Here is a 139,690-nt window from a genome sequence, read left to right on the forward strand (position 1 = left end):
AAACAATTTTCACATTATCTCTTTCATTTGGGAGGGAAGAAAGACTGATCCATTCTATTAGGAAAGCAACCAGATGCATGTAAATAAATTAACACCAAAAGATTACCAAGCATAGCATGTGCATATGTCCTATACTATGCAGCTTGCTTGTGTACCAGTCCAAGGAGAACATTGTAAATTTATAATAAAAAGCTTTGTTTCTGCAAACTAATTTGTTGTTATATATCGACTGAGAGAGAGTAAAATATACACAGACAAAATGGTGGACAGATAAATAATTACTGCCAGAAGTGATCTGCAGCTTTCAGGCAATCCTTTTAACATTTTTCTGTCTCATTATTTCTGTATATAAATGAGAAGTGTCTTTGTAAGAAGCAGCATGAAAGCCCTGGTATATGTCTTTCCAATGCAAACAGAAACATGACTGTAATTCTTAGTAACTCAGAATTAGCAATTTATGAAGCACTCATGGGACACTGTCACAAAGCAAGTAGGAGCATGCAAAACTGCAATAGCAGTAATTTCCACCCCTGTTCTGAGGTTCATGCTGGTAATTCTCAATGCATTTTTCACAAATGGGTGCATTATTCCCATTTTGCAGATGTGGAAAGGGATGGCCCTGGGGCAAGTGCCTTGCCTGAACAAAGCAGCTGGTGAAGGAGGTGCAAGGAAGCCATGCATACGTGCAGAGAAGAAAAGGGCAGGAGTGGGGGTCACATTTCCAGCAGCAGGCATCCCACAGAGCCTCTCCCATACCCACTTTCTCACATGGAAAAAGAAACTTGGCCTACCAGCCCCCATCATCTATCCACTGATATTAGATTAAAGGTAGAGGACAGAAGGATACCACATAAAATAGCATCAAGGAGCTCTTCCTTATGAATGACCAACTCAGGTATTGGGATCGCCTGGATTTTTTTCAGGTGCTACTCTTCTCAGCAGTGTGTTAACACTGACGTTTTGCATTGCATCTTCTACTAACAACCTGCAGTCTCCTCTTGTTATCCCCTCTACTAGTGCTGCAATGAAGAGGAGGCTGATTGAATAGCTCTCATGTTCTAATCTTTCCAGGGGTTCAGCTGTGGTCTCTTGAATTAGGTCTGCAGGACACATCTTTCCAGCACAGACCAGCTCAGGTTTCTGTTCAGTCTGCAAGGAGTGGTGAAAACAGACAGTAATGGTTAAAGCTTCCTTCTGTCTTAGCCATGTGACTGTGTCCAGTGAGATGGTATTTCCAGAGAAAAACATTGTTAACCAGTTCTGTATTAACCAATAATATTTTTACATGGAACTCTTGAGCTGGCAGTGTAGTTAGAGTGGCTTTGGGCACCAGCTGCCAAGTGTTTACACAGGATTTCAAGCTGGCTTGTTCCATTCATGCCATGAGAGCCACACTGCTACTGGTTCCTCATTCATCATGATACACAGCCTGGGTTTATTACCATGACATAAGAAGATGCTAGACTTACCTTTGTTGCCAAAACAATTGCAAGGAAAGCCCAAAAATTCTACAACAACCATTGGAAATCACACACTGAGAAAACATTTTATTTCCAAAATTAGGTTTTTGTATATTCACATGCTAAAAGGAAAAGAAGCAACCATATTTCCTATAAAGTTTTAATTTAGAAAAGAAAATAATCAAGTAACTTTTTTGGTAGCCTCTATAAATTAGCAATAGCACTGATTTGACCAACTTGTCCTTAAAATGAGCTCATTAAATCTAATTGTACACACTGTATAGCAAAGAATCATATGAAAAAAGTCTCTGAGTTTTATGTCCAATTAAAAGAATACTCTGTGGTGTTCAGCACTGATTCCAGTGGTGGATGTCTGCCAAGATACATTTAACTAAAATTAATACACTTCGAGATAGAATCAGCCCTGACAACAGGGAAGTAATCTATTAGAGGCAATAACTCAAAGATCACAGAAAAATTGCATGTTAAAAGAAATCATAAACTTGGGAAAAGTCGATTTTTATTAAAATTTATTCTCTCTGATTTCAACAGATGGCTTAGTAGAAGAGATTAAGATATTTTTAAGATTTTGTAACTTGACTGTAGTGAATCAAAATGAACGAACACATGCCTTGCAAGTGGAAAATAGGGCTAATATCCTCCCCTACAGTCAAAAGCAAAGGGAAAATGCACAACTAAATAATGTGAGGATGAGATCCAGAGTGCCTATTTATGCATCACAAAGTCTGGGCTCAGCAGGGGAACCCAAATAACTAAATGATGCATGTCAGCTCCATATTCCTGGAAAAAATAATTAAACACCATGTAGGGTAGCCCAGAATGTGTAGCCCAGCTACACAAGGGCTTAGTGGCTGGCCAGTATGAGATTCTCAGGATTACAGATGTCTGAGCATTCCCCTGTTCCTGCACCTCAGAGCTTCTTTCTGCTCAGGATACACTGCACAGAGCCTTCCCCCCACTGCAGTGGCCTAGCTAAGCATGGCTCATTCTTTGCAGATGAATGGAATGGCTGAAGGACAAACCTAACCTGGAGTCTCTACTCATTCGTTCACTTTGAAAGTTCATCTCATGACTGCCTAATGTAAAATGCAATGATCATTCAGAGCACAGCAGAGAATTCAATCTTTGCCTGATTTCCAGGGCCCCTCACCTTTCTCTCTGGCACTGCCCTGTCTGCTTTCTTTCCAGTCTCATTCCTGGATGTGCAGCAGCCTCTTTGGCAGAGGATGTGCCCCTAAGAGACTTTTCTAGCCTGAGACAGGGCATTTTCAGGCTAAGGATTAACCCCAAATCTCCACTGCCCTGGGTAACTTCTTTGAACACTAAGCAACAGGACTGAAGAAGTAAAAGCAGAATCACTTCTGTAAAGGGTAACTTGGCTGTCATGCTTTACACTGAAAAAAATACAGTCCTTATGTGATATATATTTAAGTTTATATTTATAGCTCACATAGTAATTTCTGGTTGCATCATGGTGGACTTCTGTTTTCACCAAGCAGGCACCTACTTTCACAGAAAAGAGCAATACACAGAAGTCTCATTTCAAGTGTTGAGAGAGCTTCCAAGTCAAGTAGGGGCATGCCATCTCCAAGAGTAGGTTTTGTGTGGAACATGGGATTTTGAAGATGAATTTCTTGTATTCTCCCCAACTTCTTGTCTCTAGGCACTGAAGGGATGTCACTGGAATTGCTCCCGGCTGCAAAGTATGGGGCAGTTGCAACCAAAGGACAAACTTGAGATTTGTACTTAGCTCCACAACTCTCGTCACATTTTGTTAGCTCAGTTCCCAATCTAAATGGTCTGAAATGGACAGTATGCTTCAATATACTTGTAAAAAGCCTTCCCTCTGTGGATCAGGATTTCTCAGAACAAAACCTCATATTGGATCTTTTGTATTTTAGAGATTAAAATACCACATGCAGTGGTAGCTAGCAAGCAAACAAGAAACTTATGTTTTCAGTATATCTGCATATTTGTGTGTCTCCCATCACTGCAGCACGCGAAGGATTCATTGCCTTTGTATAGCATTAGTATTAACCTAATTTTATACTGGTCACTGAAGCTCAGCTTTTTTGAGTCCCAGTCCAATGTCTTCCAGTACCTCAGGCAATCTGGTTGTACCTTGATTATTGTTTTTTCTGCTAGTGTTGCTTTTCTAGAAATAAAATCAAGAACATAAATATTGTCTAATTCTATCTCCTTCATTCTTAAACCAGTGTTCATTTCCACGGAATGAAATTTAACTTTTGGCAGAGGACTGAGCAGCAGACCTAACCACATTGACAAGTGCTGATTGGCCATGCGTGCAAAGAATTCAACCTTGGTCAGTCTTTTTTCATCCAAACAATCTGTGTCTTTCACTGATTTGTGCCTGGCTGTTCCCTGCCACCTGCACTGGAATGAGATGCCTGACCAAGCAACCCAGCCTATCTGAGAGGAAGTTAATAAAGCTTTATTGTTTCCCCCGTATGTGTTTACTCTGCATCACAGAGAATCCATTTGTCATATATTAATTGAATTCTCCAACATTTGGCATATTTGCATAAGTATTATGAAATAGAACATTATCTCCCTTGGTATTATACCCATTTCCCTTAGATGGTCTCTCTTTGATCCATTAATCATGTTTCCTGTATCCTCCCACAGAAGTTTAATTGCTCACATCCTGTAGAACCCACTCACAAAAAAAGAAATTAGCTCTATGTAAATCTAAGGTTATTACCTTACCTCTATATAAATGTAAAAAATTAAATTATTCTCTAAAAAGGACAGTGATAAAATTCCAGATGAGCATAGATCACCTAAAGAAGCAGATTGAGGCGATTTTATTAGACCAGTGGGGGAAAAAGTGGTTTTGCTCTACCAAGAACATTACTGGACCAAATGATACTGCTGCCCATGTCTCTGCTACTGCTGCTGTCCCCTTTACTGACTTCAGGATTACTTCAATGTCTGAAACAAAGGGTTAGATTCAATAGATGCCTCCAATTTTAGGGCTGATGTAGCCTCATACTGGTGGGTACATCACCTGGGCTTTGCTGGAACCTTGAGGTATGATCTAAAGATGTGAGCACACCATTAAGGAACCATGTAAAGTCAAAGGAGCAGCTGTCCAGCTGCCTTATATGAAATACTGAGAAAAGGAATATATCTTGAATTCTACCTCTCAGATCTGTAGGGACATGATTTTCAGAATATGTATCTTTAGCCTCAGACTTCTACTAAATATTGGAATCCACATGAAAAACCAAAAAAGCCTTCTTGAGTACACTAGATGATGATGTATATATATATCTATAGATATAAAAAAAGACATAATTCCTGAATCTTGTTCAAGTTTAGATTCTGAGCCTTTCTGTCCTGTCAACATCAGAAGAGCTCGGGCATATGAAGATCAGCAAGAAGCTCATGGATCTTTAGCACTGAAAAATGTTAACAGCTTCTAGACTTTAGTAACTTAGCAAGGCTTTTCAGGATCAAGATTCTGGGACTTAGTTCCATTTACAAGATCTATCCCAAAATGCCTAAGCCAGCATTACAGGCACAAAAATCTCTTGCCTTGTAGAAAACAGAAGCAAAGACTCCGGTTTACCAAACTAGTATCTAAATCATCGATAGCTTCCTTACGCATTTGTTTTCCTCAGACTTTGGCTCTAGGTTTAATTCTTTGCAATCACTAAAGACCCTTTGTTCTTTCACAGTTCCTTGGTTTCTATAATATTTAGTAAAATTATGACAGAAAATGTCTCCATGTCTTTAGAGAGATTAGTTTCTGTTAAAGAGTAAAATGGGAGCAGTAAGAACCAGTACATCACTGCTCCCTGTTCACTGCTTTCTTCTCAACTCATTTGTTCCCTTTTCAGCTTTTCCAAATGTCTTCTCTTGGTGCAAATTCATTCTCACTTCTTGTAAATTTTTCTTCACCACCCATTCCTTTTGTAAGGTTCTCTTTGAAACATATTTAAACTCTAAAGCCTTTTAGAGCCTTTTAATGACTTCATCTATATAATCAGTTTCTACTAAAGAAAACATCAAAGTTAATCTGCAGTAGAAGCATAATCTGCTATATCACAAGTCTGTCTGATCTTATAGTCTCTTTGATTTACAGCATGAAGGTCTTGATCAAACCAGGATCCACTCTTTTACACTGTGAACACTTTTGCTGGTATTTCATAAACAATATTAAGATGTTATAACAGCTCTCCAAGAATAATGACATGTACTTTCCCAAGAGGAGACCTGCATCCTGTATCATATCCTGTAAGTCACCCACTGTACAGGTGAGTTGTGAGAGAGATAGCAGAAGCCAGCATTAAGGAAAGGGAGTATCTAACACACATTTTTAATTGCTTTATGTATAAATGACTACTAAGACACCGAAAAGGATTCTGGGCTTCTGTGCTTGAATTGGTCAATATATTGGCAGGTCCTGACAATTTCATTTTTTATTCTTTTATCCAGAACCTTAATTAAACCTCTTCTTTGGAGACTTGGAGACTTAAAGCCTTAAGCTATTCTTCAGGATGTCTTTGCATTATTTTTTTTTTGTTTATGGCACAGCATTTGCACACCCATCTGAGAGAAACTGAAGCTTGTGAAAACTCCCATGTCTCCTGTATAAAATGTAATAAACATAATCCATCAAATGGAGGGGGCAAACAATACAGAATATGTCAAATTAGGTTGGAGAAAAAGTAACCATTTTGAAATTAGAAAAAAACCCTAGTTTTCTCCTTTCACCTTTACTACATGCTGAAAATACAATGCTTACTAATAATGTAGGACTAAACTAAAAAAGCATTTTTCATCACATAAGGAGGGCTTTCCCTACAACACAAAATTTTAAGCCATTTAAGAGATCTTGCTGGAGTAGAATCTGTTATTTAAAGAAAATGTCAGAAAATTCAGGTTTCTGCTTGAAACTACCTGCAATAAAGAAAGGAATATTCAATATAGTTTCTGAAATTGAATAGAAGTAGATATTAGAAGAAGCAGCTCAGGAAGGTTCGCCAAACAAGATATGGCACAGTAGTTGAGAAAAGCTGGCAAAGACCAGCTGTAAACTCACTGGACTGAGCATAATTGGCCTATTAGTGCACATAGTTACTATGCGTATTTTAAGAACTGGAGAAAATTCTGTGTATGGTTCCCATATATTTTATAAGGCTGAATGCAGGTTACAAGAATTAAATTAGCAAATGAATGTGCACACACTAAGTTTTCATTGTAGAAGTCTACACATGCTGGCATCACTGAGTAATTAGGGAGACTGGTTCTGAGGATATACAACAGGTACACAAGGCTCATTTTTGTCTGTAAAAGTCTGAATCCAGCTCAGTTCTGTTGACTTCAAGGTTTGGGAGACTTCATTTGTTTGAGAGCCCATTTTAAAATGACCTCAGGCAGCACAGTGGTTCATGCATGAATGATAAGATCTTAGTCACTTGTTGCTACTCTCACCACCCCAAGGCTGGTTGTTTTCCAGTGACCCAAATCATTAAGCTGGGCCAAGGATGCTGAGTGAAATTCCAGGAGCATTTGTGACAGAGAATGAGCCTGGTTTCCTAATAAGAACTTCTAGATCACTGTCATAGGACAGCCTGCCTTTTTTTTTTGTCTGTAAGACACCACCATATATGTCCAAAACCACATCTGAATTTACAGACATTTTCTTCCAGAACCATAATTTTAGGATGTACACTGTATTTAATTATACATAATTATCCTTTTGCCAGCTACACAGCCTTTTATTCTTCATATTTTACTTCTTTTTTTCTTTTCTTTTTTTAAACTGTAGCATCTTTTTTTTTTTTTTTTTTTTTTTTTTTTGGAAAGAATCTGCACCTTGAGAATTTATACAGGCACAGCTCTGGATACAGTTGCTTTGGTACTGAAAAGTGTAGCTTTGTAGCTACATGACATGGAGTATAATAACAAAAGCTATTCTTCCACATCTGTCAAGAAAATTTATCTCCAAATCAGTCTCAGGCAGAAACCATTATAGGCTGTGCTTGCACAAGCTGACCATGGTAGATTAGTCAGCCTCAAAAAATAAAGATTAGCCCTTCTTCCTTCTTAGGAAACTCCGTGTCTTTTTGCACAGCTTACACATGAACATACTTATTGCAAACTATTTAACAAAAGCTCTTTGCAGTTTTGAAAATTTATGAACTGGAGGATTACAAACATTTGTAAAACCACATCCTGTCAGCTCCTGGCAGTCACGGTAATTAGACATCAGGTGCCAGGTGCTAAAAAGAACAGCATGGGAGAAGTAATCACACATCAAACCAAAATGAACCATAGGGGAACTTTTAAGATTATATGACAGTGTGGAATGTGACATTGAGGAATACTGAATGCAGAGAAAGGCCAATTCAGACTGGGATAAATTCTCATTTCATTCTGATACTTCTGTTATCAGCAAGAAGTAGACTAGAAGCAGAAAACTGCAGTAATGTATTATGATATGTTAGAGGACTCAGGGCAGGGGAATTTCATGTCTGAATGTGACACGGTTTTAAAAGCTCTTCCTTCAGGGTTTTTCAAGGAGAATACTTATTTTGTGCAGGGTGCCAAGTCCTGTGCAAGGGTGAGCTGTCAAGTGTTTGTACTGTTCCATTACTAGCTTGTAGAAACCTATAAAACCTTTAAAATTCCTGCTAAAGATGCAGAAAAGCCTGCAAAGTCATCTTTCCCTTGTGCAACTGAGAGACCTGAGTGGACGGGAAAGAATTTCTGATGAAGAAAGGAGCAAGTGTTCCTGTGGTAGTAAAAGATATAAGTTGCTTATGCTGGTCTGCTCAACCTGCCCATGAGACAGGGAATATTTTCTCTCAGGCCACACAAGGTCACCTCCAGCCTCATGGACCTCACATTCAGACCAAATGGCCCCACAGAGCACACCCAGGCAAGGTGCCTGTGCCAAAATCTCTTGCAATGGTTCATCTACTGATGGAATAAACCTCCTCTGTGATAGGGAAGTACAAACAGTCTGCTCTCAAAAGACATTTTCTGAAACAGCACAAGGCCTGTACTGTGATTTGAGCTCCTGACTGTGCACTACAGGCCAACTCATCAGTGGCTTTCACAGTCATACCAGCCCTCTTCAACCTCAAATGCATTAAATTAATCTGATTTCTTTCAAATCTGTGTTTTCACATAAATTCACTCTGAGACACTTTATACATATGAAAAGCATTCTGTTTCTGAAAAGAAATTCAAATTTTCCAGCAGCGATCTTGGGACTTTGTAGATAATTCCTGCAAGTGTAATTTCTTTTCCTTAAGAGGAATGTGACCAATAATTGAAGCTCAGTACCTCCAGTTTTATGTATCCCTGACTAAATGCACCAGTACTGCTGCATCACTATTCACCTTTTATAAAAGGAACACCATCTACTTCACAGGGGGAAGGAATTAATGCAGGTCTGTAATACTGTAATTCAAGTGTGTGTAGTAAAAAGTAGAAAACATTACAGTATTAAAATTCCTGGTTTTCAGTATATGTATATAAATTAAGCAGTAGCAGAAATAATTCTGCAAGACAATGACAGAAAGCACCCTTGAAACAAAATTCTTACCTAGCACATGTCGGTTTCATAATATCCCTTTTATTTAACAGTATAATTGAGGAGCATATATTTGACCTCTTTCACATTTTATAAATAGAGGATTAAAATCCATAATCTCAATTACTCTCTTAATAGACTATCTTGACTTTTTTGTTTCACCTGCTGACCTGCAGGATAAAGCTATTTAGAAGTGATGTTATTGAGGAGAGCACTGTCATAATGAAAATGCTGAAGGACAAAAAAAATCCAATAAGAAGACTAGAAAACACATTTGGAAGTGCACTTCTCAAGTCTAATTTATTCAATATGCATACTGTGAAGCAACTGCATGTCTAATGTACAATCAGGTATTAACTTGGTACCAGCTATTCCAGTCAGTAGTTTGCAGCACTTGTCAGAAGCACTTGCAGCACAAGTTGCAGGCACTTGTCAGAAAGCAAAAGTCTGTGAACAAGAAGGTAGCTTAGCAGTGAAATGCAGAAGGCAGGGAAGAAAGCACATTAAACTGTTATGTTACCTCTTCTCCTTATGCTGATGTCTTTTCTCTTGCAATTCTGTATTTTTTTTAGTCTATTTTCTGTGCAGCCATGCATCTGCATGCACCAAACCATAAGCTTTACAGAGTAATCTCAGCCCTCCTGGTTTCAGTCCTGCAGGGCACAGTGTGGTGGGTTACTATGACAGCTAGTTCCTAGCATATTTTTTTTTCTTTTTCTATTAGAAACTGCCAAAAAAGTAGCTATATTTTGCACTCAAGTTTCATCTCAAGGCAATTTATTATCTGCTTTGTTCCTGGTCTGTTTTAAGTCACAAACATTTCTTTAGTTTCTGTAGCAGCAGCTCAGACCCTTGCAATGTGCTCCATGCAAAGAAACAGACTAACACAGCCTCTCTTGCCTCATTTGTATGTGTGGCAGAATTGCTTCCTTCAATACAAATAACATTTACATTCCTCATAAATCAAGGATAGCTGATGTCTCCACTTTCAAATCCCAGCTACTGCAAATCTTACACATATGATACATGGTTCCTTTTAGAAAGAAACGTGAAGCATGAGGAAGAATCATAGAATAGTTTGAATCGGATGGGACCTTAAAGATCATCTGGTTCCAACCCCTCTGCAATGGGCAGGGACACCTTCCATTAGACCAGGCTCCTCAAAACCCCACCCAACCTGGTCTTGGGGGATCCAACTTCCAGGGATGGGGCAGCCACAGCTTCTCTGGGCAACCTGTGCCAGTGCCTCACCATCCTCACAGTAAAGAACTTCCTCCTAATGTTTAATCTGAACCTATTCTCTTTAAATAGGACTTTCTTTTAATGGGTTTAAACCCATTACCCCCCTTGTCCTGTCACTACATGCTGCCAGCAAAGAAGCAAGTATACCATCAAATTTACAAGGGGTTGACGTTAGTTAAAAACTAGGTTTATAAAGGAAAGGTTTAGCTGCAAGGTTGAAGCAGCAACACAGATGTGTCTACTGCGGAAGCCATGTGCAAGCCTAGAAGATGAGGCAGAGCAGCACTACATGTACAGGGGCACTGCCATAGCCTGAATGGGCTTGGAACTAAATGATCCTCGAAGTCCCCCTCCAAGCCAAACCATTTTATAATTCTATGATACTCCCTCTACCGACACAGTGCAACCAAAAACAGGGAAGCTGCGTAAGAGCAACACTAGTGACGCAGAACGAGCAGGATTCACTTTTATTCCGCTCTCTCAGCATTTCAAGCCTGGCTAGTGAGTGCCCCTCCCACGCGAGCACTTGGAAACTCCGCCTGCGGGCTCCTGGGGCGGTGCTGTGAGGAAGCCGTGGTGACGAACCCCTCCCCTGCATATATTTCTCCACGTGCGCGCTGAGTTCGCCACGTTAAAGTGAGCAAGGTACTGCCCACACTTAGATCGGCCACGGGGAAGAGGCTGACCGGCACAGAGGAACCGCCAGGCACGCCCTGAGGGACAAGCGCCTTCTTCCCCCACAGCGCCGCTTTTATATTGGGCGCGCGCGCCCCCCGCCGCCGTCTCGAGTTCCAATTGGCTACAAGGGAACGGGAGCGGGGCTCGGGCAGCCGGGCGGACGGCGGCGCATGCGCCATTGGCGGCTCGTTGGGGGCGCGGGGTCACGTGGCGGGGGCGGCGGCCGTTGGCGCCTCGGCGGCGGCGGGTGCGGGAGGAGCTGCTCGGCTCTGCTCTGCTCTCTTCTCTTCTTCCCTTCCCTTCCCTTCCCTTCCCTTCCCTTCCCTTCCCTCCTCGCTGTTTTACTTTCTCTTCCCTCCGCACCACCCTTCCTCAGCTCGGGCGGGTCCAGGTGCGGCCCCGGCGGGGGCTCCCGGTGACTGGCGGGAGCGGCCCGAGCGGACCCGGGGCCCTCTCCGCCCCGCACCGCTGGCCTTGTGCTGCGGCTGAGTCCGGGCAAGCGCGGCGCTCGCATTCTCTGCCTCTGCTGTTATCCTTTGGATCCAGGCTTTGCATTGGTCATCCTGTACATTTTTCCTCTCTTTAGGAATGTGTGTGCGTGTGAGAGAGAATGTAGTAATTTGGTACTTACTTTTGTGCCGTGATAAACTTCTGTAGCTCATCGGGTGACTAAGGGAGGGCTGGCAGGATCCAGGATGTTACTGACCCTTTTTATGCTGTAAAGAGCTTGGGATTCGTTGCTTTAATAACCGAAAGTGATCTTCGGCTTTACATCTCGCCTGATTTCTTTACAGTGTTGCTATTTTATCTGTGATACTGTGTCTCTAAATGTACCAAGATCAGTATATATGATGCTGGAAGTAATCGTTTCCAGGTGTGATATGTTGGTTAAACTCTCACTAGATTTTTTTAGAATCAAACAGTGGCTTTTGAAAGTCTTTGTTTGCTTGTTTTGTGCAAATATTTTCAGGGTTATAAATATTTAAATATTCAGTAAGAATCCTACTTGGTTTGGGAGGAGGGGAATTTTAGACTTTCACAGTAAAATTTTGAAGGAAACATAATTTGAAATTTGTCTTCTTAGGAAATCTTGAATAAAAAATCGTTAGTGAGCACTTTCAGCTTTCCAATGAAATGTTTGGTACGCAGGCTGTTGCTAGAGTTTCAGAGCCTGTACAGCAGAAAACCTTGGAGTGTAGCCAAAAACATCAACAAAATTGCTGTTGTATCTTACCTCTTCTCTACAACAGTTACGAGAGTATTTCAGTACAAATCATCTGACCAACCTGCTTTACTGTGGGGTGTGCTTTTCAGTAGTTTGTGTTTTTAAATCTTCCCAGGAGCGGAATAATGTTCACTCTTCACTTTGCAAATGTTGGTGGCTGGTCGGCAGAGTAGACTGTGAATGTCATACTGTTGCAGTGTTTGGTACATAGCTCAAAGAAGTTCAAAAGCATTATCTTTTGTGACTGTGAGGAAGACAGAGCCAATGCTGTTGATTACAGTTAAGAGTCATTAAGGTTGGAAAAGGCTTCTGAGATGTCAGCTCCAGCCTCCAGTTGGGACAGATGTGAACAGTTGTAGCTCTCACATGCAGATACCATGATAGAATTGACAACCTTATGGCAGTGTCCTGTTTTTATAGCTGTTCTGCCAGTGTCATTTATGCACAATTTCTCTTTTTCTTTACGTTGTTCTCATAGAAGTTGATTATTCAGCATATCCAAAGATGAAGAGGAAACTTGCAACAGCTGGGACATTGAGGCTTAGTCCTAATGAAGAAGCCATGTTTCTGAAAGAAGAATACGAAAGAAGAAGAAAACTAAGGTTACAGCAGGTATGCCTGTTGTATTTTTCCATGTGTTGTATTTCATTTGATGATGTAACAAATAATTTAAGAAAAGTAATTGAAAAGATTATTTCCTGTAGGCTAAATTTCAAGGTAATAGTATTGTAGAATGGTGGAATTTTTTATGTTGGAAAAGACTCTTGAGATCATCACGTCCAGCTATTAATCTGGCACTGCCAAGTCCACGACTGAATCATGTTCCTAAGTGCCACATCTACACGTCTTTTGAACTTTTAAAGAGGTGGTGTCTCAACTGCTTCCCTGGGCAGCTTGTTCCAGTGCTTGACAACCCTTTCTGTCAAAAAAAAATAAAAGCCTAAAATACAGAGTGGAAAATAATAAACTATGTTTACTAAGTTTTCGGTATAGTTGTTGATTTTTTTTAAATCTTGAATTGTAATAAGAGCCTTTCATAGATTATTGTGTTATATTTTTGGAGGGAAGGATATTCCAAGCAGTGTTTGTAGTTTGTCACTTGTATGTAATTTTTTGGACTTTAACCAAAGTGTTTAATTGAGATTAAATTTATTATTTTATATATTAATTTTGGAAAAAGGTAGGAGCAACTTGAAAGTATTTTCTGGCTAGACTGTGAACGGAATAGTAGATGAGATGGAAAGATGGAAGTAGGGTAAACAGTGTTGTGGAATGTCTTGCTACAAAAAGTATGCTTATCTCGAATTGCTTATAAACATAAATGCTATTTCTACAGGTCAGGGAGCAGCAGAAGTATATCTCCTACCAGATAAGGCAGAAGGTAAAGCAGAGGAGAGAACAACAACTGCATCAGTTAGAGGAGGCACTGAGAGCTGAATGGCAGAAGGCACAGGATGAGAAGATGAAAGTCCTGGAAGAACTGTATCTATCAAGCTTAAGAGCGATTGGGGAGGGTCACCGACAGGCCAAGGAAAATGTAAGTGAGCTTAATATTATTGTGTCATGGTTTCACCCCAGCCAGCAGCCAAGCACCAGGCAGCTGCTTGCTCACTCCCTTACCAGTGGGATTAGGGAGAGAATCAGAAGGCTAAAAGCCAGAAAACTCAGGTTGAGATATAGACAGTTCAGTAGGGAAAGCACAAGCTACACACAGAGCAGGGCAAAATGAAGAATTCGTTCTCATCTTCCCATGGGCAGGCAGGTGTTCAGCCATCTCCAGGACAGCAGGGACCCATCATGTGTAATGGTTACTTGGGGAAGACAAACACCATCACTCCAAACATCTTCCCCTTCCTCCTTTGTCCTCCCACTTTATGTACTGAGCATGGTGTCAGATGGTCTGGAGTATCTCTTTGGTCAGCTGGGATCACCTGTTCTGGCTGTGCCTCTTCCCAGTCTCCCATGTACCCCCCACTCTCTCACCAGTGTGGCAGCACAAAGAGCAGAAAAGGACTTGGCCCTGTGTGAGCCCTGCTCAGCAATAACAAAAATGTTTCTATATATGAACACAACCCTGTGTTCAGCACAAATCCAAAACGCAGCTCATGCCAGCCACTGTGAAGAAAATAATTTCTATCCCAGCCAATACCAGCATATATTGTCAGAGACAATGCTGATGTTTTAGAAATACCAAAATTGCTGTTTGTTTGGTTTTTCCTTTGACATTGCAGATTTTGAAGTCCTGATGCCTAAATGGACAACTTTTTAAGAATGGAAACTTTTTAGAAGTGGTTGTGTATTTTTTTGCAGGTATCTTCCCACAAGATAGTCTTTGGGCCTATCTGTGAAGGCTTTTGCTGGGCAGACTTTAAAGTTACTTTATATTAGCTTGTATGATCATGTACGTTTGTACTTGACTAAATTGTACATAAAGACTCAGTATCTCAACTATGCCAGTAATACAGTAAATTTCTCCACCATGGGTCTTTCCTATGGTCAAGAAAATACACTTAACATTTTTTTTCACTTCAGTGCTCCAGTGACATGGAAAACCTTGATAAGGGCTTCAGAGACCGTTGTCTTGACTGCAAATGGGTGTCACTTTTTAATTCTGCACCTATAAACTGATTTAACTTTAAAATTCTGTAACATATGTAGGCTCTGCTTGAGAGATCATTAAGATTTCTGGGTAGAATTTTTCTATAGGTTTGACTCTGAATCAGGTTTACAGAAATCAGCCATAGATTTCTTACATGGATTTTGCAAAGTAGCTTACTTCCTGAATTAGTCAGAATACTTAAACCCAAGTAAATTAGCATTATGCTTTTCCATGTATCAGTGTCTTTAAATCAACTTCTTTATAAAGTCCCTTCCAATGCTAGGATGGCTGAGTTAGCACAAAACTGTGGAATCAATGTTACAGGAACAGAAAACTAACAATAAATGTTTCTGTTGATGACTGAAGGGTAGTAACATGCTTCTTCTACACAGTTTAGTTTGCATTTGCTACAGGGTGCTTAAATAACTATGTTTAATTATCCTTTTCATCAAACTGATATAGAAGAAGCTAGGATTTTTACATCAATATTTGGTTACATTGGCCGAGGGATGTCGCAAGTTTGCTGCTGTTGTTGACGGAGAAGAAGAAAATAAAGATCGCAGAGAAGGAAAAGTTATTAAAGTATTTTTACCTTAATAGAGTAGAAGGTAGTTTTGAGCTTGTGCTTCTTATCAGCAGTATGTAATTTGAAATATCATACTGATAGTATGAGATGTGAGTAGAATTCTGTATTAAGTGATTACAATATTTTAATTTTAAGGAACCTGACTTAGAAGCTCTGGCAAAGCAAGCAGAGGAAAGGAAGCAAAGAGCAGAGACAAGACATAGAAAAGCTCTGATAGAGCAGAAGCACCAAAAGGAAAAATTACTTCGTGAGCAAGCCAGGTATGCAATAGTTATTTCATTTTATTAAGAATGAACTTTACAGTGTCACAAGGTGAAAGGCAAAAATATTGATGCTTCTTGCTTGGAATTTTTCAATCTTGAAATTTTATGGATTATAGAATTAATGCTCATGGACAAAGCTTGTGCCTTTTGATAAAAACTGTAGCTTTAAAACCAAGACAAGAATGTCAGCTATTCAAGCTGGCTTTACAGACTCTGCAGGAGTTCAGTGATGTATGAAATGAAATGTTGTCAGGGCAGTTCCTCATGGAGAGTTAACCACCTGGAAAAAGGACCTAATGTATTTGTCATGGTCTTTCTTCTTAGGTTGTTTTTTATTAAGCAGATTGGAACAAACTTGAGCTGGCATGGAAAATGCCATGTGTCCTCTTGGGCGTAGTTGTGCTTGGGTTGAGCTAAGACCTGTAAATTAAATAGTTAACTATATCTACACTCAAGCAGTTAAAGTAGGTTGAAGTGTGCAATGCTTTCTGGAAACTTAGGTCAAAAGCAGAACTTTTGCCTTGGCTTTGGGATGCTTGTATATATTCATGTTTTTGCATAACTTGAAGAAGGTAATTTTTAATGCTGCCTTCCAGCCCAAGTTGTGTTATCTTTTTAATATGCTTCCCCATCCCTATGGCCTGACCATTCAGTCCAGGTACTTAGGAATCTGATTTTAGGTTTACCTTTTATTTCGCACTGTTCTGTCACTGTTGCTTGAATAATTTTCCATCTCTCTTCTCTTTTGTGGCTTGTTTTGTCTTTGTCCCCCAAGACGAGCAGATGCACGTAAACGTGCTCTGGAAGTGGAAAGACAAAGAGCAGCCAAAGTTGCAAGCCTGCCACCTCCTCCACCACGTCCTTTTGAGGTATGTATCCATTATACAACAGTGATCACAATTTCAGGGATACCACATATATTTATTGGTCTGACTCCTTGCAACAGGACATCCAGAGTTGGTATTTGCATGTATAAGGAGAGTGGTTCAGCAAAAGCCAAGAGAATGAATTCATTAGATGTTAGTGGATTTCTTGCTACTAAGCTTGGGTACATTACTGATCTCTTGTTGTATGTGAATTTTATTTCTTGTAATCAGACTCTTTATTTTTGTAGTTAATGTGTCTTTTTAAACTTTCATCATATCTCATTTTCATTTAGTAGCCTCAGTGATATGAGCCTTTACAATGATCTCTCTCAGCAAGTACATCACATGCCTCCTCAGCCTGCTGTCATACTGATGTAGTTTGCAGCATTTTGTTTAGTTCTGAAATAAAGGCAATTCTGTGGTTTTAGCTGTGGGGCGGTTTTGTTGGGTTTTTTTCCTCCCTTCAATTTTGTTTATTTGTAGGGAGTCCTAAATAAAGGGGGAGCTCTTTAATTTTGATTGGAAAACATCACCCAAGTCTGTTGGGGAGGCTGCAGCCTTTTGAGGTGTGGCTTTGTACCCCATTCATGCTGCTTTGATTTCATAGAGCTGGTGCATACATGTAGGATTTGCTGTAGGATTGCAGATCTGTACTGCAGAAAGAATATTACATGCATTTTTACTTTGGAGTTAACTAATAGAACTTCATGAATGCAGAGTTTTGTTGCCTCATGTGGTGGTGTGCCATTTTACACCTTTGGGTTCAGGGATATTCAAACTACTGACAATAAAAGAAAGGGTTGAGGTATACTAGCCCCTCTCAGAGCCAGTGAAGCTTTCAAAACTTTTTCCAGCTACATCCCAGCACATTATGTACAGGTTAGAGTGCAGGATGATAGGAGTTTGGTGTTGTATCTGGAAAAACTGAGTAAGGTTTGACCCTCCCAGTTTTAAGAATTATTAGAAGGAGTACCTTTCATTAGTACAAGTTTCTCTCTAGATCTTTTTGTTGGCTGCCCAAGGGTTTTCATGTTGTGTAAGCTGGATATGAGTGAAGATGAAAACAAGTGTTGTAAGGGAGTGGTAGAGTTTGGGGTTATTTCTGGTGAAATATAAGCTGTATTGAAATTTAGTACATCTGGAATAAGGTCCTGTCTGGTACAGTTCAGGTAAATTCACACACCCTTTCACGCTGCTGCTGCCCTCTTATGTTGTGCCACAGGGTGTGTTCCCAGTGTGTCTGGTGTAGAGCGGTGAAGTCAGTATCAGTCCAAACTTCGACTATTTCCTGGGTTTCAGGTGCTTCTGTTGCTCAGTTTGGCATTGTTGAGAAAAGCATGAGATGCTGTGGCTTTGCTTTGTAGTAACTTTCGCAGTTTAGAATGGGTCTTATGTCACATTTGATTTAACCCTTCCCCATAGATAGTCACTGCAGTTGATCTCCATAACAACTAAAATGACACAATACTTAATATGTCATACTTTTATTTAATAGTTTTATCTAGCAACATCAGTAATGCATCTTCCTTTCCATTTTATAAAATCAGAATTTTCTCCTCATTCTTTAGTATTTTGTCATCAGGGGAAACAAGACGGCTTTATTTCCAGGTTTCTTCAGGTTCTGGTGAAACCAGAATTGCATATACAGTTTTGTTGGATGATATGTCTGGGTCAGTGCTCTGTTTAAGTATTGTTCCAAACATCAGTTCCAAACAGTTTGCAAACATCTGGATTTTCTACAGTATGTGGGGTTTGTTTCTGTTACAATGTTCATGTTGTGATAATGGCAGATTGAATCAATAGTTTTGCAGACATGTTGAGTTTTTGTTGAGGAAAAGAGATTGCTCTGTTTCCGTATAGCACAGCATGTCAATTTCTTCCATTTAAAGACTAGCTGACTTTAAGCCTTTTTTCTAGTTTTCATGTCTGTATAGATTTTAATCCTTTTGTTGTAGACCTATGGCTGGGAGGGCACAGGGCTAAGAATAAAGTTATTTTCTTCAAAGAGTTACTGGGTGCCATGTACTTCATGACCATGTACTTAATGGGGGAAAATGTTAAGTAATTGAAAGATTGAGAGATTTTTATTCCTGTTTCTGCTTCAAAAGAGAGAAAACAAAAGATATTGACTGTCAGTTGGGGGAAGGTAAATCTAGGGCTTTGTCTTGCAAATGTGTTACTCAAAAGGCACTGAATCTAAATTGTTTAACTTTAAATCTTGTGAATTACAGCAAATTACATGGTCATCTGAGTAAGTCTGCTTGGGTTTTTTTGAATGTTTGCATAAGGAGCTTATTAAATGCAACTATAATCATAATCTGATGCTCTGTTGCAATAACAATTGACTGTAATTTCATAAAAAGGAGCTAGGGCATTGTTGTTCATGGCTTGATTACTTAGAATATAAGAAACAGTCTCTAAAGATACTCCTATTATTGTGATTTTATCCAGTTAGAAAAGAAGTATTTTTACTCTAATGTCATAACCCATTTTGGTTCTCAGAATTATGGATTTTAGAAGTTGAGGCTGTATTTAGTTAGACGAAATGAAAAGTTGCTTAATTGAAGTTAAACTGTAAACACCATCTTATTGGAAAATGTTGCAGAGTTCTTGGAAACCTACTTTTTCTTACATGATCTATTAGATTTCTATGGAATGGAAACAAAACCTGAAAAGTATTACTATACTCTGCTTGAGTATTCATAGCATTTGTAGAGTTGGGGTCATGAGGGTTTTGTTGGGTTTTTTGTCCCATTTCATGATACTTTGCTGCTCCAGTTTTGCCAGATTTTAGTATAGAATTATTTGCTTTTTGAAGGAAGGAAAAAAAAAAAGAGGGAGGAGTTATAAAACCATGATGGAAGAATGGTATTTTTTTCAGCCTAAATTGCTTTTGACACTGATTGAAAAATTGCAGCCTCCAACATAATTCTCACATCTTCGCAGCTTTTGAATAAAATTCTGGAGGTTTGATTGATTACATGTAATTAATAATTCTTTGTTATTGGTTTCTTAATTTTAAATATTTTAAATAATTCAGAAGAGGTGTTTAATTGTACATTCTGAAAGTAACCCAGTATAGGTAATCTGGCTAATGAGGTTTAGGCCTGGGACTTGTCTGTTCTCATAGCTATAATTAATATATGCAAGTGTTGATCTGTTACTATGATTTTTATTGATTAAGAAATTTAGCAGTTTATTTTTTTACCTACTACGATAACATGCAAAAATATTGTTTAAGGACCATAAAATCAGTTACTGATGTTCTGTTGGTAAGACTAAAAGTAATTTTACTGGTTTTGGGTCCCTTAGGACAAGAAAGACATTGAGGGGCTGAAGCGTGTCCAGAGAAGGGCAACAGAACTGGGAAGGGTCTGGAGCACAAAGCTGAAGAGGAGTGGCTGAGGCAGCTGGGGGTGTTTAGCCTGGAGAAAAGGAGGCTCAGGGGGAACCTTGTCACGCTCTACAACTGCCTGAAAGGAGATTGTAACTAGGCAAGGGTGGGTCTCTTCACCCAGGTAACAAGTGATAGGACAAGAGGAAATAGCCTCAAATTGCACCAGGGGAAGTTTAGACTGGATATTAGGAAAAAATTCTTCACTGTCTTGTCAAGTGATGGAACAGGTGGCTTGGGGAAGTGGTGGAGTCGCCATTCCTGGAGATACCTAAAAGAGGTGAGTTGTGGCACTCAGGAACATGATTTGGTGGTGGACTTGGCAGTGCTGAGTTCATGGCTGGACTTGATGAAGATTTTTTCCAATATAAATTATTGTATGATTCTTTGATTTTCATTTAAAGACTTTACTTTCTACAGTCTTCATAAAATAGTGATAGTCAATACTGAAATTTTGTATGCCTCTTCTTATGCAGAGATAATTTTAAGATATTCCTGAGATTTGATGCTGCTCTTTGTGTGTGTGCGTTTCTTTATGGTCATGTTAGTTTTAGAGCACTCAAGCTATGAATCTTTCCAGTTTAGTTAATGTGGATAAGAACACATTTTTAGGAGGAGGTTGAGGGAAGAGGAAACTGAGAGAAAATTAATGGAGGAGATGTTAAGTACAAAGACATGTCCTCCAGGATATTGAGTAACCTAACCTGGCTACTTTGCTTCTGAGAACATGCGGCTATGCCAAAGAAGAGGGAGGGGCTGATGGCTTATTGTTCAAATTTCCAGAAAAGAGTTGAAATGTGTTAGTGTACCCAAAACTTCTGAAAAACCACAGCAACTTAGCATTCTATGAATAGACACTTTTCAGTGAAGTTACAGAAAACGCTCTTTTCTCTGGTCAACTAATGAATTGGACATAATGGCTCTGAGTTTCCTAAAGCAACTCTGTACTTAACAAGTGTTGCTTTGCTGTTGGGTGTAATTATTTTGTCGGTCTGTGGCTGCCCTGCTCTGAGATGAATGTGACAGCTGTTGTAAGTGGGATTTGTATTAATGCATTAAACTCAAGTGCTTTTAAATTAGTGCTTTTGAAACATGACACTGATGAGCGTCAGTTTCTGTGCAGGGGTTTGCCTAAGACTGTTAGATGCTCTCTGTTATAAAAACCCTCTAGATCTGCCGTGTGCTGATGTGGTTTATTAACTATTACATGTATATAAGGTTTTAAACACTATTTTCAGGACAGAATTTGGTGTCTTTTAATAATAATTTAGCTATACAGATCACTTCTGTTTAGTTGCTTTGGTGGAGCTACTGTTCTGTGATACAGCTGTGGTTGTACTTTTCTTCCTAGAGTTTTGAAGTGAAAAAGATCCTTGCCATGAAGCCCTGTGGTGCTGACAACTTTTCTGTTACTCGTTACCATATTGCTGAAGCTTTGGTGGACAGAGAAGTGGACGGAGGGCAGGTGATTAAGTCCAAGTGTTTGTGCTACGGTGTTACATACATGTTTCTTTACATTGCATACATTGTCTGGATATCAGCTGGTGGATTTTCTACAACCTGTTTAAAGATGACTTGTATAAAGAAGCTTACACTACTTACTGAAGAGAATCTCAGATGGGCAGGCTTCTAAAGCCTGTTACGTGCTCAATCACTTAGGGGATCACACCTAGCAGTCCCTTGTGAACAGGCTGTTATTGGAAGGTGACATCACAAGACTGGTATAATGTTCAAACACCAAAACTGGAAGACTTGTGGCTTATGCTGAATCGATAGGTGCAGTTGCCCTGGTTTTCTCTCTTCCCCTCTTTTTAGCAATGTACTCCCAGACATGTCTTGTATTTGCCTTGCTTATTTGGAATGATTTTTTTTTATTCCTAAGTATATTTTTATGTTAGTAAGATTTTTCTTCTTTGAAAGTTGCAGATTGTTTCTGGTTTCCCAAATGAGATTGAAGATATTTCAGGGACATTTTCCCCCTTGATTAAAACAAAAGCATGAGGACAGAAGTATTCAATCTGTAATGTTGACCATATCATTCATTTTACTATGTATTGTAGGAAAAGTAACCACTCTGTGATAACAAATAAATTATATAAACGAGTGTCCCTCGTACACTTGTACAGCTTGAAACTGGAACACTTTGTCACCTAAATTCACAAAATATGTAGTAATGAATTTTTTCCAAAGGTAAAAAGTGATTTTGGTCCTGCTTGCAACATAAACATTCAAGGATGTTCATATGGCATTGTACGTCATTTAAGTGCTATTGCTGCAGAATTATTAATTTATCTATTGTTACATATGCTTTAAACTATCAAAGAACTTTGTGGACTAAACTATTGATTGTCTGCCAGCCAGATGCTCATTTAGCTGCTGAAGAAGAAGGGAGACGTTTGGAGGAACTACACAGGGAGACAGAGAGGGAAAGAAGAAAGCAGCTTGAAAAGGCACATATTAGAGGAAGTCACGCCTTGAAGAAGATCCAATTGGCCAAGGTAGGCAAAGCAGTTATGCCTGTTTTTAATGTCAGAACGGCCACTGTTCAGTAAGTTGTAGGTAGGTGATTAATAAAGGAATTACATTTACAGGAGGGAAATTGTTGGACTAAATAAAGTTTGCAGAATGTCTTTGAAAAAAAAAAAAAAGTCAAAATCTGTTTGCTTGTTTTAGCATCTAGAAGGAGTGAGAATGAAAGAACATCCTCTTAATTTTTGTTATCTGAATGTTTGACCAACTATTAACCAATAGATAATAGTCAAGCAAAACTTCAATAGGTAATGAGTTCTGCTTTTCCACATTAGCTGTAGTTGCAGTTGGTACTTCAGTGGAAAAAACATTGCTAAGAAGGTAAGAAGTTTTTTTATTTTTTGAAAACTTTTCTAAGTTTTTACTCAAAGACTGCTATTCTGTTAGTGTGCAAGTCTGGAAATGTTGAAATAGTTTCCTTTAAGAAATAAAAATTGAACTACTAAGAAAAGTCTTTGTACTGAGATCTACACTCAAAAAATTTTTGTGGTCTGATAGCTTCACATGTATTTTTGTTGTCTAGAAAAAGAAAAGCTTGCGTTTTACCAGCTGGAATATGATTGGCCCTGAATGAGTAACCAAACTAAAATGGGGATTTCTGGAAATATTACTGATGCTCCTGAAATTAACAGAAAATATCCCAACAAACTTCTTTTTTTTTTTAAATAGCTCTCACATATACTCGATGTGCCAAAAAGTATTTAGTTTGCATCTTGAAAAGTAGCAACTGCTGAATTAAATACTAGCAGAAGTCACTTGGCAAAAGAAATACTTGTTTACCTTATAAAACAGGAAGTCTAATTATCTTGAGGAAAGTTGGCCTGCAGGTGTAAAGTCTGATCCTTTATTTAACATCAGATCTTCTAGGTAGTATTGATGACTCCTGTGTCTAAAGGGCTGATATGGCTTTCTCCCGAGGAAGCACTTTCTCCCTAGAATAAGATTAACTTTGAACATTAGCCAAACATCACGGTAACCAAATGGAAGCATTTTGTATGAGTCTTGATACGTGGCTGTCTGAATGTGAGCACTGAAGGTTTGTTATCCCTTCTTTATTCTTGAAGGACAGGGAAAGACTTCTGGAAGAACTGGAGCAAATGCATGCTCAGGATCGGATGCGCAGGAGACGGGTTGTCGCACAGATGCCACCTCAGCTTTCAGTGCCACCATACAAACGCATGGAAATAAAAGAAGAATGGCAGAGAGAACTGGAGTCTGCATTTGAAGAAATGTGCAGTGAAGACAGGAGTAAGTTCTTTGTTGGAGGTTGCTGAATCTGGCACCCAGTAAAGGAGAGGCTGCTGCAGCTTCCTCCTCCCTATGCAGCCGGTAGGGAGGCTGTGTGTGTATTCATAGTTGGCATGCACACAGCCTTCCAGGGCACATCCATACAGCTGGCCATGCAGGCCAGCAGGAAAAACAGCACTCGCATAAGTACAAGCAGCACAAATGGCCTCCTTCTGTTTACTGCTCTGGCTGATTATCATAAAGGCCTTTTGTGGGATATATGTCTGTAATATGGTATGGATCCCTTCAGCAGCTGATCTTAGACACTCAGTCTATCCAGGAGTTGTCCCCTGTATCCTAGGTCTCTCTGCCACACTGCAGATCCTCCTCAGGTTTTAGACACCCAGTCTAGTGTTCAGTGATTCATGCTGGGTCCTGGAGCCTTAGAATTACCTCTCATACTCATGTATTCACTCAAATGCACACATGCTCAAATATATGCTATGGATCACTTGGTGGATAGCTTTAGACACTTGCTCTTACCTGGCAGCTGGCCCTTGATCTTTAGTCTTCCCAGTTGCTGGCTGCTGGGCCTGTGAACCCCCAAGATCTGCTCTACTCCAGTTGTTACTGCACAGACACAGCTGGGCATGTGAGCATATGCACAGACATGCACATACTATGGATTCCTGTGGGAACTGAACTTATATACTCAGTCTACCCAGTAGCTGACCCTGAATCCTCTTGTAGTCTTGGAGATGCACACACATGTGCAAGCAGGTTTCTTAGGATCCCTTCCTCTCCTCTGTAGCTGGCTTGAATGCTTGGATCTCTTGATCCCTTTCCTAGATAGCTTGTGGGTTCCCCTGGCCTCTACAATACCCAGCCCAGTCTTAGAGCTGCCTGATGTGTAACTCCTAAGCCTCTTACCATTCTTGTTAGCTAGTCTAGCTTGTGATTTGCTAGCCACTGCATGCTGTTACTCATACCCACCTAAATGCACTCATTATGGCCTCTGCAGTTAGCAATGCTCTAGACACAGGTGAACCTGTGACTTCTGGTCCCTGTTCCAGTTACTGGCCCTTATATATCTATGTACACACATGCATAGAAAACACAGTGTTCCTCATGTAGAAAAACAGCTACAAGTGGAATTTAGTGAGCAAACAGAACAGACTGTCAGGTACAGTGCATGGCCAGACCAGTGGACTGACTGTCTCGTTTTATCTCATTATTTTTACACTTTTATCTCATAGTTGTTCTGCCCCTGACTAATTTGATCCTTTCTTTTCCCTGCCTTGGGTTCTTCCCCTAAGTATATGTAACAAGGATAGAATTTCAAGGTGATCTTCCCCTGTGTCCCACATCCCTTGTAGGCAGCAACCCCCTCAGTCAGCAAGGTGACCATAGGGGCATTCCTGCTGTGCAGTCTGCTGGGATTTCACACCTGGGCTGTGCGATCACTCTCCTGTGGCAGCCTTGTGAACAGCCAGGTTGGGGTGTGTCTTTTCCCTGATTAAGTTATTGGGATCATGTGTAATTTTTCTTGTGAGCTGCTTTTGGTGTAAAGCTAAGCCTTTCATCACATCAACTGCTATTTTGAAAAACATAGCATATTCTAGTGGAAACTGCTGTGGATGTTCTGTATGAATAGATGGCTATTGATCTAAACAGCTTTGAATCTTGTATTTTGGTGGGAAAAAAAACTGGATTAACTCTGGGGATTTGTGTGTGAGTGTTGTCTTGCAATGTTGTTGGATTTGTATTCCAAATGGTCATTTTATTTCATTGTGTTCTTTTAATTAGACATGAAAGGAGACCTGATTCTGCAGTTTGAGCCACAACCTTTGCCAGCCCCTTCTGACAGAGCTCAAGATAATGATCTTGATATCTCTTTGGAGCATGAATCTGCTTGTGACACTCAACCAGAGCTTCCTTGTGATACTCAACAAGAATCAGGACATGTGATAGAAGAGGAGGTCCCTAATGAACCAGAAAGTAAAGTTTCTAAACTGCATATTTAAATTAAACCTTTTCATTTTATATTAGAAAAGATTAGTATATCAAATAAATTTTAGTAATAAGTAAAATGCCTTAAGTAGTAAAACTTCTTAATGTTCATAAAGTAATTCATTATAATTTGGTTTATGTTTAGCATAGAGGCTAATACCCTAATGATTATGAATTTAAAAATGAAAATATGACTTCTTTTTCTGATGTGCTTCAGTTTATTAATATGCTGAGAATAATTTTTAATTGTAAGAACTACACTGTTAGTAGCCATAATTATTACAGTATACTTAGTACAAATTATGGACTGATGCTGATGTGTGAACTTAAGATTTTGAGGTATTTCAAATCTGAAGCTTTATAGTCTGCTTATTGTATGTCTTTTATGTTCAGGTTTGTGGTTGAGCTGCTGCATATTGTGAGTAGGCTGGAATGGATGCATGAGTGTGTCCTGTTTGCTTGTGTCATGTCCAGGGTCATATGATGTGAGCCAGAAAAGTGTCTGTGAGCTTTGCTGCTTGGCCAAGCACTTCTGCATCCCTTGGGTGGCACAGTCTGGTGTTTGGTCTGTGGTGCATTGTGCTGCCAGTGCTGATAGAAAGCAGAGGGCAGGTGTGGGGATAGTACTGCATATTTCTGCTACAGTTTGACTATAAAACACTGCATCCAGCTTAGTCCTTCTTTTGTAGCTTGCAGAGACAAGTTACTGCTTTTCTTTTGCAGGTAAGAGAAAATTTTGCTAAGATTTTAAAAATACAGCTAAGCTATTTGTCCAACTCTGTAAGCAATAAAAATAAAAGAGAGGGGTTTTTTTAAATGATATGAAGATATTCATTACCCAAAACTGTTAACAGTATCTATTCTTTCTAGGGCATGAAGAAGGAAAAACTTGCCAACCTCGGTCAAAACTTGCCTTAAAGAAATTGTTGAACAAAATTAGAAGCCAAAAAGAGGAGTGGACATCAAAAAGTGAGAAAGAGAGTCAAAGTGAATTTGAAACTATTGAATCAGGCACAATTATTAGTGAAAAGAGACCATTATGTGATTTAGAACTTAACAAGGAGCAGCAGAAAAATACAGTGTCTGAGGCCAAAGGTACACAGTACGTGCTTGCATCAAAGTTTGTTGTATAGGAGCAAAAGACTTGTACTGCAGGAACTGTGACAGTGACTGTGACAAAACTGTTTAAAGAACTTCCAGTCTTAAATGTTTTGTCACGTTGAATGAAAGTACAGTTTCCTGTCTGTGCCCACAACGCATTGTGGATTTGTTGAAACCACAAATAAGAGAGGTTTTTGCTATTATTTCCCACTTGTCCATTAAGATCTTGAAGAGAACAGATGTCCAAAATATCTTTCTGTCTTTCAAATCTCACTCAAATTGTTGTCACGCTTGGTATTGCTGTACTTAATAGGTGTTTGCCTCCAGGGATAGAATTCTCAGTGCAGGAGTCAGCGTTGAATTTCTGTACCTGTGAAAAGCCACTTTCTTTGGAGATTCACAGCTATAAATGCCCAAGACAAGCATAAGCTAATAAGTGGAGTTTTTTTTCTGCTTTTAGGCACCATTCCAAAAAACCTTTTCATAAAATTGGAATTTATAGCAATTAGACACTGCAATTTGTTTGATAGCCAAATCATCTTGGGCTACTTCCCATGTCTGTCCTTGGTGCCCTTCTGGTTAGGCTAATGCTGAATTGGTGATCTGGTATGTTGAGTGGGTTTTCTGAATTTTTCAAGTGATCAAGTTGTGGCATGTGGTTTTGGGTTTTTTGCTTTTGGGTAATTTGTTCATAGGGTGCTTGCTTTTTTAAACAGGATAAAGTGATTTAGTTCCATCATGTACATGGCTATGCCAGCATAATGCCTGGCGATTGGAGAGTGCAGCATGAGTGAAACCATGCCTTGGGGAAAATGTGCTGCTATTTGAAGCTAACAGTACAGGATTGAGACTTGCTTTTTGTGCAGTAGCCAAATGTGAGATAATTTTCTCAATACTGCCAGTTTTAGACCCTCTTTGTTCCAAGAGGTTAATGTGTGGCTTTTGATTCTTCAGGATGATCTTGCTCTCGGCCTCCCAAGTAATATTAGAAGTAATTTTCAGTCCTGCTGAAGCTGGGACATTACTGTGTATTCAAGAAAGACACTCAATAAAGGGCTATTAAAGACATAAATTATATAAAAACCTGATTTTCCAGCTTATGGAGACAGGTGGAATAGTAGGATATAGATCTTTCCAAGAGCAGCTTATGCATTTTGTTGAGAGATACTGGGAAACTGTAAAGCAAGGTGTAAAGAAGATCCAAGACTCGCTCTGACTGCAATTACAGCTAAATAACATGTATGTTTTAGACTCTGTGAAAATGTTGGAAAATACAGTTGCAGATGAAAAGTCAGTTCCAATCCATCCTCAAGAACAAGCAGCTAAAATGAGAATGGAAGAGGCAGCTAAAATGAGAATGGAAGAGGAGAGACAGAAGTGGGTAAGTGTGTTTGTATTTATCCTTACCTCAGTTGTGCTGAAAAAAAAAACAGATTTACAAAAGATTTTAAAGTATTTCAGGTTATACAGCAGCTATAAGCACTCTCAACATTTGAACTTTTACTGTAACATTTTCTATACTTCTCAAAAATCAAAGCTGTAGCTGGAATATAGAATAGAGTGGAAACCCTCAGTTTCTTCAAATGTAACAAGTGCTGTAGGCAAGGATACGTCAGGGTTAAATGAGAATCCCAGTTGTACATTAATATCTTTGTTTTATAAAGGGAGGGTATAGTCAGCAATACACAAGTCTAAAAACTTTATTTACCCTGTGTAATAATGTAGGAAGGTCTGTGAGATTGTGTTTAGAGTGACAGTAAAAGCATACAAACCTTGAATAATTTTTTTTTCCATTATCTAGGAAGGTTATCTAGGAAGCAAATGCAGAAAGTTTTTTGTGTCTCTGGGAATGCTATATTTACTACATTTATAAAATAATACCTTTATGCATTATTTCATTATATCTATTGTGTATTGTGTTTTGTTGTATTTTAATTTTTGTTGTATCCCTAGAGACCTACCAGCTGTTATGTGGTGGCTTACCAATTAAAAAAAAAATAAAAAAAACTTGAATTTTGGGTCTACGTGCAGCCTTCAGTTGTACAGTTTAAGTTCAGAAATCAAGGAAACAAAAATTTGATGAAATAGTAATATTAAAAAAAAAAAAAACCAGCAGATCCTTTATGAAAGTGTGGCTACTTTCTTTAACCTTCATTTCCTCTCACTTTGCATCTGGCCAGGTGTATGTAGTTCTGTGTCCACATTAGCTGTTCTCAGGTCCGGCATTTTCTCAGGTTGCTTTTCCTGACTTACCCATTCAGACTGTTATTAAAGGCTGTTGTGCACTTCATCTTTGCCAGTACTTTGAAATTTTTCTTTGTTTCCGTTCTAAAAGTACATATGCTGTCACTAAGTGTGGATCTAAGTGAACTGTAGCTGATAGGTATATGGAAAGAGAATAAAAACAAACAGACTACTTCAGACGCTTATGGACTGCTCTCAAAGTGGTTATACATTAGCTATTTAGAAGCTTTTGTAAAGCTTAAATTAATGTTTAGATGTGCTGAACTCTGATGAAAAACTGAGTAAAATGCAAAATAGATTTTTCAAGTAAGTTTAGGAAAATTATTTCTTTTGCAGTCTTTGGAAAATGATAACATGTCTTGAATGGATTCTGATTTTATTAATTTTAGAACAGATAATAATGCAATAGTAAATGGACTCAGAGATTGTTAGAAATATTTAGCCAGTAAAACAAAGTTATTCCTGTAGACTTTGGAACTACTTTTAAAGGCCTGTTGCAATTTGGAAATACCTGTCACAAGCAATAGAATTTCTTCTGTAATTTGGAACAAAAGTTTGTATGTGGTGGTGTGTGTGAGCAGTCTGGTTTCTTTGTCATTCAGTTCTAGAGATTCTCCCTCATTTTTCTTCTGATAGAATGAGGAAATAGAGAAACAGAAACAGGAGCAGCTGGCCTTGATTAAAAAAATTGAGGAAGAGAAAGCTCTTTTGGAGGCTGATTATCTGAAGATCCAAATGCAAACCTGTTTGGAGCAGGCTAAGAAAAAAAAGGAAGAGGAAGACCAAAGTCAGCTGGTGCAAAGCCACAGTCTCCATTCCACAGATCACCAGAACCAAAAGGAACATGAGGTGAATAATTACAGAAAATTGTGTGTAGGTTTTTATTTACTATTATAATAAAAATAAAGAACACCATTTACCAATTTTGAACTATATCAATTAAGACAATTTTTATTTCTTAGGCTGTGAATTAGAAATTTGTACATTTGAAAGCTTCTTTTTCTAGTGTGCAAGCTTCTACTTCACATGGTATCACTGGACCTGAAGGAGCGGCGTGAGTGTGTCAGAGGAGGTTTAGGTTAGATACTGTGGAAAAAAGTTTTTAACCAAGAGGATGGTTGGGCACTGGAACAGCTCCCACAGAAGTGGTCACAGCACCAAGCCTCTCTTGAGTTCAAGAGAGTTTGGACAATGGTCTCAGGTACATGCTGTGACTCTTGGGGATGGTGCTGTGCAGGGCCAGGAACTGGGCTTTGATAGCCTTGTGGGTCCCTTTCAACTCAGATATTCTGTGACTTTGTGACTGTGACTTCTGCTGTTGTATTGTCTCTCTATAGTTCAAGGGGTAGCCTTGATCATAATACCTGTTAGTAAAATCTGGTTAAAGTCAGATAATGATTGTGCAGGTAGACATAACCTTTTTCAAGAAGGTAAACAGAAATCATAGTGGGAGAAAAAAGACAAAAATCTGCCTCTGTCTTTGTTTAAATCTCAAGCAAATGCTTAAAGAAGAGGAATTTATGGAGAATGTTGATGGAAAGTAATCCTTTTTTATATATAAAATCTTGCTTCATTTGCACAACTGCTACTCTTTTGAGAATGTGATTGCCTTGGAAATGCAGCTACATTGGCTCATTGCTCCCTGAGTTTGCAGGGTATATTTACCTCTTTAGGCTGAGCTGCTGTAAGCACCATTGACTTTGATGGTGTGTGTAGAGAGAGGCTGTAGCTGTGGGCCATCTGTTCCAAAATCTCTTTTAGCTTCATTGCCTCAGGCTGAAATCTCACAGACTTCAAATATGGTGGTATCCAGCAGCTCCTGTAAACTTAGGTGCAAGAACACACAGCTTAAGGTTGCTGCCATAATAATTTTCTGGGAATTAGTTGTATATGTGCAATTAAAATTGTTTTATTTTGATTAGTCTGGAAATGTATCAGAAACCAGGAGTCCAGGAGAAGACAGTCACAGACAGACGATACGTAATTTTCAACAGCGCCTTCTGCAGCAAAAAAGGTAGGTATCTATGGAATACAAACTGTCTTTATGGAATGCCTGTTCAAAGTCATTGAATTGCCTTGATTATTGAAATTGATGTTTCTTTTTGCACTGCTTTGAAAAGATCCATGTTTTCACTCTGTTCAGGTTGCACAAACAAACTATTGAAGAAGCTAGAAAGAATCTACAGCAGTATCAGAATACACTGAGGCAAAGGTACTTGTCTAGTTCTGAAATACCTCTGAGCACAAGGGAAACAAAACCCATTAATTTAGAGCCTGTCTCAGAGCTGCCCCTACAGATACAAGGAGCACAGCCAACACAGTACCAGGCGTCAGAACAAGTTCATGCCCAAGAATTTTCACAGTCATTACCTGTGTTTTCAGGAAAATTGGGTATGTTGGAAAAACTATCTTCACAGAAGCAGCAAGAGCAAGTGCATAATCTTTGTCCTGGAAAATCAGTGCAGTTTTCAGAAGCATCGGAATTGAAGCATGGAGGGTTTCACTTGCCCTGTGACTGTCCTTCACAGGAACAAGTGGGAATATTCAAAACTGCCAATAATCACATCAGTGAACCATTCCAGTTCCATTTACCATCAGGGTCAGTCAGGAAGGAAGTGACTGCAGTAAGAATACAACCAGAAGCACACCAACAACACTTTAGATTTGTGTTGCCTGCAGAAAGTTCCTCTGAGTCTTCAGAAACAGTACACTCTAAAGAGTTACCTCAGAAGATATCTAACTATCAAAACAAGACAGAAGCTGGAGAAGAGCATGCATTTAAGACATCCATCATGCCAGCAGCAAAAAGATCAGCCTTGGCTGGCCCTTTAGCCTATCAGCAGGGATCTGTAGAGAGCAGCAAAACAAGCCCTGATCAACCTCTCAATCTTTCTGAACCCGCGATTCTAGCTCATGAAGAATCTAAAGCCCAGAGCATTGAGGAATTCTCGGTATCAAAAGCAGGAGATGTGTCTTTGTTAAATTATTCTGGTATACTGAGCTTAAGGGACAGAGTGTTGGCCTCATCAGAAAGCATCCAAGCTCAGCAAAAGTATTTGAAAGAATTGCAAGAGCAGCTAGATGCACAAAGAGAAGTTCTTCTTTCTAAACAGAGAATACAAGAAAAATTACTTTTACAGAAACAAGATAAATTGAAAGAACAGATGCAGAGACAGCAAGAGGCTTTGAAAGAACTTCTAAACAAGCAGGTAAGCTTTAGAAACACCTTGCATGGGTAAATCATCAGTAGGTGATCAAACCTACAAATCAATGCTACAGCTTACCCCATGGAGTGTTGGTAGTTTTAGGTGATTTACCATAACGAAAATTTTAATTAGGACTTGTGATTTGTAATCAGTATTTTCCTCTGTAAAGCTCCAAGAGCACAGTTTTATTAAATCTAACAAAAATACTGTGAAGGTCTGTGCTTGGTCTCTGAACATAATGCCTATTGAAATTGTTGTCTGAAACACCTGTAGGTAGAGTTGTTTTCATATCTGTAAATGCACCTCCAGGTGTAAAACAGCCCGTGTATTAACAATACGCAAGTAATACCTGAAAGGATATCATAAGCATCTTGAACAGATCATTTTTAAAGCTTGTCTTTTTGTGTGTACCCACTATGAAATTGGTTTGGCAGCTGCAGTCTTGAGTTGTAATTTCCTTGTTTCTCAGTAACAGAAGAAAAATCCAAGTTTATTTTTGAGCTTATAAAGAGCCTCCTTTTACCCCTCTTTGTGTTTTTTTTTTTTTAAACAGAAGCCATCTTAGAAGAATAACTGTTCCCTATAGTTCCTGTATTTTGATTTTGTAGTTTCCAAGCAGCTAAAATTGTTGAATTCAGGAGCTGAAAAACTGAAAGCAGACTTTTCAGCAATTGTTCTTGTTAAAAATTATGAGTACTCTGATCTAATCTCACAAAGGCCTTGAAAATGTAACTGTGTTTTAGCACATTAGGTTTGTAGAGCACAGTAAAATACCTCCATGTCCAAATGTTTTTGTGAACTACGAGATCTTTCTGGTATCCTGCATAATTGAACTACTTTCTCAACATGCTCAATATTGTCTTGCATGGAATACACACAAGAGAAAATGCTCTTTTGATAAATGAGTATAAATATAATTTTATATAAAACTGCTTCCCCCTTCTAAGGTGAGACATACGTGCCCAAATGAAGAAATGACAGAGGCACAAAAGCCTTTCAGCATTAAGAGAACTGACTTCTTCCAAGTGTCAGAAAACTACCAGCAAGAGAATTGTGGCAGGAGTAAATTTCACAGAAGTGAAACAATTTCACCGTGCATTGGTCCAGTTGAGCAAACGGGTAAGGCTATTATGTTATTTTTCATTATAATTTTTATTGCTTTACAGCTGAGGTAGAGTTCTCTTCCATCTCTCCAATTTGAAGTGTTTGTGTGTTTGTACATATATTATTGCAACATACTAAACTTTGTTTTACAGAACAATCTGAGAAAGTTCTCTGTAGAGAACAGAAACAGAGGTCGTCCAAACCACCAGTGACAAAAGTCAAGTTAGGGCTTGGTTTGGAGCAACATGAACTTAGTGTTATACCAGAAGTAGACACACCGAAGAGTTGTAGCCTCTCTTTGGCAGGTAATGTATAAAATATATAATAAGTGCTGTTATGAATAGTAGATTGGAGGAATATAATATTTTCTGAAGAATCCTTGAGATTATTAGGAAATAATACCTGATACTGTTGCCTTTCTTAAAGTATAATTATATACTAGCAAAGTTGTAGTTCAGAAAAGTTAATTCTGTGAGTGCCTAGAAAAACGTAAACAAAATTTCACTAGGAAAAGAAAATTCAGTTACTCCATGACCTGAATTCCCTGTTGATTTTTCTTTTGGGCAGGGTCTGTGTTAACAGGCAGTTGTACAATAACTCTAAAAAAGAAGTTTGTAGATTTTGTTTAAAGGTTTACCTTTTGATCATAGCAAGAAAGTGACTGTAAAATCTTTCAAGTAAAGTGTTAGTATCAAGCTTCTACAGAAACTTTTAGACCATCTCTTTAGGTTGTTTTTTCTAGTTAAAAAATACTCGTTGCAAAAAAAAAATTGGAGAGCAATAAAAATTTTATAAATATATTACAGTTACAGTCTGCAGGCAATCCTTTGCAATTCTCTGTAAGGAACATTATTTAACAGGTACAACAAACTCATGTTTTCTAAAGGTAAACATTTAATTTTTTTTCAATGTCTCTTCACATCTAAAATGTAATTCATATTTTACAAAGCTTTTTATGTTGTGTTCTTAAAAAGGCTCAGCAGAACAATGTGAGTAATTATAGGCCTGTCAGGCTGGCATTCCTTGCAAAATAATGAAACAGCTGATATGGCGCATTCTTCAAGTAAAGAAAAGTAGTTAATGCTAGTAGTTTATGCAGAGCAATTCTTGTTGGACCAATTTGATATCTTGATCAGCTAGCAAGTTCTGTTGGAGAAGGTTTTGATGGAAATATATATTAATGTTCTCAAAAGCACTCGGCTTAGTAACTTACACTTAGCTGTATAATACTGTTGTGATCCACATGTGATTTATTCTTATATTATCAAACCATGGTAGGTAGTAAAAACTTGAGATTTTTATTGGACTGGGTGGCCAGAAAGGGCTGTTATGTGGGCTGGGTTGCAGAGAAAGAAGTCTTTAAACCAGAGCAGAGAAGTTGTATTACCCTGGGATCCGGAGAAGTTACTGCAAGTTTTCTTGGAGTTTGGAGTGTGAAAATATTTGTTTGAGGTTTTTTTGAAGAAATACTCTGGTGGAATTAGGAATTAGTTTTTGAGAAGTCTATGATCTGCATAATCTTTCAGCCTGTATAATGCATAGACTGATGTGATCTGGCTAAATTCATTAAAATGGAGACCATACAAATTCAGCAGTTTATTTCTGTAGAATAGAATGTGCATCTTAATGTTCCTCATGAAGTGCAAAACACTTCCTTTTTATACCTAAACTGATTACAGATGTTTTAAATTCGGATAAAACAGATGATGGTACTGGAGAAACTTCTCAGATTTCAGCCTCTGGGGAGTTTGCATGTGTGAAACATTACAGTCATGCTCTTCATGAAGGCACCTTTCCCTTGGGCATAACAAACTATGACAGAAAAGCCTCCAATGGAAGTCCAAGGCAAACTAATCCATCAGGAAGATTATTACAAGAATTGCTGATGCTGGCTGCTGAAACGTCATGTGATTCAGGTGAGAAAATCCTCTCCCTTCAAGAATACCTTCCAGCATTGCTGACTTTGCTGCTTTTTATTTGTAGAATATGACCTGACTGTCAAAGAATATGCAGTGCTATTTAATGCCATTGAATTTTGAGTGTAAAAAAGGTTGTTTCAATAAGCACTTGTTTCAGAAGGAATGAGTTTTTATCTTTTGGGTTTTGGGGACCCATTACCATTCTGGTAACAAGTCCACATTGCCGGACACTTCATTGCTGGCCAACAGTTTCTTGTCCAGGGCATGTGCTTTTCATCTGTAACCTTTAGAATTGTAAAGCTGTGCAGGTATTTCAGGTGGGAACCTATTTTGGGTAGACCAGTGGCGTTCCTGATTCAATACCCAGTGATTCTTGTATTGATACAAAGGAAATCAATGCTTAAAAAGACCTCTGGAGTGTTAATGTGTTGATGTAGACATCCACTGAAAGATTAATGTGTATAAGAAATTACTTAAAAATACGGTTGAGACAAAAAATAGAAGGCTGAGGTCATTGTCAGCTCAAAAAAACTTGGAAAGAATCATGTCTTAGTTGTGACAGACACGAAAATTGAGAGCTGTAGAATATTTCAAATTTAAAGACCTATAAGGTTCATTGAGTCCAACTCCCTGCTTCTCCCAGGATTACCTGAAACTAAACCACTGCCCAGTTGCTCCTTGAACTCTGATGGGTTTAGTGCTATGATCACTTCCCTGGGGAATGTGTCCCAATGATTGACCACCCTCTCAGTGAAAAACCTTTTCCTAATGTCAAATCTGAGCTTACCCTAATGGAATTCATTCCATTTCCTTGTGACCTATTGTCTTGCTTATTGTCAGGTAATTATTTTGTATCTGCAATTTCTATTTAATTAGGAAGTTGTGGCTGTCAGCTCACAGTGCAGACTAACTATCAGCTTGTGAGACTAACACAATGCTAAAACTGAGACAGACACCTGGAATTTTCAAGTAGCTGTGACAGCTCTCCTGTCCGGGAAAAGTCTGTGCATAGCCAGTTTTCAAGAGAGGTCCATTCTGCTTTCACCTTTCTAGTAGCCATCATAGGCTTTTAACATGCTCCACTGAGTATGTCAAAAGGAGCAACACTGTAATAGTGTAAGGACTGCTTTAGCTCTATTCGTGTCTGCCTGTGAAGAGCTTTTATTGAACAAGAACACCTTTGAGGATAGGCCATGTTCATAGGTGGCAGAGTTATTCTGATTCCATAAAATAAAACAAGATGTTTTGGTTATCAAGAAAAACATTTTTGTTAGAAAGTTTTGTGAATGTTCAAAATAATTTTGTTACAGGGACATTGAAACCTACTAAGCATGTTATGGGCAACTTGACTGGCTTTATAAAAGAACAAAGATGACTAGTTTGTAAAACATTCACTTAAGCAACTTGAAGCTTATTACAGCGTTGCATGGTCCAGTACAGTTTTCAGTATTCATCTAGAATATTATCGGAGTTGCAGAGGAGTTCTCAGAAACTTGACAGCTTTCATATGCCCGTTGGTACAAGCAAAACAACTAATGTAGTGTTGCAGCCTGAACTGCTACAAGTCCAGGGTAAAGAAGCAGAAAAGGCCTTTGCATGGTATCCACAGATGTTTAATTCAGCCGCGCTGAGAGATGTTGAGAGTTCCTCCAGCACACACATCTCCCAGCTCTCGCTACCCTGTCTGAAGGAGCGTGGGGGGGTGTGAATGAACCTGGTCTGTGGGCAGTACAAAGATGAGGGCCAATCAGGGAACAGGGAGGGAGTGGCCCAGGGACACAGGAACAGATTCAAGGACAGGGAAAGGAGCAAACGGGGTCCAACAGCCCCTTGAGGGAAGCCTCTTGTGTCTCCCTAAACCACGGAAATGCCCCCCAGGGTCTCCACAATGTAGTGCACACCTCCTGGTTTTGCTCGAAATTTCATCACTGGCCCCAAGCTTTAATTTTTCATTTAGTGTGCATTGAGACATCATTTCCAATTCAATTGGATTTACTTGGAATTGGAGTTGTTTTGAATAAGTACATATAAGCTCATTTTCATTCAGCTGTTTCTTTATTTCTCAGAATGCCCCTTTTGAAGTATATCTATCTTTGAACTTCAATTATCATGAAAACATTTTGTCTTTTAACAATATTTGAAGAAAAGACTTGTATTTTTCTGAATAAGTTGTAGAACTGTTGCTAGAGCAGCTGTTACCAAATGAATATAAAATATCTTGGTGTAGTGCCTTTTTACATTATAGACTATTGTATATAAACAATGCAATAGTTTATGTAAGAGGATTAGGAAACTTTATGTGAACATCTATATTAAAATTAAAAAACCCCAAAGCTTTCTGTGATTATGTGTTTAAGAGGATTGCCCTCTTGAGCAGATCAGCAACCAAGAGTGCCAGCAATAATCTTGAAAATATGTGGGCTGTGAAGCTCTCTGGTACTTTCAGTAACTCGTGTGGTATTTCAGCAAGAAAATCTACAGTCCCTTGCACTTTGAATATAGGGTTTCTGAAGTGAAAATGTAAGGTTCATTTTAGGTTGTTGCTTATGATTTTTTATTTAATTTGGTTTTAAATTTTTTTTTTTTGCTACTTGATTCTTACCAGAACATGCTTGCATTTTTTTTCATGTTTTCAAGATGTAATTGTATCTCTACAGGTAAGAGTAAGTGAGTGCTTTGTGTGATCCTTGACCTTGTTCTTTGAAGTAATGTGGTGGTTTGAACCTTTGACCAAATAATGTAAGTTTTTACAACTTAGGAGTTGTACTGCTTTCATGACTACAGAACCACGAGATGTGTACAAATCCCTAGTCATTGCTCACATGCTTTTTCAAATCAGACATAAAAGATGAAAAAAGAAAGTTGGTAAGTCTGCTTTTTACGTGCAGATGCTTTATCAACAAACGTGAGTTTCCTTTGCTAAGAAGGTTGCTGAGGGTAATAGGCAGTTTTTTTGAAAGTCTGTAATTAGCTGCCTATATAATTTGCCTCTCAAATTTAAAGGCAGTCATGTCTGTAAAATGGGTCTTAAGGACTGCTTGTGGTTAGGGGAGATGAATTCCTGTGCTCAGTACTGAGTGGCTGCAAGTGCTACACAAACTGATCAGCTGGTTGCAGCCAGAGGACAGGTAATTGCTGAAGTGATGTTGCATTGAGTGCCACCAGTGAGTCTAAAATCTGAGTTGCTCTTTTACATGCCACTGATGCATTGATGAGTTGGGAACTTTGGATACTTGATGTTCTTTCCAATCCTATTTGGTTAATTTAAGCTGTTAGTAGGGAATTACAGAGTAACCGTGCAGGTGAGATGGGCAGTTTGGTACATAAGCCTAATTTCCTTAGGAAGTAAGCCTGCAGCTAGTGTCTAGGTTGGATACATACACCTCTTCCACAGTTCTCCTTGAAGACACAACAGGCTTGTCTCTGTATATCTGCAGTGATTCCCTTGAGCGGTGTTCCAGATGTGATTATCTTCATGTGTTGCTACTCTGTACAAAGGTGTTATTCCAAGCATGACTTTATTTTGTGATCCAGGCGAACCTAAGATTTCAATTTATCTTTAGTAATCACAAATAGTTGTCCATAATTTGGCATTTCAACAGACTGTCTTTTCCATTACCAGTTTAGCTTTTGTTTGTTTCTTTGTTTGTCTACATGGCTGCTTTTGGACTAATCCCTGTTTTTATATTGCCTTCACTGAGTGGTTGGATTTTCAGTCATTTGTCTTTCAAATTGCACCCTAAAATAATTGTTGCTATTTTACTGCCATTCCCCTTGGGGGGAGAAAGAAGCATTTGGGGTATTACAGATTCAGCTTTTAAACATAAATTCTTTGTGACATTGTGATGGCTAGAAAGTTAAAACATGAAAGTCTCATGTTGATTTCAGGATGCTGTGAGGAGCAAGAATCTTGCACTATTACTTTAGAGGAGGGAGAGAGAACTGAAAAACCCTCCTTTATGAATCATGAAATACCGGATTTTTACAGATATTAGTATAATAAAGTCATGTGATATGAGCATGGATTTTTAATTAAATAATTTGGTTTATAGCATGAAATTGATACAGTTCATCCCTGGTATTAATATCACAAGAACAGTGCGGGTTATTACAGTTCAGTAATGAAATATTTGTAACATAGCTGTCCACAGAATTTATATACAAGAGATTATTAAATGCTTGAATCTCATCTCTAGTGTATCCTGAATTACTGCCTGTCATGATGATATTCTAGTGAAATTAAAATAACTTCTTTCAGAAAAGTATCTCTAATGTTAATGGAAAGGTATCAAGAAATGGAGAATTATGTGGTAGCTTGTTCCAGCATTTACATTTTATCAAATTCTAAAATAAATAGTCTGTTTTTAGTTTTTGAACGTCTGACAGCCATTTCTAGACACTACTTCTTGTTATTACTTTAAGTTTAACATTTTGTACTATGCATTTTTTTCTCCTATGGAGATATTTAAATAGCAATTGATTAGATGATCACAGTTTTCATGCTTCAAGGAATTTTCTTGAAGGCCTTGTTCATTTCCAGGATCCTCTGTCTCTTGTATCCTGCTCCAAGGAAGAGGAGTGGACATGAGCTGAGTACTTGATCTGTAAATAAATGTGGTTTAGATGTATTTCCTTTCATGTTTTGTACTTTCTCCTAGATGTATACTGGGTAATGGTGGCAATAAGAAATCTTGGATTTTTTTTTCCTCTCCCTAGAATGAGTTTCAAAACATTTAATATTTGTTGAGAACACAAGCTTTATTATTATTACACGATTTATTATTGTCATATCATATCAATCCATCACTGTTGTTGATTTGCAGAGGAAACATCTCCCTTTTTTTTAATAGCATGAATTAGAACAACCAGAGTTTACCATCTAGTAAGAAGCTGAGTTTCAGCATATACAAAGTACAAAGTAGTGTTAGGATTCAGAAAAAATCAGATCTGCCTAAGTAGAGGGTCATACAAAAGCTGGGGATTCGAAATGTCTGTCATTAGCAGCCTTTTTAGAATTGGGAGAAAACATGCCTACTTCACTTGTGTTTCATTTCAGTTTCATACTTAGCACTTCTTTCTTGAAAACTATACTGGAAATAAGAGTATGTATTTGTTTGTGACAGTTAAGTTATAATCATAGGATTGTTAAACTTTGAAGGTGCTTATCAGCACTGAATGCAGAAATTGCATTTTTTGGGTGCTGCTGTGGTGGTTTTTTTGCACAGATACTGATCTTACTTACTTTGATGTGTAAGAGCATTATGGCAAAAGTGACTCAGTTCCATGGTATTAGTCATGCTGTAGTTAAGCAATTCAGTGCTTCTGGTTTCTCTGATTCACTTAGAATGTCTGCTTTTCTTTGTAATCACTGTAATGGTAGATTGTAAAGGATACCCCCCACTCCAGTGAAATTATTGTGATAACACTGGCAAAGCCATGTTTCATTCTGCTAAGCTAAAACATGAATTTCGAGCTCTTCCTGCCTGCTCTGTGGTAGTTAGAAATTGTAGGAAGACGTGTCAAGGACTACAGGTCGCTGGTGAAATTGGTGGTATGGTGCAGCAAAAACTGTTGTGTAGGTGAGAGGAAAGTGGTTAAGGACCGGCAGAATCAGTGCCCGAAGAGTGAGGCCAGCAGCAGTGGAGTGTTACTGCCCTCTGCTGTGCGTGGCTCACTATGAACTCGAAAATGGCTTTTTTGTTCCTTATTGCTTCTGTTACTTTTGTGTTCAGCCCAGTCCCAGGATTCTCAAGTGTCTCAAGATTCACCAGCTGTTGCTGCTGAAGGTGGAGAGAGACTTAGAACAAGTTCTGGACCATCATTCAGGCTTGATAATACGGTTAGTCATATCAAAATAATCATATAACTCACTCTTTATTTTGTGATGTAATCTGTCTTTCTCATACTGGGTGGCTAAGAGTGGGTGCACTATTCTAGATGCAGCAGTAAAACAAGCACCAGGTAAAGAGGTAACCACTGTGGTGCATCTGCTGGCTCTGTTCCTGTTCCTACAGCATGGGATGTTGTTGCTCCTCGGTCAGGGCACACTATGGGCTTACACTCAGCTTGCTGAGGCTCCTTTTTCACAGTGCTGCTCCCCAGGCAGGCCCAGCTGGGACTGGTGCTTTGGTTTCTTCCTTCCCAGGTGCTGGACTTTGCCCTTGCTGAGTTTCATACCATTTCTTTAGAGGCAACCTCAGAGGTCCTTCAGTGCATGGGATGCTCTTCCTGTCTTAATGTATCTGCAAATTTGATAAAAGTGTGGTGTCACCTCCTCTGAGTCATTGCCAAAGACAGGGCCCTGTGTACTTGTTCCCCACCTCCACAGAGTGTGTAACTCTTCAGTCACTGACTTCTGAGCCTGATGATCCAGCCATGTTTTTACCCTTCTAACTGTCCATCCATCCAGGTTGCAACATCCAAATTGGGATCATAGAATATTGTGAGAGTGTTAAAAGCCTTGCCAAAACCAGCACCAGTCTCCCTCCTTTCTCTTCCTCAAAGATTCCGTCATTTTGGTAGCAGATAAAACCAGTATTTAAAGCATGCTGTGTATGAGATGGATATATAAAAGTACCTTGGGATGTAAATGTTCTACATGTGTATGTTAAATACACATACGTACATACATACATATATATATATATATATAGTGAGAGAGAGTACATAATGAGAAATGTAGCAGAAGGGTTTCCTAGATTTTTAATTTTATTAGGGCACATTTTAAGTCAGAGTTTGAGAAGAACTGTTCACATCTAATTCTTCAAAATTTTTAAGTACAAGAACCCTCATTATCTGCTTTGTGACTTTGTAGAGCTTACCTTAAAATTAAACACGATAATGCTTTAGAAGATTTTGTATATTTTAGTTTAATTTCATAGAATTAGATTTTAAGTCTACTGTGTGCAAAAAGATCAATATTGGAAGTACTTGTAAAGTTCATGAGTTTGTAATGTTTTGCATATATGTCCCTCTGAGATCCACAATTCAACTGAAGTGGGTCTGTGATGAGAAATAGCCAAATCTGACCACCAGAAGATAAAACAATCTTCCAGGTGTCATGATTTGTATGCAGTTCTGAGAGGCTTTATATGAGAGTGTGTGTGTGTATGAGAGAGAGAGAGAGGGGAGGGGGCTGTTGGGGGGTGATGTGCCTGGGACATGGGGTGTGAATGTGTTGTACTGAGCAAGGATGAATCTATATTTGCCTGACTGTGCAAAACATGAAGGCTCCTACACTTGAACTGAGCTCAGAATAAAACGTGTGGGTTTAAAGTTTTACTTCTGAACATGTGAATACATGGTAATATGTGTGTTACTTTATCCTAGGAAGTGCCAGGTTCAGAGGCTTTCATGCAACAAATACCCTGTGATGTAACTTCAACAGTTTCCACTGGCACCTTTTCAACCAGTGAAATGTTGAATGCAAGCCCCGTTGACACTGGTGAGTGTTCAGGTTTTGTTGTTCTTGTAAAAGGAAAATTGTGGTTTCATTTCATGGCAGTCTAACTCACTGAATGTAAGTTCTTCTGAAATAATCTTATCAAACTTCACTGAAGGTTGGTTAATACATCTTACAGAGTTGAGGTATAACCAGAATGTTTTCTTAGGTGCTCATGATTTTTTACTTCTATAATAATTTAATATTATTATACATCTGCTTTGGCAAAGGTTATATTTAGTTTTATTATGCAACTCTAACACTAGCAGCTTTCAAGTGGCAATTTTTGTTTTAAAAATTATCTTCAAACAATACATTGATAAAAGTTTCCTAATCAATATACATCATGGATTATTGCAGAGCTATGATTGTCTTGCTGTTAAGAGACTTGTTCCAGTATCTGCTTGTCACCACAGTAATTCTTAATGACTTACTTGTGAAAATGTCATTTGAATGCCATATTGACTTTTAATAGTTTTCTGGGAAATATGTGTTCTTACTATTTTTCGTCTGTAGTCTGCCTCTTGATGTTAGTTTTTCATAAAATCAAAACCAGTTCCTTTATAATAAAATTTTAAGTGCTCCTGACATTATTACTTGTGAACATGGAAGCGAGCTTGAAATTGATTAGATAGTGACCCTTGGATTTGCTTACATTGAGGCTTAATATTGGGTCATTCTGACACGCATCTGATTTCTTAAGAAACGTATGTATGGGTGTTATTCCATGTTTATAAATCAATTTTTGAAGATTTTAGTTTTTACAGCCTGAGATTTCAACGGCTCATTTTAACACTAATGTTTCAAACAGATGTTATTTTGAGTAGTAAACTTCATAACTTGTGACACATCTGTGTTTTATTGATGTAAGAAAGCTAAAGCCATTTCTAAGATAATTTTCTTGTAATTTTTCTTCTCTATTCTTTTTTAGTTAGTTTTTTAGTGAAAGAAAAATACCAGAATTTTTCTTGAAGAAAAATACCAGAAGTTATATGACTAAACTAATTTTTCAAGTCTAGCTGTGTCTTCACCATACACTCAGTGCTTAGTAATGACCTTTTCTGGTAGCTTTGTGCAGTTCTTCTGTAAGCTTATGGATAAAGAGGGGTTGGTGTATTGTTTAGGAACATGATTTTGGTTGTCTTGGTCCCTCCGGTTTCTATGTTGGTATAAAGCGATTTCTGTTTGAGCACGAATAAAACCACTGTGGGGTGTCATGAAGATCTTCAAGATCACATGAAAGGATTGACACATTTATATGCAGTAGGAGGTAAAGATGTGCTAGTTAGCATAAAATAGCGGTATTAATTTTTTTCTGATTTTATTTCAGTATTTCTTAAGTCTACATTCTGTAAAAGTGCTAAGCTGTAAAAGTGCTATGTACTGTCTGCTCCCTAATTAGATATTAGCAACTTGTGTTTGTGAAAATGTGTGGTAGGGTTTGTAGGAGTGTTGACAGGAGACAATTAAAGGAACAAAACCCCAGAACTCTTTATGAATATTTCAGGATACTAAGCACTGTCTTTTCAAATGATATAATGTAAGTGGTTTGTATGCAAAACTGTGAACATCTAACTTACTATTTCAGGATTGTCTTCTGATAGTAGAGAAGTTGGAATTCTGAGAGAAACAGGAAGCCACCCTTGGAACTCCTCGCTTCCTTTAACCTTGCAGCAGAGGCAAGAGAATTTGTCTGGAGCATCTGAAAGTCAGTTCTCCAAAGGAGAGATGTATTTTTATAAAGAAAACCAGATACAGCAGATCCTGGGGAGACCTACTGGGAACTTGAACACTTACACAGAGGACAATACACATTTCCAAGGTATTAATTGTTTTATAGCATTTTTGTGCTATTCTCTGGTCATACAGAATGAGGAGCTTGCTCAGTGTTAGGCATTGGGTCTGTATTATTTATATTCAATTTACGTTTTAAAGTCAATAAGGATTCTACATGCAAGAATTCAATACTTTGATGTTCTTGGAGCTTGGTGTTAGATATATGTTCACAAAGCATTATCTAGTGCAGAAAAAAAAAAAGACTGACCAGGTCTCTATCATTTCTGTGCAGCTTCCTGCCACTGTAGCTGGGCTGCTTGCTACCTGTGCCATTTTTGTCAATTTCTCCTTCCTGCTCAGAGCAAATCCAACTTAGACCAGGTTGCTTAAGGGCTTGTCCAGGCAAGTTCTGAATATCTCCAAGGACAAGGATTCTATGCCACCAAGCAACATTTTAATAACTTTCTTCTTTTATTTTTTTTTTCTCTTGCATGTTCAAGGAGACTGCATTTTCTTTAAACTGACAGAGGACAGATTCAGATTAAATATTAGGAAGAAATCAATCATAGTGTGAGGGTGTTGAGGTACTGGTACAGGTTGCCCAGAAAAGTTGTGGATGCCCCATCCCTGGAAGTGTTCAAGGCCAGGTTGGATGGGGCTGTGAGTAACTGGTCAAGTAGAAGGTGTTCCATTGCAAGGGTCTTGGAACTAGATGATCTTTAAAGTCCCTTCCAACCCAGACCATTCTAGGATTCTCTGTACTGTCTCTTAAGAGGTCGTAGACAGCAGACATTTTTGTACCACTTCCCTCACACCTCCAGTTCTTCTTTTAAGATTGAACAAACTCACTTATTTAGCTGCTCTTTGAACATCACGTGCTACATCCATCCTCTAATCATCCTTGTGGCTCTTCATTGGCCTTGTTCTGTTGTTAGTTTTGTACTTAGAAACCAACACTACTTCTGAGGCAGTCTCACATGAGCTGAACAGAGAACTTATGGACTTCACCTTTTCACTTAAAGAATAATAAAATTGAATCAGAGTAGCACTTTCTTACTGCTTTTTATACCTGCATTGTGTCAGAGTTAAAGAATTGGATGCTGTAAAGATTTCGTTTTTACAGCTGGTATTTGTATACCTGCAGAATATTATAGACTTTATTTACTGTATATAGAAACAACTTGTGATATGTCCATTGTTTGGGGGGGTTTGGGGTTTTTTTTATTTGTTTTTATTTTGGTTTTGGGGGTGTGGATGATGTTTGTTTGTTTTTAAAATAACCTCTTCTCTTATAGCTCTAGCAACTGAACTCTGTTTTCCTGAAATGGAGAGACCTTTTCCAAACTTCCATCACCAGCTCTTTCAGCCTTTGGAACCAAGTGTTGACTTCGATACATCATCATCATCATCCTGTTCTCAATACAGAATTTCCCAACACAGTCGAGAATTTAGCAAGGTACTGCAGGAAAAACTCTGGTGGAGGAAATGCTTTGGCTGAAGATTTTCGTAAGATTTAAATCTATAATCCCTATACTATTTAGAAAAAAAGACGGTATTTTTTTATATAAGTAGATTGCTGGTTGTAGCAGAAACATGACCCAAAAATCAAAAACTACCTTTTTATGTTTCATATTTCTGAGAAAATTAATCTTAAATCAAAAATTTTTTTTATGCCACTAGACTTCGGAATTTTCAACAGAAAGTCCAGATGTGTGTGCATTTCTAGAAGAGGAAAACTCCAGTCTGAATAGACAAAGAAGCAGTCTGCCTTCTAGTCTTGAAACAAATGGGCCAAACATTTCATCAGAAGAAAGACTGGTTAGAGAAAATGTTACTCCAGGTATGTTCGGTGTAGTTTTCAAAATCGGCTTTGTGCCAGTGTATAAATACCAGCCCTTAGTATGGGTTTGAAATGGGGACAGATCTCACTTCTCTCAGCCGTGCTTTGAAATGTCTTAACTCCACTGCACTCTCACACACAGTCTCCTCCACCACCTTAATGGTAGAACTAAATTTTTTAAAGTTAATTTCTTCAGCAGTTATGACTGTAATACAAAAGCAGACCAGCATATTCAAGTCACTGTAATGAATATTATGTTACTTACTCCATCTGCGATGATTTGGTTGGCAAAGAAATATCAACTCTGGCTGAAACTGCCCTTTTTTCAAATATTTGTTAATGTATATCCATTACTTTGTAAGTCTGAGTAAGGTAAGGAGATTCCAAAAATTGCTTAAAATTTTGTTCATGTGTTAGTCTCTCTGAACAGAGTAATTTGTCTTTTACATACATTGTGCTCTTCAAGAAACAATTCAATTTTCCTTTCCCACTGGTAAGTCACAGCAGTATACTGCACACTGCGTTACTTGGTTTGATTGCAGAACTACCTTATCTCTCTACAAAATGAAGGGGAGGATAAGACAGCAACCTTTTGAGCTATGGTGTTATAATTAATAACTGGAAGTTTATGATTAAGTCAACTGCAGCTTTTAGCAGGCAAAATATTTTGTAATGTTTTGCAGTTAAATTTAAATTAACTTGATATTTCATGTAATTCTAAATTCTAAAAATTTCGAATGCGACTAGTAGCAATTTAAATATTTCTGGAGCAAGAATTGGGTGTTTCAGTGTTTCAAGATGCTCCAGCAAAAAGCTGAACAGGAACAGGAAATGTGGCGCAATAATTCAATAATAGATGTAGTTATGATGCAAATGTTATTGGTCAGTTATATTTGTGACTTGCAAAGAATGCAAGAAACCTGCAAAGAATGCAAAAAAAATGCTAGAAGAGGTTGACTTCAAGATGTGATTGTGGTCACAGCAAATAGGATTTCGGAAGCTCCATTCTAACTTCAAACCTATCTATTTCTAAAGTGGTTATAGACACAGTCTTTGTGGTTTAACTGCAAAATCTTCCAACCTCTTAAGTGTTTTTATAATCCCAAACCAATTATTATTGTGCTTTAAAAGGAGGGGGAAAATAACATAAGCAGCAGGCTAAGCAAGTAAAAACTATTTTGGATTGTTCAAGGAAGGCTGACATGCAAATGCATCATCCAGAGAATTTTCTGTTGATGGCTGATGTTGCAGTGTAATTCTTCCCTCCCCATTAACAGCTATTTATCAGCAGACAATATTATTTATACATGTAAAATCTGAATTTAGAAAAATTTAATTTTTCTAAATTTTAAGAATTTAGAAATTTTTAAAAATTTTTTAGAATTTTTTAAAAATTTAGAAAAAAAATTCTGCGTATCAAAAAATGCAAAAGAAAAATCTAAAGGAAACCATTAAAGGTTTCTGTGGCACTTTGCATGTGTACAAAAAGTCTGGTGATTGCACAATGCTGGAGTCTGTGTAATCGACTTTATCAATCTTAGGACAAAAGTGATTTAAGCAACACTGTTGTCTGTTTGGCAGATGCTGTTCTGCTGAAATGCCTCCCCAGTAATTAATGCTGATTGCCAGTCTTAACTCTTTGCCCAACCTCTTCTGGGGAAGAATGGTATCTTGATTTCTATGCTCAGATAGAGGAAGATAATTTAGGGTGCAATACTGTACCTTGTAGGAACAGTAGTCTCTGTTCCAGTTGGAATGTTGCTTTCTACTTTCAAGATTTTCTGCCCAAGTAATGGTGTTTTGGATCATTTTCTTTCTGGTTTAGAGACTTTGTTGCAGGCCCAAAAGAAACTCGGAGGACTTCCATTTACAGAGTATAAGCTGTAAAATATTCTGGCTTCCAGTGTAGTTATGTCAGCACCATCATGACGTCCATTGCTAAACATATTCTAAGAAGCAGCAGAAAATGTTGTTTCTTGAAGTTTTGTGCACAGTGATGGAATAATTTTCTGTAATGTTAATGGTATTATGTTTGAGGAAAGTTAAGCAGTTTTTTAAACGAAATGTTTCTTCCTATTTACTCGACTTCTTGTTATACATTACTGAAAAGTCTTCTTATAGAGAGACTTAAAGTGGAAATTCTGTTTTGTTAGCAAGAAGTTTGACTTCTGACAATTTTTGAAACAGGATCTGAAGAATCTTTTCACCCACTGCAATTAGAATCTACTCTGAGTGATGACTGTCAGAATGCTGATCAGCCAGGGGATATGAACATTGTGTCACAGAGACCTTTTGAACAAACCCCTGGAATTAAAAACAGCGGCAATGAGAACTGTATTTCACCTGCAAGTGGATATGAAGATCTGTCAAGAAGTATGGAATGTATTAATCTCCAGTGTTCAGTGGAAGATCTGCGGAATGAAAGTCTGATTCTCCTGGAAGAGCAAAAATCATTTTATCAGCTAGATCCCATACCAGTTACAATGGATGAAACTTTCCCTCAGCAGTTAGTAAAAGAGACTGTGTCTGCTGAAAAATTACCTTTGGAGGCATTTGATAAGAACAAGCTTCCTGAAAAATCAGTTCATGTAGATGAAGTAACTAAAGCAATGGAGCTGCATTCTCAGTGCAATATGGATATAAAGGAGCCAGATCAAAGCTTTCCAGAAGGACAGGAATCTCTGAGGGTTCTCAGGGAAACGAACTTGGAAGACTCAGACATCCATTTGCACACTGTTGTACAGCAGAACAGTTCTTTATTCCAAAGACATGGAAAACATTCTCATCCTCTGCCCAGAAGCTCATGTCATATTCCAGTCTGGGTGAGTAGAACAGATTTCCAAAAGTAGGGGTTTTGTTGTTGCCCAAAGTTATTTTAGACCTTTAATATCTGAAAGCTTGGCAAGTGTTGATTTTACAATTCTAGTTCCTGTTTCCTGGAGTTTTGCCCTACTCCTTCTTCCAGATCCTAGCACTGAGATAATTACCAGTAGCTTAAATGAGCCGAGTTCCCACAATGATTGGAGGAGCTGTAGCATCCCTACTGCATCTCCTTCTCTAAGCACCAAGTGATAGAGTTCATGCAGCTGGGTTACATGGCATAGGTGCCTCACTGAACAGCCCCTGGCTCCATTTAGAAGCCTGAAGGCAGTAAATAAATTAACCAAAGCATAAGCAAACTTAAAGAAATAGTTGATGTAGCTTTAAAAAAAAAAAAGTTTGCCCTAGAGCTAAGTAATTTAAACTTGTGGAGAGGGGGAGTTTTTTAGTTGTTTGGTTGCTTTGGGTTATTTGTTTCAGTTTTTTGAATTCTGATATACAAATATTCTTTCTGTATTTCATTTACTGCCTGGGGCAAGTTTTCTTTTTTCTATATGTTAAATGAGCTTCCTTTTTCTGACAGCAGTTGTTGCTGAAAATACTGGGTTTTTACTTTTTTTCCTTACTGATGTCTTTTTTAATTTATTTTCTAGGAGACTGAGTCAGGGCATGGTATTATGGAAGAACCTGAGCTCACCCTGATAAGCTCCAATGACATCAGTATTGTAGAATTAGACATTGAACATCCTAACCAAGAGAAAACTAAGGAGGATGCAATGGATAACTCAGCATGTGTGGATCAGTCTGAATGTAATGTTTATACTGAGGTGAGCATTATGTAGTGTGCTTCTGGCTTGAACTTAGTATTAATTACAATAAGGAGAGGCCCCACTGTAGCAGTTCATCCACTGTTGAAAAACAAGAGGTTGTTGGGTTCTCCAAACTTTGTAATTGCTTTGGATCATCGTGGTTTGATGTTGTGTTTTCCAGACAGATTGAATAGATCCTAAATTTGGGGTATTCCTTAGAATCACTTGTCATATTGATCTAGATAGAGTTTAGGAAGACTTGCTGCAAAAAACAAAACCATCTTGCTGGTGTTTGCAAGATTGGATTGCATCTTATTAGTTGAAAACTGAATGAAAGGAGAGTGTGGGATAAAATGAAAACTACAAACTAGACAGGAAAAAAAAGGAGAAACCCCTCACCTTGTAAGGATGGAGCCATACCAGAGTGCCACAGCAGAGGTTTATGGGGAAAATGAATCAGCTCTTCATAACTGCCACACTTAATTAACCTGTGGTGTTCTTTTTGATGCTTGCTTATATAAAGCAAAGGCTTTTGTAAACTGCAGAGGGGCTGGGCTGTAATGAGACAATAGTTTGGGTACTGAAGCACTGATGTAGAACCAAGTAATCTGTGTCTGTTAGATGAACAGATGAGATTAAATCATGCACTAATTTCAAGAGCCATCTAGAGAATTCCTGAAAGTGTCTAAGGATGGATTTTTTTCATGTAGTTGATACATGGGTGTGGTGGAGGTTGGCAGCTGGAGGCTGTACTGCTGCAGTGGATATCACCTGCCTCTGGGAAAAGGGGGGGAAGACAGAGCAGGAAGAGAGTGATGGGGAGAACTGGAGAGAGTGGGAGGAAAGGAAAAGAAATTGGATTTGCAGACCTGTATTAAGAACACACAATTGAAATCTGGTGGGCAAAAGTCTTTAATGGATGATTTTGGGGTTTTTTGTGGGTGTTTTTTGTTGTTGTTGTTGTTTGTTTTTTTAAGTTTTAAAATGTTTTTAGGAAACAGCTTTTTCACACCTATTACCAAAATCCATTTCTGATTTTTCTTTGCATTAGGTATAAAGGCAAAAGCATGTCTTTTATTTGTATTGGGTCTATGCTAGTGGTACAGTAGTACTGCTTCACTCAAATTTGTCATGTGTTAAGCATTTCCAATCCAATCACTGATCCTTTTGAAACAGGAAAGAGAATTTTTACCACTAGCTCCAGATGCAGATTATTCAGCATTCAAAAGGCCTGACAGTTCTCCCCAAGCCCAGAGTCCCAGTGAGAGTCACTGTCCGTCACATCAGACTGCAGGTAATTGTGGTACTTCAGTACACTGAAGTTGCAAGTATTTTTTTTAGTATTAAAATTATCAACAAAATACACCTCTCATTTGGAAAACCTGGAGCTACTTTTACTTAGGTAAGTGCATTCTCCTGTTCAGGCTTGGTCTGTAGTGCCTTTGACCGAGGTTTAGTGTGTGTCACATTGACTTGTCTCTTCCTGTGCCAGGTTCTCTCACATGAAACTTCAGAATCTCTACCACTATACTTGTTTGGTTTTGTAATGACTTAATTTTGAAAAAAATATGTGCCATTTTCTGATTTGTTGTCATAATTTATGTACCTTTGTTTATTTCTCATTTTCTGTTAGTCCCCCAAGTCCTGTAGCCAAAGAATTGTCCTTTTTCCTATTCTGATGGTAGTCTGGAACAGTAGTAAAATACTGACTTTTTTTTGTTTAAGATGAACTGCAGTAATATGAAGGTCGGGAATTCACAGAACTTAATTGTGTTGGGGACTTGTCATGTCTTCCATATGTTTTGATGCATCCAGATGCTTTTGATGCAGTATTTCTCACAGCATTAGTCTGGGCAGACCTGCTGACCTTTACTGGATTCCTTAGGTCTGAACTGATGCTGGTTCTGCAAGATTTCTCATCATTCAATGCCATTCTCCTCATGCTATTTATGAACATGCTCAAGCTCTGCATTTTAGAAGTAACTTGAAATGCATGACTTATTGCTCATTGTTAAAAGTGAAAGATGTGGAGACTTTTCATTTTCTTTCACAGTGATGCTGCTGGAATTTGCAGCTACGCCTGGAAGTTTACAAAAATCTTTTTTAAAAAGAAAGCAGAATTTCATGCAGGAATCTCTGAAAAGAGTAGAAGCAATAAAAAATAAGGAGAGAGAAAATGAAAAGCTGGAAGCAAGAAAGCTTCAAGGAGGAAAGTCTGAGAATCTAAGAAGCAGACAGAAGAAGTCTGGTCTTCTCTCTGGTAGGTTTATCTGGGGCAAGACACAGCATTACATATCCCTTCAATTGCTGTTTCTATCAAAGAATAGATTTTATATTTGCTACATGTTTGCTGTTGCAAACTGGGATATTCTTTAATATGTTTTCTCAGGGAATCAGGGAGCTTTGTTTTCCCCCACTGTGTGGCTGCCTGTTCAGTGTTGTAAAGGCCCGTATGGGGGCTCTTCATCTTTCACAATCAGCCCACCTATATCATCATAAGGTGCCTCTGCAAACAACAGCTGCTTATCACTGGTGCAAACTGGTGCATTTCTAGTGCCTGGTCCTGGGCACTTTGAGGTTGGCTGTGGAGAGCCATGGATGGCCTAAAGCAAAGGCAGCAGCCTCAGAAGTGAGACTGGAGGGATTTATTTAAAAATCTTTGGAAATCTCTCATGCTTTTGAGTTAGCTGAACTAGAGATTTAAATTTAGGATATGTTTGGCTTCTTTTTTTCCCTTAGGAAGAAATGGTGCACTTGCCAATCAGTTGAAAGAAGTAGAAGTGAAAGTATCTTCTCCAGAGGATAGGAAGTCTGGAGAAATTGAAATGCACCAGTGTACATCCAGGTATTGCATGAACACAAGTGGGAGAAGTTTAATTTAAAAAAACAAAGTAGTTAATACGTGTTTTGTGAAAGCTGCTGCTCAGTCTCTGCTTTTCCAGCTAGACCCAGTGCTGCTTAGTATTGAAGAGGTGGGAGAGGAGCCAGGTGTGTTTGATGTAGGTACCTGCTGGGAAATGCCAATGCAGAGGTGGCACTGAGGAAAGGTCACTCTGCTGAGGCAGCTGTGCCACTTAATGCCTCACATGGGATGAAATTTGATGTCAAGTTCACAGCTGCATTTGGGCACTTAGGAGCAGAAACAGGCAACAAGTGCAGTTCTGAACAGGTTTGTTTGATGCAGCTGAAAAAGAATTTGAAATTATTCTGGATTACTGGAGAGTGCAGTCAAATTGTCCCAGTTGCTGGCAACTGACCCAGGGCAAAATCTTAAGCTTGTTAACCTACTCCATCTTTGCCACTTCCTTCCTGCCCAGACACTGACTTTCTTTTTTCTGTTTTCACAGACTTTATAATCAGCTTGCAGAAGTAAAAATCAGAAATGAAGAAAAAACAAGGCAAGAAACTTATGCTAAAAACAGAGAAAAAGCTAAAGAGTTTCAAAAGGTGATGATAGTTTGCTACAGTGTCCTCTTGCTCTTTGGTCTCTTGATTTCACTGAGCTTCCAGTCAGAATAAGTGAGATGTGGTATGAATGGAGCTGAAATGGAGACCCTCAAACCAGTCTGGATGTTAAGTGATGCCATTGGTACAGTCTATATAAGAATTTTCTTGTCAACAACTGAGCTCAACTTTTCTCTAAAAAGCATGTCTGCCTCAGGCTAAATTTTTTTATGACCTGAGCTTGAGCAAAAAGGCTCCAACTGCTGGAAAGTCTGTAGCAAAAGAATAGCAGCCTTTTTCTTGGTCCAGACTTGACCAAATTTCCATCTTAAGGCAGCATTCTGGGTTTGGTGTTTTTTGGACTGCTTTGGCTACTCTAGGTAGGGTAGGATTCTGGGCATACCCAAACTTGAAAGGTGCAAGATCTTGTCAGCATTTTGATGGCAATTGTGGAACAGGGTTGAACAAGAGGCCTTGGGCTTGTCAATTCCCTTTCCCCTGGTACACCCCAGACAACTGAAAGGAAGATAATCCTAACAGGCTGTGACTACTGTGGGGGAATCCAAGGCCAATACCTGTCTTTAGCCCTGAGCAGCTCACCTGCTTTGTGGTAGAATGAGTGGCTGCTCTTGTTACATTGCTTTACAGATCCCATCATTAACAGAAAAGAGGAATAAGCACACCTTCCCCCCTGCCCTTGATCTGTGGCCTCTTTGGAACAGGAGGCACTGCCCATTCCTGATGTTTTGGTTACAGGCACAGTACCCAGGCATGCTGGCTTTAGGGCAGTCACTTCAGCTTCAGTACTGTGGTCTCATGGTTTGTTTTATTTGCAGAAAATGCTGGAGAAACTGCGAGCCAAGAAGACTTGGAAAGCACCATGACAGGCAAAGACTTTGAGCAACAAAGACACAGAGTGGTGTTGGTACAATCCAGGCCAGAGTGGTGCAGCCTCAATGGTGAATTGTGAAGCCATTTAGGAATACTCAGCTTTAAACTGTAGCAAAACAGTGAGTACCCCAAACCCCTGTGGTCCCTGTTCAGAGCTCACCACAGCAGATGGACTGTGCTGCTTTCTTCAATGTTTGTCTCTGACTGAGCTACTGGCCTGAAAGGCCTGTATTTTATGTTAATATTTTAAAGATATATAAACTTTTGTAATATACATGTATAAAACATTTTCAAATAAAGTTTTATGGTTATTTGAATCCTCAGGTGACAGGACTTCTCTTCTGTAAAGATGGAATTTTTTTGCACTATGTAATTTAAGATTAGAAGTATGCTTTCCTGCAGTCACAAGGTACCTCTTAAAGCACTTGAGTGAGAGAATTAAATATCTTACTCTCTTACTTCTTCTAAAGATGTTTTCTATTCCAGTTTTCTGAGCTAAGCACGTCATCAGGACAAATCCAAAGCTCAACTTTTGCTGTAAAACTTAAGTTATTAACAGGTGCAGCACCAAGGGCTTTTCATGAATGCTCATTCTGGTTAAAATGCACCACAGCAAATAGTGGAGTAGTTGGGGAAGAGACCTTTAAAGGTCCTCTGCAATGCTTAAAGCTCTATAAAGATCTCCCTGGAGCCTTCTCTGCTCCAAGATGAACCCCAGCTCTAAGACTTTTCACAGGTGCTCCAGCCCTGTACTCATTTTTGCAGCCTCCTCTAAATCTGCTCCAAGGGAACTCTTAAGCAGATTTTTGATGAATTAACTCTACACTTCTTTTCATCCATTTCTTTCAGTCTGGTGCAGCTGCATGTACTGCAGCAGTGAACCATAAGCCAGAACAAGTTGATAAACTCCATGGAGTCAGGTGGAGGCTGTTTGTAATTCTGGGATTATCAGTAGAGCCTGGTCAGTCTCAACTTCACCATGGCAATTCTGCAAGGACTGCTGAGGCTCACGCACATCAATTCTTGTTTCTCTCTTGAGTATCAAGGGAAGAGACCAAGCCTGCATTCTGATACCAGCAACTCACAGGGGATTGATCAGCTGCCATAATTTCTTTAACCTGTTATTGGCTTTTCAGTGCAGCCCAGAGCTGTGATATTCTGTACAGAATGAACACCTGTCCAGGACTTTGGTACAGTTCAGTTCAGAGACAGGGAAGTGAGGGAAAAGACCTGATAAAGCCACTTCCAGTCACCTCTATACTCTCAGTTTAGCTGAGCCTTCTCTAACTGAACAAGCACCTTCACCACAGCTCCGAGGGAGGCCAAGAGGCAAATCACAACATGCACTACTACAGTGTACAAAGCAGTAACAAGTTGAAATGAGTGTTTAATTCCAAAAACTGCAATAAAAACTAGAGAAGATTCTTTGTTTGAAACAGCTGTGCAGTTCTTTGCAGCAGGCTTGAAGCAACATCACCGGGATCTAAGGGAAGAAAAATATTCATTAGCATTTTCAATCCAAATAAAAGCAACTTTTCTAATATCCAATCTAAACCTATCCTGGCACAACTTGAGGTAATCTCTTCTCATTCTACTGCTTGTTAATTGACAAACCAACCTCCACCTCACTAGAAGCTCCTTTGAGGTGGTTGTACAAAGCAGAAGGCTCTCCCTGTGCGCCTTCTTTTCTCCAGGCTAAACACTCCCAGCTCCTTTAGCTGCTCCTCATGAAATTTGTTCCAGACCTTTCCCCAGGTCCATTGCCCTTTTTTTGACACACAAACAGCAACTGGACTGCAAGACTGCTCAAACTGTAACTGAAGCAACCCTGTTCCCTAATGCACAATGCTGTGAGTTATTGCTTCAGAATGGAACTGAGTAGCCTCTCCTCTACAACAGTATCCAGAAGCCCCAAAGGCAGCAGGGTAAGGCCCTTTTTCAGCCCAGGAGACCTAACAACACAAGTTATCTCCTCACAAATAGACCATAGCACACACAGAGTGTCCACGGCATCCTGCAGAGGATTTCAATATGCGGTCACCGCGTTAAGAGCTGCTGGTTTTTCAGCCACGCAAACCCTCTTTGAAGTGACCTTCAATTTCTTTACAGTATCAGCCTTTTTGGTAAATGCCTTTACTTCCACACTCACTTGGTAGCTCCCGTGGTGTTTCTCATCCCTCTGACATGCAGCAACTTGGTAGCAGACCCTAGGAGTTAAGAGTGGGGTTCAGTTAGTACAGAGGAAAAGTGCACCTTGGGTGTAAATTGCATGAAACAGCCTATGGTTTTTGTTTCTTTTCCAAAGAACCAACCTCTCAGCAGGAGCTCTGGAATCCAATCTACAAATCTCCCAATGGGAACTTTTGTTCCCCTGTAGCTTAAGTGTTGAAGGTGCCCAAGGATACATCCCTACACCTCAGGAGGAACTTGCTCTTAACAAGCAGTAGGAGCTTGACCTATGTTAAAGCTTTATGCCCAGCAGACTTGGTGCCACATGTCATGTGGCAACACAGGAGTCCGGTGGATTTGCTTTATGGTCATGTCCACAGCTCACCAGAAACAGTAACATCCCAGCAGCCTTGGTAATGACCAGATACTCCTCTCACTGCTCTTATGGGACTTCACTCAATAACCCAGCTGCCCATCTTTTCCACTGAAGTACCAATCAGTCCTGCCATTACATAGCCCAAGTTGTGAACAAGCCTGAAGTGCGGCACAAGTTCCAAGTACTGAGGAATTCCTCACAACCAACAGCAGAGTAATTCAGACACCAGTACTACAAATGGCTGCACAAGTGTGACAGCAATTTGAAGTATGCATGCACACACAAGAATGACTCACAGGTGAGCGATCTGCTCAGATACTGCCAAGATCTGCAGTAATGGTTACCCAGTAATCTCTGGTACTACACAACCATTTCTACACTTAGTCCTACAACAGTTTAGTAGTTCTCATATTTACAGTCATACAAAGCTAATACACAAACTGTGAAATAATATGGAACTAGTAACTGAGTGCTTACCTGCCAAACAAGTTGCTTCCATCTTTTTAACTCAGGGCAGTTCACTTTGTTCTGTATCCTCAAGCACCTGTTAGAAAGAATTGAATGCACTTGCTGAGTTCCAGAGGCCAGTAGCCAGTTTTCACATAGATAATCATGACAAATGGAAACATCTATTTTCATTTGTTGTATGAAAATAGAAATTAAGTACACTGAAATCCCTTAAGAGGTTAAAGACTGTTTCAGCAAAAATACCAAGTTTTAACAGACACAGCATATTGAAAACCAAGGATACCAAATGCTGCACAAGTGTAGCACTGTTTTTTGAACATCGCACCAGGAGAAGTCTCCTGGGTGCACAGACCTTCCATCACAACAGCTCATTTTACATTTGAGCTTCTTGCATGCACCAGTGGATGTCAAGGAGTAAGAGGTACTCATCACAGAACTGCCATGCAGCTGAGATCGAGAACAGACTAACATGAACAGCAGCTTCAGTATTCTCCTATGTGAAGATTTATACTTTTTACAGAGTACTTTGCTTCTTTTCCTTTGAACTCTTTGTTCTACAAAACAGAATTTCAATAGTATAGCAGTAAACTGGCTGAGCTGCTCAGAAATTAACTCTTTAAACCTCATACTTGAAGGAATTAACCAAATATTGCTGCTCAGTATGAAACTGTGGGGCATCCCTCAATACAAAACAAAAATGCAGTAAGTTTAAGAAGTTACTTCATAACAGACATTACAGTGCTGTCTCTTCTTACCTATATCCACTGAAACAAGAAACAATAATCACTCCTGCATGATTGAAAGGGGGAATAGACTGTTTCATACCATCCAGAAAAAAAAAGCAGCAAAACAACTGTGCTACAAGTCAAGTGCCTACACAAAAACCTGGGGAAGAGACTAAGTTAAGCCCACGTCATTCAGAATGTCAGTTGCAACTGAAGTCCCAGAACACACAGACTTCTTACTCCAACCAAGCTTTTCCACTTGAATCTCTTTTTGTTTTGTATTCCAAAAGCATGTTTCAGTACACCTAAAGGAGAACACTGGGCATCCTGCATTCCTCCGATTCTACTCTAAGATTTGTCTTGCAGTTTTATCCCACAGAGCTAACAGGTAGTTAAGTGGGTAAAGCCAAACCACAAGTTTATTCTGTGAGGCGTTTCCAACGACATGAACCTACAGAAAAGATCCCATCGGGATAGACCTCAACACTTCTGGTACTATAAATTAACACAAAAGATAAATAAAAATAAAGCAGACTGTAAAGGCATCTGGTACAGATCTCAGTGTCATTTTACATTGTTCTAAGACATTTTGGGGAAGGAAGAGGGTAAATGATACACTAGCACCTCCTTCATATTACCAAGTTTTTAATTACAAGTTAAGTTACCCGAGAAGCAAACATCAGCAGGAATTATCTACAGAACTCTGCCGAATCCTCCTTGTAGATTTCCTATTACATGTAACTTATGGTCAATGCAGAACTATCAGTTTAAGCAGCTAACTTGTTCACCTCGTTTTTGACTCTGGAATTTATATGAACATTCCTTGGACAAACTTAAAATACAATAAATTCTTCCCTTAACAGTATGAACAATCCATTTAGATATAGTAGTGTAATGTTGAAAACAGTCCCTGAAACCTTCACAAATTTGTAAGCTTTGTCTGAGAGACTTCTGGTCTACTGACAACCCCTCTACAGAGCTCCTCTGTCTTTAAGGTACAGGCAGAACTTCAGATGTCACACTAACCCTTGAAGCAGCTTCAGACTTCTGTGAAAATGGCAGCCTGCACTTCTTCCTTCACTTTCTCTAAGTACCTGCCACCAGAAAAGAACAAGTTACAAACCAGCATACAAATCAGCAGAACCTACAACAGGACTAAGCAGATTTGTTCAGAAAGGCTCTTCTCACTCACTCTCTTCAGAGCAGTTGAACATTTTGCCAATCATCACAACAATTTTCTCACAGCATTTTTAAGTTTGGGGAAAATAACACCTGTTTTCTGAAACAACACTGCATATTTTTCAGTAAGAGAGGAGCAGCAGTATAACCAGCTCACTAAGTTAAAGACAGGTGGCTGACCTGAAACAGGCAAGGGTAAAAAAACCAGTCACACAAACTTACCAAGATGCTAGTTGAGACTGGACTTCAGGTGCACTTCCTAAAATAAAATAAATTGTTGTACTGTAGTAATACTTTCAAGTTTCGTCAGTATTTTAGCAGTTCATCAAGACTTGGGTGCTTTTATCTTAGTATGAAGCCAGGAAGACAGTAGTCCAGTTACACTGGCTGAATGCTGATGACATAATGAAGTATTTTATCTGCAATCAAACCACAGCCCAGTTTATCACACAACTACCAACAAGGTCTATCTGCAGTTGAAGAAACTGGAGCACTATGGCACAGAAGGTAAAACTAAGGGCATTACCTCACAAAGACACCTTAAAAATATACTTTTAATAAACCATGTACAGGAATTCATACTCAGCGCTGCAAGTATTTTTCCTCTATCTGCTAATTCTACTTCTTTTAGTACACAGGATGCAGAATTGAGGCACACCAACTCACATTTATTCTTAGATTTCATAGTAGCTGCATTTTTAAGTATGTTTGTAGAATTGTGCCACTAAGTGAACTTGTTACAGGTCTCATTGTCACCACTGCAATGAAGTGTACAGTGAGGAAAGCAGAACCTGTTGCTCTTCTAGCCACGTTTTCCAATTCAGACACACTGCAGGTTGTGTCTAGTTGCTGAAGAACGAGGCACAAAAACTCCACAATGTCTTTAGAATAGCCTGGTTTTTAAACCTAGCCAGGTAACTTGGAAAGAAACCTTCTCTAGTAGTCATCTGGAACTTGGATTTTTGTTTCAAAATAGAATATTCTCTTTTTTATTGTCAAAAGGCAGCCAAGAAGTTAAGACTTGAGCTTTCATTTTCATACAACTGCCTCCACCTAGGAAAAAACCCAACTGTTTCCTCAATACTTACTCCTGAGTAGAGGCTTTCCAATCTGTTCCACACATCACAGGAATGGCCTTTTAAGAAAAAATATTTTGGTACAATGTCAATAGTTTAACTGTACTTTTATCCTGTATCAGCTTAACAGTTTTTTGATGTTCTATTTGAAAAGCTTCCCACTAATAACACTCAATATACTTGTTTCAACAGAAATACCAAGTTTAACCAGCACATCTGCATGAAAACCAACGATGCCAGCTGTTGAAATACTGTAGCACTGCTTTTTGAACACCTCATCAGGAAGACACTGCTGGGTGCAGATACCATACAGTGCACAAATTAGTCTGATTATTTGCTGTGGGAATAGCACTAAACTGAAGAAACTTACGCTGAAGCTGAGAAGAAACGCAAAGCTCACCTCTTTTGCTACCATGTTGCACAGATGTCCACTAAGTAAAGGATTTGTGAATCAGGTCAGCAAACAGCCATAAGAATTCAAGAGATTCCCCAAGTAGTTACAGCTGCTGCAGTGTGAGTGTGCTCATCTGCAAAGAAAGATACAACCAAACTATATTTCTGAAAATTCAGAACACCAAACTCTAGATTGATCAGTATTTGAATGGATGAATGCTATTTGAATCCATGCAAATATTGTCCCTTCATATAAGTAACACAACTAATATATTAATCAGCTGTGGGTTGCAAAAGAAGGGTTTTTTTCTAAGCACTAGGTTCCAGGTTTTTGTCTACAGCAGAAGACAAAACCTGATCAAGTGCTGGAACAGACTGAACACATTCATTTTTTTACTATTTTTGAAACAGCATTTGAACCTACTTCCCAACTGACTATATACTTACTGTTAGCAGTAGAAGCTGACAGTTATCAGCCTTTCCAGTCCTAGAGACACGTAGCTTGAACCAAGGTAATTGTGGTAAGGAGCTCAGAATCGCACACACTCCTCAGAACAAGCTACACTGTGCCAACCTGATGTGCTTCCTAGTGCAGTTCTCTAGCTACAGCAATGCCAAGTAAGATGTCTGTTCCTGTCCTCTCACTCAAGAACCTTCTTGTAAGGTTTCACTACTTGCCCACCCTCAGCTCAGTGTTTCCCACATCAAAGGGGTTTTCCTATGCTGTATCATTACATGGTGCTTTCTTCCATGCTATTTCCTACAGTGTCCCAAGCCATGCAAACTTGGCAACATCCTACAGCAGTAAGAAGCTTTCACAGCCATGTACATGCAATACTACCAGCTGCTCTCTGCTATCCCTCCTGTTCTTGCTGTATGAATTAAGATGTAATTTCACCACAGGGAAGCCAGCAGAATCTGCAGTTGGTGATACACCCTGGTACAGAAAGTGTGGGTGAGCCACCATGAAAACACTGAAGAGAAAGTAGTTCCTCAACATCTTCAGCAGAGAAAATTCCAGACACTGTTGTTCAAATCAGATAAAGTTGAAGTATTTGACAGCAGGTAAAGCTTTTGGTTTTTTGCACTTTGAAGTATTCAAGAACTCATGTTTTTGTTCAAAGAGAGGCTACAGGCTCTAATTTTGGTCAGATTGATGAAAGGTTATGTAGCACTGAACTCATACCTGGGAAGCTTCACACTCACAAGCTGCTCAGCTGTGGAGCACTGTAATGTATTTATTTTAACTATGGAGCACTGCTTTTTCAAAACCTTTTGTGAAATAATGCAAAAAAGGTTACCTGAAGGAAGCAAAACTGAAACTCAAGTAACACCTTACCTTATGCAGCAAGAAAGCCAAGAGGTATTCCATCTTCCAAAAGCAACATAAACTAGAAGGGAAAGAAAAGCAAAGTGATTAAAACTGTCATATACAGCCAAATAACTGAAGATTACTGAAGTCAAAGCTAGATTTTAACAATTAATTTAACAGCTGTAAGCTGTTAAATCAAGCTGTAAGCTTGATTTTTATGTATATATTTATCCACTTCTAATCAGAATTGAAATTTAGTTAATTTCTGAGTCACCCAGCAGCTGGACAGCCAAATTCATCACATGAACTGCAGAATGAACAGAACTCCACATATCCCTCACTATGACCTACCAAGAACCCCACTCCCTTGATCCAGGAGTGGGATCAAGGAGTCTTTCAAGCCATTAAGCATTTCTCAGGGAGACACCTAAAAGAGTTACATTTAGCTATTAATTCTGGACCAGTTTTAGTTGTGATCTTTAAATGCTGAAGAGTAATTTTTGCAGTCCTAGAGCTATCAAGCTGCATTTGGGGAACTTCCTTTGCAAAGGTTTGGGACCTTAATTCAAGCATGTAATTAACACAGCTTGACTTGCTCTCAATATTGAGCACCTACTGCAAATCTTAGACTGTCAGTTTCATTTGAAGGAAATTTAAACAGCAGACAAAGCCTTTTTCTGACAACATACTTGCTCAGCACAGAGCACTTTTACCTGCTGAACAGCTGTCAGTCAGCTGCTGACAGCAATTTGGTTAAGACTACCTGAGTGAGGCTGTGAGCTGACTGGTTTTTAAACCTTCCTGATTCACAAGTGAACATTTTAAACATTTATTACTTCAGCTACCAGAACTGCTGCAGGAGGACTCGGTGATATTCAGACCACTTTCTAAACACTAGCCATGTTTCCCATTGACTGAAACACCTTTGAGAAAGGTATTTGCAGCTGGGGCAGTGCCTGGTAAGAACTGTTAATAAGGAGCTTTTAGCTTCTGCTAAAAGCAGAAGCTAATAAGTTTGCATCAGAAGCCATTCTGGACAGAGGAGGGAAAGAGGGGAAAAAGTAATTATTATCCCAAGATTCACTATATTGCTACACTTATTTTTGCAACAACTTACAACTTCAGATTTTTGTATTAGATTGAGGAGCAGAGAATTAGTTTTCTGAGGTTATTCCACATGGAATAGAAACATCATACAAAATTAGATTTTATTATCATTCAAATGCATTAACCACACTTTTCAGCAGACTTTTGTCAAAATTGACCAACCACTTCTGCATTTTTATGGCTGGCACTTGACTTGCATTAAGCTTTAACTCTTTCTTCAACCCTTTAACTTTTTAAGTATTTCAAACCTGCACCTCTAAGACAGAAAAACAATCTCTCAAGGACAACTCACAAAGAAATCAGCTATGAAAGAAAGGCATCTAAACTGCCCTTTTAACTTGAGCATACAGATGTATGCATGCTTTTCTATATACACATACTTTTCTATCCTGTGCTCTTGATAGAGAGCAGCACAGAAGACACTTAAAAGCTTAGCATGAGGACAAGTTATTCTATTTTTGTAACTGTCTCAGACACAAGCTCAATATACTCACAGTAAGGCAAATGTGCCTAGGCAGCTGGGTGGAAAGCTCAACACTGACTCCAGAGCAATGTTTTAAACCAAACAGGCCTGTGAAAGAGGTATCTGAAGAACAACCACTGCTACCTCATTGGTCCATCTGCCATTCACCGAGGGGAGCCTTGCAGAGGCACTGAGTTCTCTTCAGCATCATCTTCTTCATCCACTATTTCAATCACTTCAGATGGCTTTGCATGTTTTCTTCCTGGCTTTGACTTTTTTTTTCTGGGAATTGTACTGCTTAGAATGAAAGAGCTGTTGTCCTAAGAAAATGAAAGACAGAACAAGTAGTAGGAACAAGTCCAGTTTTGAGATACTTATGTAAGATTTTAGAAGTGAATGTGCAGATTTTAAGCACTCTACAGAGAACTGCAGAATTTCTATACATTTCAGCATTATACTGAAGAGAAGAGTGTAGACTATCAACCTTCTGCACTAACAGATCAGAATTCAGAGGTGACAATTAACTCTGGATTTAAGCTCAAAAACTAAATACTGAAGACATTATCTACCAATTCTTTAGCTTCAGAACAGAAAGGCTATAGTGTTTCTGAAGATAAGGAGTGCTTACTTACCACTACTCTGGCATCAAATTGTTCCTCAGTATCAGAATTCAAGCTGTCCTCATCATCACTGAAATAAAAATATTAGATCAAACTGACTACTTTTATAGTACCTTAAAATGTGTTAACTACAAGCCCTTAAGTGAACAGTAGCTGGAAGACAGCATTGTACCTTTCACTGACTTTTAGGCTTTCTAAAAGTTATGAGTATATTTACACCAGCAAGTATTCTTGCTGATTTACTGATCTTTTTATTGCACTAAGCTAATTGCTTGACCCTGAAGACCAAAGGTAACACTTCACTTTTAATAATGCAAGAAGTTATTAAAAATTATCCTTTAGTCTTAGAACACTGTACTTTATTTGGGATAACATTAGGAGTGCACTTCGGGAAATACTTTGTTTCAATTTCTACCAACAATTATCAATCTTCAGATCAAATTAAAAATACTTCCTTCTGTGAGAACTTCTAAGTCACCATCTACAAATATATAATATCCCAAGTGGTAGAGTGCTTTGTTCCCACAATAAACAATGCTTTCACAGGTTAAAAGGACAGAACAACTGAATTTGATACACACACATTTATATTTTAGTAAAGAACAAAAGGGCAAGTAAAGATGAACTTACTCTGTCTCCTGAATAGGGGAAATGGGGCCTTCATCATCTAAGTATTTGTGTTTCCGTAACACCATACACTCTTTTTCTAAGTCGTCACTGGCCTGAAGGGCTTTTAAAGATTTTTTAAGATGTTCTTCATATTTAAGCACTTCAATATACTTGAAATATCCCTTTGCAGCTGCTTGCTGTAGGAAAAAAAAACTCAGGTAAGATCTTAAAAATACCACTATAAAGCATTTACATTATGAACTGTAACGTTCTATCAACACCCACATATATTCTTGCAGTGTTTGCTTTAAAAGGTATTAATTTTACATCATCAAATGTCCTCTTTAACAGATGTAAAACCTGTTTCATTGTTTGATTCTAGTAGAAACACAACACAGCCCATTTTAATTCACAATTTTTAGACTAAGAAAATACTTATCCCACAAAACAGAGGACTTACCTCATAGCCAAGAACCATCTTTAAGGGAATATGTTTCTCCCCATAATGTTTTTCAACAAAAGGAAATTGAAAACCTCTGTCTAGAAGCCTCCTCTTTTGTTCCTGAGGTGAGGCTGTCAGTGGGGGCCTCCCTGTGGGCATCTGTGTGCTCTCATACTTTTTTTTCTTCTTGCTCTTCCCTGTCTGAATTTTGTATTTTCGGTGTGCAGCTGCTTTGAACTTCCTTCCCCTGAAGTGATAGGCAAAAATGGCCTTCAAATTGAGTTTTGACTTCTGCTGCTTTGAAGCTTCTAATGATTTCCCTGGACTTTGGGGAGACAGTGAAGAATCTGAGGAGCTTTCATTGTCAGGTACTTCTGTAACAGATTCAGCTTGTTGCCTTGAAGATTGAGATCTCTTTTTCTGCTTTGAAGGTGCAATGGAGGACTCAGGACGAGCAGCAGAGACATCACTGAAGAAGAAAAAAGTATTTACTTTCAAAAGAAGGTACAGTTTTATGACACATTACACAGGTTCGCCACAGGAAGAATTCTGAACTAGAGATAAAAACTCACATTTCTGAATCACTGCTGATCAGTAAAACCTCAGCTGAAGCTGCTGATGATTTACACATGCTGTTAGGATCATCTGAAGACTCCCCAGGTGCAGCCACCTTCTGCCTTGACCGCTCTGTTCCTGTATTCCTTTGCCATGAATACACCTCAGATGGCTCCTGCTGCTGATGGCTGATCAGCTCTTGCACATCAGAATAATCAGAGTAATCTTGCACATCAGAGCCAGATGCCTGGGGTTCATCTGTATCAGTCATGTTTCACTTTGCCCTAAAAGGCAATGAGAATTCAAGAAGCTAAAAAAAAAATTTACATTAATCAGGTAACAAACTTTCCTCTACTCCACTCATGGTCACAGAGTAAACTTAAGAACAATCTTGAGCAAACTTGAGCAGGTATTCTCCTATGAACCATGACCAGTTATATTCTGCATACTAACATTTAAGTCACAGCCACTTACCTAAAGAATAATTGCACAGCATAACTGAGGTCAGAAAAAATTTTAGCGGCCTTTTAGTTCAGCTCTTGACCAAAGGAAGGTAAAACATCAGTGGTCCAGCAGATTGTCCAGAGACTTACTGAGATCAATTCTGAATGTTCTAACCCTCTCCCTACTAGGGCTAAGTTTTCCTCCAAACAAGCACACGTACAAATAGCCAATGGATTCTTATACTTGTAAGGATATTGCAGTTTTAAGTCATACATAAATATTTACTTCACTGTGGTTTAAAAACTTTAATCCAAGACAGTGTCATCATGAGAAGCAATGCCATCTTCCTTCTGTTCTTTTGTGAGCTGTAAGATACCTAAAATGTCCTGCTCTCAAAAATCCATCACCTATTTGTTCACTGGTTATCAATCATCAGAGACCAGCTCCAGAACTAAAATTTTAATTTTCAGCTGAATATGCGAGACAACACAGTCCAGCTCTTCAGTGGCCCAAGACTATACAAAAGGAACTGTAACATACAGCAAAGGAGCCTGGTTTTCCTCTATATGAGCCTAGTTATTTACTAGCCCTGTAGTCCTGTATCTTTTTAATTTTACTGCGCTTTTTAGAGTTTTACGAACTCATCATCATACCCATTAATATTTCAAATAATTAGACAGTTCAGCATCTGAAGGCACTAGAGCAGAGCTCATCCAATGTCCTCACATAACCAGCAGCAAATGATCCTGAGGGCACATCAACCAAAGGATTAGGTCCAGTCAGCATGAATTTAGGAAAGGCAGGTCCCAACTGACACACCTGATCTCCTTCTATGACCAGTGTATGAGGCAAACACTGCGGTTGTTGTCTGCCTGCACTTTAGTAAAGATTTGGACACCATCTCTCACAGCATTCACCTGGAGGAATTAGCTGCTCATGGCTTGGATGGGTGCACTGTTCATTGCATGAAAAACTGGATGGATGGCTGGCTCACCCCTGAGAGTGGTGCTGAAGGGAGTTACATCCAGCTGGTAGCTGGTCTTAAGTGATGTTCCCCAGGGATCAGTGCTGGGGCCAGACCAGTTTAATGTCCACTGATGACCTCAAGAAGGTGATTAAGTGCACCCTCCTTCAGTTTGTATATGACACCAAACTGGGTGGGATCTGCTGGAGGGCAGGAAGGCTCTGCAGAGGTGTCTGCACAGGCTGGACTGAGACTGAAGCCAACTGAGTGAGGTTCAACAAGGCAAAGTGCCGGATCCTCCACGTGGATTAGCAGAAAAGACCCTGGGGGTGCTAGTCAACAGGAGCTCAATATGATCCAGGGTGTGCCCAGGTGGCCAAGAAGGCCAGTGGCATCCCGGCCTGTATCAGCAATGGTGTGGCCAGCAGGACTAGGGAAGGGATTGTCCCTCTATACTCAGCACTGGTGAGGCCACACCTCCAATCCTGTGTTGCATTTTGGGCCCTTCACAACAAGACACTCATATGCTAGGTTCACGATGCCTTTGCAGGCACACTGCTCACACTGGTTCACCCACGGCCTGACAAACACAATGCCCAGAAACAAAACCAACCAACGCCAGAACCAGGACAATGCCACTCTGACCGCACAGGCCCTGCCTAGTACTCACAAGTCGCAGCTCAGCATCCTTCGAGGTCTCTACCGCAGCTCTGGCCTAGAGCGCTGGCACAGCACTTCCTTAGGGAAGAAAAACAACCATCTAAACTTGCTGAAGAACCTGACAAAGGCGCCAAGCACGCCGCTCGCCCCCTCGCCAGGCTCAGCTGCCAGCAGGGCGCTGGGGCCGGCGCCACGGGAAGGCTTTTCAAACGCGGGCACGCACCAAGTCACCACGGGCCGGGGACACCCCGCCGGCACAGCTCCCGCAGGGCCCCTCACCGACCGCCGCCACACGCCCCGGCCCTCGGGACACGATTCCACAGCGCCCGGACTGTGCCTCCATCCCCGGCTTCCTCGGTGCCGGGCCCCCGCAGCGCGGATGGCGGCGGATCCGCCCGCCCCCGCCACCCTACCTGCGCCGGCCGCTGCCCCGCCGCAAAGGAGGAGAAATGGCCGCCCCGCACCTTAAATAGCGCCGGGAGCTCGCGAGAGGCGCGCGGGCTCACGGGAAGGAGGGGGAGGAGGATGGCGCCATGCTGGGAGTGGCAGCGCGGCGGCCGCGCCCGGGGGCGGAGCCGTGCCGAGCCGAGCCGAGCCGAGCCGAGCCGAGCCGAGCCGTGCCTTGCTGTGCCAGTCCCGGGCGGCAGGGCAGGTACGTGCGGTCGGGCGATAGCGGCGGTCGGTGCGTGGCAGAGCTCGGGCAGGTCCCGGCTTCCCTCGGCTTCCCGCCCGGTGAGAGGCTCCCGTTCCTGCTGTGCCGCTTGTCCTTCCCCGCGCTGCCCAGGCTCCTCCGAGCTGGCTGCTCCAGCCCGTACAGCCCCTTCCTTCCCCTCGCAGCTATGCCAGGCGTGCCGCCGGCTTTAGCGCTCCCTCGCTCCAGTGCTCTTCGCTGCCTTTGCCTGCCGGGATGCTCCCAGCGCCTACGGACCCCAGCCTCGCCTAGCATGCCTGTTAATACCTGCCGTGACCCGTCCCTTCCCCAAATCCCAGGCGCTCAAACAGCTGCTTCTGCTGCCCCGCAGCCTTCCTCTGCCCCGTACGGGATCTCCTCGCACCGCCCCAGGACAGAAATACCGCTTTTGCATCTGTGGACGTCTTGGTGTCATCGCTAAACTTCTCTCTCACATCTGCCATCTTCAAATTTTTCCACTGATATTTCTTCCCCCCCCCCCCCCACCCCCGACTCATGTGTAGCCTGCCTAAAACCTCTCCTTTTTGGCTTTAAGTCTTCAAGCTAATTTCAGTTCAGGTTTTGACAATAGACACCCCACATGCATAATCTAATGGTTCATATTTCATCTGTATTCTCCTGGCACTTGGCTACTCTCTCTGATGTTTTCTTCCCACTTCAAAGGTAGACTTTTAAGTCTTTACATACTTGTTGCCTCCATTCTAGTTGTATCATCCCACATCTATAGCAATTTTATCATCCCGTTAGCATTTGTGTTCTTTCTTTGAAAGCCGAAAGTCTTCTGTAGCGATTCAGTGTCACTGCACCCCTCTGTGATGGATCTTAATTGTGTGCTGTTGTCTCAGGTTCTCTCTGTCCCCACACCACACAATTCACTCCCCTGTGAATATTTGCAGTGGTGAGCCACAGATCTACCCTTTTGTGTCTTTCCTGGTAAGAACTATTGTCTACCAGTCAGACTGGGTTTGTTATGGTACATCAAATTTCTCCGCAGTCTTTCCCTCCTTTCTTGATTGTGAGGAGCTAACTTATACTAACTTGTACTGTACAAGTGTTGTCTCTGCCTTTTGCACAACACCAATTCTAGCTTATCTTCTCAGACTGTTTTAGGACAACCAATGTGTTAAGTGCTGGCTCAGCCTCCTCCTGGATGTGGCAAAAGGTTCTTGAGGGGGTGAGGATCATCTAAAACAATGCTCCCAAAGCCATGTTCTCACATTACTCCCTTTCTTGGTGCACACTAAAAGTCTTGTGGTATGATTCACTCCACCTGACATGAGGCTTCTAACAGAGGCACCAAATCCAGCCTGCTACTTTCTCCTCCAGAGCCAGAGGAGGGATGAAGTCAACTGTGGAGATAGCTAGGGCCAACTAAGATGAGAACTACTATACACAGGTTGCAGTCTTTCTTCTCTACTGCTCACTACAGCAGTAATTTGGGGTGGCTGAGCATTGAGCTCAAAGATTTCAGTTAAGTGACTGCTACGATCTCCCCACTCTTTTTCTTTCTTTTTTTCACTGGTTTGGTTTTATTTTTTTTCCTTTATGCTAATGGTGTAAGGACAGTTACATTTTTTAACAGTCATAAAAGTTAGGATTTTTTAAAAACAGAAGCTAGAACTATACGTAAGCAGCTGTCTCACACCATAGTCCTTCCTAACAAAGACTCAGTCAGGTCTAGGAATGTAGTTAGGATTTTGGCTTTTTCCTTCTTCCATCTGAGTAAATGGGACCCATTTTATTTTTTATTGCTGTGTGTAGCAAGTTAGGAGTTAATGATTGCTGCAGCTGACTTTTAGGTAGTGTACAATCAGTTGTTTCTGCCCTGACCTAGTGGCTTGCCCTTGTAGCTGGCTTTGCTGTTGCATGGCTGACTGCAGTACAGTTCATTTCTGAAGGGACTCTTAAAGTCACGTTCAAAAATTTTGTTACAGTACATACTGTTTTTTTAACATACTTTTTGTATGGGTACAGAGCCTGATACTGCAGAACTTGCTGCTGTTGATTTCTATTTTGCTGGTAGCCTGTTCCTCTCTGGAAGGGGAAACACATGCCCAGAATTGATTGGAGACCATGTCACAGCTGGGGTTGAAAGTCCACCATTGACAATGCTGGAAGAGTAAACATTAAATTTGGGAAGACCTTAGGAGGCAGCTGATGTGCTCAGAAAAGCTCAGGTTTCTTTCAAAACTTTCTTGTGACTCCAGGCTTACAAAAAGACACCCAAATCTTCTGATCACTTGAACTGCATTCAGTGTAGGATATGTTTTCTCTACACCCAGTTGTCAGCTTGAGGACTAGTATGTGTAATGCTCTGAGCCAGCTATAGGGCTGTCAGACAAATATTCTTCCAAAATGCATAATAAATTTAACATTGCTATTGAAGCTGTCAGTCTCTCATGTGATGGTAAAACTACAGTTCTATTTTTTCTATGTATTCTAGAGTGAAGTTGAAAAATAATTAACATGTTGAAAGGAGCATGTTTAAATTGTTAAACTATTATCTTTGCTGGCAGACCAGTTTGCTCTGCAGTGTGCTGTACTGTAACTTCTTACCTGAAGAAATCAGCACCGATCAGGAAATGGCCAAAGTCGAAAGGTTTGCTTTTCATGTCCCAAGTCTGGAGGAGCTTGCTGGGGGTAAGTAATGCAACATGTGGCTTTATACAAACTTGTAATGTACTCTTCAAACTTATCTTAAAGCTCATACCAAAGTCTTTCTACAGCTAATACATGCACACAGTACATGCAGTCCTGCTTTTAGCACACTGAGAGGTAAAGAATAGCACTGTTTCTCTGTATGATGAGATGATTTTCTTAGAGCAAACAATGACTCCTCCCCAAGGCCCCAAGGTATTTAAACACACAGACTCAATTCCTTTAAAACTGCTGCATATGCAGATTTGTGTGCAGGTTGTGGAAGTTTGACCACTACACACCAAACTTCGTTACACATGCAGAATCATCTGTCCTCCTCTACCCTCTAGTATTTCTTTCTTTTTCAGGACTGCTTAAAACATAGCTGATAAGATGCAGTGTAGCATGGCAGATCCTCTTGCTTGTATCTAGTTGGCTCCTCCTTTGGTGACTGCCTTAAAACAGGGCTGCAGGAAACATCTTCTGTAGTTTACTTCTTTCTAAAGCCTTTGCAAGATGTGCTTGAAATAACAGAATGGTTGAGGTTGGAAGGGACTTCTGGGTTCAGCCCAGTTGCTCATGAGCTTCTTTTCTTGCCCTAGTAGGAAGACATTATTCCTTCTGGCAGTCTCTCCCCTGCAGCAGATATACTGAAGTTTTTTTGTCTTTCGGATTGATCCTCAAGTTCAGTTTGCCACTTTCCCAAATCTGTGTCAGTTTGACATTCCCACGTATTGAGAACGTAACGTGTGGTCCCAGCAGTACCCTGGGTGGTTCTCAGTGCTTTTCTCACCCAGTTAGATGGGGGGAGTAGGCCAGGGCTGCTGTAGACCTGTAAGCTCTGCAGAGCTATGTACTATATACTTGCAGTGGAACAGCTTGAAAGAGTATCAGAAAAATTTCATCACAAAGCAGAATTTTTCCTTTTTTCCCCATCTGTCCTGAGGATCTCCTGTAAGCTGGGAATGGTGTTGCTGGGAATTGTTTAGATTTGGGGTATAATTTGAGGAGTGCCCTTTTACTGTCCTTGCCAGGACACCTCAGTTCACTTGCCAGAAGATACTGAGATGTATTTAGAAATGTACCAAGTACTAGCTACTACTTTTGGTCAACAGCTTGGTAAATCTGATCTCGAGAGGTAAGGTATGGCTGAAACCCTAACTTGAGTAAACAAAGGCACAGGAAAGTCTTCTGCATAAATGAGGAACCACCTGATTTGAGATCACAGACTGAATGTTCTGTTCTTTAGTTTGAGACATCTGTCAAAGCAGACCCCCAGGCATGAAAGAACCTGGACCTTTCAACATAGTATTTGAAGCAGTGTATGTGAAGACAATCCCACACTAAAGGTTTGAAAGTTGTTTCCAAGCAATGCACTCATCTAATCCTCCCTGTTGTTTGAGTGACTTTGCAAGTTCTGAGCCTAAAAAAAACATTGATATGAAGCAAACCAAAAATTTTAGATTTGGTTCATTATCACTAACACCATTCATTATCTGTCTTGCTGTGACAGTGGCAGTTGCCAGAAAATCTCCACAAGAACATAAACATGATAGGCAGTATCCCATGCTGGTAGAAGTTTCCAGGTTTCCAGCAGAGACGGTTTGAGATTATAATCAAGTGATTGCAAACCGTCTGGTTAATGTATGTAAAGAACTGATTGCTGCTTCAGCTGAATCTTGCTTCCCCCTTTGCTCTTGAATCATACTTGACCATGATCATAATTGTCTGCCCTTTGAAGCAAACCTACTGCTGAATGTGATTGAAGTTTACCCATGTTACTTCACGCTGTGATGCTCCTAGTGCTAATTGGAGCAGTCAGTGTATTTCAATAAAAATGTTTTTTCAATTCTTAAAATTAATTAATGAGGCAAACAATTATCTGAACAAACTTTTGCTCCTCTCTGAAGCTCAGAGTAATGTAAAAAGTGCCTGCAGACATTTAAATCAATGGAATTACTTAGGGTAAACATAAGTAATGTATCTTGCAGAAATAAAGCCCAAACAGATATGTTTATTGTTGTTAGAAACTTGTCAGACTCTTGGTAATTTTTCATTGTTGATAATTTTGCCATTATTCTTTATTACAGTTTTGCAGAAAGGGCTTAAAGAGAACTTTGCTGATGCTCAAGTCTCTGTTGTAGACTGTCCTGATCTGACTCAGGAACCCTTCAACTTTCCTGCTAAAGGTAACCTAGCATTCCTGTCTTCCCCTACGACTTCTTCAGTTCTTTCTGCACAATCCTGGTTAGTTTTGACCCTTTAAAGATGTTGAGAGAGCTTAAAATGTTTTTCAGGTAAAGCATATACATGAGAGGAGAGCTACATTTTATTTCTGGGTTTGCTTCCTAGTTGATGTATGAACAAGGACAAGTCATTACTAAGTACTTGTCATATTTTTTTTTCTTAACCTATCATTGCATACTACTTATTTCATAAGCTTTATTTAGTGTACTGAAAAGCTTTTAAGTTGTTATCTTTCTTAAAAGAAAAAAGCTTTTAAGTTGTTTTTAGAGCCATGCCAATCACTATTTGAACCTAAGGAATTGTACTTCATTAATTTTTAAATTCCTGGCATTCATTTATGGCAGTGAAGTGAAACTGTCTTACTCTGAATAGGATTCATCTTGTTTGACACTAGCTGTCTGAAAGACAGAAATGTCATCTGTGCTTCTCATCTGAGTTCCCTCTGGTATCAATGTGAAAGAAACACCTCCAGGAGGTTATTCATCCCTTCTTAAAATACATATCCAAATAAATGTCCTGAGACAGCTTTCAGCTTTGCTAAAATTTTGCAAGTGGAGTCCCAGCAGAGTTCTCTACTGTGTGGTGGGAGTGTTACTGGAGAACTGGCAAATGGAAGGTGTTGTCCACTCTGGCAATTTTTTTTTTTTTTTGTGCTTAGAGAATGTTATTTTATAACACCTTGTGTAGCATTAAATCCTACTGTGAATAATTTTAGGACTTGGACTTCTTGATAGTTCAACACTTTATCTAAGCATGCTAGGGAAACAGTGTTCTCAAGGGTTTGAGAAGTTTGAGGAACTGATTCTTTGGTGGTTAGAATGTGTGCTTATTGAAGATTATTGGGAAAAAAGATTTTACCAAGCTAACTGGCTGTATTTTTCCAGGAATCTGTGGAAAGCCTAGGATAGCTGATGTGGGAGGTGTTCCTTACCTCATACCTATTGCACAGAAAGAAAAAGTGAGTTTTTCCCTGTAGCTGTGGGGATTAATACATTTGTCAAAAGAAAAGCAATAAACAAAACTAAGGTCTAAGAGATACTAGACACTAGGATCTAGATACTAGGATTCTACACTTGTGAAAGACACTTTCCAGTGTTTAATGAGACTGATTCTGATATGTATTGTATGTCACATAATCTAATAAGAACAATAATTCAGTCTTTGAATCAAATGAGCAGGGAACATACAGGTAGAATCTATCTTTTAGCAAACAAATGGACATCTACCAAATTTTTATTACTAAATGTTATTTTGAGTTCAGAAGCCATGTTCAACCTAATTCAAAAATTTAATGAGGGTGGGTGTTGTGAATTAAATGCCTCCAGGACTACAGTGAGACAGATCAGAGCACCACACCAAAATCATAGAATGGTTTGGGTTGGAAGAGACCTTAGAGATAGTCTAGTTTCAACCCCTCCTGCAGTGAGCAGGGATGCCACCCACTAGGTCAGGTTGCTCAGGGCCCTATCCAGCCTAGCTTTGGGCACTTCCAGGGATGGAAGTATTGTTTTTCTTTTGCAGGTTTATGATCTAAATACAGTTGCAAAGGACATAGAGCTGCCTGGAGCTTTCATTCTTGGAGCTGGAGCTGCTTCATCCAGAGTTCTTGGAATAAATGCTGAGGTCAGTATGTAAGTGTGATGGTTCTCAATGAATTCATGGAAGTATCATAACAGTAGAGCAGTATCATGCTGGGTATTCCCCATTTACAACAATGTATTTAATAAACACTTTCACACCACAAACACATAAAACACATTAGAAGGAATTGAGATGAGGGGCATCCACTAAGGTGCATACTCCTGAGATAATAAAGATTAATTTTTAACTTGTAATTCTTCAGGAAGCATGTGATTACCTTGAAGCATGCAAGAAACATGGTTTTTGAAACTGATTGACAAAGACCTGACCAGAGGTTTTAATTCCAAGATTTAGAAATGCTTCTCAAACATACTGGTAAATGCCTTTGAAATATTCCTTGTCTTTTGTCCTCTTGGATGACTTTGTTTCACTGTTGTGAATTTTAAAGATACCACATAGAAAATTATAAACTGCAGGAGGGGTAGGAAACAAAAACTATTGCCTATGGAGACCTTGGTTAATCACAGGTTTTTTTCAGGCATAAACGTTTGGTCTTGCTGTCTCCTTTTGGGTTTATTGGCAGATGAGATAGTCCATATCGGCATTAAATTCGGGCCACTATAATAGTGGTTGTTACTGTACACTGAGAGAGTATTACATAGAATTCCAATACTTGCATGCAGACTATAGATCTTTTTTTCTTTTTTTTTTTTTTTTTTAACACTTGCATTCATCTTTATATAACATTAATTGTTCAGAAAAAGTAGACCTGTTTTCTGGACCTTTCAATTATATTACAATATTAGTTCATTTTTCTTATCAGTACCTCATCCTGAGAGACAGAGATGTGTGATGAAGTGGATTTTTTCTTGGGATCATGGCCCAAAGCTTAAGTCACATTTATGTGAGCTCAGTTCATTTGGCTGATTCTTACATGTTCTTATTGACTTATTCTTACATGTTCTTTTTCCCAGTTTATCCCTATTGTTCAAACTAAGAGTGAAAAAAAGCCTGCTGTAAATGGGAGCTACGTTGCTCAAATCAATCCTGCAGATAAAGGGTGCCTGCTTGAGAAGTACAGCAGTAAATACACTGATTGTGAGTTTGGATTGTTGGCCAACCTTTATGCCAGCGAGGGCCAACCTGGTAAGGTACATACTTCCACCTAAGGTGACTTTGCAGTGCTTTGTGACTGAATGGAAACTCATGGTTCTCCAATCAGTGATAATAGTAAAGTAGTAATAATAGTAATAATAATAATAGTAATAGTAAAGTAGTGATAATAGTAGTTCTGTGATAATAGTAAAGTAGTAATTCCACAAGGGAAATATGTAAACATAAGGAATTTATGCCAGTGATTGAGGGAAAGAATTAGTGGAGACAGAGGTATTTGAATTTTTGAGGGATAGGTATTAGTTTACAAAAATTTTTCCATCATAAATCATTAATCCAAATCCAATCCAAACTAGCAGTTGACTTAAGGTAATAGTGCAATGTACTTATGTAAATGAGATGTGGGCACTTAGGTAGTTTTTTGCACAAGTGCTTCTCCTGACACAGCCAGCATTAAGAGGTGCTGGCAGAACAGTCGAAAACCTGAGTGCTGCATGGAAACTGAACAGTCTTCTCTGTTACCCAGTGTTTCTTTCTGACACAGTGGAAGCCAGCTGGTGGACAGAAGGGAGTTGCTCAAGTCACTGTCTCGTGTATAGGTAAATCTCTTGCTGCCCAGCTCCCTTTACAGGCAAAGCTAGTATTGAACAGAACTGAGGAAAAGAGAGTTGGTCACATACGGGAAAGATGCAAGTGCAGCGGTGCTTGCATGGAAGCTTATCTTTTCAAAAAGTGATCTTGGGTTATCATCTTGGGAGAATTTCAGAACAGCTTTCACAGACCTTTTCAGCCTATTGCAGCAGGAGACAGCGGTGACAAACTGACTTTATCTTCCAGGTCATTGAAGTGAAAGCCAATGGAAGAACTGGGGAGCTTAACTTTGTGTCCTGTCTGAGACAAACTTTAGAGAAACACTATGGAGAAAAGCCAGTTGGGATGGGTGGTACGTTTATCATTCAGAAGGGGAAAGCAAAGATTCACATTATGGTACGTTGTTCTCAATGCTTGTAACTCTTTGTCCTCCTGAAAACAGAAGTATAAAGCAGGGTGTAACATCTTAGTTCCTTCACTTTGTTTTGTATTTCTAAACGTATGCATAAACTATTAGGATGAGCACTGTATTAAAGTAAGGAGTTGACATTACAAAATCAGTGTTACAAAACTAGTAATTAAACTTTTTAAAAAATAACTGAGCTTCTAAAATATACCAGGAGGAGAAGCATCCTCACTTCAGTAGTTCTCCCACTACCTGTGTAATGAAAGATGCAATATTCCAGTTGCTTCTGTTTCTGGCAGAAACAGAGTGATGGACACTGTGAGCTTCTTTCAGTCAATAAGGAAAATGAACAGAATAGTGGGGAGTGAAAAAGCAAAGTTGCTAGAGAAAAAGTATCCTGATGCAAGTGTCTTCCTTTTACTTAAAAAGTTTTTACTTTTGCTCTAGCCTCCAGAATTTTCTGCCTGTCCCCTGAATACTGATGAGGATGTGAATAACTGGCTCAAATTCTTTGAAATGAAGGCTCCACTGATTTGTCAGCCAGTAATAGTTTCCAGAGATCCAGTGAGTCTCTTTTTCTCCTTTCTAAGTATAGACTGAGACCTGTAATGAATTTTGACTTGGATGTGATTTTCCTTTCCAGAATGGGAGTGTGTATATATAGATTGTGTTCAGGTCTTCTAGAGCTGGGGCAATGATTGAGAAGCTTCTCATTTCTGTGAATTGTTTGAATTATTTGAATTGAGGCTAGGTGAATCTGTTGTGAAACCTAGTGGTTGTTCATAGTGGATTAACTTCATGGTTCTGTTGCATCTGTGCAAGTGCTTGCACCCCAAACCCCACAGTACAGTTTACATTCACTGCTGGTCACACTGGGAGAAATGTCAAGAGCATGGAAGGTGGTTCAGCCACCTGTTTATGTAGTTCACTTTCATAACAACTCCCTCTGCTAATGCTGTGTCAAAAGACATGAAGCATATGTCCTTTTGCTGATGTAAATTAAAGTCTGCAAAGCCTCATGCTGGAAACTTACCTAGCATCTTTCACAAGCACCAAGTTCAACAGCAAATAATTCAGGATAAAAGCCAATCTGGTTTCAAAAACCATTAAGGTGTTCATAATTAGGAAGACTATTTGTTAAAAGTAACCAGAAAACCATAGATGAAAATTATTATTTTATAATGCAGTCAACAAGTAATATTAAAATATTTTTCCAGAGGTAAGTGGGACATAACTGTATGCTTAAATTTGTTGAAGGGTGTGATTTTATTGTGTCATTATGTGGCAGCCTTTGGCCTAAGGCTAAACCATATCTTCCCGTATTCCACCGATGCATCCTTTGAATGCAGCCATCGGCAGCTGCTCCGTTTGGAACCAATGCAACTTGTGTGGTGGATGCCTCTGGTTTCTCCTGTCTGCATCCACTGCAAGCTCAACAGCACTTGGCTAGGCCTGTGGTTTTGAAAATGTTTGAGTGTCACTACAAGAAGAGCAGCAGACGATGGCATTCCAATGCCATAGCACTATTCACTGGTATTCCCTTGCAGCCCAGGAAACAAATAATGTCCTGGGCTTTGTCAAACTAGGTGTGGCCAGGTCAAGCAAGGTGATTCTTTCCCTCATGAGACACCACCTGAAGTGCTGCTTGTGGCTTTGGGGTCCCAAGAAAGATGTGGACCTGTTAGAGTAGGGCCCAAGGAGGGCCATGAAAATGAGCCAAAGGCTGGAGTACCTCTTCCTATGAAGAAAGACTGGGAGCTGACATTGTTCAGGCTGGAGAAGAAAAGGCTCTGGAAAGACCTTATTGCAGCCTTCCAGGACTTAAAGGAGACTTTTAGAAAAGATGGAGAGAAACTTTTTACCGGGACACATAGTGACAAAAGAAGAGGCAAGCATTTTAAATTGAAAGTGAACAGATTTAGATTGGATATGTGGAAAAAAAAAATTAGGCTAAGTTTGGAGAGACAGTGGAACAGGTTGCCCAGCGATACGGATCCTCCATCCCTGGAAATGTTCAAGGCCAGGTTAGATGGGGCTTTGAGCAAGCTGGTTGAATAGAAGATGTCCTGGCCCATGACAGGGTGGTTAGAATAGATGATCTGTGAAGGTCCTTTTGAACCCAACTCATTCTAAGATACATAAAACTGGTGGTGTTGGTTTACTATTTTATTCACTGTTCTTCCCGTATTCATCTAAGCTGGCTCTCAGAATTGGAGACAGTCCATTTATCACACGGGCCTGTGGCAATTCAGTGCAAAGGGGTTTGATTTCCAGTAGGGGTTCCTTGGTGTAACTGTATTATTTAATCCCAGTGGAAAGAAAGGTGGGGGAAAAAAAGGGTTAAAAAGGAGATTTCAGTCAGATTAACACCAAAAGCTGAAGGCTGTCAGGGTTTCTAAATTCTTGGTTTCACAAGTGTCTTGCAAGTTTTCACTGCATAACATTTGGAGATGTGTGGAAATATGCATTAGGATAGATATCCTGTGACTTTTAAATGCTTTTCCCATGAACGTGTTGATGACGGGCCTCTGTCTGGTGCCAGGGCTTTGATCTGCGTGTGGAGCACACGCACTGTTTCAGCCACCACGGGGAAGGAGGGCACTACCACCAGGACACCAGCCCGGACAGCGTGCAGTACCTGGGCTACTTCCAGCCCGCCGAGCTGCTCTTCCGCATCGACAGGCCCCAGGAGACGCACCTCGTCGGGAGAGACTGAGCCCCGCGGGCCGATTTGATCTTCCTCAAGTACAAATGCTGAGTTTTGTAATGCTTTCAACTATCACTTATCAGATTTAAGAATAAATTTGAGAATAGATAACTGGCGCCTTCTTAATTGTGTCAAAGGGCAGAACTTGGAGCATACGTGTCATTGGAGTTACGACCATATTCAAACGGTAATTTAATGGCAATGTTACTCTATGTTTTCCTTTTGTTTGGTTGAGCTTCCTGCGTGGCCACAGCTGACGATGGGGAACTAGAGATGAAATTATGTTTAAAATGGGACAGGAAACCAACTTCTGGTCAAAAATAAGACCGTAGAAGAAACCGGCAGCACCTCCGAGCTTCGGCGCTCGGCACCGTCCCCTCACTGCGCTGGCCCCGCCCCCTCGCGAGTGCCTCCGGAGGCAGCCGAGCCCACTCGGCGCTGGCCCCGCCTCGTTCCGACCTCTCTCCGAAATTGGCCGAGCCCGCCCGGCACTGGTCCCGTTCCCTCGCGAGCGCCTCCGGAAACGGCCGACCCAGCCTGGCGCTGGCCCCGCCCCCTCCCCGGCCCGCCCCCTGCCGAGTGCGGGCGGGGGTCGCTCCAAGATGGCGGGCGTGCCGGCCGTGCGCATCAGCATCGAGTCGGCGTGCGAGAAGCAGGTGCAGGAGGTGGGGCTGGATGGCAGCGAGACCTATCTCCAGCCGCTCTCCATGTCCCAGAACCTGGCGCGCCTGGCGCAGCGCATCGACTTCAGCCAGGGCTCCGGCTCCGAGGAGGACGAGCCGGGCTCGGCGGGCCGCCCCTGGGCCGAGCCGGGCGAGACGGAGGATGAGGAAGGTGAGAAGGGCCCGAGCCCGAGCCCTCCCGCCGGGATGCAGCTGGTGCAGGCCCGCCGCGCTGTGGCGGTGCCGGCCTGCGGCTCCGCGGGTGGTTGGGCCTGCCCTGACTTCCCCCAGGGGTTGGTCACAGTGTTCGTGACCCAGCCCCTGTAAATTGTAGTGGGAAAGGACAACAGATTTAATGTCGTGTTGTATTTCGTGCCGTTACGATCTCTCTGTGGTTCAAAAATGAGCCTTACACGTACCTTTTTAAAGTCCTTTGTTTTTCCTTTCTTTGTTTTATTTTTAGGGTTGGTAAAGTTCCAGCCATCCCTTTGGCCTTGGGATTCAGTGAGGAACAACTTAAGAAGTGCCTTGACTGAGATGTGTGTGTTGTATGACGTTCTTAGCATTGTGAAGGATAAAAAGTTCATGACTTTAGATCCAGTCGGGCAGGATCCCCTTCCTCCAAAACAAGTATGTTGTACCTAGTTGAGCACTTTGTGTGGTTTGATGCTAATGATTTTATTCCAGTGGATTTTTTTTTCCACATGTGATCAGTACAAAGTTTTATCAAAATGTTCATTTTGATGTGCTAGTGCAGTGCTTTGAGGATCAGAGTAAAGCTGGGATTGGGAGTTCAGGCCACTTTCAGAAGCCTCTTTGCTGAAGCTCTAAGTCAAAATGCTATTTCCAACTGTATAATGGTGGTATCAAAGTAATTCTGAATAAATTACTGGACATCCAGCAAAAACAACTTAACAGTTACTGTCAGTTAGTTTCCACTAATAATAAATAAATATTAATTAAAATTATTCATAAAAATGATAATAATATTTTGTGAATTAAAGTGCAAGTATCTTGTTGTTTTTGGTACTAGAATCCTCAGTTTCTACAGCTGATTTCAAAAAAGAAGTCATTAGCTGGAGCAGCTCAGATCCTGTTGAAAGGTGCAGAAAGATTATCCAAATCAGTTGCTGAAAATCAAGAAAATAAGCGGCAAAGAGACTTCAACTCTGAACTGCTAAGACTGAGACAACATTGGAAGCTGAGAAAAGTGGGAGATAAAATTCTTGGTGATTTGAGCTACAGAAGTGCAGGTAAACAGTAAGATCTTTTTCACAAGAAGAGAAATTTTATGAAATTGTCTTTTTGTAACTGGAAAAAGAGAGGGAACATATCTTAATAAATAATTTCAATGTGAATTTATTTATGAGACAGATTTATAAAGGGAGAACTCTTGTTTTAATATCAGGGGAAATATCTTGGCATCTTCAATCCAGAAAGTAATTTTAAAGGTTAACTGTAGTATTTTACTAAGAATTTGTTCACAAAAACAATACTGCTTTTGCAATGTAGTTGATCATTAAAAAAAAAGTGAAGAGTTGGTTACATTCTTTTTTAATCAAAAATCAGAAAATCCTACAATATCTCAAGTTAGAAGGGCTCAAGTTAAAAGACTTATGATGTCTAACTCTAATTCACACCAGGTGAAACTAAACCATGTGACTAAAGAGTGATCTTGAAGGTAGATTATTATACCTGTTATTCCTACAGTTGAGAAATGATGATGAGAATATGCCCTAATTCAAGGATTACATTTAAGGGGGGTGAGCAGCCCAGGGTTCTAGAGGCCGTTATGGAGTGACAAAGTGAGTATGGAATCACACAGAACAGAGGATGTAGGTACAAAGCAGGCATGAGGCCTGGATGTGTTGGGTTCCTGTTGTCATTGGTGAGGGAGGGGAAGGACAAATGGAGATTTGTTAATGAAAAAGCTGTAGATGTACCCCCAGGCTATGTATCATTTTAGTTGATTTACCCTGGACTAGGTGAACTGTGCCTTGGATGAAAAAGGTGTGCAGTTAGGACAGATGTGGTTATCTGCTTTTATAAGCCCCTGAATGATTGGCTATAGAGTTCTCTTTTCCAGTCAGAACATGGTCATAATTTTAAGATTTCTAGGCAAACATCATTAGAATTCCTTTAAATCAATAAGGGTGTTGTACCTTTAACTACCTGCTTGCAAAACTTCACACATTTACTTTTTGCCTTTTTTTTAACCAAACACCTTTTTTTTTTTCCTTCCTTGCACCTAATGACTCAATTTCAAAAAACTCTTGGCTTCCTCCTATAATTATTAAATACTCTGTGTTAACGTACTGTAAAATATTACACATTGCACAGTGGAGGATTGACATGGTGGTACAGTGGCATGAGCTTTCTAGTTTACCTGGGTTTTTTTAAGAAGTCATTAAGAAATGTGAGTCAAGTGCAGCTCTGAAGATTTGGAGATTCAGAAATACATATTCTTCCAAAACAGAAATATAAGCTTCTTTATTTGCAGAGGGTGCTTAATATTTAATGTGTATGTCTTCGTCTTTCTTTACTCAGGCTCCCTTTTTCTTCATCATGGCACATTTGAGGTGATAAAGAACACTGACATTGACCTGGATAAAAAGATACCTGAGGATTACTGTCCTTTGGATGTTCAAATTCCAAGTGATTTAGAGGGATCAGCATACATCAAGGTTTGTCAGAGAAATCTTAATAACCTAGTGGAGTTTTGTTTCAGATTTGTATGCTTGTAACAGAGAACAAACATTAAATACTGATCTTTCTTGCCTAGGTTTCTATTCAAAAACAAGCACCAGACATTGGTGACCTCGGGACAGTCAATCTCTTTAAAAGACCCTTGCCAAAATCAAAACCAGGTACAGCTTGTATGTTGTTTTATGAGTATGTTTTCAAGGAATGAGTTTGGATATGATGCTTGTTTTAAAATTTCAGCATATAGCTGGGAAGAAGAGTGAATAAGACTTCCCTTATTTAAACTGAAATATTCTGTTTGGGTGCTGCTTGGGCTTTGGAAGTTATGCTTTCAAAGCATGCTCCTTACCTTTTTCATATGTGTTCATTCAGTTCTGAAACAAATTTTTTAGGGTTGTATTTTGAGTATTCTGGAGCCTCTTTTGTTAGACATTAAAAGTTTGAGCTCATAGCTGAAATCAATTCAAGGTGTTCTGTTTCAGTCAATTACATCCCATTAATTCAGTTGAACTAATGATTGTTCACTCTTAACTCTGCCAAAAATGCATCATTTGTGTCTGTTGCTCATATGTTTTATCTGGATCTGAAATTCTGCTGGTGGTCTGTGTGTTAATTACCAACAGCTCACCTGGAAGATAGTACATTGATTCATTTAATATGTGCCGGTATGTGAAGTTGTAAACTTTTGGATTAAAAAGCCATCCTTTACTCTGTAAAGTTAGAAATAAAGTGGCAGGATTTTATTTCACAGTTGTCTCTGATATAGATGCTGGTGCTGTCCTGAACATAGACAGAGTGCTCTACTATTAGGTATTTCATATGGTATTATACAGCTTGTGTGCTCACTCACTCCAGAATCTCTGAAGAATTTTGGGCCTGTAAACCCTGTGAAAGCACATACATGCACTGAACATTACTGGGTAGTTCATCATAGAGTGAATTTAATAAAACCAGAAGTATCACTGAAAGTAAACCACAACTTATGGAAAGAGGTTCGTAAAGAGAGGCTTCACAAAAGGCCTGGGAGTGTAATACACTGTTCTATAAAGGTGTTGCACTTCACAATACACATATATGTAAAATAGAATCAAAATTAGTTTTAGTTTTACCTTAAAGTGCTTGCTTAGCTGAGATAAAATTCTGATAATACTCAATTTGGGTATAAGGCACTGACTGCTTTAGTGATCACAGCTGGCTACTGCATAGTATCTGGCATCTGAACAAAAAGATGGCTCTTCCCTCTGCAAACATTGATTTATACTTTTCAGGTTCTGCACACTGGCAGACAAAGTTGGAGACTGCACAAAATGTTCTTCTATGTAAAGAAATTTTTGCCCAGCTGTCACGAGAAGCTGTTCAAATTAAATCACAGATTCCTCACATTGTAGTGAAAAATCAGATAATCTCCCAGCCTTTCCCAGGTAGGAAGCTTTTTATGACTCTTAACCTACAATTATTTCCTTAAGTACTGATTGATGTCACCTTTTTTAATGCTCTGTCCTTACAAAAGAAAAAACAAACTCCTTGATTTTCAAAGGTTTTGAAAAACAGGATTTCAACTAATGCACAGTAGTTTCTAATGTACTGTTTCCCTTTGTGGTTATGTTTTTTGTCAGCAGCACTTAAAACTGTCAGCTGTAATGCCATGTGCATGTAGCAGTTCGGAGTTGTGCATAAGTTATTGCTCCTGGATTGCATGTAAGAAGAAATTTAAGACTTGGGTTTATGGGTCCTCAGAAGAACAAAAGCAAATGCTCTTCAGTGAGGGTAATTAAACAGCATAAAGGTGGCTCAGAGTCAGTAGTGAATCATCTGTTCTTACATGGGGTACACAACTGATTGTATCATGCAAAGAATATGTTTCTGGATTGCTTAAAATGTGTGTGATGGTTAATCACTCCTTCTTTGAGAAAGGAATGGGGTCCTCGGGACTTCTTTTTGCGTGGGATTGAGTTTTTGTGGGATAGAAATCGATGCAAAATGCACCTGGTGAGTTCACAGTTGTCAACACTTCAGTGAATATCAAGTTTTACTTGCCTTTGTTGCTGTGCTCTCCACCATCATTCTTTGATTTTTCTCTGATACGATGAATAGCTGTTGTTAAACTACTGAGTATAAAACATGAAGAAAAGCAGTTCTCAGTAGCAACCTTGAAAATTGTCTGTGCTCACTTTTTAAAATCCTTTTTTTTCCATCTGCTTTGTACAGGTTTGCAGTTATCTATTTCTCTGTGTCACTCTTCCAATGATAAAAAGTCACAAAAGGCTGCTTCTGAAAAACAGAATCCAGAGGATCATCTCTATGTTCTGGAACATAATTTGCATCAACTTATCAGAGAGGTACTGCATCTGTGGCTGAAGTACTGAAGAATTTTTGGGCTTTTGTTCAGCCTTCTGCCCAGTGTGTGGCACTGGTATAACAGCTGAGTGCCACTAGAGGCCAGTCCTTCTCCATCCATTTGTGGAAGGCAGCCTACTGCTTGGGTTTCCATGGGTGTGGGTGGTTGGGGAGTTCCAGTTAATGCTTTCATGGAATGCTAGTTCTTTACTTAACCTCAGACCTGGCTGCTCACTTCAGAAAAGCCATGCAAAGCTTTTCCAGTAGAGTTCATCAGTTCTGCTTTTTTTTGTTGTGTCTAATAGTGCTTACCAAGCACTGTCAGCGAGCATCTGGTCAGCCATATCCTCATGAAGGAACAATCAATTGTCATGATAGCTTTGTTTATTTGAATGTCCACTTCTCTACTTCAGCATTTTAGATTCTTGAATAATCTAGCAAAACCTGGGGTACGAGGTTGAGGTTGTGTCCCTTCAGGAAAGAAGCACAGATTTGCATCTCTAAGTAGAATTGAAACCATATTCCAGAGAGTGTTCACCTCCTTAGAGCATGGCTCTGCAAGTCATGCAGTCATGTGGAACAGTCCAGTATTTTAAACACTGATTTAGGGTTCATGAAGCTTTGGCTCAGTGCCCACCTTTCCTGTGGATTTCCTTTCTTTACTGTGGACATATTGCTAAAACCTTTTGTACTTCAACTTTTTTTGTCTAAAATGCTTCCTTTATTTTTAAGTGACCATTCTTTCTGTCTCCACAGATGTATATAAAGACTTATTAGTAGGAGCTACTGCCGTGGTACCAAATTTTTGTTAGCTAGCACTTTTTTATTTTTAAATTGCTTTCTGTAAGCTTTGAAAGATACATATAAATGGAGGAAGCAAAGTATGAGGAACTGTCTTTAAAGTGCTGTCAGGTTGATAAAGTTAAAAAGGTGTAGTTTTTGAAAGTATGTACACTCAAAAAATATGACATGAAGCAACATATAGTAGGATACATATTATTTCTTGCAGACACATTATTTGGTCCCTTCCTTTTATAACATCTGTTGGTTGTTGCAGTGTCACAAGCAAACCCTGAGCTCAACAGTGATGCCACATCCAGCTAGTGCACCTTTTGGCCATAAGAGAATGAGACTTGCAGGGCCCCAAGCTTTTGATAAAAATGAAATCAGTTCTTTACAGTCGAATGAAGGACTTCTGGAAAAGATCATAAAACAGGCAAAGCATATATTTTTGAGACGAAGGTGGGTCACAAGATACTCTTGTTACAGTAACATGTACCATTACATAGAATATAATTGATCTATTTTAAGTGTTCTTAAAACTAGCTGCTATTTCCTTCATGGTTAATACAGTCTTTTTTTTGTTAGTACTAAGAACCAAAAATTATGAAGAAATATGAGAAAACAACATTCAGCTAGTAAAAAGAAAAAATACCAGATATCTTTGAGATCTCTGTGACAGTTGCAACATAAGCTGCTGATAATTGTTCCTACTTATCTCAAAGTGCATAAATCCTTTTTAGTATTCTTTGCAGTGCAGTAGCTGATAATGAATAATACCACTTCAATACTGCTGCAGAATGTATGAGAAATGTACAGAATAAACAAGTGTACTTCATTAGCACCAGAACAGTGCTGAAATAGAATTTTGATCCACATGTTTCTGTTAAATCTAGTAACTTCCTTGCTTCCTGTGAGCAAGATGACAGCACAAACTGCCTGGATTATTGTGTATGGAATATGGTTTTATCTTCTAGAACTGCTCGAACCATTGACAGTCTGGCGAGTCGTATTGAGGATCCTCAGATTCAGGCTCACTGGTCCAATATCAATGATGTTTATGAATCCAGTGTTAAAGTTCTAATAACTTCTCAAGGATATGAGCAGATATGCAAGTAAGTATGAGAATGCATGTCCTGTTAGTTGTAGAAGCATGAACCAAAGGCAGCATGTATTCACATTGTGCTTTAAAGGTTTAGATTCTCTTTAGACAGACAAGTAGGAGGCCATTATTTGTCTGTGTTTGTTCTTTTGACTTGACTATGGGGTGAACAGTCACCTTAAGAAAACTTCACCCATTTTACCCTTTAATGAAGATATTTAGTACATCTTCAATTAATATGGTTGCCTTTCAAAGAAATTTGAGAGTGAAGACTTAGTGGGGGATTTATTCTGGTTAGAGATGACTTAATACAAAGTATCATTTGATGGTGCTGGATTCTAAACTTCCAGTCTGCTCATGGAAAACTAATCATTGTTCAGTCCTAGCTTGGTTGCATAGGTACTGAAATGTGGAACTCGTGTAGTTTATGCAATAGTTATGCAGGTTGTTATTGAAATACAAGATGTGATGTTCCAGAAATAAATGCCTGCAGACTGACCAGCAGTCATTAATGCATCAACAGTGCTTTTTAGAGCAGTGCTGTCTGGCTGTAACCACAGTGTGGGGCAACCTACAGTCATTGGTGCATTTCCAGCCTTGGTTCCAGAGTACATAAGCTGCCCAAGTCTTGTCTGTAGCATAGAACACACCATTTTCCCCTGCACAACTGGAAGGAAACTTGGGCACAGGGACAGGCAGGGAGCTGCGAGGCTTCCTTGTCCTGAACAAATGGTAGGCCAGGTCTGGGAGCATGCCACAGAATATGTCACCTGCCATATAGAGGGAGCTGTTGTGGTGACTGATGAAACTGGAATGTTTGGAGTTGCTGTCCCATTCTGTAGGCTTTGCACTATCTGTCTTAGGGATTCTTGTCAATGATTGGGTGGGATTGTGTTCTTAGTTTCCTGTTTTCTTAAGTGTTTTAATGCTTTTTAAATAAATATGGATCTTGTCTTCAAAGATCCATTCAACTACAGCTGAACATTGGAGTTGAACAAATAAGAGTTGTGCATAGAGATGGAAGAGTTATTACATTGTCCCATCAAGAGCAAGAACTGCAGGATTTCCTTTTATCTCAGGTAGACTCACATATGTTGTTCTTCCCTTTCTCGTGATGTTTGGGAAACAGAAGAAGCTAGAATCTCACTTTCATCTATGTAGAAAATACTAAAAAGTTCAAATTAAGATAGTGAAGATGGGAAGCTGGATGACTGAATTTTCACAATGTTTGTGTAGAGCCTTACCAACTGTTACTAAAATATATTGCCATTTTTTACTAGGGTCAGTAGTCATAATAATTTTCCCCCCCAATTTAAAATGCATTTCTTTATGCTGCTCATTATGGGAGAAACAAGTTGGTGGTAATCATAGCAGACAATAAAGTATTCTATATATGAAACTTAGTGTAGCTAAGTTGTTAATGAACCCATAATTACTGTCATTTCAGCATTGTCTGCCAATGCTCACTTTGCATCTGTCGTTACTAAATCAGCTGATACTTGAATGAACTCTGTTTTCTTAATTGCTTAGAACAGCCTGCTGGTTTTATTCAGAAGTAACAATCTCCTCACCATGCATTAAAAATAGTCAAAATACAGGTCTTTAATAACAGTGCTTGGCCTGTTGCAGTTACATAAAACTCCATGACACAGAAAACAAGTTGAAACAGATTCTGCTGAGGTCATGTCTTTTTGCTCAAGTGTTGTCAGACTTGTTCACAGAGAACTGCTGAATGGTGCTGGTTACTTCCTTGTTGCAAGGGTTAAGTCATGATACAGGAAGACAGTAGCATTTAAACTCCTAAGCTGTTAGAGCTCAGTGCTTGCACCTGATCATTAATGGAGATAATCATGCATGTGAACACCTCAAATTTTTTTTACTAATTTTCTCTGCTAATACTTTTTCATATTTTTATATATTTTACAGCAGAAGTCTTGTTTCTATTGAAAGACAGAATTGTTTGCAAACTAATTTTTTGAGACCTAAAGATTTTTGTAAATTGATAGCAGCATTTAAATAAAATGGCCAAGCGCATATACCTATGAAAAATTCATTTAACTGCATAACAGAGTGATCTTTTCTTCTGTGGAGGAACCGGTCTAAATTCAAATAGCACAAAGCTCTACCATCATATAAAAAAAGTTCCTCTGAAAGTAGAGAACTTAAAGTCACTTCTATAAGTAACTATTGTACATAAAACAAATTCTTTCTATGGTCTGCAAATACTGAACAGAAAACAAACCTCTTGTTACGTTTCAGATGTCACAGCACCAAGTACATGCAGTTCAGCAGCTCGCAAAAGTTATGGGATGGCACGTGCTGAGTTTCAGTAATCATGTTGGTCTGGGACCGGTGGAGAGCATTGGCAATGCATCAGCAATAACTGTAGCATCACCAAATGGAGACTATGCCATTTCAGGTAGTATGCCCTCTTGCAAATAGAAGTCTTTCTGAGAGTGTTAGTAGAATATTTTGCTATAAATTGATACTATGCTTTAAAGGTCTAGAGACTATCTCTTTTGTGTATGGAATTGACATCTAAATAGAATCAGCACCTTGCCCAGGAAGCCACTTAATATAAACCTGATTTAATTTCCACAGGCTTGAAAATATTTCTTACAGTTACCATGGAAAATTTTATGTATTCTATAATATGTATATTAATACATTATTTAAATATATTATTTTGATAAATATTTGTTAATATAATTATATATAATTAATTATATGTATTATTATTAGCATAGAAGAAAGAGATTACAGAAGCCATCAGGATCCTGAGAGAAGGGAACAAGATAAACAACAAGATCACAACTCTAAACTGAGGGAGAACAGTTTTGGTCTCTTTAGGGATCTTTTTGAAAGAGTCCTATGAGATATGATCCTATGGGATGGAAAGAAGAGGGGTCCAGGAGTGCTGTTTGATTATTGTTTTCAAGGGTCACCTCTTTCAAGCTCAAGAATGGTCTTCCTAATGTTCAGGAAGGTTGTGCAAAGGTGACAGAAAACCTGTGTGTATGAGCAAGGAGCCAATGGCTGAAGTCATTATACAGGAAGGAAGCTCCAAGAGATTGTAAGTCGTTGTCCTGGGAGGGATAGAGAGAGACTGTCCAAGCATGCATTGGTAAGGATAGGAAAGCTAAGGATAGGATAGGAATCTGGTGGGGATGTACAGGGCAGCAAGAAGCGCTTCAACAGGTATGTCAGCAGCAAAGGAAAGATTAGGGAAAATGCGGGACTGCTGTTAAACAGAGAGAATACCTGGTGGCACAGGACATGGAGGAGGCCAAGATACTCAGTACCTTCTTTGGTCTTAAGACTGGCCTTCAGAAATGGATCTGTGAGACCCATGGGAAATTTTGGAGCAAAGATTCAGCCTCAGTAGTGGAAGACCAGGTTGGAGAACCTTTGAACAGACTTAGACATATACAAGTTCATGGGACCAGGTGGGATATATATCCATGACTGCTGAGGGAGTTGATTGATGTCACTGCAAGGCCACTCTTGATCATCTCTAAAAGGCCAGGCTCAGGAAGGGCTCCTGAGGACTGGAAGAAGGCAAATGTTACATCCTGTATTCAAGAAGGGAAACGTGGGGAACTACAGTCTGATCAGCCTCATTGCAATTATTGGGAAGATGAGTTGGAAAAAAATAATCTCAGAAGGATTCTCCAAACATACTATGGAGAACGTGGTGATGAGAAGTAGTTGGCATTAATTTATGAAATTATGTTCAATCAGCCTGATAGTCATCTCTTTATAGAAGGTTAGCTTGGTAGATGGGAGAAAAGCTAGGTGGTATTTCTCTTAACTGTTTATTGAAAAAGTCAACACACACTACTCCCCAACATGAAAAGACAGAAACCCATCCAAGCCAATGAAGCACCACCACCCCTCCACCAATCTCACAGAATTTTGTGATTAAAAGTAACTGCTTAATGACTTAGATCCTGTCTTTTTGAGATAAACCCACTAGAAACAATACATTTTTCAACAGAATAGTGGGGAATACATCCAAAGAAAGAATGAGCAATGAAGCCTTTGCCCTTCCTGGCATCACTGGGGAAAAAGAAACACATTTGTAAGGTGTACATTTTGGGGTTTATTAAAAGTTTCTCTGTCTTGATCTAACCAAGAACCTGCAGTGCAAAAGCAACAAAATCATAGGGAAGTGGGAGATGAGAGAGAAAATCCAGAGAAAAAGCTTTGAAAAAGAAAGGAAGAGAATTTCTCGTTTGCTTTCAGCATGTTGGGAATTGAGTAGGAGTAAAGTACAGAATACACAAGGAATTCATACAGTGTAAAAATGCTCATTGAAATCTCCTTTCCCCACAGTCCGTAACGGTCCGGAAAGCGGCAGCAAAGTCATGGTTCAGTTTCCACGGAGCCAGTGCAAGGATCTCCCCAAGGGAGATGTCCTGCAGGACAGCAAATGGAATCATCTCCGGGGGCCATTCAAGGAAGTGCAGTGGAATAAAATGGAAGGGCGTAACTTTGTGTATAAAATGGAACTTCTCATGGCTGCCCTAACTCCTTGCTAGTGAAGCGTCAGCTGCTCTCTAAGGGCTTTGAAGTGTCTCTGTGCAATGATAAATGCCAGTGCAGCAAAAGGAAATGGGAGCTATGGGCCAATACAAGAAAGCAAAATCAAATTTATTTCCTGTACAGAAATAGCCATTTTGGTATTTGTAATAAAACCTTTTTCAGTGACATATAAAATACATACAATTTTTTGTAAAAGTTCCTTTCAGCTGTATCTTTGAAATTTCCTCTATCCACAGTGACATAGATGAGTAATTAATGTATTTTTTTGTTTATAAAATTAAATTTGGTAGTCCTTGAGTTGAAGCATTCTTGAGTTGGAATTTTTGTACATTGATGGGGATTCTGGGTGACCCCTTTATTTTTGAGAAATATGTTTACTTGGCAGTTTAACTTGAGAGTGTTAACAAAGTCACTGCCTGTGGCAAAAGTCTTTCCTCTCTGATGGCCTGTGTCATGTCGGCTACTTTGCTTGTTTTTTGACCTTGTTTTTTACAAGAATATAGAGGAAAGGGTCTTACTTGGCTTGCAGAGTTCTGACAATTTGAGTTTGTGGGTGAATTGTGACATAGTGACTGGATAGAAGGAGGTATGTCTCATGCAGTAAACCTCCACACTTGAGTATATGGATCTCTCTCCTGCATTCTCCATGATTATTCATCCAGAGAAATAATAGTATGTTCCCGAATATCAGCTCTTTCGAGTTCTTTCAAAATAAAAAAGTCACATTTTTTATAGTTTCGGTTGTAATTCTTGAAACTTACAGTATGGTGTTCAACAAAGCTTTCATTTTGTTTGGTACTTAAGTGCTAATGGTCATTTTGCAACCTGTGTAAACTGGTTCATATTCATGTCCATGTTGTCTTATGAGGTATCTATCTATATGTATATATATGAACTTCTTCCACATAAACATGATCGAATTTAGCATCACACTTCCATGGTGACAGTTGTTATTTTGTTGAATTCGCAAGTATAAAGAATAATTGTAGGCAAATAAGTAGCCAGCTGCTGCTCAGCAGGTATCCAAAGCAGTTCTTGTACTTACATTGGTGTTGGCCAGCACGCAGCATCTTGTTTCAGTTCCTGGAAGTACTTGCTTCTATGTGACTGAACTAAGAGAGAGAAAGGGTTTTCCTTTCAATTGCTCATGTGTTACCCAAGACAACTGACAAAAGCCCTAGTTGAAAATAAGTCTCTTGATCTTGAAACAGGGCTGAGCCTAATGTAACCCCTATGATGCCAGGTCCTGTTTTGCTGTGCCAGCAGACACTGTATGATTACAGGCAGAGGGGGGGTTGTTCCTTCGTGAACAGTTCAGCCAACAGCCTGAGGCATGTGTTCATGCATCTGACTAGATGAGGCTGTTCTGACTCCTGCTAACACAACAAATTCTTATTAATAATTAGAAGACGAGTCTATGAAACTTGAACGTGTCTTTACACTTTATTGTTCTTAACCTAAATTGACAGGTCTGCATGTAGCAATAGCCTTTTCATCAAGTTCCTTCTTACCAAGTAATCAGATCACTGGGGAGCTATTACAATCTCATGGTTGCAGGACTTCTCTCCTGAAAAGAAGGACATATCCTATGTTGTAGAACACAAGCTCTGCATGTTAGCATGAAAACACTTGTCAAGACTTCTAGGTCTAGGTGAAAAAAGAGAACAATAATAATAACATCCAAAAAAGAGTTTAATATTAGAGACCTAGAGAGTCTGTGTTTTGGTGTTGAATACACAGGGATTCCTAATTTTAATGGAAAACAGACTGATTTAGACATCTAACAGAGTCTTGAAACTTGGTAGCGCATCTTTGAATATGAAATGATGACATTACTGAATGATTAAGACCTTTTCAATTGATTGCCAAAGCAATCTGGTGAACTTGGACATCTCTGTAATTCAAGATTAAAAGTAAAATGTCTTAATCCCTTAGAACATCTAGAATGCTCTAAATATTAAATTTGCTGCTGTTCCACAGGGAGTTTACAGTAAGAACAGCTGTTGGTTTCTGAATTTCTACTGTAACAACCTTCCACAACCTTGCTCCAAGGTAGCAAGAAACTGCTACAGTTTAGTCTCACCTTCTGTACCTCAAATATTGACCTTAATAATGCATAGTGACAAACATAATTTTCAGGAAAATGTATTTTTTAAGTAATGTTACCTGTGTAGAGTAAGCATGTTAAATTGTGGGTAAAATTTTTGGGTGAGGAATTGTCTATAAAGAAAGCTATATACAGGCTAACTGTACTGGATGTTCTTGCTGAATACTTGGAGTCCCTGTTATTCATATGGGATATTACAGCCTAAAAGTGAGGTTGGCACCAGGTTTAATAGCCAAGGATGGGTGCCTGAAGTTGCAATGACCAGCCAAGCTGAAAGAGGTAGAAAAACTGCTAGTTGTAAACTTTTGTTGTATTACATTTTAAACTGAAGAATTTTAAGTGTTCATTTCCTACTTTCCTGCCAGCTTTCAAACATTGTGGTTTAAATGTGTGTGTGACCTCTGCAATCACAGCAGTGCACTGGAGTGGTCATTCATGTCTGGATACGTTTCCTGACTTCCTCTGGCAATTGCAGTGTTTAGGTCAGTGTTAGCAGATAATAATGACTTTATGTGTAAGCTGCACTTTTTGTACTTTCTAAGTCTGGCAGAGCATCTGCTGTATATTCAGCTCAGCCTAATACCTAGCTTCATGTTCAAAATGCTTTAATACTTTTTGCCTTAAAAGTCTAAGATTCATTCAAATCATTGAGATTTAGGGCTCAAAAAGAACCCCTACCATTGTTTTCCATATTCTATAAGTATACTTTACCAAGTAATTCAAGTATGGTGATTGAAATAGATGTGCTTAACAGTTTCCCTGTTGTCAAAGCTTAGTTCACTCAAAGACACAAAAATGGGCAATATACGTTTAAAGCAGAGAATTGGAATAAACTATTACTTGTCTGTGCTGTATCTGATACTTACTTCATTTCTCACCTTTTTTGACCTGTGCTAGATGTAGGAAGGAGCAAACAGCTGAATCTGGTACCTCAATTTATGAGTGGGAGAGAGGCCCTTTGTACACCAAATGGCCAACTCAGTATGGGATAACTTAAAGGTATTGTGCACAGGGTGCTTTGGCTTGTTTGTCACCTACCTGCATTGTTATGCACTTGGTGAGAAATTCCCTGAACGTTTTTCCAAATGGAGCCCATAGTACCTCTGCACTTGAGCATCCCAGTCCCTGACCAGAGGCAAAGCTCTGTCAGCCTGTCCTGTAAAAGGTTTTTGCAAACAAGTGAGACAAAGTGTGAGAAAGGCAGTAGCAGCAGTTTGACTCAAACAGCAACGTGGCAATCTACAGGCGCAGACTAGTCCGTGATGTCTTCCAAGTTCAAAGTTTATTTCACACTGCAAAATTATCATTACAAAAGCAAAACAGAATAATTTGGAACTCAGTCAGTTTACTGCTTTCCTACCGACAAACACAGATGTCATTCCACCCAACAGATATACATGTAGAGAATTGCAATATGTGCAATATGCAGATTCAAGAAAACATTAGTTGGATCATGTCATGTTTTCTTACAACATAGGGAAAGCAAAGGTGGCTTCTCAACAAGAGCAATTTTAGAACTGTACTTGTAAATACTATATTTCAAAGTAATGCTATTGTAATGTTTCTTCTTAGATAGATTGTTCAGCACTGGGCTAAGTTTGCAAAGAACTTGACATCTTTCACAACAAAACTGTTTAGTATTTTGCCACCCCACTGGTGTTGTGTGTCAGTATTTTATCTGACCCCTCTAATCTTCATAGACAGTGTCCTCTTTAATGTCTGCCTGTACTGTTCCTTGTACAACCACCTGCTCTAGTAATGTCATAAAATGTGTGTTAACATCCATCCTGGGGCAATGTACACAACTGGAAACACAAGCGGGAGAACTTCGACCATCTCAGCGTTCTTTCAAAGTCAGTTTTGTCTCATGAAAAATTTCAATTTGTCTTCAGAGCTTCAGGAAGTTTCTTACACCCAAAAGTAGCAGCATAGGTGCAATAAACAGGATTCAATGCTTGCAATTAATTTTTTAATGTAATACTGTAATTAGATATTTAATTTATTATGTTGATAGGTGCTAATGACCACTCTGTCTCTAATAGGAGACTTGCTGTATCCAAAATGCAGGTGTCCTTCAAGACCATGATAATTTCCTTTATGGGTTGATCTTAGAGGCTTGCTTGGTTGGTTGGTAGGTTGGTTGTTTTTAAGAGTGGTAGAGGCTGTAGATTTTATTAGCTAGCCACAAAAATGTGTTCATGCTCAGCATGAAAGCATACTCTTTTTTACTCTGACCTTGACTAGCAGAACCAAAAACTTAACAGGTCGAAACAGCTCCATAAGACACTGCTGATTTAATTACTTTGCAAGTCAGGATGTTTCTGCAGTAGTCACAAACATTTTACCTTCTAGGTTTGTTCTTGCTTTCTTGGCCAATACTTTCTCCTGAGGTAGAATTGTTATTTTTATTATGATGCAGTCCTTGGCTAACACTCAATGGTTTCCAGTTCAATCTCTTCTGTTGTACTTGCTGTAAATGAAAGGATATTGTTATTGATTGGCAAATGGATTGGAAGGCCAACATTCCAAAATTAACTGTGCTGAGACATTTTTAACTTTTTAATATTAGCTCAAGCTTGCTCATCTAAAATCAGGTTTTAAATACATCTTTTCAAAATATTTAACTGTATAAAGAGGTTCTCACAATCTTTAAATTGGCAACGATTTCTTCCAGTACAAGGCTAAAGGCACTAAGAAAACTAAGTCCATAGGGACCGTTCTTATATCTCTCTTCGTGACTTCTGAAAGGAGGGCTCTTCTGAGATAGAATTGGGGCAGAAATTAGGTCTCTGTTTTGGACCATTTCCTGGGAGATCACACAAGTTTCTAGAACTGTGCTTCCTGAACTCTGCCATAATGTTACATGAATATGTCTATTCAGTTCAGCTCTGTGGGAAGATTGGCTTCAGCTGGAGGAAGAGGCTTTATCTAAACAAAATCCTCTATATTCTGGCATGATAGGACAGTTTTTAATAGTTACAGAAGCTTGTGAGTGGTGTATGCACCATGAAAACAGCAGCAGCCCTTAAGAGCTGTAGGTGAGCAACAGAAAAGAAGAGGCAGCTCAAACCAAGTTAATTTCTTCTTCTATTGGGTTTTGCAGAGTTGACACGAAGTCTAGGCCATGAATCTTAGGATGCTTGAGCGTCTCTGTTGGTCCAGTAAAATACTGGTAGCTAGGCTGCTTGTTGTATTGTAATACTTATTACAGAAGAAATACAGACCTTTTACCTAGAGGGCAAGAAACCACAAGTGGATCTGCACTTACAAAGAAGGGAGGTAAACATCTGAAATATTTTGAAGTGGTAAAAGAAACTTCCCATTTCAAAGAAGTGCCTAAGAGCTTGATCCCAGGCCCGTAATGTGCACCTTGTCTTTCTGCCTAGGCCAAATATCCCTGGTGGTGGCTTGCAAATTTCTTCTTTAATATGTCCCTTCAGTGTAGCCCTTGTGTTCCCTTGACCTGCTTTTCACGACTGTTGTCTTCGGGGTCAGGTTCTGGTATTACTCAGTGTTTGTTGGAGTCTGCAACTGGATCAAAAGTGAACAGATGGAGAGGGGGTTTGAGAAGAGGAGATGCAATCCTCCACTGAGGACTGAACTGAGGTGGGGGCCATTCCCAAAGGTCATTTGAATATTTTCCCCTAGGATACACCCTGCTGATGTGAACTCTTGAGAGAGGTGCTGAAGCTCTTGACTTTGTCTCCTGCCCTTTGATGGGGGTTTATTGCAGCTCTGGCCTTTTCTCCCCAAGTTTTGCAATCAGCAATGTTGAAAAGTATTTTATTATTTCTAATGTGAAACATACAAAGTATATGTCCTGTGGACTGTTCTTCAACTAAACACCTGTTATTTAGTTGCCTCAGCTAGTTAGAACAGGACAACTGATCCCTTCAGTCTTGTTTCTTAGTGTCCCTGTTTAGCACCTTTATGGTAAAAATTTTAAGCTCAAATTTCAGGCTTGAAGACTATACCTTGACTACATTTTTAGAGAAATACCTGTTAGTTTGTGTGTTGTCTTCTTCTGAAATAGATGCAGAGATTTATTACAGAGCCACATGAAGCATATTAGAATGGCAGATACTGCAGCGAGAAACGCAAAGAGAACTGCTACAAAATGCAAATCTTCATAGATAATCTCTGTAGAGAAAATGGAAAAAAAAATAGTATTATAAAATTGATTACAAACAGATTGATGCTTAAACACAGGGTAAAGCCGAGAAGTCCTGTCTAGTTTGTACCGTAAACATTGACTATGATGGTGCCATAGGCATTGGTTCCATGCTCCTCCATTACAGTGACAAAATAGTAGCCAGCATCTCTCATGCCCACATTCCGAAGCTGTATAGAGCCATTTTCAAAAGTAGTCACTCTGTCCTTGTAGACTGTAGATATGTTGACATAATTCCCACTTCTCCACTCAGCAATGCTGGTTGTGCCCCAGCTTGACACATGCTTCCACTCAATGGTGGCCACGCCTCGGCAAGAGTATTCAACTGAGAGGAGGATGTTTTGTGCCACTGTTGCATTGATGTTGGGTTGTGGGACAACTAAGGATACTCCTCCTGGAGCTGAAAGACAAAGGAGAGTGATGAGTCTGGAGGTGGTCCAAGGCAGGTTGGGACCTCTGGATCCTAGTGATTCATCCTACCTATCTCAGTGATCTGTTTTAAGAGAGGATAGATTATGATTTTTAATACCTTCTTCTTTCTGCTTTCCATAAAAGTAACATACTTGAAGACTAAATACACATTTATAATTTGTGATAGCAAAAACGCTTCCACCACAGAGGACACATAATTGTGTTTCAATGCTTTAACACCCACACAGAAAGGGACTTGGGATAAGCATAACATTTTCTGAAAACTGAGCAAAGTTCATCAGTAACTGGCTTCCTTTAAAAATCTTGCATTTACATGGAAAGTTTAGTCGCCATGTCCAAGGTAATCTATCATATTCATTAACTACCATCCCCCAAAAGCAAGAACTGTAGTAGGCATAAGTATGTGGAGTCTTGGCAAGGCCTTTGTCGTGTTTTCAGGATGTGTAATCAACATTGGAAATACCAGCTTCTTAAAGGCAACCAGTTAATAAGCCAGTGCAGATAAATCACATGTAACCAAAGGTACGCAGTTTCATGAGAAGCCAGGGACTTCATGTTTCTGATGATATCCAGGCAAAAATGCATACAGAAGAATGTTTAATTCTCACCTACTTCCTCCTGATGTGATTACGGAGCTGTTCATGACACTGTGAAACTGAACCGACGGTTTAGTTTAATGTGTAACTGCAATAATTTCTTCTTGCGTCTGGTGTTTCTGCATGAAGATTTGGATGAATACCAACACTGGAGTTTTAACTGGCATACATTTTTTCTTTTGATTAATGCCTTGAGACCCTTGGCTAAAGACTGAAATTCTGTTATCTACCTACAAAAATCAAAGCAGATGAAAGGCAGATAAAGCACACAGTAAGGCTGAATGCCTTTTCCTGGTTTGGCTTGGAGCAGCTCACCTGCTCTACTCCCTTACTGTGGGAACAGCCTGACTGCAAGAGCAAAACGAAAAAGAAAGGCTGACCTGTAAATGTCTGTATCCCAGTGGGGGAGTGAGAATGAGACCCTCAACTACACTGCATGAGTGCAAAGCAGGACACCTGGGCATGATCCTGGAGGTTCTGCAGAGTCTTCAGGGATAAGAATGATTAAGAAAGGCAAAGAAAAAAATCTCTAAGAGAAAAACAATTTAAAAAAAAAATCTTAAAGTAAGAGCCCTCTATGGTCAAAACTCCACAGCCACCACAAATGGAAGACATGGGTGAATTACAACCTGACTTCACTGTATTTTGGGATCCGAATTCACTAACTCTGCTCGTCGTGGTAAGGTAGGAGAGCTCAAGAAGCCAGTTCAGTTCCCAGGCTCTCATCTATGGTACCAAAAAGGATCTAGGCTTTTTCCAAGATAACTCCTGGGCTACCCCTCTCATGAGCATTGTCCATACTCATGCTGCCCAGTCCCCCTGCAGGAACATCGTGCTTTTTGGGCAGCTCAATGTGTCCTCAGCTGAGCTGTGGTCTGCTGTTCAGCTTGTGTGCAGGAGAGACTAACCAGAGCTGTGAAAATGAGGTTTGTGCCAGCTACAGAAACAGAACAGCCGGGAACCTCTGGTAATCGCTGCAAATTGTTCCAATTGTTTTCTGGTCCATGTGTTTATTTAAAGGCCTTTCCCACTGTTTCTGACAGGAGCTGAGTATCTTCCCTCAGTGACCCTTTCATGTTTTTATAGAGGCTTTGTTTTGAATATGCAATTGCAAAATAAATGTATAAAAAGAGATAATTTAAATCTTTCCCTTAAATGATCTGCAAACATGTTCTGTCCCTATCTGGTATGCAAAGCTAAAAAAGGCAGTGCAGTATCCATCTAACAATTCAAAAATATTTTTAGTATGCAGTGTGCCTAGATCACCTGAACCAGTCTAATCCAACAGAGCTGCACCAGGCCGGAGAGCAAACATCACACCCACATGCAGCGCCCTACGCAAGGTGACTGCGCCCTGCTGCTCACAAAACCAGCCCCTTCACACCCAGTAAAACACGCACCCAGGAGAAGAGCGTACGGGGGCTGCTCAGAGCTCATGGAGTTTGCCATCCTGGCACGCTGCACTACTCCAAAGTATTTGCCTGGCCAAAAGTCAAAGTGGGAAGTGTGGCTCTGTGTACCAGACCTGGCCGCGGCAACGCAGCTGGGCCTGCAGTATGCTGGGCAGCGAGGGGCCTCCCCGCAGGAGCTCTAAACTGGGGGGACAGCTCTAAAGCGGGCCTCTGAAACCCTGCGGGCTGTTTCTCCACCCTTTGGTGTCCTGCTTGCGCGTCACTTCTCTTGGTGGAGTGCCGTGACCAAACCAAACTCGCTGGCGGCGCTGACACCCCGGTCCCCAGGCGAGGGTGGGGCTGGCAGAAGCCTCCTTCAGGCCCCTCTGGGAGAGGACCGGACGGCTCCCTGCGTGTTGCCCCATCCCCACTCCACGCCCTGTGGGGTGGAACCCACCTTCCCTCCTCACCGCCGCGTTTCCCAGCGTCACCCGACACCCCTCGGGCTGACTGACCGGGTTGTTTCCCCCTCCACGCCTCGTCCCCTCGGTCGTTGGAAAAGCACCGGCGGCACGGCGGCTGCTGGGGCCGTCTGTGCCGGGAGCGGGCGTGAGGTCGGGGCGTGGGGCGCTCCCCCCGCGGCCGCGCTGGTCCCGCTCGGCTCCCCCGCTCCCTCCGAGCAGCAGGGGCGGGGACGAGCCTCCCCTGTCCATGTCAGGGAGAGCAGGGATGTCTGTCTGAGTCTCGGTACGTCCCGTCCCCGTCCCCTCCCCAGCCGCTCCGTGTCGCGGGCGGGCTGGGCAGAGCGCTGGCCGCGGGCGGGGGTCGGCGGGCGCTCTGCACCGCCCCGTGGATGCCGGGCGCCGGGGCTGAGCCGGGACATCGCGGCCAGAAGCTGGAGGAAGGGGCCGGGGGAGGGAGCGGGGGAGGCAGGGACGGAGCCGGACACTTACTTTGCAGAGCCCACCCGGCGGCCAGGCAGAGGGTGACGGTCCCCACGACGACGCTCCGGCCTCGATAGCCCCGCAGCGGTCTCATCAGCGGGAACCCGATGCCCCAGGGGTTGCATTTAAGTGGCTGGGCCGGCCGGCGCGGCCCGACCCCGGGGGCTGCCTGCCCCAGGCCTCTCCCTCGCTTCTCTCCCTCCTCTTCCTCCCGCTCCCGCCGCGGCGCCGGGGCTGCTCCCAGCTCCCCCCCGCAGCGGCCCCCGGGCGCTCCCCCGCCTCACACCCCGCGATCTCCCATCCGGGCTGGAGATGCAATTGGCTGAGGAAGGGAAGGCGCTGCCCGGCCGCCGGCCATCGCCCAGCCGGGAAATGAGTGCGATGGGCGCAGCCCTGCCCGGCCCTACCGTGCCCGGCCGGAGCCTGGAGCCGGGAGCCGAGCCCGGGATCGAGGAGGCTAGTTTTAAGGGTGATTTGGCATCCGCAAGGGAAATTTCACTTCGGGGTGCTAAAACCGACTTTTTTGCTCCAAGAAGTCTGGTGATGACGCAGGTGAGACAGGGATGGGGGGAGGGCTGGAGAGCAGCATCTCTGTGTCCCCAGAGATCCTGTCAAATGACCACGCTGGAAAATGAACCTGTTTTCCATCCCACTGTGCCCGGCACATGCACTAGGTGCTCCTCTCTCCCTTCTATTGTCGTCCAGAGGAGGTCCCCAGCAATCCTTGTGCTTCTTTCAGAAGCACCGGACAGTATGAGATAGTGGGAAACATGATTAGAAAACATGAGAACATCCCAATCCTGAAAATTCATCCTTTCTCAGAGGCATCTTTGTATATGGCTACCAGAAGCCATATACACCCCCAGGAGATCTGCCCCTCTGACCAGGGAAAGAGTTACACACCAGATCAGCCTTTTTGCAGATTTTCCATTCTCTTCCTTGCATTTCCCTCTTCTCAAGTTTTCTTTAATAGAGTTGTGGATTAAAGAGAGACGTTTCAGCGTGCTGGTCAGCGCAGGCTCCTCAGGGTGAGTGGGAGGAAAGGACAATCATCCGGGCAGCGAGGGACAGCTGCGATCTGCCTGAGCCGCCTGCGCTGAGTAGCCACTTTCCCCCTGCACTGTATGGTTTGCATGCAGGTTTCACATGCAGGTTTCCTTATGTACCGGCTGGCTGTGAGAACAGACGAGTCCCACGGAGGTCTGGATGACTGAAGCACAGCTCTGGGTGGGGGGCTGAGTAGGAGTGAGGTTTGTGCAGGGCTCAGCTGCAGGGGACTCACTCCTGCTGGGGCTTTTCAACCAAGTGTGATGCTATCCTGTGCTGCCATGTTGTATATGGCATTACAGCTTCTTTCATGCACATCTCAGGGGGGGACTTCCAGGACTTAAGTCAGACCTTGACAAGACACAGTGCAATCTTCATGGACTCCAGGGCCCAGATTTTGTTCAGGTGCAAAAAAATCTCCAGCTTCACCAACTTCTGGTGCATCTCCTGAAGCTTTAGCGATGATATGCAAATGAAGGGGCAGGGAAAGAGAGGTCAGTGAGGATGTACTGCTCAAGTGTTTGATCTCACATATGTTTTGCAGTCTGCCGTGGTGCTGGGGTTGCCTGGAAGTGTGTTTGCAGAGGCAGGCCATGGAGTGCTTCCCTTCCGCCTCATCTGTCTGAGCTGCTCCTGTGCTGTGCCAAATCCCCTCTGCTGCATCAGGCCAACATTGTGCCTGGGCGTCCCTGATGAAAATGTAATTGCGTGAAAAAGTGTGTAGTGCTTCCCCTGGGAGCGATTCTGTCAGACAAAGTTTCTTCCTGATCCCATCACTTTATGGCAGTTTTATTCCTCAGAGCATTAAAGAATGTCTCATGGTGATGTGACTTTGTGTAATTCTTTTTTTTAATTTCTTTCAGCTTTTATTTAAATTATTTTTGAGTTTGTGGCCCAGTGAACTATTTTGGCAACACAACTTATGAGCTATATTCTCATATAAAATTAATTGAACCCTGCGTATTTTAAATGTATCAAACTGGTTGCATTGAATAAATGCAGTCTATTGGAAAGACAGATGATAGTAACAAAATTGAAATACAGGCCTGAAGGTCCTCTCAAATTTTGGCAGTTTTGGCTACCATAGGTCAAATGTTCAGTTGTGTGATAAAAAGAAGTCCTGTGTTTGTGTTCAGCATCAATAATTAACAGCAAAGAACTTCTAAATTTCTTCTTTTTAAAGGGAAAATTATAAAATATCTAGAGGTTGGAGGTTTTTTTTAAATATAAACTGTACCTCAAGAAATATATATCACAAAGTGCTCAGCATTAAGAAAGCATTTAATCAAGCTATTATAAACCATATTTATTTGAAAGCTGGCTGGTTCCTCTCTCCCTGAGAGCCCTTTGGAAGCAATGCTGTGCTGCAAACATCCCCCCTGCGAGGGAGGAGGTTTCTCTTAAGGAGAAATGCATTGGAGTGTGAAATGGCAGTGCTGGGTGACAGCTCGGCAGGGTGGGGGCCCACTGGCAAGGCAAGGGAGCAGCAGGGGCAGGGGAAATTTTCAGGGCAGTCTTCTTGCCTGCAGCCTGTGGAGAAGTGTGGCCATATCAGCTGCACTGTGGCAGCTGGTGCTGGAGGCTGTGGGGTGCAGCCCCATCAACAAGCGACTATGGAGAGAATCACTTGGCTTCAAGGAATCATAGAATCAGTTTGGCTGGAAGAGATCATCAAGCCAACCATTAACCCAGCACTGCCAAGTCCACCACTAAACCGTGCCCATAAGAACCACATGTACAGGTCTTTTAAATACCTCCAGGATGGTGACTCCACCACTTCCCTGGGCAGCCTGTTCAAGTGGCTGACAACCCTTCCAGAGAAGCAACTTTTATTAATGTCTTCTGGCATAACCTGAAGTCATTTCCTCTTGTACTGGTGATGGCTGGATTATTGATTAGCAACTAATCTAACTGAATTTAACCTTGATGCTTGACCCATCTGAGTCCCCCCAGCACCCGCCTGCCACTCAGCACCCCAAAGGCAATGGGGGATGAACTTCAGCAGATATCTGCAGGTAACAGCCCTGCTGTTGGGCTGAAGTTTGAAGAGGATGCTGTGGACATCCTGGGCTTTGGTGCTTGGGCATCGGTGCAAGGCTTCAGTGGGGGAACTGTTTCTGCCAGGTGTGAGTGAAGGGATGCACCCTGCCTGGCTCTGCTGCAGGATTTGGTAGTTAACTCAGAGTAACTTTACAGAAAAGCCAGATTGGAGTGTTATTCTTAATTTTACTTACCTTGGCATATTCATGATATATTTTCCTAACAAAGCTTTTTATTAAAATCCTGTTCAACCACATTCAGATGAGGCTAATGATATGCCCCTCCAGGTTGCAGGTTTTTCATCCATTAGTGCTGCTCTTCTGGTTTTATTTTTCTCTGCTTGTCAATCAGCAGTTCTAGGAAACATAAATGTATCAAGCAATATAATACACACTGTAAAAAATTAGGTTGTCTTTGTTTAATTACAAAATGGCCTTAAACTACCAGGCTCTGGGAATGACTTACAAGGTCTGTAAAAGATTTGGTTTGCCGTTCCTACCCTGCTGTAGGCATCTGCAGATTTTACTGCTACATGCTCAGTGTTTTAAGTTTTCCCTTTGCTTATTTCAATTATTTTAAGTGTTTTTTTCCTTTCTTCTCATTGCCAGATGTGAAACAACAGTCTCTCAAGTTTGTCTGGAGGGCCTGATTTCTCATTCTGCTGCCATTAGTAATGGAACAAAACCACATTAACGATTGCAACAACAGCCAGAAAGGAGCCAGAAAGCTCCTTTTGCTCTCTAATATGCTGCATGGGTACACTGAAGTGCTTTATACAGAGGGTTTGCTCTTTTTTTCTCACCCTTTTGCATTGATGTCTTTTTTGGACTTGATAAAATGCTTGACCTTGTCTTTTGCTGAAGAAAAGCTAAAAACCACCAGAGTTAAATATTCTAAGAGATTACAGACCTGAGATAGCTCTTTAGAGGAAATTTCATCCTGCAAGAAACCATAGGCGAAAACAAAGAAGTGTTAACAACCACTGCAGGGCATTGCATCTGCCTGGTCAGATGGGCTGCAGAGGCTGCTCACTTGTTTTTGGTTGATGATGCAGTGAGCTGGCAAACAGCTGGCAGAGAGCAGGAGAGAGCTGCAGGCTTCCAAACCAGCAAAGAAACATGCACCTGGCACAGGAGTAGTCAAAAAATAGGTAACATTCTGCTGGCCCCTCCTCTTTCATATGAGGTTAGTCATCCATGCTTAGCTTATTCTGGTCTTCTGGAAGTGAGAAGAACATTTGTTGTGAGGTCTTGGTGGGTAAAAACATTCCTTCCATTTGTATGAGATGAATAAGGATTTTTCAGCATCTGAAGTAGAACCTGGTCAAATCAGCGTTTGCATGTCACTGGTTTCTTTTTGCCTTTTATTTTTTCTGCAGAGGCACAGTACAAAAAGCCCCTTTCTTACCTCAGATCAATCAACAGCTATAAGAGAAAGACAACGTGCACTTCTGGTCTGTCAGCATTCATCCACTTTTTAAGCTATCTAGACTGACTAAATTTTCTTGTGGGTTTGACCTGTGGGTTTGCAGGTTAGGGAAGTAGAGGAAAAAAATCAAATTATGATGCAGAAATGTTTATCTGAGAATGTGCAGATTCTTAGCAGAAGGGAGACATTTAGAAACAGCTTTTATCAAATGGGAAGTTCTCTTTGAGGGGGGATGGCTGACATTTGCCCATGGGATGCTGTTGTGGCAGTAAATATCTTCTGAGACAATACATCCTCCCTTTATATTCACAGAGAGTGGAATATCCCCATCCTCTTTTATTGGGAAACCAAAGCAAAGAGTTGCTTTTTTTTCTAGGAAGTTTATGTCAAAACAGAGAAAATAAATCCTCACTATCTTGAGTCTCTGAGGTGGTCTTTATCCTGCCTCTCTGAGCAACCTCTTCTAGTATTTCACCATCCTCACTGTAAAAATTTTCTTCCTTATATCTAATCCAAATTGAATCTCCTCCAATTTAAAACCAATACCCCTTTTCCTTTCACTACAGCTGCTCCTTGGCCTTCCTCATCGTATCTTTACACACCTGAGCAGTGTCCCTGTACTCTTCCCAAGATAACCTGCTCCTGCTCCACTGTCTGTGCATTTCCTTCTTGCCCTTTAGTTTCTCTAGCAGGTCTCGACTCAGCCATGCTGGTCTCTTGCCTTCCTTTCCTGATTTCTTATACCTGGGGATTGAGAACTTTTATGCTCTATGAAAAATGCCCTTTAAGATCTCTCAGCTCTCTTCTGCTCCCTTGCCCCTGAGGGCAGTTTTCCACAAGTGTCCTATTGACTAACTCTTTGAAGGATTGGAAGTTTTTTTTCTGAAGTTCAGGGTCCTGATTTTATTCTTTGCTTGACCTTTATCCCTCAGGATGTGAACTCCACTAATGCATTATCACTGCAGCCCAGGCTGCCTACAGTCTTGATGTCACTGATTAACTCAACTTGTGTTGTGGTGGTAAAAATAAAGTAAAATATTAATGCAATTCAAATTAAATAAAATAATTATGTTCCACTTTGGACACTAGAAGGTCAGTCATTCTACAACCCTTCACCTCACATCAATGTTTTTCCCCCTTTTTTGTCTGCATTGCTGTCCATTACCATAATAGCACAAAGCTTTTTTCATCTCAAATCTTGGGATGCTCCAGGTGCTCAAGCCTGTCTCTCATCTCTGATTTGTTCACTGTCCTAGGATGCAGGATATGTACATTATATCTTAATCTGATATGTACAGGTTGGGCGACGAGCAAAATTAAACATGAGTAATAATTACGAAAAGCAATAATTAAGCATTATTAAGTTGGTCTAGTTGAAATGGATTGTTTAAATATTCACACTTCAGTCTTAACCACACTTTTTATGTGGATCACCTAAACAGCTCTCCAATTCATTTGGCCTAAATTTGGTGCCAAGTATTTACTTTGACCTGTCCTGTCAACACAGCTGTGTCCTCATGGTGTCTGAGCTGCCAAAACCAGAACTCTTTTTTCTACCACTGATTAGGCTTACTATGGGCTTGCTGAAGCACCGAGCAGGGGCTGCCATAGGGTCTCTCTACGGAGTCAGACTTGATGATCCTTGCTGCAGGCAACCTCCTTATCTGTGCTGGATCCCGTGCCTGGACACAGCACCTGCAAGGGAGCTGGGAATACCAAACACTGAAGTGAATTGAATTGAGCTGGTCTGGCCTTGCATAACAGCTGCTGAAGCATGTCAGGCATGCGGTCTTTCAAATAACGACTGTGATTGAGCAACGGTGGTGTAATTATGATGTCTCCCGTGGAAATAAGTATAGGTAACTCCGGGCAGGCACAGTGGGTGGTTTCCCTCTGGTGCACCACACACAGACGTCACAACACCACTTGTAGCCTTGGCCTTACGCCCCACCTCAGCCTATGTGTGTGGAGGACTTAGGAACTGCTCCCAAAACAGCAGAGATGGAAACTTGATTTTTCAGTGCAGGATGGGTAGGTGGCTGCTGGAGGAGTCATGCAGCACCATCACTGAGAGAAGGATTCTTTCCGTCATCTTTGAATGGACCCTTGGGGTCCACGATACGGAGAGTCTGCTGATGGAGGACCCAGTTTAGATTTAGAAATCCAAATCACACTGTGTTCTTGACTTCTTATTGTTGGAGTTCAAGGGTGGCAAGCAGGGCTCTGAGCAATGTCAGCATTAAGATAGAAGTGGCAGTGGTTACCTCAGTGGTACCTGATTGCTCATCTCCAGCAGGGCTGGGAAAAGTAAGGAACAAACAACGTTACTGGGATTTGTCAGTCTGAACTCTGGGCTGGACATAGACATCAGATACCGTAGGGCTACACTGAGTGGATTCCTTTTAAAACAGAGGGATAACTTTGAGAAAAGCCTCCACTTTCACTGTAGCCTTTTCAGTGATGGCAAATCTACCTCAGCCCTTGCCAAGTTGCTCTACTTAATGGACTTTACATTTAAAATGATGAGCTTCATTTTAATCTTAATTTGTCTAGTTTTAACTTCCAGACACGATGTTTTCATAAACCCTGTCTGTGAAGAAAAAAAAAAGAGACAAAGTAGCAGGAGCATGCTCTGGGTAAGACTAATCTCACCTAAATCTTAACATTGCAGTGCATAGCATGACTCAGATCTTTCTTTGAGGACAACACAGCCAACAGTTGGTTTTAGGCTGTGATACACTTACCTGTCTATAGACACCTGCATTAGATTGCCTGTGAGCCCACACTGACCTGCAGCTTGTTTGACCAGCTGAGCACACGATGTGGACTGCTCCTCATTGCCACCCAGTCACTGCTAAGTGCAGTTCCATAGCAGATGCCAGGAATCACCCTCACTAGAGGTTCTGATACTGGATGGTAATTTCCTACTAGTAATTGCATTTCAAACCTGACAGTTGTTAATCTACCTAATGCACATGACATTGATTTTATATGGTTCTTCTTTCTTAGTCAAATTTCAGTCTGATACCATCTCAGATGCTCCGAAGATGAACTGTAAAAATGTCAAAGAAAGGCAAGACAATGGAAGCCTCAGGGTATCAGTGGATCCTGCCAGCCCAGGCAACAATAGAGTACTGCTGTATGCTGGTATTTGCTGCTTTATGTAGCAGCTGTCTAGGCTGAGAAAAGTTAATCAAAACTGGAACTGTATAGAGTCACTGTCATGGACACTTCTAAGGGTCAAAGGAGGTAAATCCACATGTGCAGAGGTATACTGGAAGAAAAATAAAGGAATATGAACTGGAGGCTGTAACCCATGAACAGAGCAGCTTCATGGGAGTTGGGTCATTATCCCCCATGCTGGCAACACCTCAAGGACCTTGAGTCTGCTGGACTGGAACAACTAGGCATTTGGGCATTAAGTATAGGACAGAAGTACTTTTGTATTTATTTTACTTGCAACTAATTGCTTCCAAAACTTTGTCAGACCTTGATGAATGTTTTCTTTTTAAGCTTGCTGGGGGATGTTCCGTGGAGAGAGTCATATAAGGATGGAAAATGGTAAGCATTCATGAGAGTTACAGTAATTGTGTTTTTGCCATTTTCCTCTGTTCACACAAAGCAGAGCGCTATTTAGTGGTATGAAATTTGGGGAAGCTTTGCAAGGGCCAAGTATGGCTGAGTATGCCAGATACCCCTGACAGCAAAGACTCTCATGTTTGAAGTCTCTGTGAGTTTCTGTGGTGACACTGGGTGGTAACATGGTGGCGGTGGTGACACTCTTCAGCAGTGTCCTTCACTGTTCTCTCAGGAAGCTGTGGATCTATTGCCTGCCATGCCAAACCTGTTAGCACAGAAAGGCTTCAATATCAAACTTTGGGTCTCTGCAGAGTAAAAGCAGGAGAAGCTGAGCACAACATTGGAGAGCTTTCTCCAGATGTAGGCAATTGCCTGTCAGAGCTGCTGTGTGGAATGGATCATGGGCTGCATCAAAAGCAAGGTGGCCTGCAAGGCAAAGGAGTGCATTCTGTCCCTCTGCTCTGTCCTGCTCTGCTGTGGTGAGACCCTACCTGCAGTGCTGCATCCATCCCCACGGTCCCAGCACAGGAAAGATATGCTGACTGGGTCCAGAGGAAGCCACAAAGATGATCAAAGGGATGGAGCACCTCTCTTATGGAGACAGTCTGAGAGATTAGGGGTTGCTCAGCCTGCAGAAGAGAAAGCTCCATGGAGTCCTCATTGCAGCCTTCAAATATCTTAAGGGGGCTTTTAAAAAGGAGTTAAGGGGACTTTTTGTATAAACAGATTGTGACAGGACAAGGGGCAATATTTTTAAAATGAAAGAGGATATCTTGGCATGAAGACATTGGGGTTTCACTCCTATCTGGGTTGTGCAGCAGGTCTGTGCCCTGATTCAAATGCAGCATGTCAGCTTTGATCTGCCCCACAAAGGGGGATGGACAGGTCCCCAAATTAGGTCACCCCTAAATCTCTCAGGGGAGTATGTTTGAATCAGCATCCAGCAACTGTGCTTTAACAAGAGCCCTGTTCTCCTGGTGCTGGGGTAATGATACCTTTGGTAAGCACAACCTCACACACTCCCACTCAAATCACTGCTGCGTGAAAGACTGAAAGACTCCTGTGGGTGACAGCCTAGGGCCACAGTCAATAGCAAAGCTTTTGATTTTTAAACCTTTTTTTTTTTTTCCCTTTTCTAGACAGGTTATAATTAATATTTCATGGCATTCTCTAGAGACATAGGAGAGAATTTCTGGCCTTGGTTTAACAAAGTATATCAACAGGACAGCTGTGCATTGGAAGGTTAGTGTGCCCAGGTGTTCACTAACACTAGCACAAAACAGGGAGCAGAATATCAAAGCCATATTTAGAGTTCAGAGCTGGCAGTCTTCCTCCCAAGCCAAGGCAGTTGCCTTGGTGCAATTCAGAGTCTTGTGGCTTCTTGCTGAGCTTGCTGCAGTAATGCACAGTGGCATCAGTGGAGCTTCTCACCTTGTGCATGCACATGCTGGACGTAAATCACAGAGCAGCACCTTGTTTTCATCTCAGCAGCTCACTTGGCTGTGAGGGTTACTCTGCTGCAAGATATTTTGGTTATGCCAGTAAATATCTTTCTTTCAGTAATGCCAGGTGTTTCCACTCACAGCAGCTCCCACAACCACTTTGGAAAGGTACTGTGATTGTGGTTCCTGCTGGCTCTTGTGGCTGGATTGCAACTGACCCCGGTAAGATGCTGCACAGCTGCTGAGGGAAGTATAAAATGACAGCCATCCGTGAGCCATCACTATGGAATTCTCCTGAATCTTTAATTCAGCTCACATCCTAATGATCCATTTCACTGGGACGTGTTCTCAGTCCATCAGACTTCAGGCTAGAGTCCAAACTCACTATTTATCTGGGTTTCTTGTCTTCCAAGCCATTAAGAATTTATGCAAACAAGGTATTGGGGGCTTTTCTGTACTTATCTGTGGCTTGAATCATTTGGGATCTTGCCTTCAGCATTTTAGGATTTTGTGTCCCTGCAGGCAAGTTTAGGATTAGTTTCCAGCACTTTTCTGTTATCACAGTCCTCTGACTTCTCACACACCAGTTTGTGTATGTCACACGCCATCCTGTTGCTGAGCTAGGGTAAAACCTTGACATAGTGATTTAACAGGTTTTAGACAAAATTCCAATAGTCTGTCTGGCACCTCTATTTTCCTATCTGGCTTTTTTCTTTATATATATAGTGGCTATGTAAATCCTTCTTAGTGAATAGTTAAGGGCTGTTGCTTTACCTTGCTTACCTGTTACTGCCCTACCAGGTTTTATAGAGGGGATGTCTCACACATTCCCAGGCTCAGGGATCCACTGGCAGATACTGCAGTGGGGAGAGACATGCAAAAACTTTTGCAGTATGAAGGAAAGCTTTGTAAAGCATACAAGGAATGGTGCAGAACTGATATTACTGCTGCACTGCTGTGGCAGTTGCACTGCTTTCAGTAATTTGTGTTTTAGGGGTTGGATGTGCTCCCCAGGGATGATTATGCTAAACCCCTTGCTATGTAATGGAAACAGGTCTGCTCACCTTTTTTTTTTTTTTTTTTAATCAGGAAAATCAGGAATACCCAATCTATCAGACATTAATTTGTCTTCCTTGTGGTCAGAAATGTAAGTGACTTGGGAACACCCTAAGTGTTGGAGCAGGATTATAACTTTGCTTTCAGGTGAAATACCAGGGGAGCCTGAAAGCAACCACTGCTGGGGCCCAAGGTGTCCCGTGGTCACCACCACAAGATTGTACTCCATCACCATGTGACTTCAATCACTGCTGACTTCAAACTCACATATTCTCCTTGCATGAACAGAATGCCTCTTTATTTCTTTGTGAGGAATTTAATACATCATTAGTGAAGAAAGCAAAGAGCAATGCTGTCTGTGCTGTGCTCTAACTGCTGAACACACCGTGGCCTTTCAAATGAAACCCCACATTTAATCGTGGTTCTCTTCTAGTGCAGTGGTTGGCAAATGCTCCTGTTTCTCCACGTGCTGCAAGGGGATGAGGATGGCCGTTCCCTCTGTGATATTGCAAACATCCCAGCTGCGAGGGAGGAGGTTGTTCTGAAACAAAGCCTTGGCCAGGTGTGAAACAGCAAGGATTGTGCCAAAAGTAAGAAGCACAGTGAACGTTTTAAAGGGGAAGAGCTGGCTGTAGGTCCCATTCACCAGGGAGCAGGCTGGGTAGTGGATGACAGGGGGGATGCTCAGGGTAGGCTCCCCTGCCAGTAGCCTCAGCAGGAGCCCAACCAAGAAGCCAGCAGCTGATCCATAGGTGTTCGTGCTGGGTGCAAAGAGGGCACAGCAGAGCTGGGGGAAGAGGAGGGCGTACACCAGCTCCCCACTGAGGAACCAGAGGTTGTAGACAGAGCTGGAGTAAAAAGCCAGACCAGCAGCCCCAGCCCCAAACGCTAACATGGAGGTCCTCATGGCCCACAACACCTCTGTCTCTGAAGCCTGTAAAGCAGAGATTGCAGCATTAGAGACACTGTGTTTTCTGGAGGGATGGCCAGCACTGCTCTGGCCTGGGCTGGTTCTCCCCAGGCCCTTGATGCTTTCAGGCACCACTTGCCACCAGCAGCCAGGCAGGGCAGGCACCCCTGGAAGGGCCCTCTGATTTTAAGGGTCATGGTTTTATGCTGTTTCCATTAATACCTTAGTCAAAATTTTATACTAGTCTTGTTAGAATGAGCAAAGGTCACCAGTATGAGTATTGGTACCCCTACCAAGGATATGAATACCCCTGGCTTATGTCTGGAGCTCTATCTCCAGAAACCAGTTCAGCAGCTGAAGGACACACACCTCCAGTCACAGACTGATTTAGAAATAGCCTTGAAACAAGACTGTCTTTAATGGCACCAAAACTACTGAATGCTGCAACCACGTACCTTTTTCCTCAGGATTTTCCTGTAGATATTGTGAGCGAACATGGAGCCAGTGGAGAGAAGAGCTGAATCTGCAGAAGACATTGCAGCAGCAGCGATGGCTCCCAAACCAGTAATGGAGATATATTCTGGGCAGAGATGTTGTAAAACAAGTGGTAGGATCATCGCTGACTCCCCTCTCTCAAATGGACTTGGAAGACCGTAGCTTGTTTGATTCCAGTCTTTAAAACAAAACAAGGGAAAGTCACAACAAATCATTAGTGAACATTTCTGCTGGCTTTGAAATTGTTTTTTCACAGGGGCCAGTCACAGAAGGACTAAGAACCAAGATCCACACAGTAATTTAGGACGTAGATTGATTTTTTTTTTTATTCTTTTGTGAACTTTAGTGATGCCCCTTAGCATGCTGCAGCTCCCACTAGATCAAAAATTTCCCTTTTCCTCAGCAGCATCTATAGAAATAGGTGTGCTCTGTGTGATTCCAGAATTGGCTCAATTGAAGGTCAACCTCTAGACACTGCTTATGAGAAGAGAATTGGATGAAGTCATGAGTTCAGCTGATTTCCTTAAATGTTCAGTGATCTGGCTGCCCTTTTACCCTTGCTCACAGCCAACAGAGGACTGATTCCCTGCATGGAGACTGTGAGTTTACAGGACTGAACTTCTTGATTCCTTCAAGCAAGAACCTTATTAACAATCTGTAGTAATATTGTTGTGTCTTACATGTCTAAGGCATGAACATAAGGAAGCATAAAATTTCGTCTAAAATAGGATTATTCAAGGGTTTACAGAGTCTGCCTTCATCTTTCCTCAACACAAAGTCTGGGAAAAGTCATTTTTTTAAGGAAATAACTTTAAACAGGCCTTGGGGCTGTTTAAATGTCTGTAAGTAGTTGTGCAATGTAGCTCAGAGGGCTCCACATTTTCTGGACAGATTACATATCTTGGTGTCGAGGACCATGGGATAGGGTAATTTGAAGTCTCTATCAGGACTTCTTTGGATCCCGTTTTAATCACCTTTGCCAAAACTACATTGATTACTCAGGAACAAACGATTCAATTTACCTGTTGATGCTGCGACTGCCCCAATGAGCACGGAGGGGATGGCCATTGCAAAGCACCCGAGTCCAGAGAGGCAGGAGATGAGCCTTGCCTGTCCTGTCGAGGCAGCAGAGAGCACCCTTTGGAAGTAAGTCTGCCACGGGATGCTCCCAAGCACCTGAAACATTCATCAGTTATCAGTGGTACCCACCAGGCTGCTGTAGGGCATCATCCATAATAAATTCTAATTTCAAATAATCAAATTCTCATTTCAAGTGCATAAATGTTGCCCAGCATTAACTCTTGAGGATAGTATTTCTGATAATTGAGAATTCCCTGTTTCCTTTGTTTTCATCCATTTCACATTGGATGTGAAATTTTAATGAAAACAGGTTAATGGTTTGGCAGATGGAGAAAGCTGAAAAATGGTTGTTTGGAATTGTGAATGAAGCACAGAGGAAGTGAAAAGGAAGTTTTTCAGGAATGCAGATTTTGTAAATAAATATACCCAAACTTAGCTATTCAGCTTTTAAAATAAAAAATAAAACCTTAATTTTCACTTTCTTAGTACACAAAATGAATCAGATAAAATCTGAAGATTCTGTCCTCACCAAACAAACTTCTATGTGTCCCTATTATTAGTTCAGTAAGAGCAGAACAACCTCCTGGAGTCTTGGCTATACTGGTAACTCAAAAGTTGTGTTGTGCAGTGGAGCCAATCACACTGTGCTTGCTGATGACCTGCAGTCATGTCATTTTAATTTGTTTGGGTTTTTTTTTTTTTTTTTTTTTTTTTTTTTTTTAATCAAATAGAGGAAATTTTAGATATTTATTTATGTGTAAAAGCACACTATTGAGGCTGCAAGACCAGTGTCTCAAAAGGTAGGAAATGACTCATTTAGGTGCCAGGAGAGGAACTGGCTGCCTGGATGGTCTTACTCAAGAGGTATGTTCCTCCATGTGGGTAAAGGATAGAGTGTCCCTATGGCTTCTTTTCATCCCACAGCTGAGCCCTGAGTCTCTCCAGTCCATTTAGGTTGCTTCAGGGGGTGCTCTAGAGACAGTTTTACACCTCCAGCCTGTGTCAACTGGCCATGCAATGGCTCCTGGCTGGTAGAACTCACAAGCTTTCTAGATAGAAAGTCCCTGCACAATTCCTCCTCCCAACCACTTGTCCAATAAATACTCCATACCAAGTAGAAGAAGTCATCCAGCCACCTTCCAAGATACTGTTTCTCTATCTTCCCAATCCAAGGGTCTTGGTAGGATTGATGGGTTGCAGTGTAATAAATACTTTCCGTTGCAGAATTCACCAGGGCAAAGGGGATACAAATCCACTAGGATAGAAATGGAAGTTGTTAACCATTTTCCCAGTGCCCTTGTTCTTGGAGAACAGATACTTAAGGTAGATGTGGAATGTTGAGTTACATAAGATTAAGCCTAGACTTAGAGTCTTCCTTTCTCCCCCTTCCTTAATCTAAATCTACATGTTTCTGGTTCATGGCATTATCAAGAATATGAGTCTGTATTTCAGGTTAATTGGTACTTTCTGTAGATAGATCTGTCTCCATTCAAAATGGTTCTAGACAGGTTCTGCAAACTTCAGTTTTGTGAAGACCTTTTTGTGTTCACCCAGCAAAGCCAGTGGCTTGCATGAGCACTGTCTGAAATGCATAACGTACAAAGACTTACAAAGACTGCAATATTTTTCAGGAAACATGTTTTTCTAAAGGGGAACCACAGGTCAAGGAAGTTATTTTTCGCCTGAGACATGCTGAAAAGAAGAGCAGGAGTTTTCCCTTTATTTAGAAAACTACCAAAGAAATGCACTTGCCAGGCTGAGGGTAATGAAAACCATCTGGATGACATCAGTGTAGGCAACAGAGTAGAGGCCTCCCAGCAGAGTGTAAAGTATGACAGTACAAGCCGAGATGGTGATAGCCAAAGAGCCTCCAATATCCAAGATGACCCTCATTGTTGCTCCTGCAGACAAGGACAGCAGTCAAGTATTTTAAGACAGATTTCATATGTGCCGAATACAGGATAAATGAGGATATGTTATTCCCCTGGTGCCAGTACAACATACTGTATGAAAAATGCAGTCTACAGAGAGCGTGCACTATGGGAATTCAAGAGAGCCCACAATTCCTTCCTGCTCTTACTGCTTCACCTTGCTTCAGGGCCATTGCCTTTTTACATCTGCTCTCCTGCAGGCAAGAGGAAGGTACAAACTCACATTGGAAGAGTTATCTATTACAATATAATGAATATATAGCACTATTTGTTTTAAGCCTGAAAACATATTTTCTAGAAATGAGAAATGCTTGTTCCTCTCACAAAAGGAGACATGAAGGACAGCTTTCCACAATTCCCAAAGGTGTACTATACTCTGTCAGTCCATGTGACCTTTAACAAATATAACAGGAAAGCAAGTATTTACCCAGGGATGCCAGGATAGCTGCAAACCAGAACACCTCTCCTAGCAGTGGTGGAATGAAGAGTAAGGTTCCCATCATGTTCCCATAAATTTCTTGAAGGGGGTCCATCACGGTCACATAATTCTTTGATCTCATTGGACTTACAAAGAAGAAACCACCTATCAGAAAGAAATGACATTTTGGTAGAATTTTGCATGTTTTATATTCCAGGAAAAAAAGAGGTAAGAGCAATATGGTATATGTGTATCAGACCCACCTAGTAAATTTGTACATAATGGACCCTAGAGAATGATGCAGCCAACCAGACACTAGGGTTTAAATCCACTTGCTAAATGTAGGATTCCATCCATTTGAGAGTTCCCATCTTATAAAGGATATTGGCTTGAAGCTTATATATATGGCCATCCACTTTTTGGCACATCTAGATCTTTCTGGAGGGGCTACTGGAGGCCAGGGAGTGGGGTGCCCTGTGGCAGTCCAAATGGCACAAAATACCTGTGTGACTGTAACAGGAATTTAGCTCAGAGGATACCCATAATATAATCTCCTCTGCATCCTCAAAGACCTACCAATCTGAGACATAAAGTTTCCTGAAAAGCATCCAATGGAAGATGTCAGTAGACAGAGCAAGTCATTGAAGACTCATATTTGGCTAAAAAGGAGGCAAAGTTTTGTCCTTGGTCATGTGATGCAACCTGTTGATATATGATCCTTTTCTGATTACATTTTTCATTTTGGTGGCTTCACTGTCTCTTCCTAGAATTATATTGTTTTAATCTGCACATTGAGCGGAATCCCACCCACTTTCATCTAAATATTGGACCTCAGATGTGCAGCCATCTCATTAAAACCAAAGAATACATATTGTGTCTAACCCTGAAGCCAGCAGGACTGCTTGTCTGGGCACTACTGACCTGAGCAAAGATTGCAGGATCAGACCTGCACTCCTCAGTTTCATTAGTAGGAATTACTCACATAAGCAGTCCTTGCAATATATTTCCAAGCTTGATTCATATTCATGTCAGTTGGACTCTTTTCTTTGACTTGAGAATAAAGGTTATTGTTCTTTTAGAAATTCCTGTGTAAGGTCTGCACAGGTCTCCTTGCTTTCATCATCCTGTGTCCCTAGGAGAGTTATAGTATAACACAATGTGGCCTGAAAGCAACTTTGGTCTTGGCAAGAGAGCTGAACCTCAGCATGAGTCCAGTAATTCTCAAAGTTAGAAATGGCAACTCAGGTGTAGAACACTGCACACTTAGCTTAGTTTAAAAAAAAAAAAAAAAAATCAGCTACAAAGTAGCATAAGCTGGATGCATGACACATTCATCCTGAGATGAGACTACTCATCTCAGAAGAATGCATTTTAGTGGAAAAATCAAGATACTATTATTTCATCACTCAGAAATTCCAAGGAAAAAAATAGATACCAATACACTCAATAATCTGTGAATTAGAGACCACGTGAAAAAAGCAATATGCACAAAAAAGCAATAGACACATTCTTCTAAATCCTCAGATAAGACTTTTGTCCCATACATTGCTATAAGAAGGCAAAACTCTACACTAGCTCCAAGGTACCCTAACTTGTTTCAGTTAAGAGGACAGCATTATAAGTGCTTATTCTCAATATATGGGAAACTGAAAAAACAAAATCACATTTAAAAGGTACCCTACATTCTCTTACATATCTTAAGATACTCCTATGATATATTTTTAAAGTTTATGTGCCCTAATAACATGAATTATTTACCAATAACAAGGGACAAGGCAAATCCCACAGGTGCCTGGACCCACAGTAATCCTTTTGAAGGCAGATAGACGATTTCAGCTGTGCTGTTGATATATGCTCCTCCAACCCAGGTGGCTGTAATCATGGAAGAGGAAAAGGTCAGAATTGAGAGACATATTCTCAACTAGCCCTGCAGAACACTCTGAGAACTTGTAAACATTTTTCTTCTACAAATATTTTATCACACCTCTATTTTCTTTGCAAAGTTTTCTGGCATACAGAGATGTGCTGACTATAGGTAATTGTATTAGAATCTCACTCTAAATAATTTTTCAGCTTCAAGAATGAATATTTCTGTATGCGTGGAAAAGCTCAATGTTTAAACATTTAGAGGCAATTTGAATATAGTAATTTTTAATTACATTTTTTTTTTCTCAGAGGAAGACTTTTGCTACAGGAAATGGAATTGCCTTTGTAGAATTACCCTCCTTCAAGAGCATTACTTATAGGGTCTAAGAAAATAGACATTAGGGAAAACAAATGCAAACAGGCAATGCAGTCAGATAACAAACCTACAACAATGATTTAAGTGTCTTAGCCATGCAAATGCCACTGTGGGATGCCTTTACAAAAAACAGGTCAGGGAAGCAAATTTCAGATTATGCCAGGCAGCAAGGAGAGAAAAGTGAAGTCGAGGAAAACTCTCTCTTTAAGAGAGAGGCCAATGCTCACCATGATTGACAATTTATTTCACACAGAACTGGAGTTTTCTGTGAGTAAAATTCGTCTGTTATGTTGGATAGCAGAAACTGGTTCACAATTAAGACCACAGTCCTCCTTAATGAAAAGTGTTGTATTCTTTTGTCACTCTTAAATTAAACTCTTAACTCTTAACTAAACTCTTAAATGAATCTCTTTAATTTAAGAGAATATACATAAACATAAGGTTCTGCTCAGTGTGAAGAGGTTTGTAAGAATCCATCCCAAAATGATTCATGAAACCATACTTCTTTAAAGTCACGCTTAGGCAAAAATCTACCCTGACATTAAAGGAGTTCACCTCCTTTGAAAGAAAAGTCACCCAGACCTATGCAATACATGTGTTTTAAGAATAATTTTTTAAAGTCTTTTAAGAAAGCTTACCTGTTGCAGTAAACAATCCAATGAAAACATGTATATTCCTGCCTCCAACCATGGCCATCTCTGTTGGGTTCCTATTCTGCTGATCCTTTCTGCTTTTCCAAGAAGCCCAAATTCCAGTAGCTAAAGTTAATGTAAAAAATACACTCAGAGATACTAAGCCTGGTATATTTAGAGCCATTTTCTGTTGCTTAATTTAAGTTATAGAGAGGAATAATGGCACGATGATAATGTTCTTTGATTGAGTACACAATCAGAAAAAATCAGTGGAAATAGTGGTGTCTTGTAAAGAAACTGCTGAGTGCTGGACTTAGCAACAAACAAAGCAATATGAAACAGAGCGATAAACCCAAAAGTCTGGAGAAGCAGATGCAGAGTCTCAGTCTTTGGAAAAACACTGGCAATTCTGCAGCCTTCTCCCTCCTCTAGTAGATATCCAATCTTATTTTTGTGAGGAGCAAAGATTAAGAGCATAGGAATTAGTGTTGATATGCCTAATGGAACACTCATGTGAGGGGTATTACCAGATTGGCTTAAAGTAGGGGAGATGTTATATTTTGTCTGATATGAAATGGTATGAAGATAATCCATATTTCTCTGGGTTCTAGGCACAAGGCTAAAGCAGAAGATAGAGCTAAGAATTTGTCTGTTTAAAGCTGACTAGACTAAACTCTCAGCAATGATCAAAATAAACCTAGGAAGCAGTAAAAAAGATTTACCATTGATCAGTGAAAGGAGATATATTATGATACCCAAAGCAATCACTGGAAAGTGGTAACAAAGCGAGGTGATGTTGGACTCTTTAATGAAACTATAGGAATTATACAGACTTTTAAATTTCGTGAACCTCTCTGTAAACAGAAATCATTCTGGGGATAAACCTCATATATGCATTATGGAATTAAGTTGGTTACATTTGTTGCACATTTATTGTAGAATTGCCACACCAATATATTTTTTATCTTTTTATCTCTGTCAATCTTTACCATCTCTCCATTCATGGCTCTTTATAACCAATTCTATGTAAAATCTGCCTGTTTTAGGGTACATATATGGCTTTCCTGGATACCTTTGTTCATCTCTGGAGTAGGTAGCTCATTTCCATGGTGAAATCTCAGATGTTTTCTTCTCAGATGCACTCTGAGTGAAAGGCCAAATCTTTAGGAAGATTTTCTGCAGTGTGACAGTTCCTGCAGACAGACAGAAGTGGCTGTGCATGGAAGTGACAGTGGCACAGGCTAAGCATATCCTGTCGGCAGGACATGGTAGGAACGCACAGGCACATAGGTGATAGCTGTGAGAAGAAAAGGGGAAAAGTGCAGGAACTTCATGTTGTCTGTGACACCTCTCTACACGGGGAAATGAAGGTTTTGGCAAGATATACAGTGATCTGGTGAGAAGACTCTATAATTAGTGTTTAAAAAGAAGTGAAATTTTAAAAAGATGAAAAAGCCTGACAGCCAGATGTTTACTTAACCTACCTTAGGAGAAATATTCCTTTATATTTGTAATCAAATGCTGTTTTCACTGAGTAATGGCTTTTAAATTTGACCCAATTATTTTAAGTACAAAAAGGGACATTGTGCATTTTAAAGGCACATTTTTTTGGGGTGGTAATTCAAAACACTCCCACCTTAAATGAACCTTCTACAAGGTCCTAGAAACTGGCAGTTCCTTTGCCAGTGGCAGTGGAGCTATTGGTTTCTCTGGTTTGCCTTCCTTGCTCAAAATGGGTGTTCCACAAACTTTTAAAACAGCATACACATACTAAGTTTTTTTTTTCTATGAACAAATGTTTTGCAGCATATCTTGTAGGCAGGAACAGGAAGAGGTTGAAGGTGCATGTGGCTGAGGGTGAATGCAGCCAGGTCTCAGCCTGCTCTGCAATCAGACACTCCTGGAAGGACATACCTGACCTTGCACCCTTCATGTGAGGGTCATCTGCAGAGAATGTCTGGACTGTGGTTTTTTTCATCTCTTGGGAAAAAAAAACCCACTAAATTTTCAGGCATAAAATTCTCCAGAGAAACTTCATTTAAAGACCCAGAGGGGTGGAAGGCAGATGCGGTAGGACACAATATAAGTGAAAACATGACATGATGGGATGAAGGCAACTTCAGAGAGAAAGAGGATGTGTAAGGTAGTTCATCTGAATCTGGAGTGGTTTTGCTGATATACAGTGCAAGGAAGAAGGACTGTAAAAATGTAAGTTTTTACCAAGAAGACCAGTTCCTCACTGAATCTGTTACTGTACTCTTTTGCCATTAAATGACTCTCAGCTAATGCATCTATTTTGAGGAAAAAAAAAAAAAAAGAAATCTCACCACTGAAGAGATTTTTGCAGTGAGTTTCACTCTCTGCTCATGATGGAGGGATGCAGCTTTGGGTGCCAGCTGCTGTGCTGCTCACTTCAAGCACCCAGAGTAACCCACAGGGACAAATCTTAGTGGGAATTGACTGACCTGTTTCTAGTCTTGTGAGGTAGGACAGAGTGAGGCCAGGTCTCAGACTGATGAACTCAGGGTTGCTTCTAAGAGCAGTGTCACTGTACCCAGTAGATGTTTCAGAACTTGATTTGAATGCTCACATAGAGGTGGCTGGTGTCACCTGAGATGCTATAAAACCTCTGAGATGTCCACTCAAGCCAAGCAGAGGTTACAGTCCCTGTTGGAGACACCTTGCCCTCCTGGAATAGCAGCCAAGATATTCTGGTGTATCTTCAATGGTTCTGAGCTTGGGGGATGCAAGTCCTTTCCAGTAGCTGAAGGGAATACAAGAAAGCTGAGGAGCAACTTTTTACAAGGGCATGTAATGACAGGACAAGGAGTAATGACTTTAAACTGAAAGAAGGTAGGTTTAGATTAGATATCACAAAGAAATTCTTTACTGTGAGGGTGGTGAGGCACTGGCACAGGTTGCCCAGAGGAGTTGTGGGCATCCACCCCTGGAAGTGCTTAAGGCTGTGTTGGACAGGGCTCTGAGCAACCTGATCTGGTGGAAGGTGTCCCTGCCTGTGCCAGGGGATTGGAACTAGATGATTGTAAAGTCTCTTCTAACTCAAACCATTTTGTGAGTCTACAATACTCAGCTGACCTCTTAACTCTTACACCTTATTAGTTGACTTTGATGGAACAGACTCTGAGATGGGTTGTTGATAAGAACAGAGAAAGTAGAGAAGTGCTGTTTACCTGTGAAGTTTTCTATGTATTCTGCACTGTAGTGAGCACTTACAGCTTTGTAAGTGTAAGCATTGTAGTGAGCTACTCAGCATTGAAGCTGAAGAAATGAAGATGGACAAAGCAGTGGCCTCTGTCTCTAAGACCGTGCCTTTGCTCTTCCTTTCTGGATAAAATGTGCTACATTATTGCTGATGGGCTTTAGATGGCTCTCTGTGGCCCATGAGTTCAGGACAAAAGGGGTGATTCCAGGTGAGAGAGGTCCTGCAGGGAAGGGCATTTCTGAAGGGTGGCTGTCACTCCTCTGGAAAGGGACAAGCCCAAAGAGCTGTTGCTCTGTAGGAGGTTAAATAAAGCACTCTGAGAGTCTGGAAAGGTTTGGAGGGTTTTTTTTTTAATTCCCTTTAGGATTTTTAAAGTTTGTTTGCACAGAAGAGTTCACCTGGGAGCAGAGGCACAGAACTGGGACTGGGGCAGTAGAGCAGAGGCCATGGCACTCTGAGTTCTGCAAGGATCAACCTCTCACTGGTTTACTTGCTCTGCAAGCCAAAAAAATCGAGAACAGTGAGTGCCGAGGCCTGAGGCATCTAAGCCATTTGCATCAAAATGAACTGACAGTTCCTCTTGAAATGAGAGGGTATGAACTAGTCTGTGGTGTCCAGCCCAGGTATTTGGATTGCGTCCTTGATCCTGACAGCTGAAACACGGGGCTGTTGGTCTCCAAACATTTACATTTTTCAGATGATGTCCTTGGTCTAAAGTTTTATTCCTGTCCCAAATTAGTCCTAATTGCAAGTGGCTGATCTCCTGCATGAGTTTCAAAGGCAGGACAGACAGGGATAATTTGATTCAAACCCAACATATTTAAGTTCTTAAATCAGAGCCTGTGTAGTGTGATTGCACAGTGAATTAATATCAAAATTACACAAATACTTTTGTCTTTATGTCTGGGTAATTTTTGACTATTAATTATTTAAAGTTGATAGATACAGAAAAATGATAGATAGATAGATAGATAGATAGATAGATAGATAGATAGATGAATATAGAGAAAAGTTAAATACAGAAGAATAAGTTCCTTAGTTTTACTAAGTTCAATTAATACAATTAAAAAAAAATTCAAGGACAAAATTACTCTTTTCCTTTGCTAGGAGATTTCCCTGAAAGAATTCTTTCCATTTTAGAAAAAACCCAAACCCAATAATTTAAAATCTGTAGTAATCCTAATTCTGAACAATGATATCTTATCTTCAGTCAGGCCAACTCTCTGTTCAAATCAAAGTTTTTATTATATTTAGTATTATGCAGACATTTTCTTTTGAAGCCTTGCCCACCAGAAGAGCTTGGGTTCTCAGGTCTCCCTGCAGTGCTCGGCATGAGGAGCTGCCCCTGTTGCAATGTGCTGGCTGGCTCCTGGAGAAGGCTCTGGTGTCACTTCTGAGAGCACAGGCTTTGACTCATGTAAAAGGTGATTTGGGGGATCCAAAAAAGCATGAGCTGAAATAATTTAATCTAATTTTAGTCACTTTTATGTATTTTCACTAAATGAATTTTTAGCATCCTTGTGTTTGCAAGGGACAGCTGTTTGCTTTGGTCAGCCACATCTCCATGTTGTTAGCTCCAGATAAGACTCTTGTATCTCTGGACATCTGTGACTGGGTTCTTCAAATGGCACCAGATGTTCCTGTCCATGGTGGACAACCAAACCTTGCTCAGAAAGGCAATGCCTCCCACTTGCCTTCTGCATCTCTTTCAGTGTGGGCTGGGGGAAGATTGCCTCTCCCAGCCAATGCCTGTGTATCTTGATGCCTACCCTAGAAGAGACTTCTTCATGGTGACTCAAGTCAAATGATTTAACTCTGCTTTCTCTGTTATTCCATTTATCTTCCCATTGGAGGTAATTTGAGCTCATAAGTCCTTCAGACCACACAAATCAAGTCAGGAAATAAGTTCAGAATAGCAATATTTAATATTTACATATATCAGTGAGGCCAGTGGTCACACGATTGGCAGGACAGAGGGTGTTCCCAGGAGCACACAGACATCCTCAGGGCAGGACAGCCTGGAACAAGCAGATGGCAGCAGCACAGTGCACTTATTTTTCTGTGTGGGAGGTGTGCCAGTGGGTATCTCTTCCTCTCCTGGTGCTAGCACAGCCAAAGTTGGCTTTATCCCAGAGGTGAGAGTCAGGGAGTCGAAACTAAGGGATGAGGAAGGGTGGGTATTTAGGGACTGTGAAGAGTTCATAAAGCCCCTGTGCTGATGAAAGAGTCTCTCTCCACCTGACTACATGCAAATATCCTTCTTTCCCACTGCCTCTTTAATTCTTTTCCTGGTTTGCTGTCTGCTGTATGTGGTTGCACCGTCCATGCTGGCAAAGAACATGAGCTTTTTAAGCCACTTGGCTAGTTTGGATGCACCTAGTGATGAACTGCACACTTCAACAAGTCTTACACTTTCTTCTTTACAGAAGTTGCATTTAAATTTTATAGGTTAAATTTCCTCCTTCTAGGGGTGAAACTATGCTTCAAGGTGCATATGCTCCTCATCTAGGCAACTGGCCTTTTTGTCTCCATTTTATATAAAGGAGAATGTGAAGCATTTTGCATGTTGCATTAAAGGACAGCACAAGCAGCCACATATGTCTGCAATAAGTGTATTTAAAGAGCTTGCTCCCACGCTACAGTGCGGAAATATGAACAACTCTGAGAAAACATAAATCAGGAAAAATGGGCTCCAAGTGCTTTAAATATATTCAGGTTTTCATAGCTGGCTGCATGCATTCAGGCTGGGTTAGTATTCTTTCACAGTTTGGCTGACAAAAGACAGTTCATGTCCAAGAATTAACCTTTGAGGAAGTCATTGAAATGATGAGTTTTCTGAAATTTCCCAGTCATGGACATTAGCTCAAGATTAAGAGCTTCCTCTTGAGTGATGATGGGGAATTATGGAGTTCCTGGTTGGTATTACTGTTGCTAAAAAACTAATGCTGATGCAATTTGCTGCCTTCCGATTGTATCTTCTATTTATTACTAAGCTGTACATAATTACTACATTTGTCTTTGGTGAGGTAATTCCTTGATCCATGTGCTCTATTCTAGAACAGCCCTATAGATCTGTGTGGAAGTTAGGAAAATTCTTGGCAGTTTCATGAAGGCATAATTGGTGGTGAGGTTCTTCACCCTTTTGTTAAACCAGACATTTCTAAACTCTTGCTACAAACCCTACCATCTGTGTTGACCCAAATGCTCCTCTAAGGCTGCCACAACTCTCAGATGCTCCTGAAAAACTAATTTAGAAGTGTCCTGGGCTTTGGCAAGGGGATCTGGCTCCAGGATGGCAGAAAGAGCTGAAAACCATGTTCTTCAGTTCCCTCTGCAGTGTCTCAAACACTGCTCGATGTATTTTCTGCTCATCCTCATTCAAATCTGTGAGTGCCCCATTCGAAAATTAATAGGAACAGACAGATGAGCTCATGGTGAGATTTGGGGAGGATGGGATATTATTTACATCTGCCAGAGAGCATCTGCTTCATGCAGCTGATAAATTAACAATCTCCACTTCCCACATACATGAGAGGGCAAGTGGTGGTCTTTTATCTGAGGACTGTTGTGCTTTATACACAAGTACAGCAGTAAGGGCCAGACAGATTAATGTTTTTGCCAGTACCTGAGGTTTAGCAGGTATCTTTAGAGAGATGAAAAAGTGGAGTCTCAGATTGAAATGATCTAGCCCTTTTCTGCCCTGACTTCTTTATAAAAAAATTATTGAAACACCTGAACATTGTTTTTGTTTTTGGTTTTTTTTTTGTTTTTTTTTGGTTTTTGGTTTTTTTTTTTTTTTTTTTTTTGTTGTCCCCCCATAAATAAAACAGCACAGTGCACTATCCTTATTGTATGTGAATCAGCATTTTGGGGCTTGTCTTGGCATTCCTTGTAGGTCATTCACATTCCAGAAATATTTGTCTGAAAGGCAATGAATGAGAGATGATTAATTAATATTACAGGGGATATCTGACTTATTGCAAATATCTTGTACAATGAAAAGAAACAATGAAAAGGAATCAATAGTGATAAATGAAATTTGGAAGATGTTCTCTTCCATTCTGTAAAATAACAACATTACTACGTTTGACCAATTTAAAACATCTCAACTTTTTGTCACTCACTTATGTATGCTAGGGAGGGTCATTACACTTTATCAAGAAGGCTTCTTAAATAGCAACAGAACCATGCAATGAGTATGTCAATATGTCATACTGCTGTTTAGAAAAATCTGAGGACCAGGTTATCCCTGACAATAATGTGACAGACAGAAAGAGAGTGTGCAAATGCATCTGTACTGCCCAGAGGAGCTTGTCCAGGGACTGTGCAGATCTCTCAGCTCATGTACCATTACCAGAGCCTGAAAAATAAAACTGGAAAGAACATAAAGCACCCTTTTACTGCATACCAACCTTTCTTCTCCTCATACATGTGCCACATATGAAGCCAGTGAGTCCATTGATGACTTGAATGAAGCAAAGAATAGCTTCAATCACACCGATGATCAGGAGAATAGAGAAAAGGACAATATTCCAAAGGATGATGTTTTCAGGTTGCTTGCAAATACTCCATGTTGTCTGGTTAAACAAATAATTGTCTCTGTGATATAGGAAAATAATTGGCAAGATATTAGAAAGTAAAAAAAATGAGAATGCTTTCTCTGTTTTCTGGCATTTCATTTTCTGAACTTGACTGCACAAAGTAAATCTCAGGTGGTGCTATAATTGGTCAAAGCCGGTGATTCTCCCCAGAATTCCCTTTGCAGAGATGCAATTGATAATTAGGGAAGAGAGCCACATTTGTACTTTGTTGCCATGCACAAGAACCTCCTCTTTGTTGTAGGGAACATTATGTTAATAACTGAATAGAAAGGTCCATAATGGTTTTAAAATGTGTCTCCACATTCTCCATTCCTGCTGTGGTGTCTCAGCCCACTCCATTCATTAGCTCTAGCTCTGATTTGAAGAGCACAGTTGTCAAGGTTGACTTTAAAGATTCAGAGATTTTTGCTTTGCTTTTCAGAAGTAGGTAGAGCTGGCTGAACTCTTGATAATTTAACAGATTAATGTGGCACAGTAAAGAAAGTCACAGCTCACTGGATTTTGAAAGCATGGTGCAAATTGCACAAGGGGCTTGAGGCAAGCACAGCAGATGAAACTCAGGCAATTTGCCCAAGGGTGATACCTTGGTCAAAGAGATGACCAGCTGGAACATGCTTCTCAGAGAAGTGTGAGTTTAGGTGTACACAGGGTGCATACCTGTATGAACCATCAGTTCGTTTTGAAAATGAATTATCAGTTCATTTTGGAAAAATTCAAGTTCACTTTAAAAAGATAGGGGAGGGATCAGGGAAAGCAAAATTGGAGGAGCCTGTAAGCCATACTCACTCCAGAGTGTCATTCCTGAAAGGGTAGAGGTATTCTCCATCACCTGTGTCACACAGAGGACCCCCAATCAGACCCAACAAAGAGATGACCACACAATATGCTCCTCCTGCGAATCCCAACACAGACAGGATCACTGACAGCAGCATCTGAAAGGGAAATGGCCTTCAACATTGTGTGCACAGAGGTTTGAGTAGCATAGAGAACTCACAATGAATGAGAAAGAATGCTCTTTCTTGTCTCTTACTTTATGCTGAAACTACTACTGCTACTAAATTTGTGGGAGTAAAAATAGTTGACTATTTCTGACTGTTGTAGCTGTCCTAGATGTTAAAGAATTTATTGAGTTTTATGCTTAAGCTATCAATTATGAAAAATCTGTGAGTTTTCTTTCAAAAGCCAGTATAAGGCCAGTCCTGGACTGATCTGTTCTGTATCATGTGCCTTAGCATTTCCAACTCTTCACCTTCCTTAGCCCTTGGACCAACAGAAAAGGCAAGCAACTACTGAACCAGGTATGAAAGCAACAGAAGATACATTAATTGTTTTTGCTAATTGATGGCCTTTCTTATTGCTGCTTTCCTTCATTTTGCAACACCATGACATGTGATTACCACTTTTCATGTTGAGAAATCTAATTGTGCTGCATGTGGCAACAAACCAGCAGTGACTTCAAATTCTATATAATGCACTCATGTTTTACATCAGCCACTCCCACAGAAATGTTACCTTTACTCCATTCTGGGGTAGTTTTCTAGTAATGAATGGGATGCATCCAGTTGCTATTTGTCTATAGAAATAAAAATCCCAGGAGGGTGCTACTGGTGGTGCATCTAGGACAGGCTTCTCAATAGTCTTGTTAAGAATCACTGTTGGTGGTTGTTCACAACTCTGCCATAGAGCCGGGGGAAGACCTGGAGCAGGGAGAAGGCAGCAGGCCTGCCTTAAAGTCAGGGCAATGGCATGACCAAGGAAGCACATACAAAATACTCTCATTCATGACTCAGGTTTGAAGCCAAATATCTCAAGTCTCATAATTCCCCATTGCCAGCAAATACCAGGCCAAATCCACCACTTCACAAGGCAGGTAGAAACTTTCTTCTAGTCCCAGTTGTTCCACAGACCACTGCACTACAGAGTTAAATGGAAATATCCATTATCCATGTTGGAGTTTTTTGACAAAGCCTTAAAAAGGCTTCACTCTCTGAACGCATTCAGGCTGGTAAATGCATTTTCAAGCTTGGCAGCCAACTGCTTTCTGTAGAACCTTGCACGATGCTGGTGTGTGAATTGTCTAGTTTTGTGTATTGTTTTGCCTCTAAAGCAGTCCTTGAATTAAAAGTTGCTGGGATTTCTCATGGGATTTATTTAATCATATCTGATTAACAGCTCAGGCTTTTCTTGCAAAGCTGGATACTCGTTTCTTAGTCTTTATCTGCATGTTGGCTGAATTGCAAGAGCAGAGCTCCACTGTCAGCAAAATGTAGGTAATTTAGTCTATTGTCCTGGACCAAAACAGTGTCTGTGTTGTAGCTGATGCACTGTCTCTCACAATAAGATTACCAACCATGCCTTGTGGTGAAGGTGAGTGACTGATACTCTCTTTGAAACTCCTACCTATTCTGAATCACTTTTCCCCACTTGTTTTCTCATTTACTTCAACTCTGATTCTGCTTCTTGGTTGAAGTATCTTAATTATGTTAGCAATTTGTTTTAGTACAGCATAGCAGTACAGGGTATCCCAAAGGTAATTATGAGGAAAAAGTCAAATGGTCTTTTGGTATTGCTATGTTTTATGATAGCAGTTAGTACTAGTAGTACTTGTCAGTGCTATCTGTGATGACTTTGCTCTGTCACATGATTGTCTCATTTGGAATATGTTGACTGTATGACTAGCCTATCCCAACTATTTCCCTTACTGTGTACAAGATCATCTAGACAGAGACTTGTCACCGAAAGAGGAGTCTGAAGTTGCTACAGCTGTTGGATTGGGTCTCCTCAGCATTCTCTAGATATCCAGGGGCATTTCCCTATTTTAACTACTGATCTGGAGACTTTTCTGGAGGCTTGCCTCATAATCTGTTAAAATCCAAGAATTTTATTAAGTATTTAATCATCTCAAACTTTCAGCATTTTCCCTAGTTTTACTTCTCATTGAAATATTTCATTTCCTCATTTGTGTCCTTAATTGGAACAGAAGGCCTAAGCTGGGATGCTTGAGTGTGTTGAAATTTGTTTCCCATGATGTTGACCTGTTCTGTACTCCTGAAAAGGTTTTGCTGACCATTTTTGCTGATTTTCCCTGCTTTATCCTTTAATTGAATTGTCCCTGGTGAGCTGACGAAGACTCTTGAATTCATTCTTTGAATGTTTGCATCAGCTACTTTGGTGAATTTACCAATTTCCTCCTGTCCCAGCTTGTGCTGCTCTTTAACACCCTGGTTCTTGTTCCATACACTTTTTTTTTTTTTTTTTGGTGGGTTTTTTGTTTGGTTTGGTTTTGTTTGTTTGTTTGTTTTTGATGAAATTGTTATTCTGTCTGGTTTCTGGATATCTTTCCTTAAGTTTGTCGGAAAGCTGCTATGGCTATTGTTGTTCTACTAGTAACTCTTAAGGAAGACTTAGAAATACTGGAGTATATGTTTGCTGATGCAATAAGAGAAGCTGTATTTTGGGTGGGTCTTTTTCCTCATCATGTCAGTGCAGTGGATGATTTCAGATGTGTACGTGCTAAGCTGCAAGACACTGAAGCTTTCTAAATCTATTACTTTCCAAGTTCATTACTTTGTAATGCAAGGACAAGAAGCCATTGATGTATGTTTGTAAGTAATAATTTAAAGCTGATTAATGAAAAAACTTAATGAAGCATGTAATCACTGTGAACTGGAAAACTCACTGAAGTGAATAAAAAGTATAAGAAATATAGTAATTTTTATTACTGTTGAAAATACTTTGGCAGTGTGTAAAGGCTTTGATGAAGTCTGAAACTATTAAAGCAGGAATTGGGCAAAATAAAATAGAACAGAGTCCCTGCCCTGAGGAAAACGTTATGTTTTGACTGAACAATAATTCTGATCAGTAATAATTCTTTAACCTTTTTTTTTTTTTTTTTTTTTTTTTTACTATGACAAGCAATTCTGCAGTTTGGAGTATTCAGTCTAAGTTATCATTTTATACCTAAGATCTCCAAAGCAGAAAGGTGCTCAAACTTGCCTTTGGATTACAGAGGCTCCTGAGTAGTTCCATGAGGGCTGTTTCTCTGCCAGTAGATGGAGACCCCTTAATAGGTCCATCCAGACCTGTCTCCCAAGGAGCTCTGGCACTCTGGGAGGTTGCTGACATTGTGGATGTTTGAACCAATCCCAGGAGCCCTCTGTTCTCCAGGGCCTCACACCATACCTACCCTACCTTTCATATACAGCCCTTATAGTCAGGACATCTGAGCACCCCTGCTGTGGATGTCTGTGCATTTTCTTCCACTCTCCACGAAGCAAATTTTGCCTGAAGTTTCTTCCCTTGAAGAAGCAGACCATCAGCCTTCAGATCGCCCTGCAACACTGACCTCTTTTTGAATGTTTGGAAATCACTCTTCCCCGGGAGCTGTGCAGGGTAAACTTGTTTTTGGTGTTGTTCACAGCCACTCACTCTTCACTCATGTCCCCATCTCATCCCTACTTTGAGCCACAGTCTGTTTAAAGCATAGGGGGTAGAGCTTCACCCTTTCCACCTCACAGATGTATGACTCCAGAGAGGTGTGTGTTCAAAAAGACAGCATTTTCATAGATAGGCATTTTCCAGTTTGGTTTGGGTAGCTTCATCACTTGACCATCAGCCACTTTGTGATATGACTTAGTGGGCATGGTGGTATTCGTTTGAAGGTTGGGCTTGATGAACTTGGAGTTTTTTCCCAACCTTAGTGATTCTGTGATTTTTCTGATTCTACAAAATATCACAGTGCATAATCAAATTACTTTCTTAATATATAATTTATTCCTCCATAACAACAAATAAAGAAGAGGAGGAACAGCTTGTAGGTAACCAGTCAGTGATGGGAAGGTGCAGACAGGGTATCTGGCATTGATGTACTGCTGCTAGGAATGGCTCAGACAGTGAAAGAGGAGGGGGAGAATGGAGGATCATGGTGGGTCTGTGGATGTGGGCTGCTGGATGACATTGTGCTACCTGCTGTGTTGTTGGGCTGGTGAGTGAACCTAGCTAGACTGGGGAAGTTTGACTCTTGGCTCTGTAATATTTAGGACTGGGATGAAGGATGGAAAAGAGGTAAATGAGATGTTGTGTGAACTCAGCCCAGTTCAGCTGGATTTCCCCTCGTGACTTAACAGATCCAGCGAGCGTAGGAACCACAACAGTGGCTTTCTACACACTACACTGCTTTCTACATCACTCAAAATCAAGCAAAGCAGCTGGCTCAGGCACTGTTTGCAGGGTGCCTGGGATCTCACCCCAGCTCTGCAGCTGGCCTGCTTGGCCATTGTTAGCATCCTGTCTGTGCATGTGACATTTGGTAAAATCAATGTAATGACATGTCCCTTGGGATGTGCTTGCTAATGTGTGACATCCTAATAAAGAATGCTATTTTGGTATTATGAATCATGAATTAATTTAAGTAAAATGTTTTAAAGAGGCAAAGGTTTTCTCATGGATCAGACTAAATATTAATTGAAGAGTACAGAAGAGACCTGCTTTATTGCATGGAATCTCTCATTCCAGACTGCTTCTGGGAAGGATGCAGACTCAAAAAAATTTCTAAGTCAGTTTATTCTTGCCAATAATGATAGCCACACAGAAGTCTGTGCCCAGGGCTTGAGGATGAGTGGAGATGCCTTTATGACATGTTGCTTTATAATATTCTTAATTATCAAATAAAACATCTCTCTGGCCTTTCTTTAGATGTCAGAGAGCCTGAATTGCATTTTCACATTTCACATGTATAATATTTGGGCACATGTGAGCTAATGATCAGAACTGCAAGAAGCAGTGCTGGCTCCTCAGTGCCTGATGCAGCATCTCACACTTTTGGCATGGACCTGCAAATAAAGGATGTATGTATCCCTACAGAGAAAAGCAGGGATGAACCTGTGGAAAAGCAGATTGCCATGGAAGGGTATAGAGGAAACAGGAGGAACAAGCAACTGTCTCAGTCTTTATGATTGCCTTGAGCAGGGGAAGCTGGAGCCACGTTTTACTTTATGGGATGTAGTCCCCTTTGCCCTCAGCGTTGTGCCTAAGGGCTCCAGCACCGGCCCTGGCTCATTTCCCTCGTATCAGCAGCTGCAACATCATAACGTTCTTGTTGGCTAACTGAGCTCTCAGCCCCAGCTCAGGCACGCTGCAGATCAAGCTCCTCTTCTCCATTTCCCTGACATGGCTGCTGACAGTGGTGTGATGGTTTGTCACTGCACATTTCCACCTGCTGAGCAGCCATTTAAAGAGCTATTACACAAACTCTGTAGGGCCATTTCAACACATAAATATCCACTTACCCCACATCTGTTAGCGCAACATCCTGCTCCACCTGCTTCCAGCATCATGAATGCCGGCAAAATAACCTGTAAGAAAAGCACAGGCTGAATTGGTGTGCAGCACTTTTGCTGGGGTGGCTTTTAAATTCTAAGAGCTTGGGCATCATGTTCCTCAAATGTAAGTCACCTTCTGACTCTTCTCTGGGAGTTACACCTGCTTGGATGTTGGTGCTGCTGAAGAGTTACTCAGAAATAAGTGTGGGATTATAGCTAGAGCTGTCTGGCAAATTGCTGGTCTGGTACATCAATTCTGATTGCTGAAGCTATACTGCTTTTTTTCAGGGTATAAAAAGGTTTAGCATGGTATTGTTGGGGTTTTTTATTTGGAAAAAAAAACGTGTCAGTTTTGAGAAAACTGAATTTCTACCCAGAAAAGATACATAGGTGGACTAAGAATTATGGTCAGTGTAAACCTCCTGAGCATGCTTGGGATTATAATTAGGAAATCAGCCTTGAGCTTCCTGAAACAAATCTGACCTTTTTTTTTTTTTTTTTTTTTTTTGTGCTAAACTTCTGGAAAACCTACAAGATGGACTTCAGTCAACAGGGAACTTCGAGTTCACATCAGATTTCTCCATGGTAATTATCAGGCAGAGCTGGACCAATACAATGCAGTCAGCAACCATCTATGACTTGAGATATAATGCTGCCTTACAGACACTCTGGAGTTAGGAAAAAATGCCTTTAGTTTGATAGCCAGAGGGCAAGAAAGCTTTTGTGGGTCTGGCTGTGCAGCCAGCACACTCCCACTGCCTTGTCTCTACACACCAGTGCTGGTTAAAGCATCTCAAAGAGCAGCACAAGTAATGGAGTATTTAAAAAAGTAGGAAATGGTTACCATCAAGTTAATGAAAGGAGGAGAACCCAAATCAATTAGTCAATCAATCAATCAATCAAACAAACAAACAAACATAAAAGGTAAAAACTGTAAAAATGGCCTGACTAGATGCTGGCAAGACTTTTTCTCATGTAGGTCAGGAAGAGCAGAATGTCCATAATGAACAAAGCCCATAGAATTTATGTGAGTAGTGTGAATGTCTCTGTTGAACAGTGTGGGACATTATTATGAAACTTGCTTAGAATTGTAGGCTCCTAAATATTTTTCAAAGTATTTATTCTCTGTTGCCTTTTATGCACACCCTAGAGGCAACCTATAGCACCTACAGTGGTGCTGGACCACATCTGGACCACATCTGGAAGCCTGCAGAAGTAGAGCATTGAGGTTAAAAAGGTGTTTCTCTTCCTGCAAAGAAGTCCACTCTTATATAATCACATATGATCCCCAAGGCAGCCTCAGCCCCAGTGTTCTACTGTCTGGCACTCAGAAGAAGAGTTAATACCTCTGCCCATCAAACCAACACTCCTTTTCCTCCAGGACTGTCATTTTTCTTTCAAGGTTTCCCATCTAAATAGCAAACACTTTTGTGTCATCTATTAGCCTGGCTCAGGATGAAGGATTTGCTTGGCAGCTTTCTTTTTATGCAGTGCCTGATTATAAACACCTGCCTTTTGACATGGGCATGAGAATTTGCTGGGTTTGGCTGTTGTCAGTAAAACAAGAGCTGTGTGTGAGCCATGGCTCAGTCAGGTCTTTCCTTCTATTGCACACAGGCTTTCTATGAGGAAAGGCATTGCTGTGACACATAGAGCCAGTCTTACTCTCTTTACATCCTAAATATTTGAAATAAGGAAATTGAGAGGTTTTCATGTAATATAATTTCCATTAGAAATTTAGCAGAGGAGGAAAGGGTGGAGCTGGCTACTCAGCCAAAGGGTGTGCTGACGATCTGTGATTCAGTCTACAGATGAAGTTCCCAGGTGGAGGGAGGTTTACTGCCTCACTGAGCTAAGCCAGGCTGTTCTGAAGTTTCTCCCACAGTCTTCACTCTGAAGGCTGCATACTAGTTGAGGGGAGATTCTCCAAGATCGGGCAACCCATTGGCATGACTTGCCTCAGTTTCCTCTGGGAGGAATCCAGGTGCATGGGGGAACATATTGCAGCTTCATCTTTCCTCACTGTAGTGTCAGGATATGGACCAGACTCCAGTCGTGGAACATCCTGTTCCTTGTTTTAACTCCTTAGGACACTGAAAAGCCAATCTTCATTTTCCCATGCTTCCAGCACCTGGAAGATGGAGCTGATGATAATACTTTCTTTCCTCTTACCTGTGGGCATTTCTCATGCTGTTTTCTGGAAAACGTGTACACTCAACAGCATTGTTTGTGGATCAGTAATTACTCCTAATGCTGTGTTTTGAAGGTCAATGCAAATTTTTCCTTTCCTCTGACTAACTGTTCTCATTTTTGATGTATGTGGTGCTGGCCACAGGCAAGGCTGTATGGAAGCCTTAAAAGAAGGCCCATTTTCAATGAGCCAATGACGCTGTCACGTCTAACATCTTTCCTTTCCTTTCATTGAACGCCAATGACTCCTGGGCTTGCAGTGATACGTATTTTCCACAAGGTCTCTCATGTAGTTGCACTTCTTCCTTCTACAAACTCATGCTTATGTTCAAGCTCAGCATGAGTAATAGGCCCAAGTGGTAGCCACAAGAAGAAGCAGACAAGCTGCTGGTGGAGAACAGTTTATTGAATGACTTTATACCGTGTTTCTGCTTTGGGAAAGACGAGTATGAACCAGATCCACTGCAGGCTTTCCATAGACTTAAGCAGCAGCTGCACCATAGGCTGACCGTAAATAAGATTTACTTTTTTCTAAGTTAATTATTCTTAAAGATTCTTTTATTTTTTGACCAGCTCTGTGCCAGTTTGCCATCTGCCCAGTACTGGTCATATGCATGTTATTGCTCAGCTTTTTAACTGCACTTGGGTAGATAATTGAAAGAGCACAAGGGGAGCAGGCTTTCTTATGAACTGGAAAGATAAATATTCCCCAACATGTTCCCTTCTAGACATGGTTATTCACATAAAAGTGATCTTTCCTGAGGCCTGGAATGGAGAACTAGTTATAGAAGAGCACATTCAAACCAGATCCAATCCAAAAGAAGGTGGGTGGGAGTGTGGGAACAGGAGGCATTCAGCTTATTAAGCCATTTGCAGCTCCACATTTGTCAAGTGTTAGCTGGGTCTCAAACTAACACCTGCTGAAATATGTTTCAGTTTTTTCCTTAATGTTTTTGTGAATTGTGTGTACATAAAATCAGTTGGAGGAGTAACGTGGGGGTGCAGACAATAGCAAAAACTCACCACCTCCAGCTGACCTCAGCTTTGCTTTCACTCTTGGAGGATGGTCACTCATGTAACTCTTCTCCACAGTGAGCAGTCAGGCCTAGTGCTGCATCCTAACTTGGAGTCCTGATATTTATTTCAGGAATGTTTTGTATTTCTTTGACTAGGCACTTTTTTTGCGTTAAATGCATTTTCTCAGTTATATACCCAACTTCTCATTCAAGCTGTTCATGTGTTTATGCAAAACACATTTTTATGACCTTTTTTTAAATGGAGATTTCCTCAGCCCCCAAATTTAAAACAACTGAACAAAACTCACAATAAATATTCATCTCTTACCAGTATCCCAGCTCCCAGAATGCCGTGGAAAAACCAGACCAAATCAGTTATCTCGCTGAGCTGCAGTACTTGTCCATTGGGGAAGTACAGGAGAATGTTGGAGACAATGGCACATACGGCCAGTGGGAGGAGGGTGATCCCAATGCACTTTGAACACTTCCCTGTGCACATGGCAGCTCTCTGCTCAGGAAAGATAGAGGGAGGTTTGGGTTACTGCAGTGCAAGGAGCACCAGATTTCAGCAGTTTTATACTTCAATGAAAGAAGAACCAATGTTGTAGAAAGAAATCTTCCAGGTAAGACTTACACAGATAATCCTGTTCTACAGACCCTGTTCCCTTCAGAGAATTTATTTTAAATTGAATTATTCACCGCTGGGATGTTTAATTGAATTTATTTAAAATTGTAGGACTAAACCTGTAATTTCCTGGCAGGAAATTACCAGAGAGTTTCATTTTAGTTGTTAATGGACAATTGTCTGTCCATTGAGAATATCAGTAACAAAACCATGACCCCACAAACAGATACCCTGGCTGGCAGTCAGGGCCAAGGCCTTGAGTGGAAGAGGAGGTGGATGCTGTCCTGGTTCAACCAAGTCTGGTTTTCAGTTGGGGGGTGGTTCCCTGTGGAGACCAGCTGGAGCCAATCAACTGGCTAGTTTGGAAGATTGACACCCACTTAAGCCACTTAGAAGAGCTGAATACGCCTCTATGAAAACACATTTGAAGATAGGTTAGGGCAGGGAAGCTCTCTTGGCTTCTGGCTTCTGAAGAAGCAACCAGCCGGGCCTGGGCTGGCCCTGTGCGGCTGGGCCAGGCCTAGCCAGGCCAGGCTCACACGGCTCATGCAGCTGGCTGCTCGGCTGAGATTTCTGCTGCCTCCAGGCCATGCCACTGAGACTGTCCCAGTGCCACGGGCGACCGCGCAGCCAGGACTGCTTGTCCGGAGTTGGTGTGGCCGAGACAGCGCCGTGCGGCCAGGGCTATCTCAGCATGGCTCGCACATAGACTTTGCTTTGCTCCAAGGTCAGAGCCGGGAGTTGCCCCATGGCTGACACTGGAGACGGCCCCAAGGTCAGAAATGGCCAGGGCCAAAAATAGCCACTGCTGGCCCAGTCCAGGAGCAGCCACGTGGCTGAGACTGCATCGCTGCAGCTGTCTCGGCATGACTCGCAATAGACTTGATTTGCTTAGCTGCTTTTAGCAAACCATGCTGCAAGCAGAAAGACAAAAGCAGCAGCAGCAGTTTTATTTCTTTTTCCTGGTGTCATTCATGAAGAAGAAGCTGCACGTTCTGTCAGCCAGCGTGACTCACATGGTACCGGCGGGGACCACGTAACCAGCAGCAAAAAACATAGTGATTCCTCAATTGCAGAGCCTAGATGAGATCAACCTTTCCCTGCTGCAAGACTATAAAAACTGTTTCAATTGATAAAACTTAAGAACAAACAAACCTACAAACACTAATTCTCTCCCAAATCAGGAAAAAAAAAGAGTGAAGACACGTAGAGAAAACACGTAGAGAAAACTTACTGAAGTCAGTAAAGAAGTCAAATTTTAGATGGGAGAGGATTAAAGAGATGCCTTAGTCTGAAGTTGAAATTCTTTTGTGAGGCTATAGTGGAGATATACTTTTTGATACATCAAACTTCATTTTTTCCCTATAATTCATAAAGTGCATAAAGAAATGCATCATTCACCCGCAGCCCATAAAAAAAACCACTCATGCTAAAGCATATAAATGCTAAAAAACTATAATCCAATAAAAAGTTTAAACAGAAAAAGATAAGAGAGATCAGAAACTTTGCCCCAGGGGCAAAAGAAGAAAAACTTCTATTTCCAGACATTAAAAAAAAGAACTTTTGTTTTTATGCTAAAACAACTCATCCTTAAAATAGTACCCCATAAATTGACATAACCCATAAAAGCACTTTGAGAAAGCTGCAAAGCATAAGAAAGACCTTCACACTGCAAACAAATTTTCCTTTCCCGAGCAGCTGATTTGCTATGACATTAAAGACACACAAAAACTGTTTCTTGTAAAAAAGTCTCCATAGCAAGGCAAGAGAGACTCCTCTCCCTAACTAAACTAAAGAAAGATTATTTTAGAAGTGGTAAACTGACTAAAAGTTCCAAGTTTTGTC

General features: G+C 40.6%; 7 protein-coding genes and 9 non-coding genes across 28 annotated transcripts in view; 4 read left to right on the forward strand and 12 right to left on the reverse strand.

The window, feature by feature from the left end:
* Positions 1 to 11,201: 11,201 nt before the first annotated feature.
* Positions 11,202 to 54,582, forward strand: CEP295 (centrosomal protein 295). Of its 6 annotated transcripts, none has more exons than XM_053934273.1 (29): positions 11,202 to 11,218; positions 12,675 to 12,808; positions 13,533 to 13,733; positions 15,517 to 15,641; positions 16,420 to 16,513; positions 21,256 to 21,369; positions 22,262 to 22,402; positions 23,498 to 23,681; positions 25,467 to 25,658; positions 26,541 to 26,765; positions 28,022 to 28,152; positions 29,652 to 29,864; positions 30,938 to 31,029; positions 31,159 to 32,224; positions 33,169 to 33,340; positions 33,478 to 33,630; positions 35,005 to 35,241; positions 40,977 to 41,083; positions 42,574 to 42,688; positions 44,274 to 44,507; positions 45,757 to 45,917; positions 46,142 to 46,301; positions 48,489 to 49,123; positions 49,775 to 49,948; positions 51,107 to 51,224; positions 51,984 to 52,190; positions 52,670 to 52,775; positions 53,278 to 53,377; positions 54,211 to 54,582. In XM_053934273.1, exons 2-29 carry the CDS (start codon positions 12,701 to 12,703, stop codon positions 54,256 to 54,258), a joined length of 5,613 nt encoding a protein of 1,870 aa, XP_053790248.1. In that variant the 5' UTR covers positions 11,202 to 11,218; positions 12,675 to 12,700; the 3' UTR covers positions 54,259 to 54,582. The 6 variants fall into 6 exon arrangements, with proteins under 6 accessions (XP_053790248.1, XP_053790246.1, XP_053790249.1 ...); XM_053934271.1 differs by lacking the exon at positions 11,202 to 11,218 and adding an exon at positions 11,290 to 11,561; XM_053934274.1 differs by lacking the exon at positions 11,202 to 11,218 and adding an exon at positions 11,290 to 11,561 and having other exon boundaries at positions 35,029 to 35,241.
* Positions 42,244 to 42,327, forward strand: LOC128784857 (small nucleolar RNA U2-19). Its single transcript, XR_008429658.1, has one exon. It is a non-coding gene; the product is annotated as a small nucleolar RNA U2-19 (small nucleolar RNA).
* Positions 54,583 to 55,632: 1,050 nt separating the features above from the next.
* On the reverse strand, positions 55,633 to 68,255 carry TAF1D (TATA-box binding protein associated factor, RNA polymerase I subunit D). 3 transcript variants are annotated; one of them, XM_053934278.1, is made up of 15 exons: positions 68,241 to 68,255; positions 67,838 to 67,905; positions 65,777 to 66,043; positions 65,223 to 65,673; positions 64,784 to 64,959; positions 64,166 to 64,223; positions 63,678 to 63,853; positions 61,991 to 62,042; positions 60,659 to 60,785; positions 60,271 to 60,317; positions 59,405 to 59,441; positions 59,030 to 59,097; positions 57,288 to 57,354; positions 56,415 to 56,472; positions 55,633 to 55,748 (listed from the first exon to the last, which is right to left on the reverse strand). In XM_053934278.1, the coding sequence occupies exons 3-7, from the start codon at positions 66,028 to 66,030 to the stop codon at positions 63,698 to 63,700; spliced, it is 1,095 nt and encodes a 364-aa protein (XP_053790253.1). In that variant the 5' UTR covers positions 66,031 to 66,043; positions 67,838 to 67,905; positions 68,241 to 68,255; the 3' UTR covers positions 55,633 to 55,748; positions 56,415 to 56,472; positions 57,288 to 57,354; positions 59,030 to 59,097; positions 59,405 to 59,441; positions 60,271 to 60,317; positions 60,659 to 60,785; positions 61,991 to 62,042; positions 63,678 to 63,697. The 3 variants fall into 3 exon arrangements, with proteins under 3 accessions (XP_053790253.1, XP_053790252.1, XP_053790254.1); XM_053934277.1 differs by lacking the exon at positions 68,241 to 68,255 and adding an exon at positions 68,051 to 68,219; XM_053934279.1 differs by lacking the exon at positions 68,241 to 68,255 and having other exon boundaries at positions 63,565 to 63,853; positions 67,838 to 68,041.
* LOC128784852 (small nucleolar RNA SNORA25) lies at positions 56,230 to 56,359 on the reverse strand. Its single transcript, XR_008429653.1, has one exon. It is a non-coding gene; the product is annotated as a small nucleolar RNA SNORA25 (small nucleolar RNA).
* On the reverse strand, positions 57,502 to 57,641 carry LOC128784850 (small nucleolar RNA SNORA8). The gene has a single exon (XR_008429651.1). It is a non-coding gene; the product is annotated as a small nucleolar RNA SNORA8 (small nucleolar RNA).
* LOC128784855 (small nucleolar RNA SNORA18) lies at positions 58,357 to 58,488 on the reverse strand. The gene has a single exon (XR_008429656.1). It is a non-coding gene; the product is annotated as a small nucleolar RNA SNORA18 (small nucleolar RNA).
* On the reverse strand, positions 59,167 to 59,239 carry LOC128784847 (small nucleolar RNA Z40). The gene has a single exon (XR_008429649.1). It is a non-coding gene; the product is annotated as a small nucleolar RNA Z40 (small nucleolar RNA).
* Positions 59,915 to 60,046, reverse strand: LOC128784853 (small nucleolar RNA SNORA1). Its single transcript, XR_008429654.1, has one exon. It is a non-coding gene; the product is annotated as a small nucleolar RNA SNORA1 (small nucleolar RNA).
* Positions 60,437 to 60,575, reverse strand: LOC128784848 (small nucleolar RNA SNORA8). The gene has a single exon (XR_008429650.1). It is a non-coding gene; the product is annotated as a small nucleolar RNA SNORA8 (small nucleolar RNA).
* LOC128784858 (small nucleolar RNA SNORA40) lies at positions 60,891 to 61,018 on the reverse strand. Its single transcript, XR_008429659.1, has one exon. It is a non-coding gene; the product is annotated as a small nucleolar RNA SNORA40 (small nucleolar RNA).
* On the reverse strand, positions 62,200 to 62,271 carry LOC128784861 (small nucleolar RNA SNORD5). The gene has a single exon (XR_008429662.1). It is a non-coding gene; the product is annotated as a small nucleolar RNA SNORD5 (small nucleolar RNA).
* Positions 68,256 to 68,402: 147 nt separating the features above from the next.
* C2H11orf54 (chromosome 2 C11orf54 homolog) lies at positions 68,403 to 79,911 on the forward strand. 3 transcript variants are annotated; one of them, XM_053934143.1, is made up of 9 exons: positions 68,403 to 68,479; positions 71,035 to 71,158; positions 73,246 to 73,344; positions 74,287 to 74,360; positions 74,924 to 75,025; positions 75,958 to 76,134; positions 76,934 to 77,083; positions 77,541 to 77,657; positions 79,636 to 79,911. In XM_053934143.1, exons 2-9 carry the CDS (start codon positions 71,101 to 71,103, stop codon positions 79,807 to 79,809), a joined length of 951 nt encoding a protein of 316 aa, XP_053790118.1. In that variant the 5' UTR covers positions 68,403 to 68,479; positions 71,035 to 71,100; the 3' UTR covers positions 79,810 to 79,911. The 3 variants fall into 3 exon arrangements, with proteins under 3 accessions (XP_053790118.1, XP_053790119.1, XP_053790117.1); XM_053934144.1 differs by having other exon boundaries at positions 68,461 to 68,479; positions 71,040 to 71,158; XM_053934142.1 differs by lacking the exon at positions 68,403 to 68,479 and adding an exon at positions 68,482 to 68,559.
* A 416-nt stretch (positions 79,912 to 80,327) lies between these two features.
* MED17 (mediator complex subunit 17) lies at positions 80,328 to 92,861 on the forward strand. The gene is made up of 12 exons (XM_053934141.1): positions 80,328 to 80,634; positions 80,926 to 81,092; positions 81,496 to 81,715; positions 83,010 to 83,146; positions 83,245 to 83,329; positions 84,434 to 84,586; positions 85,374 to 85,504; positions 86,560 to 86,744; positions 87,260 to 87,397; positions 88,346 to 88,463; positions 89,644 to 89,803; positions 91,720 to 92,861. The coding sequence occupies exons 1-12, from the start codon at positions 80,403 to 80,405 to the stop codon at positions 91,923 to 91,925; spliced, it is 1,932 nt and encodes a 643-aa protein (XP_053790116.1). The 5' UTR covers positions 80,328 to 80,402; the 3' UTR covers positions 91,926 to 92,861.
* Positions 92,862 to 92,927: 66 nt separating this feature from the next.
* Positions 92,928 to 101,664, reverse strand: VSTM5 (V-set and transmembrane domain containing 5). 3 transcript variants are annotated; one of them, XM_053934147.1, is made up of 5 exons: positions 101,580 to 101,664; positions 98,278 to 98,607; positions 98,036 to 98,176; positions 95,075 to 95,192; positions 92,928 to 93,496 (listed from the first exon to the last, which is right to left on the reverse strand). In XM_053934147.1, the coding sequence occupies exons 1-4, from the start codon at positions 101,662 to 101,664 to the stop codon at positions 95,083 to 95,085; spliced, it is 666 nt and encodes a 221-aa protein (XP_053790122.1). In that variant the 3' UTR covers positions 92,928 to 93,496; positions 95,075 to 95,082. The 3 variants fall into 3 exon arrangements, with proteins under 3 accessions (XP_053790122.1, XP_053790123.1, XP_053790121.1); XM_053934148.1 differs by lacking the exons at positions 92,928 to 93,496; positions 95,075 to 95,192 and adding an exon at positions 95,300 to 96,506; XM_053934146.1 differs by lacking the exons at positions 92,928 to 93,496; positions 95,075 to 95,192; positions 101,580 to 101,664 and adding exons at positions 95,300 to 96,506; positions 101,084 to 101,368.
* Positions 101,665 to 112,574: 10,910 nt separating this feature from the next.
* LOC128784223 (high affinity choline transporter 1-like) lies at positions 112,575 to 120,054 on the reverse strand. Its single transcript, XM_053935605.1, has 8 exons — positions 119,877 to 120,054; positions 118,755 to 118,868; positions 117,006 to 117,161; positions 116,400 to 116,548; positions 115,759 to 115,902; positions 114,590 to 114,743; positions 113,528 to 113,745; positions 112,575 to 113,096 (listed from the first exon to the last, which is right to left on the reverse strand). The coding sequence occupies exons 1-8, from the start codon at positions 120,052 to 120,054 to the stop codon at positions 112,575 to 112,577; spliced, it is 1,635 nt and encodes a 544-aa protein (XP_053791580.1).
* A 4,259-nt stretch (positions 120,055 to 124,313) lies between these two features.
* The window catches only part of LOC128783890 (transmembrane 4 L6 family member 1-like), an 18,290-nt gene continuing 2,913 nt past the window's right edge, over positions 124,314 to 139,690 (reverse strand). Inside the window, exons 1-6 of one of the 2 annotated variants that reach the window (XM_053935054.1) lie at positions 138,076 to 138,155; positions 137,549 to 137,728; positions 133,982 to 134,047; positions 128,481 to 128,626; positions 127,506 to 127,692; positions 124,314 to 127,014 (exon numbers count right to left, since the gene is read on the reverse strand). In XM_053935054.1, coding sequence (XP_053791029.1) covers positions 126,994 to 127,014; positions 127,506 to 127,692; positions 128,481 to 128,626; positions 133,982 to 134,047; positions 137,549 to 137,719 — 591 coding nt within the window. In that variant the 5' untranslated portion in view covers positions 137,720 to 137,728; positions 138,076 to 138,155 and the 3' untranslated portion in view covers positions 124,314 to 126,993. Of the gene's footprint in view, positions 127,015 to 127,505; positions 127,693 to 128,480; positions 128,627 to 133,981; positions 134,048 to 137,548; positions 137,729 to 138,075; positions 138,156 to 139,690 lie in introns of those variants that run through there. The other variant, XM_053935053.1, reaches the window with a different exon arrangement.

The sequence above is a fragment of the Vidua chalybeata genome, chromosome 2, assembly GCF_026979565.1.
Source record: "Vidua chalybeata isolate OUT-0048 chromosome 2, bVidCha1 merged haplotype, whole genome shotgun sequence".
Lineage (NCBI taxonomy): Eukaryota > Metazoa > Chordata > Aves > Passeriformes > Viduidae > Vidua > Vidua chalybeata.

Bases quoted from the DNA above. Each gene is read 5' to 3' on its own strand.
- CEP295 (XM_053934273.1), top strand. From the start codon at position 12,701: ATGAAGAGGAAACTTGCAACAGCTGGGACATTGAGGCTTAGTCCTAAT. The intron at 26,766-28,021 runs GTACACAGTACG...TGTATGTTTTAG, and splicing joins TACAGTGTCTGAGGCCAAAG to ACTCTGTGAAAATGTTGGAA. The intron at 44,508-45,756 runs GTATTAATTGTT...CTTCTCTTATAG, and splicing joins GGACAATACACATTTCCAAG to CTCTAGCAACTGAACTCTGT.
- TAF1D (XM_053934278.1), bottom strand. From the start codon at position 66,030: ATGACTGATACAGATGAACCCCAGGCATCTGGCTCTGATGTGCAAGAT. The intron at 64,960-65,222 runs GTAAGTCCTCTG...TTTTTCCTACAG, and splicing joins AGATGGTTCTTGGCTATGAG to CAAGCAGCTGCAAAGGGATA. The intron at 64,224-64,783 runs GTAAGTTCATCT...TTTTTATTTCAG, and splicing joins TCCCCTATTCAGGAGACAGA to TGATGATGAGGACAGCTTGA.
- C2H11orf54 (XM_053934143.1), top strand. From the start codon at position 71,101: ATGGCCAAAGTCGAAAGGTTTGCTTTTCATGTCCCAAGTCTGGAGGAG. The intron at 73,345-74,286 runs GTAACCTAGCAT...GTATTTTTCCAG, and splicing joins CTTCAACTTTCCTGCTAAAG to GAATCTGTGGAAAGCCTAGG. The intron at 76,135-76,933 runs GTACATACTTCC...TTTATCTTCCAG, and splicing joins GCGAGGGCCAACCTGGTAAG to GTCATTGAAGTGAAAGCCAA.
- MED17 (XM_053934141.1), top strand. From the start codon at position 80,403: ATGGCGGGCGTGCCGGCCGTGCGCATCAGCATCGAGTCGGCGTGCGAG. The intron at 83,147-83,244 runs GTTTGTCAGAGA...TTTCTTGCCTAG, and splicing joins AGGGATCAGCATACATCAAG to GTTTCTATTCAAAAACAAGC. The intron at 89,804-91,719 runs GTAGTATGCCCT...CTTTCCCCACAG, and splicing joins TGGAGACTATGCCATTTCAG to TCCGTAACGGTCCGGAAAGC.
- VSTM5 (XM_053934146.1), bottom strand. From the start codon at position 101,339: ATGGACAGGGGAGGCTCGTCCCCGCCCCTGCTGCTCGGAGGGAGCGGG. The intron at 98,177-98,277 runs GTACAAACTAGA...TTTTCTCTACAG, and splicing joins CATCATAGTCAATGTTTACG to AGATTATCTATGAAGATTTG. The intron at 96,507-98,035 runs GTATTTCTCTAA...TTTCATTTACAG, and splicing joins GACAACACACAAACTAACAG to CAAGTACAACAGAAGAGATT.
- LOC128784223 (XM_053935605.1), bottom strand. From the start codon at position 120,054: ATGGCTCTAAATATACCAGGCTTAGTATCTCTGAGTGTATTTTTTACA. The intron at 114,744-115,758 runs GTATGGAGTATT...TGAATGTTTCAG, and splicing joins TGGATGACTTCTTCTACTTG to GTGCTTGGGAGCATCCCGTG. The intron at 113,097-113,527 runs GTACGTGGTTGC...TCTGCTTTACAG, and splicing joins GGAAAATCCTGAGGAAAAAG to GCTTCAGAGACAGAGGTGTT.